Source organism: Equus asinus, chromosome 27, assembly GCF_041296235.1.
Source record: "Equus asinus isolate D_3611 breed Donkey chromosome 27, EquAss-T2T_v2, whole genome shotgun sequence".
Classification (NCBI taxonomy): Eukaryota; Metazoa; Chordata; class Mammalia; order Perissodactyla; family Equidae; genus Equus; species Equus asinus.
The window spans coordinates 29,995,975-30,140,153 of NC_091816.1; the positions used below are offsets into that span (position 1 = coordinate 29,995,975).

The window sequence follows — 144,179 nt, forward strand, 5'->3', positions numbered from 1 at the left end:
GTATTTCACAAGATTTTTGCCTTTTCAACTTGAATTTAATGATGCAGAATCCTGTTCTAAGGAACAGGAAAAGCTTTTACAGATATAAGTGTTTCCATAACATTTCTGCTCATTTGCTTACAGATACCATACATGCACCTTTTACCACAAACTTATGTAGAAATAGCTATTATCATAGACTACAATAATCTTAGAAAATGTGCAATAAGTTATATTCATTTCTGTGCTCTATTTAAAATGAAAGTCTATTTATATATAAAAGTAAACCGTACCTTTATTGCAAAGGAAGATAAATTTCCCCGACTAATGTTATTTTAAAAATTGTTAAGAAATTAAGGACAAATAAGTTTTTGACATCAGTAGTGAGTTCTCAAAAAGACAAACATTAGAGAAAAAATTAATTCTAGAGATTTAGAGATTTTTTTTTTTTTACTACATTTAGAGATTTAGAATAAAGTGGTCCCTACGTAGTTTTCCTTCAATAGCACAGGTATGAAGTTTAAACATCATGATCTCTACAGGATTTGAAGAGTTATTTGAGTCATATTTTATAGGAGCTGCAAAAAGGCCAGAACGAATCAGACTGAAATTGATAAATATGTGAAATGAACAACATTCTATTAATTCAATGCTTCAGCAGGCCATGGAAGTACTTAAATGGGGCAGTGGGGAGAAAGGAGACCGACGATCAGATAAGCAGAGAGCTCTAATTAAAGATGTAAAGCAAGGTGGACACAGGTTAGAGTACTGGGGCAGGAGAGAGACGGAGTGCTACAAAAACAAACCAATCTAGGGTCAAGAAGCAGGAAAACAGGTGAAGTAACTGGTGTCCCAGTTGCTGTTGCTAGTTCACAAGCCATCCCAAAATGAAGTGATAAAATAACCATTATATTAAGCTCACAGATTGTCTGGGTCCAGAGTTCAGCTGGGGCATGGAGCACATGATTTTTTTCCTTTGCACATTTCTGTTCCAAATGGGGTGGAACAGAAACTTTCACTGGAAGTGAGCTTTCAGTTTGAAAACCAGGTAAATCTCAGGCACACCAGCACAAATTGCACAGAGGAAGTGCACATGAGACTGGAGATTTTGCTGTCAACATCATTATAAAATAAAGGCCACCTCAACTGGATACTATGGCAAAGAAGCTGTGCTGGATGATCTGAGTGGAATATTGCTGCCCTGACTGACAGCAATGTGTTTTAATTGGCTTTATACACAAGTACCGCTCTCTAAAAGCACCATACAACACCTTATGTGTATTTAGTTAAGAGGTTATTGCATCCTCAATTATGGGTTAGCAATTTTGACAAATGATGATAAAATAAGCTTAAACTAAAGCTGGACTGATCAACTTTTTTTATTGAGATAAAATACCATAAAAGTCATCCATTTAAAATATACAATTCAGAGGTTTTCAACATATTTACAAACTTGTGCAACCATCCCCAGTACTGTCTAATTCAAGACAATTTCATCACCCTGAAAGGTAATCCCATACACATTAGCAGTCACTATCCATTTTCCCCTCCCTCCAGTCTCTGGAAACCACTAATCCACTCTGTTTTTATGGATTTGCCTATTGGGGCTTTTAAATGGAATCATATAATATGTGGCCTATGCTTCTGGTTTCTTTCACTTAACATGTTTTCAATGTTCATGTATGTTGTAGCATGTATTAGTACTTCATTATTATGACCGAACATTATCCCATTGTACTGATAGAACATATTTTATTTTTCCACTTATCAATTGAGGAACACTTGGATTTTTTTCAACTTTTTGGGCTATTATGAATAATGCTGCTATGAACATTCATACACGAGTTTTTATATGGACCTATGTTTTCAATTCTTTCAATAACTAGGAGGGAAAGTACTAGATCATATGGTAGCTATCTTTAAGGTCTTGAGGAACTGCCAAATCGTTTGCCAAAGTGGATGCTCCATTTTACATTTCTACTAGCATTGCACGAGGATTCCAATTTCTCCACCTCCTCACTAAAATTGATCTCTCCTTTGGATCGTAGCTATCCTAGTGAGTATGAAATGGTATATCATTGTGGTTTCCATTTGAATTCCTTTAATGACTAATGATGTTGAGTATCTTTTCATATGCTTATTGACCATTTGAATATCTTCTTTGGAGAAACGTCTATTCAAAAATTTTCGCCCACTTTTAAATTGGGTTATTTATCTCTTTGTTGTTGAGTCATAAAAGTTATTTATGTACTCTGAGTAATAGTCCTTTATCGAATATATAATTTGCCAATATTTTCTCCCATTCTGTTGGTGGTTATTTCATTTTCTTGATGGGGCCCTTTGAAGGGCAAAAATTTTTAATTTTATGTCCAATTTATCCATTTTTTCTCTTTTTCTGGTGGTTTTTATGTCATATCCCAGAAACCATTGCCTAACCCAAAGTCAGAGATTTATGCCTATGTTTTCTAAGATTTTTAGAATTTTAGCACTTACTTTTAGGTCTTTGACCCATTTGGGGTTAGTTTTGTAAATGATATGAGTTAGGGGTTCAAGTTACAACTTTTACGTGTGGATATTCAATTGTCACAGCATCATATCTTGAAAATACTATTGTTTCCCCATTGAATTATCTTGTCATCCTTGTTAAAATTGAATTGACCATAAGTGTAAAGATTTATACCCTGACTCTTAATTCTATTCCACTGATGTATTTGCCTATCCTTATGCCAGTACCACACTCTCTTGATTACTCCAGCTGTATGCAAAGTTGGGAATCGGGAAGTGAGTCCTCCAACTTTGTTCTTTTTCAAGACATTTCTGGCTATTCTGGATCCCTTTCATTTCCACCTAAATCTTAGAATCTGCTTGTTAATTTGTGCTTAAAAAAAGAAAACACCAGCTGAGGTTTTGTTAGGAATTGCATCAACTCTGAGTGTGTTGGGTGTGTTGCTACCTTTACAATAATAAATTGTAATTTTCTAATCCATTAACATGGGATGCCTTTCCATTTATTTAGGTGTTCTTTAATTTTTTTCAGCAATATTTTGTAGTTTCCGTGTATACGCCTTGGATTTCTTTTGAAAAATTAATTCCTGAGTATTTTATTTTTTTAGATATTGTAAATGAATTTGTTTTCTCACACACATCAAAAATCTTTGTTCACTGCTAGTGTACAGAACCATGATGAATTTTTGTTTCTTGATTGTGTATCCTGCAACCTTGATACCCTGATATATTAGCTTTAATAATTTTCTTTTTTGGGCAGATTCTTTTGGATTTATTTATAAGATTATGTCATCTGTGGGGGCTGGTCCCATAGCCGAGTGGTTAAGTTCATATGCTCCAGTTCAGCAGCCCAGGGTTTCGCTGGTTCAGATCCTGAGCTTGTACCTGGCACCACTCATCAGGCCATGCTGAGGCAGTATCCCACACAGCACAACCAAAAGGACCCACAACTACAATCTACAACTATTTATTGGGGGTTTGGGGGGCTTTGGAAAGAAGAAGAAGGAGGAGGAGGAGGAGGAAAGAGGAAGGAGGAAGGAAGAAGAAGATTATGTCATCTGTGAATGGAGACAGCTTTAATTTTTATTTTCACGTATATGCTTTCCCCCACCTCCCTTCTTCATGCCTTCTTTAGCTCTAGCTAAAACCTCCAGTATGACGTTGAATAGAAGTGACAAGGGTGGACATCCTCATCTTGTTCATGGTCTTAAGGGAAAGCTTTCAGTATACTATTATTTTGCAATTATTTGTGAAGAATTGGTGTTGATTTTTCTTTAAATATTTGGTAGAATTCACCAGTTAACCCATCTGATATAGATCTATCTAGATTTACTATTTCTTCTTGAGTCAGTTCCAGTAGTTTCTATCTTTCTAGGAATTTGTCCATTTCATCTAGGTAATCTAATTTATTGGCAGACAATTGTTCATAGTATTCTCTGATAGTCCTTTTTTATTTTTGTAACACTGGTAAGAATGATCTCTCCTTGATTCCTGATTTTAGTAACTTGTCTTCTCTTTTTTTTCTTGCTGTGTCTATCTAAAGGTGTTTCAATTTTGTCGGTTTATTCAAAGAAACAACTTTTAGTTTTGTTGATTTTCTCTGTTGTTTTTCCATTCTTTATTTAATTTATTTTCACTCTAATCTTTATTATTTCCTTCTTTCTTCCTGTTTAGATTTAGCTTGCTATTGTTTTCTAGTTTCTTAAGGTAGTAAATTAAGTTATTGATTTGGGACTTTTCTTCTTTCTATGGGCATTTATAGCTGTGAATTTCCCTCTGAATATTGCTTTAGCTATGTCACAAGTTCTGGTGTATTGTTTTTATTTTCCTTCATTTCTAAGTATTTTCTAATTTCTCTTACAATTTCTTGAGTTATTATTTAGGAATGTGTGGTTAAATGTCTACGTATTCGTAAAGTTTCCTAAATTTCCTTCCATTGTTAAGTTTTAATTTCATTCCATTGTGTTAGAGAACATTTGCTGTACGATTTCAACCCTTGGGAATTAATTCAGATTTATTTTATGGCCTAGCGTATGGTCTCTCCTGGATATGTTCCATGTGGCCTTGAGCAAAATGTATGTTCCACTGTTATTGACTGAGTATTCTACAGCTTGTGCTAGGTGTAGCTGGTTTATAGTATTGTTCAAGTTTCTATCTCCTGGTAGATCTTCTGTGTGGTTGTTCTATTCTTCATTGAAAGTGGTTATTGATGTAGCCAACTATTGTTACTGAATTGTCTATTTCTTTCATATGTCGATATAAAATATCCTTCTTTGTCTCTTGTAACAATTTTGTTTTTAAAGTCTATTTTGTCTGATATTAGTTTGTATGGTACATCTTTCTCTATCCTTTTATTTTCAACCTATTTGTGTCTAAGTCTAAAGTGTGTCTGTTGTGGACAGCATGTAATTTGATCATTTTTAATACATTCTATAAATCTCTGTATTTTGATTGGAGTGTTTAATTCATTTACATTTAATGAAATTATCAAGAAAGTAGCATTTATATCTTCCATTGTGCTGTTTGTATGCTATTTGTCCTATGTCTTTTTTGTTTATTCCTCCATTACTGTGTTCTTTTGTGTTAAATAGATATTTTCTAAGTGTACAATTTTAATTTCCTTGTCATTTCTTTTATTACAATTTTTGAGTTATTTTCTTGATGATTGCCCTGTGGATTATAATTAACATCTTAACTTATAATCATCTAGTTCAGGTTAACACCAATTTGATAGTCTATGGATCTCCACTTCTGTACTGCTCCATATGTTCCCCTCCTGCATGTTATTAAAATTGCATCTTAATACATTATATGCCTGTCAGTGTAGTTTAATAATTATTGCTTTATGCAGCTGTATCTTAAATCTGACGGGAGGAAAAAGAATATATATATATAAGAGTTTATCCTACTTGAAGTTTGTTGAATTTTTTGGATAGGTATATTAATGTTTTTCTTTAAATATGGAAAGTTCTTGGACACCATTTATTCAAATATTTCTTGTATCTACTTCTCTCCTCTATTTCTGGGACTCCCGTTATGTTTATGTTAGTATACTTGATAGTTTCCCACAGATCTCTGAGTCTCTATTCATTATTCTTCATTCTTTTTGTTCAGTTTCTCAGACATTTGCCATTGATTGTTTTCAACAAATGCACCTAAGAAAAAGCTGTTTGTAACGTGCAAGTTTTGAGTCATGTCAAATAAAGGCACTCCCTATGTGTGGATGTTTCCAGGAACTGTCAGATGATCATAATGCTCTGCAGATGGGGCTTTTGGGTAATTCTTACCCATGTCCCCCCACCACCACTCCACCTCCAGTGGCTACTAGGGTGCTGGTTGTCATGAATACTGTAATTGTAGGGCTGTTGATTTTCAGGTCTACTATTGAGCTGGTATATGGGAATAGGGCAAATTAAAACATCACAGTGTTCATTGTTCAGTCATTTTTTTTCTTGAGTAAACGTTTCTCAGATAATTCAAAGCCTTTGGTTAATTTTTGGACTTGGGATAAAGTTGATTTTGACAATTTTTGCAGTGTTCTCATTGTACTTATGGAGGTATAGGCTTTTGTAAGTAAGGAAGTCCTTACTCTGCCATTCCTGCTGATGTCACTGCACTGATCAATTTTAGCTTTTTTAAAAAAATAATTTAGTTGGCACAAAACTTGTGATGCTCTTGGGTCATCATTAACAATATCAACTCTCAGTTTCTGATTAAACTTTAAATGCTAGGTGATGTAATTTTGGTTATTGAAAAGTTATATAAGGCAACATTTCCTATTAATTCTCTTGCTGGCAAAAAAAGGGACAATTTTAGTAACACTAAAAAATGCAAAATTTACTCCTTTTATAGACATTGTAAGGATTACCATTTCTTTTTTTAAAAAGTCATTGTAATTCTTTTCATCACTGAAATCAGTGATAACAATGGACAGTTTATATTTACATAAACAGAAAATATTCTGTTTATTCTATTTTTTAGCAAACAAGCAATGTAAACTTTCATTACCAGGGTAAGAATTTCTAACATTTGTAATAACAAGCATATTTCATAAAGATAGTCTGGGGATTAAAAATGGAAAGATAAAGGCAGTTTAGGTAATTTAATTTAAATGTATTTATGATGGTATTATATCAAACAGATTGTTTACTCAGCACACTGCTAAAGTTGTTTCTTGTTTCAGAGAGAAAGAATTTACTCACAGTTAAGACTTTCGGTCTCAGATACATTAAAAAACAGAGGAAAAGAGAACTTAGAAAAGATCCTAATAGCCTGGACGCAATACAGGAACCAAAATGTAATGTGGCTAAACACGATGCCCAATTCTCTGAGAAGTTTCTGCTTTCTGATACATATTCTTCATCTCAGGAGTGAAAACAAGAGACAGAATCAGCTTGAGGAACTCTCAAATTTCATAACTACCTTACATTAGAAGAGGAAAGGGGTGAGAAATGGAAAGGCTATATAATGAAAAATGCACTGGACTTGAGTCAAAAGGTCAGAATTTGGCTCCTACCTCTGTTATAATTAGCTATGGGATTATATGGTTAGTGGGATATATTTTATTTATTTGTTTTTAAGAATCAGAGGTCTCAGCTCTCAGAAGTGGAGAACAATAATAAATTGGCTAACATGTGAATGAAATGAGAGTATATGAGAAAGTTGGAATATTTTGTGCCTTTATAAATGGTACAAGTGAGCTGTTCGATGTCATCACAATTAATGTTCTCTCAAGGAAGCTTCTGTCCATTAATTGTGTATGATTCTGTTTTCCCTCTCCTGCCAACCTGCAGATGATGATGATGTATTTCAATTTGCACACACAGGAATTTCCCATTGTAATCAGGATTTCGCACATTGAAATGCATGTCTTCATACGTCCTTGAGTCTATAAATTGGCACACAAAGCTCAGCTCAGAAAGTCTCCTCCGTGTAGGACAGTACCTGGAGAATATTTTGGATGCTGCTAAGGTAATTGGACTCATCCTGAGAGTTCTCAGGTGATGGTTTTTCACTATAAAGAAAACATTCTCTTCCAGTGTCATCAGCTGCCTGTTTGTGGCTTGGTGGGAAGAAAAAGGGTGTTAGGGAACATCGCAATAACTTAACTTGCAACCTGCTGTTATGGACCTGACAGCTGAATAGATGCTTTTTCTCTGTGGGAGACTGTTAACCTGTTACCAGCAAGTCTGATTCTTGCTGAACCCAGTGCAATATTAATGGAAAGCCACAGGGAGAAGAGGAGAGGTGAGTCCCAGGTCATGCTAGGCTGTTACTCTTGTAGTTAATCACCTCCCGTCCCTGTTAGAAGTTTCCATTTCCTGCCTCTTTGAATTAAACCGAATTGGATTTGTTCAGGATGTGACCACACACAGAGAAATATTTTAGAGTTTGCAATTGAGAGGGTGGATCAAACAAAGAAGTAATCTGGTCAACTTCAAAAGATTCATGTGTAGAAAATTCAGATAATAGTTTCACTTGATTGAGAGAAACTTCTGAAAGTTTGCACAAAATATTTCATTTTTTTACGTTATTTTTGTAAGAAAAAACTTGTTTTAACTTAAGTTAAAATTATAAAATTTAAATATATTTAAAATTTGACAAGTTAGAGAAGTACATAATATAAGGCCTTAAATTCATTACATTTATTGTTTACCTTTAGAGAGAGTTTCATCCAACTAACATAAATGAGAATTTATATTGCTTTCAAAAATGTTCTATGTTAACTTCTATAAACTTTCATGCTTAAATTTGAATTTCTCTCTTTGTCAGGTTGGTTTTCTCTTTGGTGAGGAAGATTTTCCCCAAACTAACATCCATTGCCAATCTTCCTCTTTTTTTTTTTTCTTTTGCTTGAGGAAGATTAGCCTTGAGCTAACATCTGTGCCGCTATTCCTCCACTTTGTCCATGGGATGCCTCCACAGCATGACTGATGAGTGGAGTATGTCCGTGCCCGTGATCTGAACCTGCGAACCGAGGCTGCTGAAGCAGAGTGAGTGGAACTTTAACCTCTCAGCCAGGGGGCTGGCCTCCAGGTTGGTTTCCTCTATTTCTCCCTTTCTTATCTCTCTCTGCTACCATTCATTCATCTCTTCCAAATAAAATATGGCAGGCAGTGTGCTGGCAGCTGGGGATGCGATAGTGAGCAACAAAACATGGTCCCTGTTTTTGCAGAACTTACCTCACAGTAGAGGGTGCAGACATGAATCAATTGTATGAGAGACTAAAATTTCAATTTCATTGATACGAAGGAACTGTTGACCTAAGCTGCTGATTGTTATGACTCACCCCGCCAATTAATGAGAACACTAGTATCACAGTCAGCCCTCCATGTCCAGCAAGATGTGGGAAGACATACTTTTTGTACCATGCTATCATAGGTGTGATATATTAACAGAGTAAGGTTTTTCCTGTTGGTGCTGAGGAGACATACATTTAGGTGCTCAAATCAACATTTTCCTTTCACGTTGTTCATATGATAGATCATGAAAATTTATTCACTGTTACCGTGTGAAACTATCCTTAGTATCATTTCCCATTTATTTTATTTGAGTTTTTATATTTTGAAGTACTGTTGGAAGAAATGAATTGTACAGTTTTCTTAAATTTTGTATTAGAGGGGTAATAATTAAATGTTTAGACTTTTGCTGTTGTTATAAGGCAGGCAAAGTTTTGATTTTTCAACGATTCCTCAGGTGACCATATGTTATTTATAAAAAAGCATTCAATAAATGATTTATTATAAACTCTTGGCACAGTCCCTGGAACATGGTGATTTACTTGCTGTTCCAAGAGTACAAGAGAATCAAATTTTAGATTTTTCTAGATTTACCTGAATTCCATGTCAGAAGTTTGGTAAACTTCTTTTTTTATTATACAGATGTACGTAGTTAAAGTAGTCATTGATAAAGACATTTTCTTTCAGAAGCCAAAAAAAATCATTGTAAACATGTTCAGAATGGGAAATTAGCCCCAGAAGGAACTGATAGCAAGCTTTATGTAAGCTTTGAATCATAGCATACATATACATTGTTTGCCTAGAATGCTAATTACAGTTGATAGCAAGGACATAAAAATGTTACTGTATATTCACAACTATTTAAGTTATGTTCAATTTAGGCATATTATCTCTGGCCTCTCATGGACTACTCCAGTACTTTTTAAAATCCCTGCCACCTTGTTCATTAATGCATCTTCAAAACAGGGCATACTGTTCAATTCTTTTTGTATGATAGATTTAGTGATGGTTTAGTGGTATACAGTTGAGAAAACCTTGAAAAGCAACTTGATTTTGTTGAAGACGATCATATAAAGGACATAGTTTTTCAAGAAACTTTCTTGATATTGAGAACCAACATGCCACCTAAAGACGTTGTGTTTGCTTGATTAAACACTGTCCATATGGTTAAAACACAAGAACATATAACCTGCAAGAAAATTTTCACACATTTTGCTGAGACTATTATCTTACGGTGCTTCAAAAATTTCTACTTACTAACAATTTAGCGTTTTACCCTATTTTAATATTATTTCTTTTCTTCTATATTTAATTTCAAAATATTTCTGCATTTTGTAATTTCCATTGTAGGTCGTGCAATAAAAGTCTTAATATACTTGGAGAAAAGTTATTCTTGTTTAACCCACACAATTTAGTTCTCCATTTTTATGAGTATTTTTTAATCATTTTGATTTCACAGAACCTTGGAAGGTTTTCTGTCCTTTTGCTGTGACTATTATCTGGTGGTGAGTTATGCAATTCTACTTAAAGATAATTGATCTCGCTTTTTTATTGTAATGTTTTCTGTACGATATGAGAAGAGTCTAAAGTATTTGGAGACTTTTTTTTAGTTTTATTTTTTCCATTGTAGGTTATGGGAATAATACTTTGGACCTCTAAATGACATATTTTATGAAATGTCACACTAGATTAATTCACGTAAATTAGCTCTGGTCCATTTATATGCATATTTTTAATCTTTTTGTGATCACAGAAATGTTTTAAAAACTAATGAAAAAATAGACCTTTTGCCCAGAAAATGTATATGAGACAAACTCACATAAATTTGTGCATTTACAGAAGGATCATTAACTTGACAACTTTGACATTCTGGAGACTTGTATGTGCAGGTACCTACGCATGTGGAGAAAACTGGACCATTTAAGAAGGTCTCCAAGATATACAAGTGCATTATTTGAAAAACAGAGGCTGGCTAAATGTAGAACTAGCAGGAATGCTTTGTCATGAACACCTACAGTTGTGGGGAGCATGGCATGGAGCAGAGTGACCCGGGACAGATTGTTGAAGAAATGAGGAAGAGAATTGTGGATGATTTAGTTGATACCTAGAGGTCGCTAGAAAAAAGAAATTCCAGCTTAGACTCAAATTATATTTTATAGAGGAAATCTACTTATGGCGAGACTGACACTACTTATTTCTGAGTTAGGGAGATTTCTGAATCCTATTTAGGATAAAGTTAAGTTCTGAGATTTAACAGCTGAAAATCATATTCACATATAGACATACTTGAGTTTTATATTGAAAGCATATTTCTTAAAAGTGAAAACAGTAGAAGAATTTCTTACTGGTTTGCATAAATGGCATTTCCTGAAAATCTAACCAGATTTCTTTATCTCTTAGTAATGAGAATTAGTGTTTTTACTTCTGTACTTTTTCAAGGTGCATTTCTCAGAACCTCAAAGTAGCTTATTCAATGGTAGTCTCTGGTCCAATAAAATTCAGATGTTAATTTTAAATCCCAAACTGTTAAGAGAATTATTTAAATGTTAAATGGTTCCCTTACTAGGATAAGTCTTTCAAGATTTGTAAACTAATTATAGTCTGCATTTCAGGGCTTTAGAGGAATATGCAGCCAGGGCAGGAACTCTTTTGGTTATGGAATATATTTAGGTTTCATTACCTCTCTTTAATAGCTTCCTTGATCCACTTGCCTGCTTAGATCCAGTCCTAGAAGTGAGAAGGTAGCCTTGGTTAATTATGATCATTAATTTAAAAAATTTTTACAGCCAGCCCCAGCTGCCTAGTGGTTAAGTTTAGTGTCCTCCACTTTGGTGGCCCAGGTTCAGTTCCTGGGCGTGGACCTACAACACTCTGTTAGCCACCATGCTGTGCTGGTGGCCCGCATACTAAATAATAGAGGAAGATTGGCACAGATGTTAGCTCAGGGTGAATCTTCCTCTGGGGGAAAAAAATTAAACAAAATAGGCAGAGGGGAGTTAACAGATTTGTATATATTTTATATTCTAAATGTAATTTTCCTTTTATTGGCATTTTCAAACAAAAAAAATAGAATACTATAAGAGACTCCTATCTACCCCTTACCTAGCTTTAACAATCATTAATAGTTTGCCATATTTGGTACATTAATTTCTGTTTTTAAGTGTTATGACATTCTCAACCACTTGAACATATACAGATGAGTGAATAAAACAAAATATACTGCTCAGTGATTTAGCACACACTAAAGCCTGTGTACCACCACCAAGGTTAAGACCTAGAACATTGTTAGTGCCCAGAAACTTCTAGCTCCTTCCTCATAATTTTACATCCTACCAGTCTCCCAAATTTAATCAGTATCTTGAGTTTCACGGTAATCAATTCCTCGCTTTTGTTTATACTTTCATCACTAAAGTATGTGTTCTAATTACAGCAGTTTTGTCTATTCCCTAAACTTTGTATGAGAGGAGTCATCGCGTAGGTGTTCTTTTGTGTCTGACCTATTAATAATGAGTTTGGAATATTCCTCCACATTAACTTGTGTCATTCTTTCTCGTTAATTGTCACATTGTTGTATGAATGTACCACAATTTAATTATCCATTCCACTGATAATAGACATTTTGAGTGAGTTCTAGTTTTGGAATATTATAAAGGATGCCATATAAAAATCTTGTATGTATCTCATTGCACACTTATGCATTCATTGCTCATTTCTGCTGAGGGGAATGTAGGATCATGAGCTATATGGGTAGGCATTTAGGAGATAACACCAATTAGGGCAAGTGAAATCAAGTATGTTAATCATGTTATTTAAGACATTTGTATATATATTGATTTTTCTTTTGTTCTATCAGTAACTCAGAGAAAAAAATAATGTTTTCCCTGTGTACTTGCAGATAGATCTCTTTCTCCTAGTCTTTGGTTTTTTCCAGTTTCCTGCCCTGCCCCTGATTTTTCTCAGGAATGCAGATTGCTGTTCTCTGAAGACTTGACCTTGTGAGTGGGTATGAAATTCCTGTGACTGCGTTGCTCACGGGTTCTAAGTTCTCACACTAGCCTGAACATGCCCTTTAGCAATTAATTAAAAATTTTAGCTGAATACTCTTCCCCTGTTTGTTGGCAGCCCCGGCTTCCTCTCACACGCCACCATGGTCGAAGCAGGACTTGACTCCTGTCTCTTTGGAGGCATTCATCTGAAACTTGTCTGCTTTGACCCTTTCTTTCTCTTTCAGGGAATTTCCCAAAAGTTCTCTCTCCTCAACTGCTGTCTCTCTCTCCCCACCTGCTGTCTCTCTCTCCCTCACACACTCACACATTTGATTTTTTTGAATTTTTTAAATTGTTTATATATCGTTCTTCTGTCATCTATTAAGATTTTTTATTATAATTTATCTTATTTTTAATATTTATTATGCATTTCCCAATTTCTTAATATGATTCATAAATTTTTCTTCTATAATAAAGATACTTAAGGCAAATGTTCCTTCCAAAGTAAGGACTTCACTCTAATCAGTTGGTTTTAATACAAAGATTGCTTTAGAAATGAATTTAAGTTCCATTTAGATGAAATATGTAGGTCATCATTTTATTATTTTCATTCATATCTATATAAACTATATGATCAGAGACTATGTACAAATATATGTTAATGATTTTGTTTCATGGATATATAAACATACTCTCAATTTGAAGGATGCAACAAAATAATTCAGTTATTCAATTTCTTGATGATCTTACTTTTTTTTTACTGTTGAATATATAATTTTGAAAATTTTCTATTAAGATTTCCCAGTATAATTTTATTTTCTCAATCTATTTTTAAAATTCTAATATTTATTTTTAGAATAGTTAGTTATTTGACACATACTGGATTTTTAGTCAATCTCCTTCATAAATTGTGAATTTTATCACTATATACTTCCCCTCTTAGTACACTTAAATAATGAAGATTTCTAAGATTGAAAATTTCCTTTGGATATAACTTTCATTGTGGCCCACTTGTGTAGACTCAAAGGTTTATTTAAAATTACCTGAAGAAAACATTGTAGAATTTTTTGTTTTTTAACTTAATTTTTCCAAGTGTATTTCTTTGCAAAAGTGGAATTCTTGGTTGTAATAGGATAATTGGGCCCATGGTCATTTATTATAACTAGAGTCATATCTGATTTTCATATTTTTGTTTACTATTTATTGTATTTTCTTTAATATTTCCTTACTTCCCTTGTTTCTGCAAGTATACTTGAGTTGCCGCTTTTTTTTTTAATTTGGAATTTCTCAAGAATTTTTCATTTTACTATAGATAGCTTCCTTTTCATAGTACTTATAACCCACCATGTATTGCTCTATTATGAAATTCTCTAATTCTCTAATTCTTCTCTCTCTATCTTCCCTAACAAGATCGGACAAACTAAAACACTTTTATATTACTCTCAGCCTCCTCCCGTGAGATTACGACGTATGCCGTATGACTTTTGTAATCTCAAAGCCCACTTAAGCATCTAGTTTTTCCTGAAATGACTGTTACATTTAATTTTCTGCTATTATTAGATCTTCTCCCCTGCAGTATATTTCTCCAAAAATCCACATTTAGTATTGAAGCCGTGCACTGTCCTTTATTCTGCATGAGCACACACATCTCAAGGCTCAATGACATCACTCATTACTGTCTTCTCATTTTCCTGTATACTGTGGTGTGGATTCTGATTTAGTTGTTTGTTTAGAATTATTTCTGGAATATTTTTCTTACATTTGGTATAAGGATAAATTTTCAAAATCATTGCATTTCCAAAAGTATCCTTTTTCAGTCTGATAACTTAATGATACTTTTACTTGAAACTATACTTATAGCCTGTAGTCCTTATCACTCTGCAGACTGGATATTATACTGTTCTAACATCTTCTAGTTTTCTAGGTGTGTATATGCCATGGTTAGTTGGATTCTTTTGTCTTTGTAGTAAGTTAGCCTTTTTTTTCTTTTTGAGTTTTTTTTTTTCCTGAAAGCTTGTAAGGTGAGGCTCATAAATCTTATTCTTTCAGATGCAGAAGTAGGTTTGTGCCTGTGTGTATTGAGCTTGAATTTCCTTGTTAGGTCTTTCTGTCTTGTTACTGCAATGGTGTTCAAACTGTGTCTGTCTCTTTAAAACATTTTTATTTTTTATTTTTATTAGATTCTGTCTTCTCTGTGTGTTTTGCTTGTTCTTCTTGTCTAGGCTGTTATGTCCATTTAGGTCTATTACTCTTCTAGAATTCCTTATTGCTCTCTGGTTCCGCTAATGGGATTCATCGAGTGACTGAAATCCTGTGAGAGGTAAGGGGCACAATAGTTTCTGCTCTTCTTGATCCTTATCAGTTCCGCATCCGGGCACCTGATTGAAGTTCCATGGTCTCCTCATCTGCAAGCTTTGGCCCTTCGCAGCTGGAGAAGCCAGGGGGTCCTCCAGGGAACACCTACGTGGTCAGATGTAGTCTCACTTCAGGAGGGAGAATGGGAGGTGAGGGGCACAGCCAGATTTTCTAAATATTCTTCAATTTCATTTAAATAATGGTTCAATTTGAAAAAATGTGATTTATCTACAATTTTTAGGCATCTTTTGAGTGAAATAAAATACATCTGTAATCTTCTTAGTAGATTATATTTATCAATATATCATACTTTTATTACTTGGTAGAAACACTGTTAAGTAAGAAGTTCATTCTTATTTCATGTTCTTAAATATTTACAGGATACATGGCTTCCTATGCTAATCCATGATTAAATAGAAAAGAGAATTGCCGAATACTAGTCATTTAGATCTGTGGGCAAAGGAAATTGAAAAATACTAAATTAGATTCCAAAAGTCTCCTTTATTATGCTAGAGTTGAAAAAAATTAAAATAAGACCTAAGCTTGGTCTTTTTATGTTATAATGATATGTTTTAGTCTTTATCCTTTAGTCTTTCTACATTATAAAGACATATTCTTGTATTATACTGTATTCTTCCATTATATTGTACAGTGAACAACTTATTTACCACATAATACAACTAAATATATTGCTGGATAAATAGTTGGAAAAAGACTTATAAACTGGCATCATTTTTTTTGTGGATAAAGAAATAAGATTTTTATAGACACAAAAATAAAATAGCATTTAACAATTTTATTTCACTTCTGTGTGTTTTGAGTAGAATAATTCTTAAGTCTCTTCTAGGAATTTTTTTTTAACCATAAGGTCCTATTTGCAATAGGTCCTATTATATAAATGTCAGGTTAACATTAATTCATGATATAACATTTTGAAAAATATTTTAACGGCAGTAATAGAAGCTAGTATTTGTAATCTTTGGAAAATTATATTTTAAAGAACTGCTTGAAGAACTAACGTTTAATAAAATCATTCTCATGAGAATTTTATGGGTACTTATGCAGTTTCTTAAGTAAATTCTGCAGTAGCATCTTATTTTTTGCTAAAAAAAGGGCTTTTTTTGGTAGATATATTTGCAACTGGTGGTTTGTCGGGTTTATGCATTCAAATTTTCCCTTTAAATTAATTTCATGAGTTATATTAACTATTTCTTAAATGAGTTCTGTCTCACCAAAAAATCGCCAACTCCATGCAAGGCATAATTTTCCAAATTGCTTCCTACACATACTTAACTGATGATACATTTAACAACAACAAGAGACTCTAGGATAGGCAAAGGGATGTATCGTAAAATATAAAAGAAAATCCTGTTTTGAAAAATCAGAGAGACCTCTTTTATTATTTACCAAACACTTTTGTAGTATCTTAACAATAATAACACATTTAATATTTATAATAACTCTTTGAGGCCATTACTCTAATTTACTGAAGAAGAAATTGAGACACAACCAGGTAACAAACTTAACAGAAGACATCCAGGTGGCAAGTGGCAGAAATGGTCCGCTTGGTGGTCTGTACCCAAGGCCATGCTCTGAGTCTCCTACGATGCTACCTTGCCTATCAAGGGCTGGCCCCTGGTTTACTGGCTGTGGGAGCTCATGCACATTGCTTAACCTCTCCATCCTATGGTTCTCGCAACTACACAACAGAGATGATTTTCCACAAAGCTTTTCCCATAAAGATGAAACAAAATGATAGAGGCAAATTACTTAGCGGGGTACCTGCCTTCTATTCTTATGTATTAGTTAATTTTGTTCAATTGCAAGTCAAAAAGATGCAGTAGAATCTTTGAAAATGTGGAATTAGACTCAATCATAGTAAAACTTTTATATATTGAGATCAGAAAGTATTTTAGAAAAATAGACAAACTCCTTTATGTATATAGTGTTACATTTTCCGCTCCATCTTTAATATTAGGCTTTCCCAAAAGGGGCAAGAATGAATCCTGGAAATTATACTAGTACATCTTAATGGTCTTTGTTAAATCCACTGTTGGATTTTTCTTTTTTAAATATACAGATCAATATCAATTTCAATATTTAGACAAGAAATACGTTTAAAAGCTTTTGGGCTATTTGTAACAAACACCCTCTCCCCTACTTGTGTCACAGTCCACTGTTGGATGGAAGGCTATTTAATCGTGTATGTTCCATTAGCCCCGTTAATTCTGTCTATAGTAGCTAAAGCTAGTAGTAAAAAATGGAAAAGCTGCTTTGATCTGCAGTTATTAACCAGAGGGAGCTCCAAACTTCGATTTAAAGCCTTGTATTGTCCGCAGCTTCTGTCCAATGAAAACTCCTCAATTACCTTAAGAGCTTGTCTTTACTATGCTTTTACATTTACAGGGCTTTCTCCTTTTACAAAATTTCAGCTTCCATAGTGCCGAGATGATTTAAGCAATTATTTATGATGGCATTACCTCATTCTCATTTTCTCCTCAGCACAGTTGCGTCTATGTCAGGACCAAGTAGTGTGAGCCAATTGAACTTGCTCCCCTTTCTTTTCTATAATCAATAAGATGTATTCCCTTGAGATCACACTTATTTTTCTCCTTGGATTGGATTCAGTATCCTTTTACCCTGCACATAGAAAAGAAAAAAAGACAAAAGAAAAGTCAAATTGCATTCCAGGTTTCTATTTCCATGTTACTAAATTTTATATTGATGGCTCAAAATAATTTTATCAACTACATGCAATTAAAGACACACATCTTTAGAAAATGGGTTGATCAGTTGGTTTTGGTAATGAGATATTCATAACTAAATATGAATTCTGCCAATATAGGAAGACAATGTGCCAAATACCCTACATAGCACTTCTATTTCAACATTGAGATCTCCATTATTGTTATTTGAGTCAGGAGGTTACAGATTTCTCATTTTGTGATGAATCGACTTAGAGGCCACCACATTAATTTTCTTTGGTGACATGAGTAGTCTGTGAAGCAAAAGTTAAAACCCAAATACTTTTGCTATACATTTTGGAATTCAATGGCTTTGGGGTAATAAAAGTCTACTAATATAGCTGAAATACATTTCTATGTAAGTCTTTAGGAGTTGAAAATGATGAGGACAATTTAATAACATAGTTTTGTAGACAGTTTTCAATACTCCATTTAAAATATTTTAATGGAAGCTTGCAGTTCAGTGTCAAGCTTCAAGTCTTAAGCTTCGTAACTAAGAACAGAAGACATGTTAATTTGGCTCATTGTGGTGTTTGGTAAAATTACTACTATGTAACAAATCCTTATCATCTTTAAAAAAAAAAGGCTTACTCTTTGAAATCTCTGGTACAGTTTGTCTAGATCCATTTTTTTCCCTTAACATAAAAGTTTATTACAAGCTTTGGAAGAGGGGTAAAAACATCACAGGAGAGATAAAACTAAGATCTAAAAGTTTTATGGAAGTTCTAAACCTTGCCAGGTATATGATATTGTTAAGGCCCAGGTAATTACCAAGCCGACCTGTGTACTTCTGACACGTCGATCCCCCCAAACTGTTGAGTCATGTTCTCAAAAGGAAAACCGATTAGATGTCTAAGCTCCCTGAAGAAACCTCGGAAAAGACTGTAAATTAAGTTTAGAGGGAGCCATAAAGACAGCAGAAATGTGTAGCTGAAAGTCGCACTTGGATTCCAGAGGTCAAAGATGAACAGCTACCTGATGTACTCTATATTATACAATCCTTAAAAAACTTGGAGACTAAAATGGAGTTGAATCGCTATAAAAATAAAGTAACTCCAAGAGTAAACATTTATTTACTCAAAGCATTTCTATATGGAAGGCAAAGTGCAAATGAACTTCAGAGATTGGGATCTGAACAAAGTCTAAATACAAGTTATATGACTTTCTTCTGTCAACTGTGGGATAATTTAAAGGCCACTTAGTATAAACCAGAGATACCAATGCAGAGATACTATTGAAATCTCTCCAATAAAGATTGTGGAATGAATAGGAATGTAGTTTATTAAAAACACAGAATTTTCTAGATTGCTCTTCTTCATTCGTCAAATTTACTGAATAACTGCTTAACTCTTCACTTCATTATGCTTATTTAGGTATAGAAATGTGCTGCTTTGTCAATATTTCCAAACCCAGACTGGGCACTCTTCTGTATAGAACACTAAGGTGATAGCTGGGTCCAATTACTTTTTCTCTAACACGTTAGTAAATGACTTTTACATGATTCATTGCTCTAACCAATTTATTTTTCACTTTTGAAATTTTCTATTCTTTTCTCTTTCATTTTCTTGTTCTCATGATCTCTAAATGAAAATAAACGGTGAGTGTTGATCGTTTCCAAAAATCTACAAAACAGGCTTTGGGAATAAGATGATTTTTCATTCTCAGGAGACAACAGATAGGCAATCGTTACTCTAAGAAGAGCTTCGAGAACCCTTTGTTTAAGGGACTATGCCTTTCATATCCTTTCTTATCTCCTCCTCCCTCCCTTCCTGTGACATTGAATCCCCCTCTTTCTAGGTTGTTGTACTAACACACTTCCTGGAAGTCTGGGCTTCGGAAGTAGAAATTGCTGAAAAGAATGGATCTGGATCCATGTTCCCAAGGCACTGAACTCTATCAAAAATAAAGAAATAAAACAACAGAATTAGGCATTCAAACTGATGTTCCCACAGCACTTTGTGTATGTTAATATTACAAGTCTAACTTTTGCATTCCAAGAATACGCTCACAGCCATCCCCCATTATGCGCAGTGGACTGGTTCCAGGACTCCCACAGATCTGTGGATACTCAAGTCTCTTTTATAAGAGGGTATAGTATTTGCATATAACCTATGCACACCCTCCAGCATACTTTAAATCATCTCCAGATTATTTATAATACCTAGTACAATGTAAATGTTGTGTAAATATTTATTTACTATACTGTTTAGGGAATAATGACAAGAAGAAAAGTCTGTACATGTTCAGGACAGATGGAACCATCCTGGGCCTTTCCATCTGTGGTTGGTTGAATCTGAGGAGGCGGAATCGGAGGATGGAGGTTGCAAAGGTATTTGCCTGTCTTTCCCTTTTAAGAAGTGATTCCCTGATATCTGGAGTTTTCCTATTCACTTTGGCATTTTCATGACATGGCATGATATATGCTTGACCAAACAGGATAGTCACTGCTTGATTAACCTTTATTAGCAATGCGAAGGAGTAAATGGATCAATAAATAAACAGCTGTTCCCTTCTGCTTCGAGGCGGATAAGGACTCAATGAGAACATTTGGAAAGGCCCCCCAGCCACAGAATTTACAATTGTTTCTCCTAGGGCTCACAGTGAGCAAGATACAGATTGAGGCCCTGGAGGCTCACTAAAATAAAAAAGATATTGAGAAGCTATGCTCCAGGAAACCATTTTGTCTGACTGACATATTGGTTCCCTCAGGGTCAGCATAAAATTAGCCCCTTGATTTGTTATAGATGCTGATTATCAGAAATGTTCAATTTTGGTAGGCTTGATTTTTGTGCTCCCATCATCTCTCTTGCCCCTCCTAATATCTTGTCCATGAAGAAATGAATCCCTTCCCTAATGCTACAGGTTTCATCCAACTGTTCTCCTTATGTCCTCTCTGCTCTCTGGGCATAGTCAGCTGTAGCTTTAGTGTAGTGGTTTCCCCAGTTATTACTGACGAGACTGTCTTTAGCTTGAACATAAATAAAATTAAAACAAAACATCATGTATTTCCCCCCAGTTTGAATTGCTAAGGGAGCAAAAGTCAAAGGTAATGAGTCACTGACATGTGAGAATTCCAATATGTTAAAATGACATAAAAATTAATGTATTTGTTTTCAAATAATAGAAACATATTGAGTGTTCATTAGCTGTTTGTCTTGTTCACCTTCTTTTCCATTAGTCCTTTTCCTGGTAAATATCCACTCCCTTTCAACTAAAAGTGCAAATCTTCACGAAAATGGTTTTACAGGAATCTTATGCCTATTCTTTCCTGAGAATTTATTGAAAACAATGAGCTAATTAATCATTTACATTCTGCTTACTGAATTTATATAATCTCATGATCTGTTTCATTAATTTAAAAAACCTTGACATATATTGCTTTCTTTTGCCTTCAGGAGGACTTATGAACCAATTGACCTGCCTTGCACACACGCACACACACACACATGCACACACACACGTTTTTAAGATTGACTCTGTCCGTATGTGGACTGCATTCTGTTATCCTTTTGTTTTTTTAAATCATCCTAAATTCTGAGAAGACTTTGTCTCAAAGTAGGAATTCACGTGTTTTGTGCCAATAAAATTTTTATTTTCCTAGTGGGTAAATGTGGATTGTTAGAAATGCACTCATTAAAAACTTATACCCTTAATTTTCAGAAAAAGTGGTATTTTTATTCCTGATAAAAAGATAGATTTGTATCTTTTTCCTTTGTCACATAATTTTATACAATTTTATAAAATCATTAATACCAGCTTCGCTATAAACCAAATCATGAAGGAAAAGTGAAATAATTATCTCATAGCCCTGTAATATTCAGAGTCAATTCCATTATAATCTAAATCTAAATATAGATTTTTTAGGCATTCTGGATTTGTTACATATACATTCCCAAATTATGAAAGTACTTGTTTTTATCGGTATTGCATGTGCGCCGGGTTAAACATTCTACACGCTGTGCTTTACTGAAAACATCGTTCAGTCTTCCCCTCACTTGGTGCGTTCACATCCTCCACAGAGCCCGGTTGCACTATTCAACTGAAAAATCACTTTTGTCTCGTCTGTTTAATAGTGAGGATGAGCATAATTTCACTCTAGAGGATTCTTTCCGCTTGACTAAGAGACAGGGCCTCAGATCTCAACCCCAGCTTCAGAAAAGCATCCTCACTAACCTAAGCCAATTGGACGACTGATGGGGCAATTTACGATGAAGTGGCAGAATAATGAGTGAGAACACCCTCCAAGCATAATGTGTACTCTAAATGAAAATAAATGTTTTATTAGCATGAAAACCTGCTCAGAAAGATGACACCAGGGCGGCAGCAGTCCCTTTCTGTCATGCACTGATGCATGGACTCAGAAGCCAGATAGTCTAGGAGTACTATCCTTCAAAATGTTTCCCCCTCATTTTTATATTATCATAATATAAAATTTATAGAGCAATTACTGCGATTAAGTATGAGAGTGGAAAAGGTACAGAAATGCAAATATTTATACTCTGATTAAGGATTCATAATAGAATACTCAGAAAAGGAAAATTTTAGCTGATGTTTTCAAAGATCAACGTCAATCCCCTCAAGCTCTTTACTCAGTTTGGCTTTTTTCCATCGCACTTACAGCTGTGTGATTTTTATATTTTTACCTGTTCTCTTGGTTTTTGTCTATCTTTCTCCACAAGAATGTTAGCCCACAAGGCCAGGAACTTGGCCCTTTTGGTCCACTGCTGTACACACGGTAACTAAGATGGCACCTGCATTTTGTAAGCACTCAGGAAATATTTGTTGAATGAAAAAGTCAGCCGGGGAATCAGGCCCAGAATAGTCTTCCAAACACAAGGCGTTGTGAATAGGGGAGCTCAGAAGGAATGTTTCCAAAAGTCCAGATTCTCTTCCTCACAGAGTTCTGTCATCGTACATAAACGTGACCAGATCTTTAGAAACCTCTGTGGTGAACTTTATCTAGAGTAAGATGTTTCCCAAAAGACAAAGACACAATATTATTAGAAAATTCAGGCCAGTGCCTCACATTTTTGTGCAGCTTATTTCCATTTCTGGCGATGTACACATATACATCCATTGTGCCTATTGATTTAAAGAGAATTTCATGCTTGGAAAAAATGTGAATTTAGAAGGAGCCATAACAAAGCTGAGTTCCTTATGCTAGAGTCTCCTTTTTTGACAAACAAATTATAAGGCAGAGGTTAACATAGCATATTTAGGAAGAAAGAACAATGCTGAAATTTGCTATTGTTCTTCTAAGACAGTTATAATTTCAGAAAGGATTAGCAGGAATTCATTGAGTGCAAATTAATGATATGAGGCAATTCTAAAAGTGTTTCCTTAACAATGCTTAATCTTGTTTGGCTAGAACATCTTAACCTTATTTTATATGGTGAGAAAAAGGCAACCTCAAAATGCTATAAGCCAGGTATTTAGCATTTAAAAATTTTAAACTAATTAACCTAAAGATGTCCAGTAGTTTTTTTTTTTTTTACTGTCTTTGAACATGTGGTTTACAACATATCCATGTCAAAACACAATTTAATTTACATTAGCCTAGAAAACTAACATAGTTTTGAGACAACATTGCTGAGAGAGAGCAAATGCCCTTTTATAATCTTTTCATATACTCACCAAAATCAGTTTGGCAAATTCAGCAGACCTTTACTTTCCAACTGGCACCGGCTGTACTGAATGTTTACCAAATGCATTTCATTTTTAATGAGATTCTTTTGGCCTTTCTGTGTCGGTGCCAGAGGGTGTAGCTGTGCAGCCAGGATTAAGCAGTGTTTGATGCTGTCCAAAAAGCCAGTTAGGACAATTTAGCGACGCAGAATTTTTGGCCTACATTGGTTGTTCATGCCCATCCGAAATTGTGGAGTAATTGCACATTTTAAAATTTACTTTTCTAGAAGGCACTTGTAATTGAGAGTTCTGCCTTTCTCCTTCTACAACAACAAAAATACTCAGAAATTGTCTGACCTAAACCTGTATTCAGGTCGAACTTGAAATAATCCACGACAGATTATTGTGTTAATTACTGTGTTATTTTGGTAGAGTTTACATCTTTGACGTTCTTTAATGTTAACTGGCAGGTTGATTCAAAATTTAATCACAATGAAATTATTAATGTTAGACATAATTTAAATGCAGTGTATCCCATTATACCTTCCAGTATCATCATTCATTTTTTGTTTATTACCTCACCTTGTGTTCCTGGGCAGATAACTTCAATTTTTGGAATCCCAGTTTCCTCTCTTTATCAAAAGAAGGAGATTGGTTTAGAAAACTGAGAGGTCAAAGATGTGGGTCCTTGGGGCCAGCCCGGTGGTGCAGCGGTTAAGTGCGCATGTTCTGCTTCTCGGTGGCCTGGGGTTCGCTGGTTCGGATCCCGGGTGTGGACCTGTGCACCGCTTGGCACACAATGCTGTGGTAGGCGTCCCACATAGAAAGTAGAGGAAGATGGGCACAGATGTTAGCTCAGGGCCAGGCTTCCTCAGCAAAAAGAGAAGGACTAGCAGTAGTTAGCTCAGGGCTAATCGTCCTCAAAAGAAAAAAAAGATGTGGGTCTTGAGTATCGGATCCAGGTTTAATTGTGTTTGTTTTCCTTCACAGAGATTCAAACAATTTTGAACCAACACTCAAAAATCATGAGCTGTGAGGTCAGAATCCCAATTCTCAAGGTTCATTTGGAAAATTGGAAGAGCTGCACACTCAAAGCCAGCATTTTCACATCACAATAATTGCGTAGGGCTGATCATTGGCTACTCTCTAGTTGACCACAGTTCTCGTGACTTCCACTTGCTTCTTCCCTCTGACACTGAAATTAAACAATATTTCCACTTGTCATTGTGTTTACAAAATTTCTTTTAAGAAATACATAGTATTTTTCTGTATGCTTCTCTAACAAAAGTAAATTTATAAAAGTTAGCCTAAGAGGGTTGAATGTTTCAGGAAAATTGAAGAACATATTATTTGATGAAAGTGAATAGTGATTTTATGTGTTTAACATGCAAACCAAATGTGTCTATGTTAAAACCCCAGAATTTAAGGGACCATTTCTAAACAGACCACAGCAATAATGATAAACTACATGAAGAAAAGATACATCTTGAAAAACTTAATGAACTGCAAGGAAAAGACTAAAATTTTAAGAAGGTTTATTTTTTAATGCAAATAAGCACTGCTACTCTGAAAAGCAGTTACATCATGAACGGGAAGAAAATTGTCATAAATCAGTACTTTTTGAAAATGGTTAATTTAGAGATGCTGTTATTAAATGAAAAAATTACATACAGAAGAGTAACAAACACTGGTGAATACAAGGCTAATTGAAATAACTGTTTGTTGCCCAGAAGGTTGAAAATATCAAGTATGGATGAGCACATATAGTTCATATTCGTTAAAGAAAAAGTTACCCGATTTGTACTGTCCTCACCTGCTGCTGATGTCATGTATTTGTGATGCCTTATCAATGGAATTATGATGTGACAAGGAACTTAGGACTTGAGGTGTATGACTGGGACACACTCATGAGATGATTCCGTGTTTGGGCGTGTGTGTTGCATGTGTGCCTATGTATGCATGTTTGTGGGCTCATTTTTTAACATAAAATTGCCAAGGGAAATGACTAAAGGCAATGCTTCAAAGATAATCAGTTAATTCAAACTTAATATTATTCTTAAATCCTGTTTCGAAAAATTTAGCAATGATGCACTAGTTACCCTCATTCAGTTAACCATTCACCATGATCTGCTTTAACTAAGAATTTAAAATGGAATTCCTGCTGTATACAATGATTAAGCCAGTCACCTGCATACATTTCCATGGCTTCAACCATTGTCTACTGAACTATCTGGATGTTAAGTAATTTGTCATTTGATACTGAACAGATTCTTTGAAATGTAAAACACAATGAGTTTATGTTATCTAAGATAAAAATTCATCTTAGCTCACAAGCAAAGACGGGATCATGAGAATGTCTCTTTCTTATTACTATGCATCATCTAAACATCTTATAAAATACAATGTAGGATAAGAATAGGAACAGTCAGATATGATTTGCTTACCCAATTTCTTGTGAAATTATGCCTTTGGGAAACCCCTTCATCAAAGATTAACCTGGCCGGACATCACCTTCACATTCCAGGGTTGCTTGAATGGCATTCCTAATATTGTGGAGTTGAGGAAAAAAATGTTAAAAAAAAAAAAAGAAAGAAAAGGAGAAAAAGTAGTCTCAGAATTAAAACAGGTGACAATGACCTCACAGTATTCAATCATATGGCTAAGTGAGTCCAGAGCTGGAGTTAGAAGCTAGTTCACTGTGGTACAGTCTGGTTCCAAACATCACATGCAACAATGTCGAACTATCCGAATTTTACAGATAATTTCCCGACAGTTATTCTAAATATAAAAGCTGTGATGTGAAGATTTTGTGTACGGAAGCACTTTTGTTTGTAAATATGTTTTCCAGTCAGAAACTAAAAGTAAATATTGCTGCCACTTGAGAGACTGAAAGCTGAGTTCTGTGCACTGTGCAACACCACGAGAGCATGAGACCTGAGCTCCACAGCTGACGCAGGGTTTCAGGTTGACTTTACAAATCAGAGGAAATGAAAGTGATGGGAGCAAATTCTATTTCTCATTTTTTGAGACTTAAATTTCAAATTGAAATTAGAATTTTCAGTAACATATTTGTTTTTTGCAATATAATTACAACATATTTCAGGATATACAAGCAAAGTTTGGATATGCTGTGACAGTTGGTATTTTTTTAACAACTAATCTATTTCTCTCGTATATATTATATACCCGTTACTTCTTTATTTGCATCTAGATCTAAAGTTAAATGAATTGACATCTCCCAAGCTAATGATTAGAAGAATTTGGAGAAAATGTATCTAACTCATCCTAAACATAATGATGTCTATCCTACATTTAAAGATACCAGAAATGGGCTTTTATGGTGCTATTGGAAACAAATTAATATTGTTATATACAGATAAATCTTTTATCTTTACATATTGACATAAATATATAGAGAGATATACAGATAAATATAGAGACAAATCTTTAATCTTTTATGCTCCATCAAAGTAACACAGACATAATATTACATGCTACACCAAAATTATAGTCTGAGAGAAATGTACATAAGATATGAGGGTCTTCTAGAAAATATCTTAAAATAAGACATCGACTTTCCTGTAAAATTGTCATTTACCGGGTCAGAATACCTTCACTAACTTGGGAAGTAACACAAATAGCCACGTGAAAATAAAGGTTTGAAGTCATATTTCCTTTAATTATTCTAAGGAGTCTAACATAATATTTTTCATATGTAGAAATAATATTCTGTTCGACTTTTCTGAATTTATGGAGCATATTTGAATGATATTTATCTAATTAAAATGTTTAGAGTTTTCTTGAATGACTTTCTATATGACCTGACTTCAACAGATAATTGCCAATTCTATGCATCTTTTTATAAAACTGACTCCTAAATATAATTAATTAGTAAACTTTGAAAGACTCCCACATCTCAAGGATGCTTTATAAAAAGGCAAAGTTAATGGTTTCAAATATTAATTTATGTTAAATCAGACTGTTCCCCACTCTGTGCAGAACAAACTAGCTTGCTTCAAAAATGAGAGAAACATAAAATATAGTCACATTGTAAACACTTCACCAATAACATTTAAGCTGAGTCATCTATCGTGCTATTTAAGGTCATGATCTCTTACTTCATTCCTAGATAAAATATCCATTGCTCCTGTATCCAGCAGGATCTATTTGGAGGCAAATGCTATCCAAATAGAGTTCTGCAGAAACAGACATGTACAATGTCATTGTTCTTGGCAGTAAACTGATTATGCATTGCACCAGCATCTAGACATCATTCCCATAAAACTTGTAACGTTATAGTTCAGGAACTATATAAGCTTTAATACAAATCACTTTTACTGTCCTAATAGAACTCAAAACATTTAACTCTTTATATTTTTCTCTGGCACTGTGTACCAACTACACTGTAATTCTGTCAGGATAGAAAGAAAAGACATGCTACATCTCATCCATGTGCAATACATCTGAAGAACTCCTTAAGGAAAGTAACATCTTCGCCAAATATAGAAACACATAGATTCAATATTTGTCATTGACGTCAGATTATTTATCAAATGAAATTATCTCTCAGACTCTCCTCTTTCTTTCTCTTATTTTCAAGATCACTTAGAGTTGGTTATTTTCTTCTCTTTACACCTGTCAGCAATGTGTCTTCAAGTAATTCTCATAAAACATTCTAAAACACTGAATGGGAAACATACCAGGATAAAATTTACTGCTGCCAATAAATTATTTTTCATATCATCTATTTGCTATTGTTCACTCCTAAGTTTATCTGACAGAACTTGTCAGAAAAAAAACATAAAACTGATTCATTTCTAATTTTTAAAGATCTTTTGCTGGCAAGACATAAGCTCATTTACATTAAAAATATACATTCTCAGGAAATTGGTTCTCCATCTTTGCCCAGTCTATTTGCCTTGCAGTCATGTTCCCTTTTCCTTTGTTTTTTACAGCTTGCCAAAGACAAAACTTTCAGTGGGCACAGTGCAGGGAAAATGGGGAAACAAAAAGAAATACAATATAACAGAATAAAGTGTTTTAAATTCCAGTGGGAAAATAAAAATGATTTGTGTTAAAGGTTAAATAGTCCCAAAACCACAATGTTACAAGTTTTATAGGAATGATGTCTCTATATTCTTGTGCAATGCATTATCAATCCTCAGCCAAATACGACTGACATTGTATATTTTTTATCTCAACAGAACAATATTTGGATATCACTTACCTCTGAGGCAGTTCTTTTGGAAATTATAAATATATGTCTTTCTGGGGATCAAAAGAATGCACATCAAAATGAAAGATGAAGTGTGGAATCTGAATTCACAGCTGCTTTATGCAATCTGGAAGGAGTGCAGAATTTCTCATTTGAGTTTGCGTCTCAAAGCTTTGTAGATAGAAGCCTAAAATGATGTATTTGAATTTTTTTTATATCCTTCTCTTCTCTGGCTGTGTAAATGATTGCAATCAATCAGATTTTCTTTGTTCAAGAAGAACCATGAAATTACAATATGACATTTTTTTTCACATGTAATTTTACTTATACAGTGGGCATGACTAACAGCTTAACAGTGTCCCACTGTGGCAAGAATGTGATGTTATTTTTGGATAATATTTTCATGTGAGGAAAGTTAACTTACAATAAGTTGATTTTCTTTAAGTCTCCTTTGAAAATAGTTTCAAAGGACAAAAACCTATATTTGGAGTCGATTATTTTACATTTATACAAACTAATATAATTACTGCATGAAGCTATTAAAATATCTTAAAACTTTCCCAATAACAAAAACAGAAATCTGATAAAAATAATCTATTTATGCTAGTTTGTAATACATAACTATTTTCAGGAAAATATCATTGCCTATCCCCAAAGTGCTACATTAGTTACAAAACAACTTTTAAATATTGGCAAAATAATTCTATGATTAAAAAGTAAACACCAATGGTAGGGTGGGTTATAATTAAACTCTGATGCATTTTTCTGGCATTTAGAAAGAAAAACTGACTGTTCTTTGAAGGTTTTTCGAATACAGTTTCTGTGAAACTACTCTAAGCATATTCTGGATTTGCCTGAACATTCAAAAATGAATTCAATCTTAAACTGTAAATGTATAATATTTAACATAATTTTCCCCTTTGAGTTGGCTATTACACTGAAAAACTTTATCCTCAAAACAAATTTAGTATAAATGTTATTGTGATCAAACACTATACTGATCTTGGACCATTTTCCTCCTTGATAGAAGCAGTTTTCATGATCACTGGATCATGAGAAGAAAAATCTATGTCAAAGAAAAGGTTAAAATATGAAAATAAAGTGACATATTGTTTAAGGACATTTACAAAACAAGCTAAAATATTTGGGGAGACTTTTCTGCTACTTACTAATCCAAGTTTACTTATGCAAGAAAACATCTATTTTACATGGTCAGAAAGAGTGATGATATTTCATAGATTCATTCATTCAAAATATGTTGGTCTGCCTGCCATGTGCCAGGTAGAATTAGGTGCTGGATGACGAGTGGGACACCCAGCACCTGCGCTGTCTGGTTATTGGCTCTTTCAAGGCCATGCTGTTTGTGAGTGCAGGGGGGAAGAATAACAGACAATAAACCTGAGTTATATATAATTAAAATTGTGATAAATGCTACGTAGGAAACAAAAAGGCGAAGAGATGGAGAATAATGATGACCAATATTAACAGGGTGTTTTCTCTGAAGAGGTTGCATTTAACATAAGACATGACTCATGAGAAGTTTGACCTGAACAATTAAAACAGCCAGTTATTTTACCAGGAAAATGGGTTTATTCAGCATAGCAGAGGAATTGCAATTCAGGACAAGCAAGCTATAGCAAAAGCCATTGGCAAGTCCAGCAAACAAAGGAGGGGAATGTTATTTTATAGAGAAAAAGGAGCAAGTTGGGAGGAGTTGTTTTCAATGAAAATCTACTGGTGGAAAGCAAGAGTTCAGGGATGGCGACAGTCTCTCATTGGCTGAGTTGCTGGGCGAGAAGGAAATCAACCTTCATCCTGCTGGAGTTGCAATAGATGATTCTTCTTGTTGGGGTCTGTGATTGACATCTCCCTGGTGGGGTCTGTAATTGAGGTCAAGTAGTAGTGGCTGAGGGCTTCCCCTTCTGGACTTCCAACCTCATTTTAAATGAAGTTGACTTCCTTCTGTTTCAAAGAAGAAACCAGTCATGTAAAAAGAATAGAGAATTGGGTTCCAGGTAAGGGAGCAAATAGCAGATGTATTCCCTGAAAAGAGAAAAAGAGCTTGTTGGTCTTCGGGTATCTGGAAGGAGAGCAACCTGATTACAGTGTTATAGAGGTAAAGAGAGGCTCATGAGAGACAGCCCAGGCCAGACTGAAAGCGTTTTAGGCTCGGATGTGGAGTTTGCCTTTTATCTGATGTACAAGGGGAAACTATTTAAAGGTTTAGAGCAAATGATTATGTCTGTGTTTTAAAGGAGGTATACTCTGGCTATTTAATGGAAATTATATAACATAATTTATAGATGTATAGTATAAAATATATAATTTATTAAAAGATGAGCAAGCTTAGAAGCATAAATTCGAAAATATAGATTTGACGCAAAAGCTCAGTCAATCATTTTCATCTATTTGCTTTTTGTTTTTAGCATATTTAGTTTAAGTCACCTGTGAGAGTGAGTATCCTTTGGATGTGTGAGTCTACACCTTAAAGCAGACAATTTGGACACATGTGTTCAGAGATTGTCAGTCCATAAACTGTGTTTAATGATCCTTGGGTGAAAATCATGGAAAGTTCTTTCCATCAAAGTTCATGGAAAGAAGGGTCTACACACACCCTGGAAAAGGTTAAAACGTAGACGTCACGTAAGAGGAGCAAAACTAGGCTTACCATAGTCTTTCTATCTTGAGAGGGACAGAAATAGCCATATATGTAGGAATAAATCATATTTCTTATAAGCATTTAGGGAGTCCAAAGATAGAAATGATTTGCCGATAATCATTTAGCATTTGCTGAACTTGCAATGTTTGAATTTGACAGAGCAGTACGCACCGTAGGCAGAAAACCAGAAGAGTATGGGATTGCAGAAGCCAAAGGGGAAAGATTTCAAGAAGCAGTGGTTGACATGATCAATTTTGAAAGGTCAAGAAAGGTGAGAACTGTCAATGTTTTTGATTTGGTGACATAGAGTCATTCGTGACTTTTACAAAGAGCAGTGGAGCGTGGGGCTGGGGGCCATATTGGAAATGCGTAAAGGAATGAACAGGAGTTGGGGAAACAGAAATTTCCCCACGTAGGGAGAAAGAGCAAACAAAAACAAATGAACGACCCTCTTTTAACAGCCCTCCCTGGCTTCTCTTTCACTCTTATGAATTAAAACTGAAAGGACTTAGGTAGATTACTGCATTCATTAAAAAAAGTAAATCAAAAGAAATTATGGCTGACTCAAAGCCAGAAGTTTCGGCAGAAGCATCATTTGAGTAGCAGGATTAGGATGCACTCTGGTCTCAATGGGTTGGAGAGTATAAAAATAGGTTAGCTTTCTTTATGTCAGTTTTCTCCCTTTACTAATGAAGCCTCTTGCCATTAGTCTTAATATTTCAAGGTTTCTGCACATGAACATCCAAAAATCTATCCTCATAATTCTTGGCCTTCTGAATTCTGGTCATTTATCTTCATTCCACTTAAGAGCATACTCTCATAGCAACAACAACAGTAATAATGGTTATCAGTTCTAGACTATCTGCCATTTATCAGACAATAATCAATTTAGTTTACCTAATTTAATCCTCACAGCATAATGAGTTAAGATTTATCTCAATTGTGCAAATGAGGAAGTTGGGATTCACAAAGTTGAATAAATTGCTTAGGCTCACACAGCTTTTAAACCAAATATTTGTTCTTACCTAGAGTTTCATCTCCAAATCCCACAAATGCTCAAACTTGGGTCAATCCTCAGTCCTGTGTATTCCTTCGCTTGCCAGGCTGCTGAGTAAGACAGGCAAAATTACACAGCTGGATGGGTTAGTATAAAATTTATTCTATATGTTGTATACGATAAAGTGTTCTTTGAAATTTCTGCTGGGTGCTCTCCTTTCTTGGTCACTTTCCCATTCTGCTCTGCCATGGTTCAAAAACTCTGTTCTCCTCAAGCCTCTTGCCAAAATATCCATCGTAATCTGCCTCCTCAACAGCGAACCTCATCTTTTTTACCGAGGTGATTGAGACCAGCACCTCGGTACCTCTTCAGTACCTCTCTCTATAAACAAATGTGTTTTTACCTCCATCCATTCTTCTCCATTCTTCTCTCCTCTCCACCAGGTTCAGGGAGAGAATGGCCCAGACAGAGTTGAAGTTTTTTTCATTCTGTGATTTCTGTTGGTAGTGTACTTCTTTGGACCCATTCTTCATTCAGTTACTACAATTTGTGCTTGAAGGCTCTGCTTCCGTTTTTCTTTTGTGAACTGCTCTGACACAAGTACTCCCTGCACAGTTCCCAAACAATCATTTGTCTATGCTGTTAAGCCTGTACCTTATATAGACGTCCATCGTCCTTATCACTGTGGTAAATGAGGTGGTTTGCAAACCAGGTTGAATATCCAAAACAATGATTTCTGACCTACTTTCCCAGATAGTCTAATTCTGTCAGACTAGAGCAGGACTTGGAAATCTTTCTTGTACGTGTTGCTTTGTGCTATGATGATCATCCTTAGTTGGAAACCGCTGAGTAGTAGAAAGAACATGTACTTGTGGGCAAAGAGAAATAGGGTTAATGTCAGCTCTGAAACTTACTGAAGGAATGGCTTTCCACAAATTTCTCAAATTATCCGACCCCTAGAAATAAATCTTGTTTCTATCTTCAAAATATATTCAGGTTCCTACCAGGTCTCACCATGTCTCCCCATAGTCCACGCCACCATCATCTCTCATATGGTCTGTTGCAACCCTCGACTGATCTGATTCACACTTGTATATCAAGGTATTTATTTTCCACCCAGAACACATAGAGATTCCTTTATAGAAATGTCATATAATACTGTTCCTCTCCTTCAGATCTTCCAGTGGCTTCCTTTGACACACAGAATATGACCCAATGTCTTCACAGTGGCCTATGTGACTCTATGGTCTGCTCTTACAAATTCCCCTTTCCCAATTCCTGCTAGCTCTTTGATTTCTTCCTCTGCCTCCCTTTCACTTATTCATTCCACTGCAGACACACTGGGTTCTTGGCTGTTCCTTAAATATACCCAATAAGCTCAGGCCGCGGGACCCTTGCACTTGTTTTCCCTCCAGATGTTCCCATGACTCTCTTTTTCCCTTCATTCATATTTCTTAGAAAAAATCCCCTCCTCTGAGCAGCCTTCCCTGACAATCCTAAATAAAACAGTGCATGCATGTCACACTTGCCAATTACTACCTGGCATATTGTACATTTTCTTTAAATTTAGCTGTTTTCATATTTCCCTGACTGGATAGACAGAACAAAATGGAGTAAATTCAAGAGGCCAGAGATTTCTAGGTAAGTGAGGCATGAGTGATTCCCACTGGCTGATGGGGGCAATGTTGGAAGAAACCAGCATGGGTCTTTATTGTGTCCTGTCCAATAGGATTACTAAGAGCAGTGCTGAGACCTTAGCAGCCCAAAAGCCAGAATGCTCTAATTTCTTGGTGCTTGTGGAAGTCATGCCAGGAAAAGAAATGCAGTCTTCCTGATTAAGGGAGCTGCAATGTTTACTCTTCTCTAGTTTTATTTACAAAACCTTCAGAGTTTTATTAATGTGGTCACAGCTTTTACTAGGAATAAAACAGAAGAGATTTTTTTCCCCCACAGTTTTTTTTTCTTTCTTTCCTTCTTTTTTTTTTTGGTGAGGAAGATTGGCCCCGAGCTAACATCTCTTGCCAAACTTCCTCTTTTTTTTTTTTTTCTCCCCAAAGCCCCAGTACATAGTCATGTATCCTACTTGTAAGTCCTTCTAGTTCTTCTATGTGGGACGCCACCACAGCATGGCCTGATGAGCACTGTGTAGGTCTGTGCCCAGGATCTGAACTGGCAAACCCTCCGGCAGCTGAAGCAGAGCACACTAACTTAATCACTATGCCGCCGGGCTGGCCCCCTCCCATAGTCTTTAAAATTTTTTCTATATAGTCTAGTTCATTGCACATTAATATGCACTTTAATTAAATAGGGCACATTTTATTGAATGTGAACTGGCCATAGTTGAAAAGCTATATAATATTTTCCCAATTCCATTTCCAGGCTCTAAAACGACCTGGTTCCTGATACAGCATGTCTTAAAGACAGAAATGAACTGCTTTCAAATTTGGTACCAGTAAGCCTATAATAATAATACAAATTATTTCGATTAAAGAAAAAGGGCATGGCTCATTTTCCTCATTAGATAATGTCAGTTATGTATTACTGAACATCTATTGCATTTTTCCCAAATAAAAATGGCTTTAATGATTATTTTTTTAGCATTGAATGGAAAGAGTGTGGGTTAGAAGCCTTGTTATTAGTTTCCCTTTGTAAAGTGATTCTTGGTTAATTAGAACTTGTATCAGTTTATAAATATTTCATTCGAAATTTATTAAATAAGCTTTAAGCCTTGTCATGGAGGTGAATGTTGATTGTCTAATTTAAGCCTGAATTTTTATCTGTAACAGTGCCTTTGTCTGCTGACACAATTTTGTAGGAGCTTAATGACAGTGAGCTAAGCTTACTCTAATGTCCCTTTGTTGCATTATCATGACAATGTCTCACACAGAACCATTTTCTCCTTTATTTCACTCTTTACCAGTGTATTAGCTATACTACTGTTTAAGTGACTTCTCATTAATTTACGCAGTGAGCCATTGTGTATTGAGGTACACCATGACAAAACTAAAAAATCCAGCAATGTGGTCTATTTTTATTTACCTTATATTTACTGGTCATTTATTTGCTTTCAATGTGGGATTTTTTTTTTTTAAAGATTTTATTTTTTCCTTTTTCTCCCCAAAGCCCCCCGGTACATAGTTGTGTATTCTTCGTTGTAGGTTCTTCTAGTTGTGGCATGTGGGACGCTGCCTCAGCGTGGTCTGATGAGCAGTGCCATGTCCGCGCCCAGGATTCGAACTAACGAAACACTGGGCCGCCTGCAGCGGAGCACGCGAACTTAACCACTCGGCCACGGGGCCAGCCCCTCAATGTGGGATTTTTAATGAGGTTCATAGCCACTGGAATAGCTACCAGGAGTTGAAAAAATAGGGCATCATAAGTGTGCTGAGAGACACTATTACATAGAAATAAATCCTTAAATGTTTTAATGTCCCAAATTCACTCTTGTGCTTTAGTACATATTACAGTGCTTCTTTTTCAGGTTTGTTTTTTTTTTTGAGGTAACATAGCAGTTTTTCTCTCCATTCAAAATATTATATGCAGCAAACTATATGATTATAGGAAAACTACTTAGAGAAGCTAAGTGGATCTGGATTCTTTCTAGTCCTGGCTAAAGCACTGACTTTAAGTAAGGCCTTTTTTTTTTTTTTTTTTTTTTTTTTTACTGTTATTTTAACTCAAAGGGTCTCAGGTTTCTAGCCTATAGAGATTGAGAGTTTGAGCATTCTATAAATTTATATAAAGTTTTATTGTGATCACTTGTTTTTCTAGTTTTAATGAGAAATACGTCTCTGTTTAAGTTTAAGGTGTATAGTATGATGACTTGATTTGCATATACTGTGAAGCGATTACTACAATAGGCTCAGCTAATATCCATCATCTTCTCATACAGACACAACAGAGAGAAAAGAAATTGTGATGAGAAATCTTAGGATTTACTACATTTTTAACAACTTTTCTGTGTATCATACAGCAGTTTTAGCTCATGTTGTACATAACATCCCTTGTCCTAATTTATCTTATAACTGGAAGTTGGTACCTTTTGACCCCAGCTTCCTCCAATTCCCCCTCCCTCAACCTTCCACCTCTGGTGACAAGTGTGATCTCCTTTTCTATGAGTTGGGTGTTTTGTTTTTGGTTTTTGGGTTCTTTTAGATTCCACATATAAGTGAGATCATACAGTATTGGATACAGTATTTGTCTTTCTCTGACTTATTTCACTTAGCATAATGCCTTCCAGATTTATGCATGCTGTCATAAATGGTAGGATTTATTCATTTCTATGACTGCAGAATACTCCATTGTATATATATACCACATATTCTTTATCCATTCATCCACTGACACAGGTTGTTTCCATGTCTTGGCTATTGTAAATAACGTTGCTATGAACATGGGGGTGCAGATAACTTTTTGAGTTAGTGTTTTCATTTCATTTGAATAAATACCCAAGGGTGGAAGTGCTAGATCCTTTTGCTCTATAGTGTTGTTAAAATCTGCTGTTTCCTTATTCATTCTCTACTTTGATGATGTATCCATTGTTGAGAATGGGCTATTAAAGTCCTTGACTATTATTGTTTATTTCTCCTTTTAGCTCTTAGTTGATTTTTGCTTTATATATTTAGGTGCTCAACTATTGGGTGCATAAATATTTACATTGTTATATCTTCTTGATCCCTTTTTCATTCTGTAATGATATTCTTTGTCTCTTTTGTTACCACTTTTAATTTAAAGTCTATGTTGTCTGATATAAGTATACCTACTTCTACCTTTTCTTTGGTTACTATTTGCTTGAAATGTCTTTTTCCCTCCCTTCACTCTCAGTCTGTGTATGTTTTTAAGGCTAAAGTGAGTCTCTTGTAGGCAGCATATTGTTGGATGTTGGTTTTTTAAATCCATTCAGCCATTCTATGCCTCTTATTTGGAAAATTTAATCCATTTATGTTTAAAGTAATTATTTATAGGTAAGGACTTCCTGTTGCCATTTTGTTATGCTGTTTTCTGGTTGTTCTGTAGATCTGTTGTTCCTTGTTTCTTGTCCTGCTGTCTTTGCATTTTGATGTCTTTTGGTATCATTATGCTTTCAACTTCTTTATTGTATTCTTTTGTGTAATTAACCACAGGACTTTTCCTTCTGGCTACCATGAGGCTTACATAAAATATCTTAAACAATAACACTCTATTTTAAGCTGAAAATAACTTCAACAAAATTTATAAACACTATGCTTTTACTTCTTTCTCTTGCATTTTAGTTTCTTGCTGTTACAATTTACATTATTTTATATTGTATAATAACATATTATTATAGTTACGGTTATTTTTACTATATCTGTTATTTTTTAACGTTCACACTAGAGTTGTGGGTGATTTATGCACCACAATTAGCATATTGCAAAATCTAACTACCACTATGTAATTACCATTATCCATGAAATTTACACTAACTTCTCATGTTTCTGTGGTGTTAATTAGCATTCTTTTACTTCCACTCAAAGAATTCCCTTCGGCATTTCTTGTAAGGCAAGTCTGGTGATAAAGAACTCCCTCAACTTTTGTTTGTTCAGGAAAGTCTTTAATCCCTTCTTCACTTCTGAAGACAGTTTGCAGTTTTGCTGGGTATAAAATTCTTGACTGACAGTTATTTTCTTTCAATATTTTCAATATATCATACCATTCTCTCCTGGCCTGAAAAGTCTCTGCTGAGAAATCTGTCAACAGTCTTAAGGGGGTTCCCTTGTATGTAACTTCTGTCTTTTCTCTTGCCAATCTTAAAATTCTTTCTTTGTCTTTGACTTTTGACAATTTATTTATAATGTGTCTTGGTGTAGCCATATTCAAATTCAACCTATTTGGGGTCTTTTGGGCCTCATGAATCTGGATATCCATTTTTCTCCCCAGTATTGAGAAGTTTTCTGCCATTATTGCTTTAAATATACTTTCTATCCCTTTCTTTTTCTCTTCTCCTTATAGAATTACCATAATGTAGAGAACTCTTCACTCTTTTTCATTCTTTTTCTTTTTGATCCTCTGACTGGGGAATTTCCAGTGTCCTATCCTCTAGCTCACTGATTCTTTCTTCTGCATGGTTGATCTAATTTTGAAACTTTCTATTGAATCCTTCAGTTTAGATATTGTATGTTTCAACTCTAGGACTTCTGTGGGTTTTTTTATGGTTGCTATCTCCTTGTCAAACTTCTTATTTTGTTGACACATTGTTTTCCTAATTTCTTTTAGTTGTCTGTGTTTTCTTGTAGTTCACTAAACTTCCTTAAGAGGGTTATTCTGAATTATTTGTCTGACAGTTCATAGATTTCCATTTCTTTAAAGTTAGTTATTGGAGCTTTATTAGTTTCTTTTGGTAGTGGCATACTTACCTGATTTTTCATGATCCTTGATTCCTTATGTTGGCATCTCCACTTTTGAGACATCAGGCTCCTCTTTCAGACTTTACAGGTTTGCTCTGGCACAGACAGTTCTCCAGAAGTCAGCTCACTTTGGGATTCTGGGTGCATCTGCCAGCAATGTCCTTGGGCAGGTGGGGCCTAACTATTCAAGCTCTGAGGACAAGGATGGGGGTACCACTAGCTGAGAACAGTTGAGTAGAACTGCTGGCTTGGTTCGCCACACAGGTGAGGCTGTAGGTTGGGCTCCATGGTTGCCTGGATTCTCTGGTGAGGATTAGCAGATAGTCCAGACTAGGTACTAGATTCAATAATATATGGAGCTATAAATTAACTTCCCTGTCTTGGCAGGGCAGCAGGATGGGACCAAAACACCTATATGGTTCATTTTAGGGGGACCCAAATCAGGCCTGAATGTGCACTGAATTCCTTCGTCAGGTGAGGCCACTGGTTTTGTTCTGCAGACTGGGGAAGCCACAGGCTATTCTGTCTGTTCAAGTGCCGCTGTATATAGAGCTATTGGACGGGTTATGCAGCCTCCTGTGTGCTCTGGTTAGGTTCCCTGGTCAGACAGACTGAGGGCAATATTCAGCAGTTAGCAGGGCTACTAATTATATTCCTTGCCCAGGTGCAGCCATAGAAGCAACTCTAAAGCTGGAAAAGTTCTTAGTTTGTTGTCTTAACTCAAGCTGACCTGCACCCCAAGTTCCTCGACCAAACGGGGCCACTGGCTTTGCTCTGCAAAATCAGCTCTTCCCACTCACCTCTCAACTTTAGTGCTGCTGGGCCAGAAAGCTTCCAGGAATTGTCTCCAGCCCTTCTGGTTGGATGGGGCTGGAAGATACTCTCCACAGTTAGTAGGGCTACATCTCAGCTCCTTCACCTGAGTGAGAGGGAGAAGGGCTCTTCCAGGCTACTCCCTGTTTTCCAAACAGGCTCTTTCAATGGGGGAAGCTTGGAGCTACTCTCACTCTTCTCTGTGAATTAATTTCCCTGCCTGTGTATAGCATGGGAAGGCTCCACAACCATTACTGGCTTTGCTCTGGGGGCAATCAGCCTGCTCATCTGCCCCTTGACTTGAGTGCTGCTGGATCTCACAGCTTCCAGGAATTGTTGCTAGCCTTTCTGGTCAGATGGGGCTGGAAGACACTCTCCACAGCTGGTGGGGCTATGATTCAACTCTTTGCCCAGACATGGGCAAACTTGGCTCTACGACTGGCAAAACTCTTCATGGAGGATCTGAATCAGGTAGACCTGCACCCAGTCAAGTTCCCTGGTCAGAGTGCACCACTGACCTGGTTCTGCAGATGAGCAAAGCTGCTGGTTGGGATTGCGAGTATGAACTCGGTCTGCCAAGATGTGCATGCTGCTTTTTGCATGCCCCTCCTGCCTTCTCCATCACAGTCAGATTCCCAGTGGTTGAGCCTACAGATTCCCCTGCAACTTACATGGCTCAAGATTAGAGTAAAGTCTCCTACAGAGATACTTACAATGCCAGGAGTGTGGGGCACTGGTTGCCCCCAACCCTGGATTCTTTTTTCTCACTGAAGGAACAGGAGTCTCAGGGGAGACCTCTCCACCTCGTGCTCTGCTGTCCTGGGGGAGGGACAGTGTGGTCACTGTGTAGACACTTCTCTTGCTCTTCTAACATAGTCTGTCTTGGTCTCTGTGGTGCAGGGGATGCTTCAGCCTCACCCCCATGTTCTAGGATTCTCTCAGTAGAGGGGCAGCCAAGTCAGGAAGAACCTAAATTGCCATCTTGGTGACATCCACGAACACCTTTTGTTGGTAACTTAATTGCTCGTGGAATGCTGTAGATCAATTCTTCAAAGGTTGTTATGATATTACTTCGTATATTGCCCTTTTTTTGGTACACCATTGTGTTCCTATTCAGAAAAAAATATATACTGTGCACATATATACAACTTCAAGCTCTTCCTCACACTCATGTTATGAATTAAGGATGGAGAAGTATACAGTACACATGCTGTGTCATGACTACTTGGTGACCTGACATATGATTTAGCTTGCTATCATTTGAGTAAATAGAGGTTGGAGAAGAAAATCTGCATTGAAAATAAAGGAAATTATATTGCATGTTCCTCCGTGGTTTAAAATAATTTGTCCAATAAAAGAGAATCTTTGTAGTATTTCTCATTGAATATTTTGAGCTATTTCTCTTCTATTACAAATAGTATAAGAGTGGCTGTCTCTCTTGAGTGGCTGTCTCTCTTGAAGTCGATTGGCAACATAAGAGTATGTTATTAGACCTATACCATTTTTATTCTCTTTCTTAACTGTTTTCATTTTAATTTATAATCATTATTCTGATGGCATAAAAAAGTGTCCTCATGAACAGGTGTCTAAATGGGAGAAACCCTGACAATTACATTTCCATTTCAAAATTTAAGAAAATTTATATGCTAAGTTATTTTTAAAGGTAAAGAAATGGTTAATTATTTTTAGCATATCAGAGAATATATAACATCTGAATATTGTTAAAAGGTCATGAAAATTAGGATCATGATTATCTGCTATGAATCAAAATATATTCAAGACATTTTCTCTTCCTACTATGATTGGGATCTTTAATATTTAGTAACTTAAAATATTTTTTGTAAAGCAATAAAATAACAGATTATCGTAAGAGATTATTTTGTCATGGCGACATACAAAAGAAATAAAATGCATTGCAGCAAGAAGACTGTGTCCTTTATAGTGACATTCAAGTAATCTGGGGGTGATAGCAGACACTTGACCCTGCTAAATTTGTGCTAGGACTAGCAACACTTTCCTGCTTTTCGGGTGACATTAGAGTCTTAGAGTTGATATATAGTCTTATTAAATTTTCAATGAAATATATGTTTATGAAAGTAATTCTATGTTTTCCAAATGTCATGACACATTTTAATAGTACCATAAACATTTCTGTCTTTGAAGAGTCCTGGTAACTGGGAAACAAAATCTCCTCATTTCAACACCCTAATGTATCAGCTCTTTCTAACTGGGATTTACCATGAGATATCATTTTGTGTTAAATTACCATGAATTTTTTAAAATGTGAAATGAAAATAAAGTATGTTAGAATTTGATCACAAACCAAAATTTTTGCATGCAAACTGATTTTCAGACCAGTGGTTCTTGTGGTGGGGGAGAGGGGCAATGTCTGGAAATATTTTCAGTTGTCACAACTGAGGCAAGGTGCCAGAATCTGGTGGATAAAGCTCAGGGATGCTGCTAAACATCCTATAATACTCACAGCCCCACACAACAAAGTATTATCTGGTCCAAAATGCCAATAGTGCCGAGGTACAGAGATCCTGCTGTAGACTAATCATTGTACTCAAAAGTAGAGGGTGATCAAAATATGTTGTTTGCCTTGTGAAACTTTGAGAAAAAAGAAAGAAAAACTCTATCCAACCATTTTACATTTCTGACATCTGTGTTGCATACGATTGGAGATTCTCTTTCTTCTAAATATCTATTGTGTGTTTCAATGACTGCTGGAATAAGAGCCACTTGTTTCTACAGTAATTGTCACAGGAAAACTGCCAGATGGTGATACTGAGAAGGACAGCATGAAAAAAAACCAAGAAACAAAAAACTTCCGTAAGTGTCTTTTTTTCTCATTTCACTTTCTGTCTTTATAGGGTAAGTTGACGTTATGTTTGAAATACGTTCTATCCTCTTTGAGTAGAAGAAATGATGATTCCTTCAAGAACGTGGTACCCAGCTATTGAGCAGACATGCCGTGTGAGATTCTTTCAATATATCTGCTTATTATTTGTCCTACTATCCCTTTAACATTATTAAATGAGGGAAGGTATTCTTTTACCACTAAATGAAAATATTGGTGGGTCCTACAACTGTGGTAACTTTAAATGACAAAATCAAATACAAAAGCAATACAAAATCAGCAATTAGGATGCCCAGTGCTTTATAATGTTCATAACTATGAATTTGATTTAAATCTCCATTGTGACATATAGGACTGGATGCAGGCAATTTGCCTGCTGCCTGGGAACAGGAATAGCCAACTGTTTCTCTCTTGTCCATTCACTTAGCCTCCAAAGTTGGAATACAGAGAGGGAGTGATAAAAGGGCAGAGCTTTATACAAAGTTTTTACTTGACTGGTACTACTCTGAGATGATTTTGTCTTCTCTAGGCCTGGCAGATTGTTAGAGCTTACCTTCACTAGTTACTTGTCTAGTCTGAGCTTTCATCGTGTCTTTGGGGATATTCTGCTTGGGCTCTATTCTGACGTGGGCTATGGGTACACTTCCCCAAGGTCCTGGATTTTCAGGAGTACCTTCCATGGTAAACTCTTTGCTTCAGTCTCATTATATACACAGATAATCCTCTTAAGCAGAAGCCACATTGAGAATAATGCTGCAATGAACATGGAGGTGCATATATCTTTTCAAATTAGTGTTTTCATGTTCTTTGGGTAAATATTTCGAAGTGGAATAGCTGGATCATATGGTAGTTCTATTTTTAATTGTTTGAGGAATCTCCATACCGTTTTCCATATTGGCTGTGCCAGTTTATGTTCCCATCAGCAGCGTATGAGTGTTTCCTTTTCTTTACATCTTCTCCAACGCTTATTATTTCTTGTCTTTTTAATAATAGCCATTCTGATAGGCATTAGGCCATAACTCTTTGTGGTTTTGATTTGATTTCTCTAATAATTAGTGATATTGAGTATCTTTTCATGAATCTCATGGCCATCTGTTGATCATCTGTATATCTTCTTTGGAAAAATGTCTGTTCAGATCCTCTGTCCATTTTTTAATCTGGTTGGTTGGGTTTTTTGTTGTTGAGTTGTATGAGTTCCTTATATATTTTGGATGTTAACCTCTTATTGGGTATATGATTTGCAAATCTGTTCTCCCAATTGGTAGGTTGTCTTTTTGTTTTGTTGATGGTTTCTTTTGCCATGCAGAAGCTTTTTAGTTTGATGTAGTACTCCCATTGGTTTATGTTTTCTTTGGTTTCCTTTGCCTGAGGAGAGATATTCAAAAAGATACTGCTAAGACCAATGTCAAAGAGCATACTACCTGTTTTCTTCTAGGAATTTTATGATTTCTGGTCTTGCATTTGAGTTTTTAATCCATTTGAGTTAATTTTTGCATATGGTATCAGATAGTGGTCTTCAATTCTTTCCCATTTGGCTGTCCTGTTTTCCCAGCACCATTTATTGAAGAGGCTTTCTTTTCTCCACTGTATGTTCACTCCAGACTGACACTCTCCTCGCGCATAACAAAACATCTCTTCTATGGGAAACACTCACCTATCATTTACCTTGACAGTTTCTCGCGGTGAAGGCTGAATTCACTACTAAAGAATTTTAGCAGTGCATCTCTCTTGCCCCTTCAACTTACTGAGTGAGAATAAAGACAGGAGTCTGCCTCATCTTCCAAACTCCATGAAACAGAAATCAAATCAAGGGTGGTCCTGCTGAGTCACTTCTCAGCCTAGGCTTCAGGAGGAGGGAGCACTTCCCCAGTTGTGCACATCTGGCAGAGTGTTTGTACTCACAGCACACCAGTGATTCTCTCCAAAGGAATCTTGCTCCATCTCCATTCTCTCTAAGTTACTGATATGTTAGCTTCTTTGAAAATCTGTGCCTTTGTAGGCTCAAAATTTACTTGGATAACCAACACATATTGTCAACTGGGGCCTGAGTCAAAATTTCTAAGTTACCAGTTCTGATTATCAGAAGAATTTAAATCATAATTTGCTCAGGACCCAAAATTTCATATTTGCAAAAGTCATAAATGAAACCATACAGATACTATTTTACTCATGAATCTTTCTAGTAATTAAAAAAATGTAAACAATGTACAAGTAACTTATTTACATCTTAGATTGTTTTGTCCAAATAATGACAATGTAATACTTCAAAAAAAAATAACGAGTAGGACAAAAATCTATGTTTTTAACACTATGCTACAGACAAAACAAAGAAGAGATTGTTTTGTGATTTGCAATGAGTATTTTTCCCATATCGAAATATATAGTGTTTTTCATTGTGAAATGATTTTTAATTGTGCAGTTTTCCATTTTTGGTGTGAAATATTAAGTGGTGATAAGACAAAGAAAGAAATCTAAGAAAGCTATTTTGAACAGAAATATTTTGGCAATGCAGAGCTATCTAGTGATATTGCGCAGACAAAACACAGCTTGTTCTGTTCATATTTATCCTGCTGATCTAGAAGATAAAATTGGTGCTTCACTGCAGGGGCTGCACTAGCCAGAATGAGACATTGTGTTTGTAGAACCTTTGATCTTCTTTGCAGAGAAAAGTAATTCATAGAGGTAGAAAAGGGCATCAGGAAAAACATCCCCCTCAGATGCTGCAGGAATACTGTGGTAAGCAAGACCAGGTAACCGTAACAATCAAACCAGAAGAAACATCTATCTCTTCTTCCTAGTTTAGTCTTGAGAATATGAAATGAAGAAAAGATGTCAGAGAAATTTTAGTGTGTCTTGAGGGATAGTTATTTTTGGGTTTTTGGGGTTTTTTTAAATAGGCATTTTAACTTTTTCTTACTTTGCACGTATACATTATTACCATCTATTTTTTTACTTGAATTTGTTTAAATTCTGAGCATTAAGTGCTCAGTGTCAATGCTTGCACGTGTGCTACTGTGATGTTGTATTACAGTTTTGTCTTTTTCTTAATTCTATATAATATAATTATTATGATGATATAGAGAAAATTTTGGATTTGTCTTTATGTTCACCAGTTTCTTTATGAATCTTTTCTTCTTGCATCTCAGCCTGTTTTTCAGATCACTTCTTTCTGAAGTTGTGTCCTTATGGGCTTCTTCAGTAAAATTGTGTTTGTGGTGGTAAAAAATAGTTTTGTTTGTCTGAAATAGCATTTATTTCTCTCTTCAGTCTTGAAAAATTGCTTTGCTGGATAAAAATCCTACTTGGTCCTAATTTGCTGGAATCAGGGGTTTAATGTGGAGACACTTTCTTGTAGAGAAGGTCTGTGTCTTGCTTCACCTAATGGCCGTGAAGTCTTATTGACCCAATACCACCTTGGCTTCCCTTGAGAGACCTGGGTGCTGTGGGACTTCAGGATCAGCTCTACCAAGGTTGTGAATGTCAGTATAAGGGGTCTCTTCCACTTTAGGGGGAAAATTACTATAGTTTTCCCAAAAAGGATTTCCCAAAGGAGTACTTGCAAATTTTATTTGATCTGTTTTTTGAGATATATTTAGAAATATTCGTGGTATCCTGGGAAAGACTTTCTAAATTGCAAAACATCAAAAAATGATAGTTAACTTACTAAAAATAAATCTGATAATTTTGATAATGTTTTGGAAGATTCTCAAAACTTTTTCTTTTTCCTGGCTCCTTTGCACAAGGTTTAAGTGGTGGACTTGTTAAGTGATAGAATAAGGTGTATTCAAATTTTGTGTTTAAAGCACAATGGATTAATGAATTTAAAAAAATGCACAATAGATATGACTCTCCAGATTGTTGCTTGGCAATACCTTGAGTGACTAAGTTGGTGTAACAATGCATCACTGTTTGATTTTCAGTGAGAGAAGGAAGGATGGACTTGAAGTGTAACACAGAAACTACAGGCTTATTATTTAGTAATACAGTTCATCAATTTACTACTCAAAGTTTAATTTTAAAATCACAAATTCATAATCTCTATTTTGTTCTAATATTAATTACTCCATCCATATTTTTTATGTAAATAAATTATTATACATGGTTACATAATGCACCTCTCATTATATTTTCTTTGTCCTAAAATAAGATAGGTTTGTAGTTAGGATGAACATCATCACTAAACTGGGTCTCATGGATGCATTGGCTGGGCCTGATCATTTATACAGAGCCCCAGGCTCTATTCATCATAGGTCTTAGCCTTCCTGGAGAGTATGTTTTTGCAAGATCAGTATCACTTCCTGTAAATCTTGCTTAGATTACATGAAATTGTGAGCCATCAAGTCAAACTTGAGATAGGATGGTTCTTTGAGTTCTAGTGATTCCAGTACCTTTGTAAACAGAAATTCATATTTGTCTAAAAAGGTACCATGGGGGCCTGGCCTGGTGGTACAGTGCAGTGGTTAAGTTCTCATGTTTCGTTTCAGTGGCCCGGGATTTGCCAGTTTGGATACTGGGTGCAAACTTACGCACCACTTAGCAAGCTATGATGTGGCAGGCGTCCTACATATAAAGTGGAGGAAGATGGACATGGATGTTAGCTCAGGGCCAATCTTCCTCAGCAAAAAGAGGAGAATTGGCAGCAGATGTTAGCTCAGGGCCAATCTTACACACACACACACAAAGGTAACATGAACTGTGTAAAACTGCTAATATTTAATTTAAAATTACTATATCCGATTTGGAAAGCAAACTTTATAAATAATGCATATTAATTTATTTACATGGTCTCTCTCCTCTTCCCCTCTAAATAAAGAGGAAACAAAGCATGTTGATTATATAGTCCTTATGTTGCATTTTCTCAGGGACATTTACAACAGTCATGAATAGAAAATGTATGAAGCAAGAAAGCATAGCTTGAGCCATCACTAGCTTGTCTTTTTGGGAGGAAGTTTAGGAACCTATCTGATCTGTGAGAGGATCTATTGCCAGCCTGGGAAGATGACAGCAAATTCCTTCTAAATGATAGCTACAATCTTCTTTCTCCTATTTCACTTTTTATCTTATTAGAATGAGCAGTTGCAAGAAGTTTTGGGTCTACACATTTTACCCTGCTGGGTAAGTTATTTCCTAACCTTTATGAGTAGCCCATTTTAAGCTAGTTAACATCATGACTCTGAAAATACCAGCTATGAAGTTTTACTAAGGTAAGTCATCATGTTGAATAAATACACAAATGTGACCTTTGAGATATATGTGCATATAAGCCCTGGGCTATATGCATGCCTGTATTTAACAATGAAGCAGAATTCTTGAATCCAAGTGGAAATACACACCCCGATACAGAGTCTACCCATAGCTACGGATGGAGTGCATGGTTCTGTCACCCATGAGTCAGGAAACCTGGTTTCCTCATGCTCTGGCTTATTCATCAAGGTAGGTGGGACAAGCCTTTTCCGATATTATGCATTTCTAGTGGAGAAAATACAACATGCTTCTGAATTTTGTCTTTTTAGGAAATGAAACAATGAGATCAGTTAGAATGACGTATTGTCATCATTGGGGCACCGGAAGGTGGGAAGGAAAGTCAGTATAAATTTCCCAGAGTCTAGAGAATATTTTGGATTCTCTGAGGTATTTTTTCTAAATACCAGTTGAGCGTGCAATACATATGTGAGATGCAGATAATTGTTATTATCATTAGCATTATTATTTAACATGCTTTGTACCCTTCCTATATGCTACATATTGTGGTAAATGCTTTAAAATATTATATAATGATTTAATCCTCACTACAAATCTGTGGATCTGAAGTAAATATTAATAGTTTACATATGAGGAGAATAAAGTGAAAACAGATAAAATAACTTATGATTCCATGGAATCTGCATTCATATAAAAGGAAACAAGTTCTTTTAAATAAGGAGAAGTGTATAACTAAATAAAAGAAAAGTTTGACCTAAAAGGAGTGAAAAAAAGCTATCAGAACTCAAGATGGATTGAAAATAATTTAACTATGTATTAAAATTTAAAAATCTGTTATCTATTTTGAATATTGTTTCCTAAGTCTGTTAAGCTGTGCCAGGGCATGAGTGATTAAAAAAAATAAAAAATGAAAAAGACATATCCTGTCAGTGTTTCACCAACGCTAGACATACTTATTAATGGTTTAGAAAAACACACCCTGCCACGTTTTATTACAAAATAGCAAAGACTTAAATTGCATCTCCAAAACTGACATGCCACTATATTATTCATGGAGCCACTGAGGCCATTCAAACTATACTGTAGGTGCATTTACAGTGGAGGGCATGTTGAATGTAAAGCCTTCAAATTTTAATATATTTAATTTTGCACAGTTGGTACTGTTCTTTGTGAACTGTTAATCTTTTCAACCAACACTGCAAAATGTCAGCGTCTTCATTTGCTGAGTATAGTAGGCTTATATCTTGAAACAATAAAGTTATAATAGCTTGTCTGTGCTTGGTGGAGCCATCCAAATTCAGCAGGAACAAGTAATTGCACGCTGTACTTTTGCACAAATTTCTCTACATGCCCTTCTCTTCTTGTCAGGAAGCTACATTTATAATTTAACCACATTTATAATTTTTTGTTATAAAATCAGCTATATAGTTTAGACTAATTTTCCATTGCAGTATAATTCACTTTAATTTTCCATTATTGTTGTAATTAGCAACTAAAAACATTTATCTTTGTAATATGAAGAGAACATTTAACTGATTTTTAATGCTACTTTGACTAATTCTTTTGTAGAGACAAAACTAAGATTTGGAAAATGTTGATACTTTCAGCGTAAAAACAGAAATGTGAATAAGGTCTTATTTAATACAGATTTCTTCTTTCTACCAATGGCAATATTCAACTTTGTTCTTCAGTGGGAAGGGATGAATTCATTCTATTTTATTACTTTCTTTTCTGACTGGTTTTATTTCTACAGTACAGTATGTCTTATTATTAAAAAACGAAAACAAAAATGAAACATTAACAGGTCACTCAATAAAGGATATTATTTTCAAAAATTCTACAGTTTTATTATCAATTCTACAAATCATATATTCTGTTTAGAACTCTTTTTGCTCTTATCATCTGTTTTATGAAAACAATTGAGGTGTCATTATCCAGATAAGAAACTGTCACTCTAAAATCACTTTCAAAGTATTGATAACTCAGTGTTGTACACTCTCATTGAATAATTTCAGGGATTATTCTGCTTCATTGCATTTACCTGTTGCCTTTCTGTCCTTTTATGCACAAGATTGAGAAGGACTAAATTAAATTTGTGGCGGTCACTACTGTTCAAATAAATATTTGCAGACTAAATCAACATGATTCCACAGGCAAACATTACTGAGCCCATTTTAGGAAAAGTTTCATAAAATTACCTCATTTTGAAGTTGGACCTGTTTTAAAGGAAATAGAATCTCCTTTTCGTATATTTCTAAACTAAGAGTGAATTTAGAATGTTCTTCTCTTTATGTCAGACCAACTCAGCACTTTAAAGCCTTTCAAATCGAGTACATTGGCATCCCACACTGAACTGAACTTCTCTAAGATTTTCTAGTTTTCTGAAATACTGTGTAGGCATGTTCAGTATTCTTTTTTTTCTCTTTTTGCTGGGAAAGATTCGCCCTGAGCTGATATCTGTTGCCAATCTTCCTTTCTTTTTTTTTTTTTTAACTCTCCAAAGCCCCAGTGCATAGTTATATATTCTACTTGTAAGACCTTCTAGTTCTTCCGTGTGAGCCATCACCACAGCATGGCTACTGACAGAGGAGTGGTGGGGTTCTGTGCCGGGAAGCGAGCCTGGACCAACGAAGCAGAGCACACTGAACTTTAACCACCAGGCCCTCATGGCTGGCTAAGCTTTTATTTCAGTTTTGATGATTGTGTGGGTTTTTGCTTTACCATTTTCAGATTGCATATATTTCAAACACACACAGAGATAATCCACGCACATTGCCTTTATATTGTCTGTTAATCTTGAAACTTATTGACCAGTTTAGTTCTCCTTCTGCCTCTGGGAACCCTGAGCATAATAGCTGAATCCATTAGATTGTACTATTAACTACAGATAATTAAGTGTTGTTTAGTACTTGCTACAGTAAAGTGATTTGGGCTTACCAATTTAAATCAGTCAAGCCTTATTAAAATAGTAGTAAAATTCCATTTATCTATGATACAACTTTAGGGACCTTTTGAGAGAAAATAATGCATTTAGTATATCTTATAAGGAGATTCTGATTTTTTCCTGAGTAGCCTAAAACCAACCTAGAATACTCTATATGTTATATTAATTTGTAAACAATACACATTTCACTTATTGTATATCTCATATTAAATAGAAGATGACACATTTTAACTATTTTGGTGGAGAATAAAACATTTAAATTTGCCAGCTGGTTATTCTATTGTGATTTTTTTCTCCTAAGCTGAAATACTTCCAATGACATTGGTACTATACGTTCACAGAAGGAATGTTTTATACCTGAATGATTCTATACATATGTATTTATGTATATTTTTATATATATATTTTTGAAGCTTTTGAAGACTCCAAAAGTTCCTAAGAGAGATTCATATTGAGTACAGCACCTCTATAAAACAGGGAGATTTAGGACAAAGATGGGGGGCATTGTGAGTTTGTGTTAACCTGTTTTATATTTGTTCGAGGTTCAAATTTCTCACTTGTAACATAGGAATAATACTACTTTCTTTGTAATATTACTTTTCCTTATTTCCTACAGGGTGGTTGTAAGTGTTAAATTTAAAATATGTGAGTGACTTTCACAATATATGTCACATAGTAGATGCTCAATAAATGGTAGTTTTCGTTAACATTACTAAGGAAGCATTTGGTAAAGATTTCTTCGCCAAATTGTTCCTCTGCTCCTAATTAGCTACTTATCCTTTTCAAGTCCGTTAACTTCTCTGAGCCTCAGGTTTCTCTTCTATGAAACTCAGATAAAACTTGCCTCACAGTTATTAGGACAATATATGTAGTGTAAAACACCTAATAAAACTATGAATAATGTTTCTTCCATTTTCTTGCCTCACAGAGGATGCAATCTTCAGTCGTTGGAGGTTAATCATGTAATCAGGAGTGCTTTTTAGAAAGAGAACTAAGATACAGGAAAATTACAATAGTTATCAGAAGTATTAGAAGTGTTACTAATTCATGCTAGGAAGTAATAATACATTTTAGAACTGAAGGAGCTGCAGGATTTAGTCAACGTGTAACAAGAGGAGCTGGGGGAATACGAAAAGAACTGGATTCTGAGGGTGCTGGGTCAGGACAGGCAAGGTGTCAGGTGGGATATAGAAGAGGTTATTGATATGGAAGCACTCACCAGTAGCACAGGGGTTACTCACTACCATGCATCTCGATGCCTCTTAGCTCAGGGAGAAGGAGAGCCAACAGTGAATGATGGAGCAAAGCAAGTGTTAAGGCAGAGGGTTAAATAAGAGGTCCAGAAATGTGGACTGTGTAGATGTTGTGGTTTGTTATGCAAATCTCTCCTTAAGGACTGAGACACTTATCCCCTAGCTGCTGGAAGTGTTGGTGGCTGATTACTCTCAGTTAAGTCCCTTCCCTGGAGTCTTTGAAGACTAGAGTAGACTCACCCAGGTATATTCCATCTCCTTAGGAGCAGGCTTTCCCCAAAGTCTGTTAGAGGTGGACGGTATGAAGATTTCTGCCCTTGTTCTCAAGACAGGTCAATTCTGAAGGGACATCCTATGTCCAGAGCTCCCGATGAAGTTGGCCGAGGTCTTTGTTGTGACTGTATCACAGTTCAACATCTCTTCTGCCAATCCTACTTCTTTTACTCCACAACAGACTTTTTTTCTCTCTTTCTTTTATTATGGTAAAGTATAGATAACAGAAAATTTTCATTTTAGCTATTCTTACATGTACAATTCAGTAGCATTATACACACTCACATTATTATGCAAACACCACCACAATCCATCTCCAGACATTTTTTATCATCCCAGACTTAAACTCTATACCCACGAAACAACACCTACCCATTCCCTTTTCTCTTTAGTCCCTGGTAAGCACCAGTCTATTTTCTTTCTCTATAAACTTGACTACACTAAATAACTCATACATGTAGAATCATACAGTATTTGTCTTTTTATGCCAGGCTTATTTCATTTAACATGTTTTCAAGGTTCATCCACTTTGCATCATAAGTAAGAATTTCCTTCCTTTTCAGGGCTAAATAATATTCCATTCTATGTATATGCAACATTTTGTTTAAACATGTATCTGTTGATGGACACCTGCGTTCCTTCTACCTTTTGGCCATTGTGAATAATTCTGCTGTGAACACTGGTATACAAATATCTCTGTCTTTGCTTTCAATTCTTTCAGGTATATACCTAGAAGCATAATCGTTGGACCATATGGTAATTCTATGTTTAACTTTTTGAGGAACCTCTATGCTGTTTTCCACAGTGGCTGCATCATTTAACATTCCCCCCAGCAAGGCATAACTGTTCTAATTTCTCCACACCCTCACCAAGACTTATTTTTGTTTTGTTGATAATACCTACTCTGATGAGTGTGAAGTGGTATCTTATTCTCATTTTGATTTGCATTTCCCTAGTGACTAGTGACGTTGAGTATCTTTTCATGTCCTAATTGACCATCTGCATATGTTCTTTGGAGAAATGTCTATTCAAGTCTTTGCCCATTTTTAAATTGAGTTTTTTGTTGTTGTTTTGAGTTGTAGCAACTTTTTATATATTCTGGGTGTAAATCTCTTATCAAATATATGACTTGCAAATATTTTCTCCTATTCTGTGGGTTGCCTTTCACTCTCTTGACAGCATCCTTTAATGTGCAAATGTTTTAAATTTTGATGTAGTTCAACTTGTCTATATTTTCTTTTGTTGCCTGTGCTTCTGCTGTCATGTCCAAAATGTCATTGTGAAAATCAACGTCATGAAATTTCTCCTCTATGTTTTTTCTAAGAGTTGTATGGTTTTAGTTTTTAAATTTTGATCCATTTTGAGTTTATGTTAGTATATGGTATAAGATAAGCATCCAGTTTCACTCTTTTGGATGTGGATATCCAGTTTTCCCAACACCAATTATTGAAAAAGGTGTTCTTTCCCTGAATGAATTGTCTTGACACTCTTGTTGAAAATCATTGACTCTCCATGCAAGAATTTATTCCTGTACTCTTTATTCTGTTTCATTGGTCTCTGTGTGTGTCTAAACATCAGACCACACTCTTTTGACTACTGTAGCTTTGTAGTGAGTTTGAAATTAGGAGATTTGAGTCCTCCAACTTTGTTCTTCCTTATTAGGATTATTTCGGCTATTTAACATCCCCTGAGATTCCATATGAATTCCTAGCAGACTTTTATCCTGGGGCAACAACCCAATAAACTTTCTGCATGCCATTTCCATCCTTTAATATCAATATTTAATGCATACTTAAATAAATTAAATTCAAATTATTTCATCAACTATTTTTCAAAACTAAGAGCTAAGTTTTGCCAGGGAATACAAAAATACACTAATCTTCTTTTATAGAGCCTACAATCTTTTTAAGAGTTCTTAGCCATCCAAATATCTCACAATCTCCCTCTTTTTTTTCCCTGAACTGTTCTATTAAGATCAATAAACATTCACTTAATGTCTCACAATTTTAAGTCAAATAATTTTTTGCATCTTTCTTCTGCTCCCCCTGCACTGTATATTGATTAGTAATACTCTTGCAATTCATTTTCCAAGATATTTTCTGATTCTTGCATTTATTTACAGTTACTCAATGTGAGTTCATACTCTCGTTGTTCTGCCTCTTGACTCCTGGTAGAGATTCCTTGATACTTGTACAGCTACTTCTCTCTGGTTGTGTCCCTGCTTTTCTTTCCCAGACATCATCCACATTCCCTTCACGTCATCCAGCTGGAAACACTGAACTTGAAGTTTTAACCACCACTTTGTAAAATACTAAATGTGCAAACTTGGACTGGTCCCTTAATGTATTTTAGCCTCATTTCCTACATGTATTAAATGTAAAATAATATTATTATTATAATGACAATAATAGTCTTTCACTGAGATACTATACAAGAAATGATTTAACATGGTTCTGGCATATTACACATGTTCAGTTTTTTATTTTATTCTTGGTTTTAGGGTTTTTGTTTATTTCTTTATTCAGCATTGATTTCCAATTATTTCTTTATCAAACTGAAAATCATTTAATTCTTAAAATCTAATTTAATCCTCCAAGTGATGCATTGTGAATATACTTGACAATCCAACTTTCCCTATGATCGAAAGGATATTTTTCATCTGTCATTTTTGTGGGGTTGGATTATAAAACAATCCTAAACTTTTATCAGTTCATCTTAGTTATTCACCCTGGGGGATAGCCTTTAGGACCTAATGTTAATATGCTGGTTTTTTTCCCTTTTCCTCCCATTATTCAGATTCAAAGAAAGAAAAAAAGTCTGTTGCTCACACTTCTTCATGACTAGTCCCCCTAGTCTAGATTCTGTGTACAGCACCACGAAGAGCCAATGTGGTTTAGTCAGAAGAAATATGGCCTTGCAGTGTGCAGCTCATGATGGCGTAACAAAATCTCAAACTACAGCTCCAGTCATAACTGCACGATTTTTCTAAACGTTGGCTTGGTCCCAGTCAAGGTGGACTACTCGTTGAGCTATGGTTATGCCCTACATTTTGTGATTCCATGCTTTATTGATACTAATTCTCTGGCTGGAAATGCTCCTTCTCTGATCCTCAAAAATCTCATAAGCTGCCACTACTACGATGCATTTGCTTATTGTCTCAAGTGAATGAAACCCAGCCTCTTTAAAGTACATGATAATATTTACTCTTTTTTGGCATTTATCTTGATCTTCACATATTAGATCTATTAATGTCCTTATTTCATAACGTTCTAAGATAGATTGAAACTCCTTGAGGACAATAATTGTCTTGATTTCGTCTTTGTATATACCCAAAACAATCTGTTATTTCCTTAATAATGGGAGTTCAATAGATGCTTGCTGAATTTAATTTATTAAACAATATCCTTTATGACTTTCCTTTATATATCTTTATATTTTGCCTAAAAAATTTAAGGAGAAGAGTGTAGAAACTATGACCTTGGCTGATACATAGGAAAAGTGATTGGAAATCTTTGAATGCTCTTATATGTCTGAATAATCTGGGAACAAGAAGTTTAAGGCATGAGAGGAACTAAGCGTAGAAATTAGTGTAATTGTTAATAACACTCTATGGTATTACGCCTATTGGCTTTACAGCAAATAAGTAGGAATTAGTAGTCTTTTCTGGGTTCAGAGTCCTATTTAAAATTTTAGATTTTAATTTGCTATGAACTTTACACTTTCTAAGGTCTTTTGCAGTGCAATTTTGCAAATATTAATTATTCTGAACTTATTCTTGTACTTTGTATTTTTACATCTGCTATATCCTTTTGATTTATTTCTTTGATCTTATTTTCGGTTCAGCAATCAATTTTGGTTGAGGTCCTGATCATTCCCGTTAATTTAGTGAACTACGAGATATAAAATTTTTGTAAGTAAAATCTCCTCACATTTTCACAGTGGTCGAGGTCAGGGAGAGTTCTTACATGAAATATTTAAGAAACATCTGACTATAACCCAACCAGCATGTGGGGAAATTACCTTATTTCTTAGACTATTTTAACATCAAAGGGAGCTCTGAAGTGAAGACAGTCATTAAGAACCGAATTACTGAAAGTATATCTGGTTAGTGCACTTAAACACATTTCAGCAGACTAAAATAATTTAAAATCTGAAGTGTGATCCAGAATCACATGTGTCAATTATTACATTGTCTGTGGTATTAAAAATGCATGCAGCTAGAAGCTGTAATTATAAAATTCCTCTGACTTAGAAATGCTTTGGCCCTCACTCTTTGAAAAAGTCTCCTTTTCAGAAATCCAAGGGAAAACATTTATAAAATGCACACTGCCTTTTCTAATTACCTATTCTTGAAAAGCAGAACAACACCAGAGAGTTATAAACGTGAACTGAAAATATGGTTTTACATGAAATTTGATTATTGTTTGCTGACACTGATTGCCTGGGAAAGAGCAAATTTTTGACTGGGACTTTTTTTTCCCATATCCCCCATGTCATTAAAACCAATGTGATCCAGTATGTTTTATTTTGCTCCGCTGCAATAAACCAAGAGTTCCACAATTATATTTTTGAAGTAAATTTTGGACTTATCTTTCACAAGGTGATATCCCATTAATGAAGTCCAACAAAATAAAAATTATATGTTTATATATACACACATGCATATGGATATTGCAAAATTTTTCTTCATACATATTTGCACAAGATGCTTTTATTATAAAATAATATTTGTCATTAGCTTATATAAAGCCATACGCATTGCCTCATGTGACTACAGCTTTATAGGAACGTCACTAAAATATGGACCTTGAGAAATCATGAAACCAACCATCTCTTAAGACAAAAATAAGTCTCAATAACACAAATTTCTTTCCTTTCTTAGGGAAGAGATGATATTTTAAAACGTCGATTTTGCCCTCAGTTCTCAAGTTAGGTTAGATCTTTTATATAGGTAAGGAACATGAAATTCTTGAAATGCGTATTTTTTGTAATGTCTCTGTTATTTGGTAAAGATCCGGTTCCCTTGATTTCTTTTGTTGGAGTGTCCTTCCTTTTTTTTTTCCTTCCGGAATTTCTGTGCACAGTACAGCTCTTCACACTTCCCAAGCAAGCAAGCCACGCAGTGATCAAACCATGCTCATGTGTGTTTGAGTAGTTTGCTGATTTGATGGCTTGCTCTTTTATAAATGATTTTTTTTTATACCTGAAAAACGAGGCTGGGTTGACTTTTGCTCAGAATCAAAGAGAGTGTTGGAATAAATCTCCTCTTTAAGTGGCAGGAGGAAATCAAATGTATTTCTCACAAAATAAAAAGTCAACGTGAGTTTTGGAACACTTCATATTATCTACAAAACGTTTGTTACGGGATCCAGCAGGAGAGTGTGAAAGAAAGAAATGACCTAATTTTCTAAAAGGTCTTTCAGAGAACAGTTGTTAGCTAAAGTGCCATTAAAAAAACTGTACCAAGTAGACGGGATATTGATATTCTTTAAGTGATAAGGAAAAGTGACATTGTTTATACATCAAAAAATTCAGTCTTTGACCAACCTTCTTGTTATTAGTTGCAAGTCTTCAGGTCTTATTTTTCTTATGAAAATATAGGACGTGTAGGAGTTTTTAGTTGAATGTTTACCTTAGTTAGCATTAATTAGGACTTTCCCCACTTAAAGGTGTGTGTGTTGCTATTCCTTGGATTGCATGGGTATTCGCAGAGTTGTTGAGGTCTGGAATTCAAGGCCCCGAGCATAGCCTGTGACCTTCCGTTACGCAGGCTTGTGGTTCCCATGTCGCCCACTCCCTCCACTGCTACCCTCTCCTACACAAAATGTGCTTCATTTCTCATGAACAATTTCTTAGGTAAGCAATACTGCTGTTCTGCAGAGACTTTTAGACCAGAGTTCTTAGAGCAACAATTTAGTAATTTTCCGTGTTTCCACCACCTCTGTTCCAGAACTTGCCATTATTTGAAATTGGGATGTTAAGCCACAACAGTTTTAGTGCACCCTTCTCAGTCAAATAATCTTACCAAGGAAGGAGCTGAGCATGGTTTTGGGTAGAAGTGTGCCGGAGAAAGTCAAATCAGGCCAGAGTGCTCTGGGCCCTGTGCTTGCAGTAGCCCAAGAGCATTTTTATCCTACACATACGTATCATGGATATATTTCTATATAACACAATGTTCAAGCTTTGCAGGACCTTCAAGAATACTGAAGACTGGGATAATGAAATCTTTCTGAATTAAAAAAAATTTCTAATGAATTATGGCATTTACCTTAACGTTTTGAGTTTGTAGTTTTAGAAGATTTATACCAGAGAATAATTCCTCTATTTTTGAATCACACCACTTAATAGCTAAAGGGTATCTTTGAGCATATCTTTTTCTAAACCTATTTAGGTGAAGCTAAATCAACTGAGAAATGTCCCAAGAATATTTAATATGTTATTGGCCCAGGTAGTATTGTCTTCGGATCCACTCTAATATTCTTTCTTCTGTACTAGGTACCAAGTCTTTTAAAAAGAAGAGTGAGTGTAAGAGGGAAATGTTTAGGAAAATTCCTAAAACGTCGATAATAAAGACAAAAATGGCTCTCCCGCTCTTAGTTCATATATAGTTAAATTAAAATCACAGTCACGTTATCTGAATGATGTACAGTGCCTAGAGCAGAGAATGCCTGGACTTCCAACCTCCCTCTCACAACATGGCATTCTGTGGGGTGAAGCTGACAGGACATGGGGACAGATGAGCTCTCCATATATCTGATAATCCTGTCTTGGATATTTGATCTGAAGTCAGACACTTAACCTCTCTGAGACCAGTTTACTTACATATACAAAATGAGGGCACTATCACTTCCTTACCTGCCTCAGAGAGCCATAGTTAGTTAAATAATTTTTATAAAATATTGTATAAATATATGATTTTGAAAGGGAGAAATCATAGAATACCGAATTATCTACTATAATTAATCGTCATCACGATCGCCACAGCAGAAATATGGCACTTGAATGTTACCCCACCTTCCACCATATAGGGGCCTCAGATTCCTGCTCCCTCATGGAAATATCTAAAGCAGTTGGATACACAATCTGTAGGGGAGCAATTTTGTCCAATATCCAGTATTCTATTGTGGTGATATGGCACTGTTCAACCATTTTAGAGCCTAAATGTCAACTAACCAAATCATTGAGATTCCCTAAAAACAAATTTATCACTGCTTTGCCATCAACCTTTCATATTATGATGACAGATAACCCACGAAACTTGAGTTCTACCAGAGCATTTTGACTTCCAACCTATCACATTATAAAAGTATGTTTTTAAAACCTGATTCAGGGCCTCTGGCATAATTTCTATCATTTTCAGATTTCAATACAAAAGGTATCTCCTTGGAACTGATAAAACTTTCATATATTTTAATGGATTCTACTGAAAATATTAGGCCTTTATCATCAGGTCTAGAAAGAAATGTCTGAAGGAATATTTCTTCTCCCTGCTCCCAGGTCCCCATTGGGGTTGCAGAGCCATCCCTTTAAATTTATATGGCACATTTTTGTATCATGTCATGATGACACGTGTTTTGTGGTTGATCTGTATTTCTCCAAGTTGTGATTTGCTTACATATTAATTTGTTATGCATACACAGACACACATTTGTAGTTTGTTTATATATTTACTTAGCCTTTAGAAATATCCGGCTAGAGCTACTTTTCCTTCCAAGCATTTTTCCCACCCAGTTTTTGAAGTCATGCAGGCATTCACTAGATTCATGTAGCTGGTGATAAACCAGCAGTTGGGCCGGCTGCACACATGTATTTGGCTATGTCAAGGGACATGATTCAGTTATAAGTGCATTCAAGCACACACTCAGCTCTAAATCCTTAAGAGCTTCTTGACGGAAGCCACAGGGCTGTCCCGCACAGCTCAATAGATGACACTCTAAATCATTGTTTTTCAGAGGTATAAATACATATAATTATTGTGTGACATTACATCCTATTTGAAAGACTATAAAAACTACAGCCCTCAGATCAGAAAATGTGATTTCAAATCCCATATGCACCCAGAAATATTTATCTTTGTGTGCTTTGACTCCAAAATAATAAAATATGGCATAGTACATTTATATATTCAGGCTAATTTCTAATATTCTGCTCCTCTCTGAAAAATTATGTAAATTGTAACTCTGATAACAAGAACACTGATATTCCCATACAGCATTGCATGAGAATTCCATGTCTTTATACAGAAGAAATAGGTTCAAATACATACTGGATATGTCCTGCATAAGAAGGTTTGAGTATGAACAGATATAGCTAAAAGAAGACAAATCTATATTAAAACAAAGAGCTTTTAGTCTATAAATAGTTTGTTATAAAAGTAATTACAAAATACTATTATTTGGAAATAGATACTAGTAGCTACTATTCTTTTTTGCTATATATTTTTTACACTATTTGTCACTAACTGCCATTTTCTTGTTCATTAATCTTCTCATTGTCTCCTTTTAGAAAACAATGCCTTGATAGTTTGAATGTTGTCTGTCCTGTCTCATATTTTATCGGTAATGTACAGAAGAATGCTGGCATATAGGCCTAAGTAAATATTAAGTCATGGATTCCAAAATTTTTGTTTCTGGAATTTTATGAAACTATATTATTATTATTACTATTATTATTATTATTTTGCTTTTTTAAGATTATAATGAAATTTCTATTTTATATACTATTTTTAAAATTTTACATATATATGTATATGTATTAATATATAATATTGAAGCACTATATATATATATATATATATATATCTCTTACATTTTGAAGAAGCAATATAGAATTTAAAGAGGGCTTAGGAAGATATAATGCATTCTATTCCTCAAAGAGGTAAAAACAGAAGATGAAGTAGGTAATACAAATAGTAAAGGAACTTCAACAGAGAATGTAACACTTTCATTCCTGGAAAAGAGAGAAACAGGAGAAATATTGCCTAGTCAGTTAGTTAGTTGATTTTCCCATATAAATCTGTTAGAAAAAAGACTAAAAGATAATGTGTGAAAAAAACCCCCACAGATTTTTCAAAAACAATTGAAAGGATACTAATATAAATAGTGAATGGGTGAATTTTTAGTTTATTACAAGACTCTGAACCATTAGTGCCATTTCCCCGGACTACAATTTTAAGGGTATGATGGCTTTATTCATACGATTTAAAAGCACATATTTTGTATATCCAAATTATACAAAGAACTCTCAAAAGCTCAACAGTAAGAAAGCCAATAATCTTTTTAAAAAATGGTCAAAAGTTCTGAAGGACAGATTGTAGGAGCCAGGCATCTCACTGTTGGAGAGGGAATTTACAGACGAGCAAGGAGAGGAGGCTGGAATAAACCAGATTTCCTTGTCCTGTGAGTTGAGAGCGCATGAGAGAAATGACACACCAGCAGCAATGGGCACACCTAGCACCTGGATCTTAGTTTCTAATTCTCCAATAAAATGAACTATGGCACCGAGGACAAATGGCTGGTTATAAGACTGGGGTAGTAAATATACAAGATGTGTCTGGAGCATCTTGTAGTTCCAGAAGGTAAGGAAATGCAAAACACATACACACACACACATGCATTTATTGGGGTATGTCAAAGAGACACAGGAGCTAGCTAGGTCCCCATGCCCAACAGCCAGTGCTAGAACGATTTGAGGATCACAATTAATAAAATATTATTTGATTATAACCCAAAATATCAAATATCCATGAGTCCTTATGATTATAAGGAAATGATTGAATAAATTAACAAATTGAGGAGCAGAGCAAATCTGCCATGCAGGAGAAGAATTCTAAGTAACTGATTCTCCACCCTCGAGGTGGAGGAGCACAGCTCCACACTCCTTAAGAGTGGGCTATAAGTGGTAATTTCCTTCCAAAGAGGACATTACAGAAACCAGATTAAAAGAAAAAAACCCCCAACTTTACAGTGAAGAAATATGACAAACACTTCCTCAGCCACTTGATAAAGGTCAACATTAACAGTCATAAATTATGTTGCTAGTTTGTACCCTTGGTACAACGTGATGAATATGACATTTTATTTCTGTGATCTTCCTCTCCAAAGCCCATAATACAATTCAGTCATGAAAAAAAAACAAATTCCAATAGAGGGGCATCCTACAAAATACTTGACTGTTATTTGTCAAAGCTGTCAAGGTCACCAAAAACAAGGAAAGTCTGAAAAATTGTCATAGCAAAGAGGAGGTAACACAAATTTAAGGTGGTTTCCTGGATAGGTCCCTTAAGAGAAAAAGAACATTAAGTAAAAACTGATGAAATCTGAATGAAGTCTGGACTTTGGTTAATAAATATGTATCAATATTGGTTCACTAATTGTAACAAATGGACCTACTAACATAAGATATTATGACTAGGAGAAACTGGATGCAGGTACATGGGAACTCTCTGTACTAGCTTCTCAATTTTTCTGTAAACATAAAACTGTTCTAAAAAGTAAAGTCTATTTACAGGGGCTGGCCCCGTGGCCGAGTGGTTGAGTCTGTACGCTCCGCTGCAGGCGGCCCAGTGTTTCGTTGGTTCGAATCCTGGGCGCGGACATGGCACTGCTCGTCGAACCACGCTGAGGCAGCAGTCCCACATGCTACAACTAGAAGGACCCACAACGAAGAATATACAACTGTGTACTGGGGGGCTTTGGGGAGAAAAAGGAAAAAATAAAATCTTTAAAAAAAAAAAGTAAAGTCTATTTATGGAAAGGAGGTAAAAAATAAAAGTCATGAGGTAGCTAGAATGCTATTTTTGAACCTGAAACACTTGTTTTCTAAAATACTGAGTAATATTAACTTACGATGCATAATTATTTACTGTGTGAGATCCCTGGTTCTATTTCTGAGTTGATCACGAACTCAATGATTCTTGTGTTCGAACTTGTAGAAACCAATGTAGATGTCCTCTTCTAGATTGCCCCCATTAAGCGTGGGGAAGTTTTGAGAGAAGAGAGGGTAAAGCAAAACTGACTTGAGTAGCTGCCCCACCAACATTCGGGAGCCTGTGGGGACTGCTATGGCTGTGCTGGAGTTATAAGCAATTGTCAGGTGGAAACTGCAATTAGCTTAGTGCAGGGCTTGTTACAGAGTAGTCACTCAAGAAAAGTTATTTCAATTTTTACTGGTTATGCCAGCATCCAATACCAGCTTTGGTATGGTAGTTACTAAATACAAAGGTCTGATTTGAATAAATCTTTGTTAAATTCCTTTTTTTTCCTAAGTCCAGTGAAGATATGTTCCCCACTTAATAAAATCTATACCATAGTAGTGGATTTTGCTTGCTATATAATAGAGGGGAATGAAGTGAACGCTATGCTAGACTGGTTATACCAACAAGGTGGACAAGACAGAAAAATGTCTAAATACAACTGAGGGAAGAAGGAAGGGTTGATGGGAAGATGGTAATTTGCACTGAAATGTGATCGGTGAGTAGGACTTCCGAGTGTGGAAAAGGGGAAATGACATTTTAAACGGAAACAATAACAGGAGTTAAGTGTCAGAACTATAAAAATGTGTACTCTACTGCGCATTGCTGGTTAAATCTGAGATGGTGAGAGAACAGTGTTTAAGAAGAGACGCAGTCAGAAATAAAGTTTAGAACTGGGCCAGACTATCTCCAACTTTGAATTCTTAGGCAATCCATTTAGAACCTAGTTCCATATGCAGAAGGAATCCATTAAAAATGTTTTGATCTGACTTGGGTTTAGGAAGATCTCTCTGACTTTCTCTGGCTCAAAACTCTAAGCAATCTACTTATCTTCTCTATTCCTTTTTTCTAAAATAAGAAGAATGATAGCAATCTGGTTGAAATTCCATGAGCATAATATAAAATAAACATGAGCTCCATAGTACTTTAAAAGAATGTGGGTTGTCTCTCCACGGGATGAAGTAGTATTTGATACTTTAATAGAGAGGTCATGAAAATAGAAAAACCACTCCTTCTCAAGTGGTCAGAACTTCCCAGTACTGTAAAAGTTAATTATAATTTGTGTGAATGAAACTTTATAATTACCAGAGAAAGTACAGTATTCATATGAATTTAAAATAGGAAGAGTAAGATTAAAGGTACATAATTTAGTTCAAATATAACATCTTGACAACCTACAAAAACTGCTAGAAATAAATGGTTCTTCATATTGAGAAATATAATAAGGATTAGTTGATTATTAATAATTTAGATAATTTACATTACAGTTACCGCCACATGGGAACTGTGTCTTGGTAACTGGTTGTATTGTGTGGCTGTGTCACTGACTAGAGAAGTCAACCCGATTACCTAAGAGGAGTCACTTTATTCTCTTTCATGGACAGACACTCCTCTCACTGTGATGCGGTGTCATAAAGCCTGATGTCGTATCAAATAGAAAATGGTCTCTGGATTTCATGAGATTTCCAGGCTTAATGTAGTCATGCTATGCTAGCCCTTGCTATTTTATTTAATCTTCCAACTTTCTTTGGAGTCCAAAGCCTAAAGTACTGATTCAATCTTACATTTGATTAAAAAAAACAAAAAAAAAACCAAGAGAGGAAAATTGTATTAAAAGATTCTTTGATGACCTGAAACCATATCACCATATGTTCTGGAATTAGATTTAGGGGATGAAAATGTATGATTTTTAAGAAAATGTTTCTAGTCCAGTTATATTCTGTTATTCTTCATGTTCATGAAATAGCATTTTTGAAGCACTTATTCCCCAAGTTAAATAAAGGAAAATTGTGTTTACCTAGTTTCTATGTTAGTGTTCATCCCATAAAATTGAAATGACTCCGACTTTGTCTCTTCTCAAAAAATTTTTAAAGGAATAAAATAAACCACACTTCTCATAAAGAAAAAGAAAATCAAGTTCAAGTCTCTGTGTTTGGCATGATACAGTTGTTGATCAATATAAATAAGAAAATATAAATCAATTTATTTGATGTGTCCAAGAAAAGAATATATTCCACATTGTGCTATTTTCAAGATGATCCTGGTTAATTACAAAACAACCATAACAGCAAAAACACCGAGACTATAAGCTTTACTTGATCTTTCAGAGTTGTAAAAGATGTGATTACATATCCAAACAGATTTTCAATGTTTTCTTACTGCGGCTGTCTCTTTGATATAGGTGTCACTGAAGTATGTGAAATAATAGAAATTCTTACACGCATTTACAGATGGTCAGGACAATTTATAAGATGTGCAAATGTATTCTAAACATGTAACAACTACACTGTTCAGCAATAATAAAACATTTATTTATTCAAACAGACATAGAGAAACAAAGACATCCTCAAGGAAGACAAGGAAAAGACTTGGCAAATTAAAAAAAATACTACTACGAAATTTCCTTTTGTCCGTTCTTCCCTTTATAAATAGTGTACTGTGTTTTTTGGAGGTCATACATGGATGTTCCTTTTATGACCTCAACTAAAATTTTCTTGTTGTGAGTTTTTATATCTGTAAATATGTGGTTGTGATAGAGTTCTCTACATTCATACACGTGAGGTGTGTATACATGTGTGTCTCTGTGTGCACACATATGTATATCATCAATATCTAATATTCCTTAGATACTAACCATAACGAATGTGAAAATACGTTTTCATATGCTTTTTATATTTTCAATACTAAATCCCTGAAGTATGCACTATTTAATAGGTGATACATGCTATATCATGTGTAACATAGAATATGTAATATACCATATATAAATATGTGATATGTAATATATGATACAGAATTTTATGTGTTGTACATATTGTATTACATATATACCTATATCGTTTGGATGTAATAATCAAAATAACAGATAATTAAACAAAATTGATTTGTTTAGATAAAATTTACACTATTGCTCAGATAAATTTTATGATAAAGATTTCATTTAAAATATTTAGAGAAAAAGTTGAAACAAAATAAGGCATGCGTTTATATTTTTATTTGCTTTGAAACCTGTCTATCGCCAACTTTGAATTGGTTGAGTGCCGAAAGGAAGTGGATCAATTTTCATCATTGTCTTCTGATATGCTGTTAAGCATCTCCCTCCCCTATCCTTTTCAGAAATTCCAAGGATAGTCCATAGACTTCAAGACAATTTTAGTCATAAGAAATGTCTCACTTTGGTAATTTAAGACAATTGAACTATCAAAATTAAATTAAAAATTTCAATATCCAATTTAAAACTTCAAGATCATATCAAATTATTATATTGTCCTCTCTCCTCAGCTCAGGGGCCTACAGTAGGGAATGGGGTTGTGGTCCCTTCTTTATTCTTTCTTCTACCACCTCCAGTGGTAGAGTGCCTTCTGGTAGAGTCTCCAGGTTGGATATGGGGTAAATTGGAATAGAGGGAAAGAGGTCACGTGCTCTATAACTGGAGCTATTAGGATTCTGCTATCAATAACCTCTTTGAAAGAGACATTCACTTTCTGTACTTCCCCTAGGGTTCACTTCTTGCTTTTTAATTGAACTGCAATTTCTGTGCAAATCCTGCTTAAAGAACCCAATTACTGAGTTTTTCTTGCTCGACAAGGTTGCCCTCTTGGCTACTATTTTGAAGACAGTTCAGGCTGTCTGTCTTCTGTAGAATCCATTGACCCACACATTCTTCATATGCCCAAAGAAGGGCATTCAGTCTGTCTTACTGCTGCCCTCTGTGTATTCTGACTACCTTTTTTGCCTTTAGAAGTCAACAGGAAAGAAGTAGCCACCAGTTTCTAAGACTATGTATGCCTCTGTCAACATCCCTAGAAAAAAATGCTCAATTCCTTCAAAAACTCTCTCCCAGCACTTCTATTTGGTGCAGAATCCAGCCATTTGTGACAACATGGATGGACCTTGAGGGTATTATGCTAAGTGAAACAAGTCAGAGGGAGAAAGTCAAATACCACATGATCTCACTCACAAAGAGAAGATAAAAACAGGGGCAAGCAAACACATAGCAACAGAGAATGGATTGGTGCTTACCATAGGGAAAAGGGGGAGGAGGGAGGGCAAAAGGAATGATTAGGCTCACATGTGTGGTGATGGACTATAATTAGTTTTTGGGTGGTGAACATGATGTAATCTACAGGGAATTCAAAATATATTATGATGTACATCTGAAAGCTAAAAAATAAAAGAAGATATGGCAAAGCACAGGAAGAAAGCTGGCCAAATTTGGGACACTGAAAAAGAGATAATAACAGTAGTGGGTTATAACCCATTGAATTAAAAAATAATTCATCAGTCCATAGTGACACTCAAAAAGGAAGAGGTCAAAAATTAGGAAGTTCTTTTTGTACGGAAAAATGTTGGCTAATAAATGAAGAAAGGGTAGTGGAATTAGAATATCAAAAATGCAGTGTTTGATTCACAAGGCTCTCTGAGAGAAAACTTGTTAGGGAAAGATATTCACAAGATCTCAGAGTATCTCACATTACTTACAGAAAATACATTCATTCATAAATTGAGCATCATTGATAATAAGTAACTGGCAGTATGTGTTGCCTGACTTGATGCAACATGAAGTACACAACACACCTATCTACCATTTCTTGCTCAAAATGTGTGACCTAAATCTAAATATGAGGGAAAAAAAACCCAGAGACAACTAGATTTTGTGGTAAACTGAATTATGACTGCGCGTTTTTCAATGGCTTGAATTTTTAAAATAATAATAATAGTAATACAATATCAAGGTCATAAGAGATTTTAAAAAAGCCTGGAGACAGTTTGAGATGAGAAGAGATTTAAGAGACAATCTAATATAGTTGCATGATTCTTAATTGGAACCTAGACTGGGAAATTGAAACCTGTAAAAACATTTTTGGAAACATTGACATATATATTGTATTATTTATAGATTTTATGTTTGACACATTTAATAAAATGATATATGTGGCTTTGATTACTGTAGTTATGAGGGCAACATATTTAATCTTCCCTTTTTTTGCTTTTCTCTTCAAGAATTTGTATAATATTGATGTTATTTCTTCCTTCAATGTCTAGAAGAATTTCCAGATGAAGCCATATGAACCAGAGTTTTTATTTTTGTAAGTGTTTAGCAATGGATTAAATTTCTTTAATAGATAAAATATGCAAATTTTCCATTTATGATTCTATTATCTTTAGTATTTTCATCCTAATTGTCACGTTTATTGACACATTTTTACAAGATACTTTTATCATTATAATATCTGCCGTGTATGTTGTAATGTCCCCTTTTAAATTCTGATATCTAATAATATGTTTTGTCTTATTTAAATTGAATAGCCATAGGAGGTGTTTATCATATTTATTAATTTTTTCAAAGAATCACTCTTGGCTTTGAATTCTCTATTATATGTCTTTTAATCTTTAGATTTTTTAGATTTCTACTACATCTTTCTAATTTTGTTTTATTTGCTGTCCTTTTCTTAGTTAAATTAGAAGAAATTTCAAATATTTGATACCTTATACCTTCTTCTCATATATTCATCTAAGGCTAGACATTTCACAGAACCTTGTTTTAATTATGTCCTGCAATAATTCAAATATTTATTCAGTTAAATAATTTCTAATTTCCATTGGATTTCATGTTTGAACTATGGCATATTCAAAGGTGTGTGGTTTAATATCTAGGCACGTGGGGGATATCCTGGTTATCTTTTTGTGTGCATGTGTGAGGAGGATCAGCACTGAGCTAACATCTGTGCCAATCTTCCTCTATTTTATGTGGGAGGCCACCACAGCGTGGCCTGAGGAGCGGTGCTAGGTCCACGTCCAGAATCCAAGCCTGCAAACTCCAGGCCGCCAAAGCAGAGTGTGTGAACTTAACCGCTATGACATGGGGCCGGCCCCAAGTTATCTTTTTTTTTAATAGATATCTGGCTTAGTTACATTGTGCCCAGAGAACTCAAAACATTTCAATATTTTAAATATTTGAGGATTTCTTTATGCTTAACTATATAATTCGACAAATGCTTCATGGCAGCTGGAAGAGAAATGCAATTTCTGTTGTTTTGTGGTGCCGAGTTCTATATAGGGAAATGAAGTTAAATTTTTTAAATTATATTTTAAAAAATATTTCTTCCTCATTTCCCTTTTATTTATGAACTATTGAAATTTTGTTCTAATAGATTTGTTAATGTTTCTCATGAAGATTGTGAATTGTTTTCTTCTTATAATTTGATCAATTTTTACTATATATACTTTAAGCTATGTTACTGACTACATAGATGTTTGGGATTGTGAAATATTTATAATTAATTCATCATTATGAAATGTGTATTTTCATATCTAGTATAGTTTCTTGCTTTAAAATCTACTCTTAATAGATTTTTTTGGGTTAGTCTTTACATGATATGTCTTTCTCTAAGCTTTTCTTTCAACCATTCTGTATTTTTAACTTTACGACATATCTCTTGAGAGTAGCATAGGTTTAGTTTTTGAATCAAATCTATTTTTATGATATTAGTGTCTTACTTGGAGAATTTAGCCTATATTCAATGTAATAAGTAATATTGTTGGGTTTTTACATATAATGTTATTGTATTTTCCATTTGACTCGCTTATTTTAAGATCCTATTTTCCTACAATGTTGTCTTCTTTTCAATTAATGAATATTTATAATTGCTCTGTTTCCATTTAATTTGACATTCTTTCAATTTTAATAATTTAATTATCCTAAAGATTGTATCATATATCCTTGACTTTTTTTCAGTTTAATGCATATATTTACCTAAGAATTCTACATTAGAGTACATAATCTACCTTCAGATGCTTTACCTTTTGCATTATTATTGTCATGCATTTCCTCTCTAACTATATTTTAAACTCCACAAGACATTACTGTTGCTGTTTTGTGGAGCCTATTTTCAATATATTTATAAACTTACTCCCTTTCCAGTATCCATCACTCCCCTTTGCATTTCACGTTTCTATCTGTGATTATGTTCCTTTCACTTCATTTGCATTTTTTATTTCTTCTTTAAATTCAATACTGCCGGTGAGCAATTACCTCAGTTCCTGTTTAACTATATTTTCCTCCTTAGTTTAAATATTTTCCAATTTAAAAAAAAATAGACTCACAAAGGAACATTACTATGACCCACACCCAGTAAAAATAACCTCCAAAATGAATACTCTAACTCCATCTTAGTTTTGCCTACTTTTGTGCTGCACATAACTGGAAGTAAGCGGTATTTACTTGTTTGTCTCTGGCTTTCTTAGCAGAATGTTACACATTTGGAATTCCTAAATATTTTGGCATGTACTTCAGTTAAATGATTTCTGGTTAGGTGTTGCTCTCTTATTTAGCAATAATTCAAGGTATGTTATTGCCTTATCTTCTGGCTTTTAACTTTTCTTTGGAGAGGTCAGCTGTCAGTCTTCCTATTGCTTCTTTGCAAGTATGTGTATTGGTCCACTACGGCCGCCATAACAGAGTATCACAGACTGAGTGGCTTACACAACTGAAATTTATTTCCTCACAGTTAGAATCCCACGACCAAGGTGTCAGAGGGTTGGTTTCTTCTGAGACCTCTCCTGGAGGCCTGCAGATGCTGGTCTTCTTGCTGTGACCTCACGTGGTCTTTCGTCCGTGCTGGCACATGCTTAGTACCTCGTGAGTCCAAATTTCCTCTTCTTATAAGGACATCAGTCATGCTGGATTAGGTCCCACCCTAATGGCATCATTTTAACTGAATCACTTCTCTAAAGGCCTTACCTTCGAATACAGTTATATTCTGAGGTACCAGGGGAAGGGGCTTGAACATATGAATTTTGGAAGGACATAGTTCAGCCCATATATTTTTAATGCTTTTAAGAGGTTCTCTTTGTTTTGGTTTTTAATGGGGTGTTTATGTGAGTGCTGTTTTCTTCATTTTATCCTTTTTGAGGCTTGGTGAGGTTCTTGAATTTTGGGATTGACGTCTTTCATTCATTTGGCAAAATTTTCAGACGTCATGTCACCAAATTTTGATTTTCACCTCCTACTTTGCCTTCTCCTTCTATTACTTCAATTACAAATTTGTTAGGAGTTTTGTGTGTGTTCTATCGATCTTTGAAGCTCATATGCATATTTCTACTCTTGTTTTCTCTGTGCTTCAGATTGATTTATTTCTTGATATATCTTCTCTTTGCTAATCTGTGTTTTGCTGTATCCAATCTGTTGCTAAACCCATCCTTTCAGTACTTAATTTCAAATATCATACAGATCTGTTGAGAAAATCACTTAATTATTTTCTATAGATTAAAATTCTATAGGGAATTTTCCATCTTTTCACCAATTTATTTCTTCCATCTTTTCCATATTTTCTGCAATAAATTCATCACTGTTAATTGTCTCCTTTCTCTCCTGTGTTGATCACCTGTTTGTTCATATCTATTGTCTGGAGTTTCTTTTGTTTATTAGTTATGTAACCTTGCCTCTCTCATACGCATTTTTAACGTATGCTGGACTCTGGGTAAAAAGGAACTTTGGAAGTTTCTGATTATGTTAGCTTTCACAGGAGAGGGTTAATGCTCTCTTCTATCCAGCACATAGTCTGAGGTGTATCAGCATAATCCAGTCAGGGACTGAGCTGAATCCAGGCTGGGTTTCAGTGTTTGTAAGTTTAAATTTACCTGTGGTTTATTCCTGTTTCCAGAATATGACCATCAAGAACTTTCAATGGATAGCCTGATTGGACTTTGGATCCTTAGCTCTGAAAGACTATTAGCAATTCATTTCAGTCTTTCAGATCCTTCATATTTTCTCTCCAGAGGGATACTGGTTGTGTCTTTAAGGACTCTCATGCTTCCAATTTAGAAACTTCCACCACAATCTCTGCTGATGACTGTCCTTCAGTAGTGGCTCTCTGATAGGAGCCAATAACTATTTCCATGTTAGTAAGTGATTCAACACAAAGGCAGATGACATTTGTCGTTGCGGATCCAACCATCTCTCCAATTCTTCAATTCCACAGGCTCACCTGCTCAGGCAGGTCCTCGTCCACTGCATACCACAGCAGAGAGGACATTCCCTTTGCTTTCAAGAAGCCCTTATTCTAATTCTATATCTTCTTTAACATCCTCAAAATGCAGTAAAATGCTTTTGGGGAAAATCAATCTTGAGTTGGAGGTCCATCAAGACCCACAATTTATTTAAGCAACCCTACACAATTGCCAAAAACTTTTCTCCTTCTCCCCCTGCTCCCATCCCCCCGACACACACAGTCAGCCTCATCCAGGCCTGCATTCTGAATGCGCGAATGCAACTAGTAGATAAAAAGCAAGGAAAAAATATTATCTGTCAATCCTTACCTCACTTCTGGACAGTCTTCCCCTTATATAAATTGAGGCCATCTAGTGCTTGTTGACTTGAAAGCTCACTGATGGCCTAATAAAAAATGTGATATTGTAGCTTTATAATTGACCTTCCTTTACTAGTTGTTGGCAGTGAGAGCATTGGTCCTACCCTGATCTCTGCACTTCACACAGGCACACTTCTCATATGCTTTTTATATCTTCCACATTTTGAGTATAAATAAACCTACAGGTATGAGCAGCTAATTTATAGATCCAAAAATTGATACAGGTTTCAGGATCAGTTATAAGCTGTTTAAGTGAATTTGAAACACTCTACATGTATTTCATGAATTTCGATAGAATATTTTAAATGATGATTAAATTATCGAAATGAACATTATATATATGTATGCACATGTGTACCTCTGTATATACATATGCATACATATATGTGGTATCACGTGCATACATATATGTGACATCAAAAATACATGCAATTTTGAATTATAAAAAAGAATATATATATATGTGAATACATAGGTATACAGTTGTGTATAAATAAACTCACAACTATACATTCAGGCAATATGTTTTTTGGCTACATAGACCATGCTTGAGTCAAGGTAAGATGTTAAATCTTTATAGAAACCAAGCCATAGATATGAAATAAAGTTTAAAATAATTTTAAGTTTGTTTAATTCAATAATGGTTTTAGGGCAAGCCACTCAATAAAAACTAGCGTATTCTCCCAATAGCTTGGCAATTAGAAATAAATGAAATTGTTAAGAATAATGTATTTTTAAAGGATAGAATATGATTTTAAAATAGTGCTCTATTAGTTAGCTGCATTACATAAAAATTTACCCAAACTTAGTACTTTAAGAAACACATTTATAAAACTACACTTAGATATCATCTTATGCCCATTAGAATGGCTATAATCACCAAGACAAAAAATAACTAATATTGGAGTAGTTGTGGAGAAAAGGGAACCCTCATACACTGCTGCTGGGAATGAAAACTGGTGCAGCCACTATGGAAAACAGTATGGAGATTCCTCAAAAATTAAAAATAGAAATACCATATGACCCAGCTATCCCCCTACTGTGTATCTATCCAAAGAACTTGAGATGAACTATACAAAGAGACTTATGCACCCCTATGTTCATTGCAGCATTATTCAAAATAGCCAAGATGTGGAAGCAACCCAAGTGTGCACTGACTGATGATTGGATAAAGAAAATGTGGTATATATATATATACAATGGAATACTACTCAGCCATAAAAAAGACATAATCTTCCCATTCACAGCCACATAGATGGACCTTGAGGGCATCGTGTTAAGTGAAACAAGCCAGACAGAGAAAGACAAACACTGTATGATTTCACTCCTAAGTAGAATATAAACAAACTTATGGATGAAGAGAACAACTTAATGGTTACCAGGAAGAAGGGGGCGAGGGTGGGCATAAGAGGTGCAGGTTTACATTTATCTGGTGGCTGAAAAATATTAATGTACGACTGAAATTTCACAATGTTATAAACTATTTAGACCACAATAAAAAAAAAAATTTTTAATAAAAATCAGGCCAATAAAAAAGTAAATAAATAAAAAATGAAATTTTCTATATTTGCCAAAAGAAAAACCAAAACACCTTTATTATCTCATTGGTTTCTGCTGGTCAAGAGTCTCAGCATGCCTTAGTACATTCCTCTACCCAGGGTCTCAGAAGACTACTTTCAAGGAATCAGCCAGGCCGTGGTCTCTTTCAGAGTCTTAACTTGGGAGGAATCTAGGTCTAAGCTCAGTCAGGTAGTTGGCAGAATTCAGTTCCTTATGGTTGTGCGGCTGAGAGTTCCAGATTTTTGCTGGCTGTCATCTGGAAGCTGCCGTGAGCTCGTAAAAGCCACCCACAGTCCCCTCGTTTGTGGTCCTCTCTATAAGCCGTTCACAACACGTTTACTGGCTCCTTCAAGGCCAGCAGGAGAGCAAGAGAGTGAGTCTGAGAGCAAGATGGCACGTCCTATGAGGTAACAAATCATGAGAGTGACATCCCATCACATTTGCCATATTTTATTGGTTTATTGATGTGATGCCTCTAAGTATATGGTTTCAAAAATGAATTCGTACCATTAAGAAAAAGAAAAGGAAAAGGAAATCAGAGATAATTATTTAGTTATATATATGTCCAAATACAAAAATATATTTAAAGTTTTTTTGACTCTGTGTGTGTGTGTTTGCAAATATTTCACAGTAAATCAGCTTTAGAATTCTGTCTTTCTCTAAGGAACTTCAATTGTTAACTTGAACATTTACTCTTTACATAGTTATTCATTTGCTAAGGAGGAAAAAGCATACTATTTAGTTTAAAACTTAACTCTTTACTCAGGATTGCATTTGTCCTCAATGCCGTATGTAACTGGTGTTTATAATATCTGTTAAAGTTTGTAGAAAAGAAATCTTAATTCTGAGAGAACATTTGGGTTCAACAGCTATAATACCTTTCAATCTACCATTTTAAATATTTTTAGCCTCAGGGTTTGTATTTCATTTGACAGGGATCTTAGTTTTTCCCTTTTTATTGCTATTGCTGGTTCTTCTCAATTCTAAGGACATTTACACTTCATCACAGGAAGCTGGGGGATACTCTGAACTGCAATTCTTTCAGCACATTTGATTTATTTTCCCTGGAAGATAAAGTTGGAAATTTGAATTTGGTTTTCTCAATGATATTAGAAAGTTTAAAAAGTAAAATATTGTATGAATGGGTTGATTATTTTGTCTAACTCATGAAATATATCTGATCAATTAATTTCTGAAACTTACATATGTAATCTATTTTATTCATATCTCATAACAAAAATATAAATCAGATCCTTATAATCATTTAAATCAATGAGGCCATTGATCATCTTAAACCAAATTTCTATGTGAACATATCTATTGAATACATATTCAGAGTAAAGCAGAGTGCAATGTACAAAAATTAATAGCAGAGAGCTCTTACCCTGTCCATCTTTGGGGTTTAATTTTCTATAATAAACGTAATATTTATTTAAATAGGATAAAAGGCATTTCTTGGGCCAGCCCCAGTGGCCTAGTGGTCCGGTAAACTCTGCTTTGGTGGCCCAGGTTTGGTCCTGGGCGTGGACCTACACCACCCTATTAGCAGCCATGCTGTGCTGGCAGCCCACACACTAAAAGATAGAGGAAAGTTGGCATGGGTATTAGCTCAGGTGAATCTTCCTCAGCAAAAAGGAGAATGTTTCTTTCCTCCTAGATGATTACTATGGATAAACACTGAATTGCCTGTATAAAATTGATAGTAAACATTCAAAATACATCCAACTCTTGTCTACTTGGATGACCAGAGCAAATTGAAATGGCTGATGGTTCCTTCTTTAACCATGGGCTTGTTGCACGAATTAAGTTTCTGATATTAATTATAGTTTTGATAAGACTACTGAGGTTATTATGAAACACAACTTTAACACTTGAAGATTGGAATAATTGTTATTTAACTGACAAATATTTTGTAATAGTCTACTTTAAATATCTGCCTCCTGGCATTTGGGGAAATATGTTTAGAGATAAATAAGAAAAAGTTGAAAGAAAATACTTACTAAAATTAAAATTCACTTCCCTGAACTCTAACCCCTAAACCCTGCCTCGAAATGCCTAACCAAAGTGAGAACTCCTGTTGACATCATCCCTGTCTTCAACGTGATCCCAAACTCAGCCATTTCAAATTGTGTATTCCTTGCCCAAAGTAATATTCTTTTTTTCTTTCAGTCAACACTTGAGAGTTCTCCCTTAAAACATCTGAAATTCTTAAATGTTTTTTATACTACTAATGAGACACAGATGATGGGAGCATTTGGTTTTCTAAACATTTCAAGTCGTTGCAGTAATATATGTTGTGCAATAATTATAAATATGTTATATCAATGCTACTTCTATGACTATAAGTAAAAAAAAAATCAAGAACGTAGAAGTGAAAAGCACAGGTTTTCAAGTCAGACTGATATGGCTTCAAAGCCTCTATCTTGCACTATGTGACTTTGGATAAATTACAACAATATCATTTAACTTACAACACTAATGTGAAGATTAAATGAAAAAATGTATGAGAAACACATAGCATAGTGCCTATTCCAAAGTATTCACTGATTATTATTTTATTAGTACTGATACCACTGCTATTACTGCCATAATTACTATGAAATCTCTCATCCTGCTCCTCTAATTGTTACTATAAAACCACAGTCCACATGGTAACCTTTTAAGACTCTTCACATGGCCAAAGGTCACTGGTTTAGAGAAATGATTATACTGTATAATAAAAACAATGGAACAGGAATTCCCCTTTAGGCAATGGTAGAATAAGAGACTACTGGACAGACGCTTAGCAACTAACATAAACTCTGTAAATAATGCAAAAAGCTGATACTTGAAAGGCATCAGAGGGTGAATAAAAGGAGCAGATTCTAGTTGGATATTCACACTCAGAGGAAGGAGTAACAGACTGATTTATGTATTTTTGCTCCTTTTGGACTAGAGGCAGGCAGTTAGCACAGAGCACTGGCCTGTCAGTAGAAAACTCAATCTTTATGGACTCAGAATCCAGGAAATTGAGTGTAAGGCAACCATGACCATGGGAGAGAGAAGGAAAAATCCAGGAAAAGAAAGAGCCAGAAAGAGGGCACCCAAATTATGTCTTTCCATGTATCTGGCTGACCCCTGAACCATGCATTTACAGAACAGAATAAAACCATTCAGCTAAAGAGAAAACTTGATGAGTGGTTTCACGAGTGGCTACCCAAAACACAGAGTGCACAGTTTGCATCTAAATAAATAAAAAGTTTGCTAAAACAAATAACACCAGGAACACAAATAAATCCAGAGTCCCATAACTTAACATGGATGATGTCTAGGATACACTCCAAAATTACCTGATATATAAAGAATCTGTAATTTGGGACTCATTTTCAAAAACAAAGGCAATCAACTGAAACTAAACCTAAGATGAAGCAGATGATAAAGATTTTAAAACTGCTAATATTAAGACTCTCAATGTAAAGAAGATACGTATTTATAAAATCTATATATATCTTTATAAAACATATCTATATTTTTAAAAATTAGAAATGTAGGAAACATCACTAGCAGGATAGAAACAATAAAAGGTAACCTATGAAAATTAAAGATATGAAAACATGCAATATCTGAAATTTTAAAAAAATGACTAGCATCTAGGGGAAGGGTGATGAGAGAAGAAGCAGTGACCTTGAAAATACGTCAAAGTTGTCACTTAGAAAAAAATTTTAGAAGTGACCAGCCTCAGGTACATGTTAGATCACATCACATAGCTTAACATACATGTAACTTGATTCCCGGAAGAAGAGTGTTATGGGTTAAACTGTGCCCCCAACCCCAAATTTATTTGTTGAAGTCCTAACTCCCAGTACTTCAGAATGTGACTCTCATTGGAAACAGGATCACTGCAGATGTAATAAGTTAAAATGAAGTCATTCTGGAGTAGGGTGGACTTCTAATCCCATATGACTGGTTTGTTTATCAAAAAGGGAAATTTGGTCACTGACATGCACACAGCGAGAACACATGTAAAGATAAAGGCAGAGATCAGGGTGATGCTTCTACTAGTTACGGAACATCAAAGATTACTAGCACTTTCAAATTAATGTGAAAAGGCAATGGAACTTGCATAGCCAAAATAATTTTTTACAAGGAGAAGATGTTGGAGGACCCTTATGACTTGATTTTCACACCCACTCTAAAGCTGCAGTAATCAGGAGAAAGTAGCACAGGCGAAAGGTTGGCCAATGGAACCAAATAGATAGATAAGAAATTGACAGGTCGGCCCAGTGGCACAGCGGTTAAGTGAGCACATTCTGCTTCGGCGCCCCGGGGTTCACCACTTCAGATCCCGGGTGGGGACATGGCACTGCGTGGCAAACCATGCTGTGGTAGGCGTCCCACGTATAAAGTAGAGGGAGAAGGGCATGGATGCTCCATTGTGGCTAAAATTAAAAGATGTGTTGGTGAGCATGCAGAGCAGCTGGAGCTCTCATACTTCAGTGGTGGGAGTGCAAAATTGTACGGTCATTTTGGAAAACATATCAGCATCAGAGACAAAGTTAAATCTAAAATCACATATTGACCAACAATCCAATTACTAGAGATTTACTCAAGAGCAATGAAAACACATATCCACACAACAACCTGTACACAAATGTTGGTACTAGCATTGCTGATAATAGCTGAAAATTAGAAATAATCTGAATGTCCATCAACTGATGAATGGCTAAACAAATTATGGATCTTCCATTCTATTCAAAGCGTGCTACAATAAAAAGAAAACAGTTACACGTAATAATCTGGATCAATTGAAAAACGTCACACTAAGTGAAAGAATTCAAATGCAAAATAATACATATTGCAAGATTTTATTTATATGACACTCTGAAAAGAGTAAATAATACTGACTGAAAAGAGATCAATGGTAGTTAGGGTTCAGAGAAAGAGGGTTGACCGTAATAGGGCTTGAGGGAACCTATTGGGTTATTGGTAAAATTGTGCATCTTGATTGTGGTCATTAATACACAAATATGTACAATACTCTAAAACTTATCAAATTGCTCCTTTAAAACAAATGACAATTTCTGGAGGTAAAAATCACTCAATAAAGCTATTGAAACACAAAACAGAAGAAACAAACAAACCAATTTTGGACTCAGTAAGGGAGCCAGTTCACATATTGAGTTGGCCAATAATCGTGCTGGATTTTAATAAGATGTGTCAATGAAAAATAAAAATATTCGGTACTTTTTTTAATGACCTTGTGGGAGATAAAAAAGATGCCTAAGACTAGGTCTCAATCACTAAACACTTTTTAATATAATTTAAAAAATGAAAACATGGTGGTAGTGGAGGTTATGGGGGGGAGTGCAGGCTCTTGATGTACCGAGGCCAAGGTCAGATCTAATTTGTGCCACTTACTGTGTGAACTTTGGAAACCGCATAACCCCACTGTGCTTCGGTTTTCTCGTCTATAAAATGGGGGTGAAAACAGGGTTTATTGACAAGTTTTTGGTGATGATTAAGTCAGTTTCTCCACATAAAGCACCTAGGGCTGCACCTGCCTCAGTCTAAGTAAAGAATAAACATAGTTATTACAAATCATCAATGGCAACATACATGCTTTACTTAATTGGCTAATATCAATAAGTAGTATATGTAGGAAGCACAAATATAACCAACTTAAATCAATTTAATTTTAGTGTAATACTGATTTAGTTAATTCAGGCCAATAAAGATTCCATTTTTCTCCAGAATTTCATATTACTCAAAACCTAAGGAATTCTGTCATGTGGTTGTGAATGACTTTTTTATGACATTTGTTAAATCTCTATTTTAAAGTCATTGAATACATTAAAACCCAGGAATATACTTATAATGAAATTTTTAAAATGTAGTTCAAGAATGAAAGGTATTACATAAATAATTGAGAATGTTTGTATTGCATTTGAGCATTAATCTTGATATCCCTATGAATGAATTTGCCCATAGCAAACATATTACCTACCAAATAAGCCTTTAATATTTATTTAATGCAATTATTAACAAAACACAATATATTATAATAATAATCCCTATGCATACTTATAATGATGTTAAACATGGGACTTGTAAGACTGAATTTTTTAAATTACTTTCTAAAATACTCTAAATGCATTCTCTGTATGCATAGTCATAGAAAAAAAGAAAGAAAATGATTGTGGCAGGAACCTGAACCCCACATAGGGCCTGAACTATATAGAATAAGTTCTTGATGGTATAAAAACCACTGATTCCAAAAAGTCTATTACTCTACAGCAACAATTATACCTTTTTAAATCAACGGGAATTTTAGAATGCAACAAAGGGATTAAATTGAGCCCTGAGTAATTAATTAAAATGACAAATGTGTGTAAATGATGAATATAGACCATTGTAATTAGAGACTCACCAGGTGAAGTAAATATGCTCTACTTTCCATTTTCAAAATTGCTTAGAGCCTAATGTTAAGATGATTTTCCAGGGCTCATCTGAAACGCCAGCTCCCTGCAGACAATGGGCGATCTAGTTAGCTTCCCTTGCAACAATGAGTATGTATCTAAGGACATACAGAGCTGATAAAATAAATGTCTAGAGTGGTTCCAGAGAATGAGGAATCTCTGCAGGAGGGAAGAGGTGAATAGCATAATTAACTTGGGGATGAGAGGAAAAATAATTCATATTTTGCCTTGAGAACAAGGTTAGCTAAAATACTTGTACCTTTTTTTTAGTATTTTCAAAACGTTGCCAAAAAGTCTGCTCTAATCTCTCCTCTTAAAAACTTGAGATTTGTCCAAATGTGATTAATTTGATAACTTGTCCTCTCTACTTTTACAAAATAGAGATTCACAGCTGTTACTAATTACAAGTGTACCCTGTGTAAAATAATCCAATAAAAAAATCCAAATTTACTGGAAGGTTAAGTTCAGACGTGAATTAACGAAGGACACTTTTTTTTTACTCAATCCTTAAAAAAAGCATTGCGTTAATATGTTTAACTGATTTGGAAAATATTTTTTAAATGATTTTGATGGAGAGATTTAGAGAGCAGAGAAACAGGTAACTAAAATGTTATGTCGTTATCAAATATAAACGAAAATAAAACATCTAAAATTTTAATAACCAGTGGATTTTTCTTCGTGAAGCATTATGATGTCGAGGTGAAAATTGCCCTCAGCTCCCGTAGATTGGCTTAGGGGTTCTACTTAGGATGTGCATAGCTAATTTTATGCAATCCCCAAATACACAGCCTTTTATTTTTTTCTTTGAATTCAGAGTTTTTGTATTTTTATTATATAATGATCATAAGTCAGTTTTGTAACTTAAAAATATTTACTTATTAAAAGCATATTAATACTTTCATAAGCTATACACGAAAGATGAGAAAAATACGTGCATTTATAGAACTGCATTTCAGTCATGCCAGCTCCCTGCAGAGGGAATGCCAAGGTGACCACATTCGTCTGTGAGGATGCCAAGCAATCCTTGTTTAGACATACACAGTCTTCTACTTGTCCACAGGGTCAACCCTGCACTTCTTGATGGTTTCCTCCAGCTGGGAATGTGCATGTCCACTTGTCTACTTCTTAGAGCACACGTTTATCTTCCTCATTCAGTGTTGGTTCTTAAATTGTTCCCCCATACCTGGATGGCAAGGAGAGAACAAAGAAAGAAGAAGACCATTCCATGTTGGTAGGTGGCAGGTTTAATAAGCAGGGGAACTTAGAGTGGCCCCAAGACAAGAAGATCTCTGCACCCATCTTCCAGAATCTTAAGTTTCTGTAGAAGCCTTAAATGGGTTCAGTTGCTGAACACTGTCCAGATGGTCTCAACAACACGTTGCTCTCCCAAGGCTGTGTCCTTGAAAATGGCTCCCACTGTGGGGGCAGAATGTACATTCCAAGGGTAGGAGAAGGAGAAGCTTCCCATTGCCCGAGTCCAGCTCTGGGGTCAACTAGTGGTCACGTCCTCTCGATGACCTCCTCCAACATCCACAAGTCACTGGAAGAGGACTAAGGCTGTGCAGATAATTAATTTCACTTATTTTTTCCACAGAGATTTTACCGTATACCTACATTTAAGGTAAGAATTCTTGAACTTTTAATTAACTTGTTTGGTTTCATATAGTCAATAAGTACTATAGCCAAGATTCAAACAAAGGCGTGTCTAATTCCAAAGCCTACACTGCTTTCTCAGATGGACGTCATTTTTAGATAGTCTCATTTCTCTTAGCAATCCTTTGGTAAACTCCCCAGGGATGCGGCCACACTAGATGGAAACTGCACAATTGCCAGATGTGCCATTCTCATAGACAAAAATGTGGCTGCTGCTTCTGGGGGTTGCCTGGTGTAACTGCTCCCATAGGTTAAAATGAAACTTCTAAGCCTTCACCTTATTTACTTTTGATTCCAGCCACTTTTCTATAGGAGATTAGCATCCAGAACTTAACTATTGAGTACCTTTTCCCAGAGTAACATAATACCTATATATGATATAAATAATACATGTGTAATAAATAATACCTATAATATAATATTCGCATGCATTTTCTTCCACATACAAAATATATGTTATTGATATTATCTTCTGTCATTGTGACTTTCATGTAAAGAAGATTAAAATATTTGGTCCATAAATAAATGTTTAGATTCTATAGAAATAAATTCTTGGCATAGTTTTATTTATCAATTTATTAATGCATGTGTGTGTATATGTAGGTGTCATTTATTTATGGGGATTTAAAGAGAGCATGGGGCCAGGGCATATCTCATTTTTTTACAGACAATTGCTCAATTACAAATAACTGATAAGCTTTTAGATGACGGTCTGTCTTAAACTGGGAAGTTACAGAATTCTAGAGAATATAATGTACTGTAAATTGTACTTCATTTTTAAGAGAACTTGAACTTTCTAGGGCAAAGCAAGGGCTGGTTGGAAGAAATTCTATGAATATAATATTTAATGCAGTGTTAAGAGCTTTGTAACATGAGACTGTCCAACAATGATATCAGCTTCTTGGGGGGAACTGACCCACTCCCGAGACAGACTCATGAAGGTAGAGGACAGAGATCACCTTTTTGGTGTCTGTATGAAGGACTCTTGCTACAGCAGTGGGTTGCTGGATTAAATATACACCAGGTATATTTGAACTCCAGTTCAAAGTTTTATGATTCTGTAAATTGCTATTATTTTCATAAATATCATGCCAATTTGTAGATTTTTCTTTTAGGTCATTGATTGGCTAGAGTTTGGGAGAAAGTCTCATTTTAAAAATAAACTTTGACCATACGATTTTCTAAAAATGAAATAAATTGTTATTGTTATATTCTTTTATAATGAATTTTTCTTATGGCTTCTTTTACTAATATTTAGTTCTGTTCCTTTCCTTGAGAATAACTCCTAATTCTCACAACAATGGATCTTTCAATTTCTCCATAATTAGCACTCTCTCACCATCTTTCTGGAAGTCTACCAGAGTATTATTGGAGTCTCTAGTGGTGAGATATCCTGTCATTGTTAGACATTTATGGAAAGAATTTCTCAGCCAATTAGATAATAAGGGAATGAATATATATATATATATTGTAACCCTTTGGTGTCATTTTATGACCACAACTCTCATTCTTTGACAGGCAGTGAAGCAAGGATTCCAGATATGTAGTAGAAATATGCAATTGGTTTTTTAATGTTCTGGGAAGAAAGCAATGTAATTAAATTCTTGGTAGCTCATATTGAGTCAAAAGGCAAAATCCAGAAATCTATGGTTTTCCATTTCTTTTAAATAGTGTTGGTTTTAAATCCTCTGACCCAGAATCAGTCTTTCTCTCTCTAATTTCTTCAATAGTAATACAACGCTAACTGCGAGCTGCAAAATTAGGAGAAAATTGGCATTTGCTTCATATGAAGTCGCAGTGGCTTGAAGTTTTAATGATAAATCAGTTGTTAATTAGGTAAGATATTTTTGTTTCTCTTTTATGTGAATATTGGAGTTTGACTGAATGTCATTGTACATAGGATTTAGTAATGACACTCGAATTTCAAACTTTCTGTTCAATAGCATTGACAAAAGGCAATATAACTATGTGGAGATTCATTTGGATGTCTTTTATTTGTCTTATGTATTTATCTAATCTTACTCTATCTTCTGTAAACTTGAGCTTAGGGAAAAACAAATGAGCTACTGTAAATTAAGCAGTATGAATGTGATTTTTCAATGTTATCTGACTATATCACTAATGTAAAATAGTGAAGTAGAGAAAAGTTTTATTAGCATGTGATATTTTAGGAAAACAATTCAGCACTATCCATCAAAGGTAAGCGTTTCTCTTAAGTTATAGTTGCCTTTGCAATGCTGTAAGTGAGTATTTGGGGAATACAGTTGAATCTTGATTTGTATTTAATTAAACCAAAATATAAAGGAAAATAGGTGTTTGTGGAGTTTAATTCAATCCCAGTTAATTACCAAACCCACATTCCTGGCTATTTTCTTGACTAAAATTAGTAATTTACAGTTGATGGAACTGTCTTTATGTATATTTCCCCTCGTTTCTGTCACCTATGAGTCCCATTAGCCTCCTCTATCAAGATAGAAGACTACTTTTTTGGAATGTGTGAGCACATTATGTTTTAAATGTTGAGTTGATTTAAAGGCCTACCTAAAGGAGTTTTAAAGTCCACTGTAGCTGGCTGTTCATGTGTTAGGATGCTGAGTTCTATTGGCTAGCTGTCTACAACGGCTGCAGGCAACTTCTTGGAAGTCCATAAGGGAAGACAGTCTGGACAAAATCATTCTTTGCCAACCACCACCAAGCCTGAGTGTAGGCCCCTGGAGAACTGGGCTCACGTATAAGTGAGACACAAGTGCTGCTTTTCCTAGAAGACACAGGTATACAGGTAAACCGAGGCCTCTTACCAAGTGGAATGTAGCTACAGGCACAGTTTTCTGAAACAACGGCCAAGAAAAGAAAGAATCTGGGAGAGGAAATCTTAAAATGATACTCCCAAGAGACATGCTGAAGCAGACCAGTAAGCAAAAACAACTTAAAATATCCCTATCATCAAGCAATAAAATCCACCACTCGATCGTTGTCCTTGTCTATGTTCTCCTCCTAGGGTTTGAAGCCTATATCCAAGGTTGTCCCTAATTTCTCATAATAGTTTACCCCAGGCATGCATTTTCACGTTGGCAGAGAATGTGTTGTGATTTGAGCTTATGGTCCTGCCCAGAAATCTCTATTTCTCATCTTAGAATCCATTCTTTCTTTCTTTAGACATTTTAAAATCGTCTCTTGATTTTCCAAACTCAGTAGGTCATGAGCTTTTCAAGGATAGGGAGCATGACTTATTTATTTTAATAACTCCCAAGCCGACAATAATTACTGTCATATTTAAAAATTCAAACTCTCAAGTAAGTGGTGACACATTAAGTTAGAACCCCTTGCTGTGATTTTCCTTTTTTTAATGGCTTAGTTCAGTGATTGAAAGAGATTGAATTTAAAGACAGAAAAAAGGTCACAGAAAGGGGAAGCAGATATCCTAAAAGCAACATAGTTCTTCTAGGCACAAGATCTCCGGATCCTTAAACACATTCTCCCTGTGTCACACAAGGAAGGAAATGTACAGGACAGAAAGAACATGAATTGCTGTGTGAACACATTCCTCCCAGCTTGCTTCATTGAGCCAGTCTCCTTAAAGAATGGTTTCTCCTTAGTTACTATCTTAAAAAAGATATCCCCCTACTTTCTCTACTGAGAACTCATCTCCAATTATTTTAAATGCCTAGGATATATGTCTGACTTCTCATTTTGAGTAACTTCATCTTTTTCTTTAACATTTAATCACTCGGTACCTTAGCCTCATCTTCATTTTAAACTACTTTCTTCATATTTCATTGGAACTAGCTGGGAGACCTTCGATTCTTACTGTATCAATAAAATGTGTCCTTTATTTTAAATCCGCATTTTATAAAACCAGAAATAGTTTTATCTGAAACACATAGCAGTTATTTATTCTTAAAAGTCTACCTGGTTTTCACTTATTTCATATGTGTGCATGTGCGTGTGTGTACCCAAAATTATTTATTTTTGTAAAAACATGTATTTTTAGTTTGGTCGAAATTTTATCAACAAAATCCTACTTTTTCCTAACATCTGTGCCAGTCTTCCTCTATTTTATGTGGGATGCCACCACAGCATGGCTTGACCAGCGGTGGTGGGTCCATGCCCAGGATCTGAACTGTGAACCCTGTGCCGCCACAGCAGAGCATGCAAACTTAACCACTATGCCACCAGGCAGGCCCCTATAATATTTTCTTTTAGATAGTTTTGTATCTGGCTTCTTTCACTCAATATAGCGTTTGTGGAGTTTTTTTCCTGCTGTTGTGTCTAATCACAGATTTTTTGTTGTTGTTGTTGTTTTCATCTTTTCATGTTTACCTATTACTGCATAATATTCTACTGTAAAGATATCATGATTTTCTTCATCCACTTTAATGTTTATGGACATTTGCATTTTTTACAGTTTTGGCTATTTTGAACAATGCTGCCGAGGACTTTTGTCCATGTCTTTTGATACATATATATATATATTTGTCCTACATATGAAATCGCTGAATCTTAGTTTGTGCTTAGATAGCCTTAGTAAATAATGGCACCCAGATTTCTAAAGAAATGATGTCAATTTAAATCATAATTGGTATGATCAATCCATTCCATTTTAGCTATTGGAGTTTGTGCGTCTAACTGTTTTAATTGGTTTTAATTTATGTTTCATTGATTTTGAAGGAGATTGAACAAGTTATTTGTATAAGCTATTAGGACATCAACTTTTCTGAAGTACTATTCTTTTTTCCGGCTCTTTCTTTCTTACTCTTTTCTTGCTTATTTTTCCCCACTATCAATTTTCATTTGAGTGTTATCTCCTATTCTGTCTCCCTGTCTTACTATCTTTCTCTGTCTTTCTTTTGTTTCTAACTCTTTCCTACTCCATCAATCTTCTCCTGTCTTTTCCACACATACTTTCTCTCAAAGCCTACTTATTCAAAAATGATACTACTTCTAGAAAATGTTTTACGTATGCTTTCCAAAGTATAATTTTCTAATGTTTACAGCAGTATCTTTGGACCAGGAAGCTAGTTTGAAATCTTGTGAGTTACCTTATAATACTTATACTATAAAATAATTTATATTATAACAGATATTCAATAACTGTTTTAATAATTTGCTTTTTAATGGTTATTTTAATTGTGTATCACATACTTATTAACACTTATCTTTCAGTACTCTATGGTCATAAGATTGTAAGTAATAAATATGATATTTTTAAAAATCTAGAAGAAACATCTAGGCAAAGAAGATAATATGATAACAAGTACTTCTAAATGATAACAGAAAATAATTTTAGATGTCTGATAAAATTGATTCTTGCTATCTTGGTGAGTAGCAGAACAAAAGAGTGTTAACATTAAGAAAAACATATAGTAAAACAAACTATATGTTTGAACAAGCAGAGGAAATCAATGGCAAAAGAAAGTTGCAGAATTACAACGTATTCCTATTTTAGAAATGATTAAGAGATATCACAAAATAAATAACTATGTGAAGAGAGAGAAGCTAGCTGGCCTGATAGAAGCCCTTTTCAATCGACAAATTCTAAGATTCTGTGAGAAATGATCCATCCAAACCTGAGGCTCAGGTGGCTATAATACGTTTCCCCTCAAGAAATTGAATGTAGTGAAGAAGAGAGTAGACTCACATGACAGAGACGGAGAACGGTTCCTTAGTGAGGTTTTCTTCACAAATAATAAGACAAAGGAATTTTAAAAAATGGATCGTAGAGTCTACATGCAAGAATAGAATTTTCGGTTTTACACTGAATCTCTCAAATCCTAACTAATGATTTTCTAGAGTATGCAGTGATGTCAATCGTGACGTGATAATTTTGCTCTTATTTTTTTCCCCAATTTTTTGAGGAAGAACATGATTATGATTCAATAAATGCTTCCATTGAAAAATGTTTCTTTAGAATGTCCAGCTGTTTCAAAAGTTAAGAAAAAAATTACATGCTCTCATTTTGTGATACATCTTTCACCTTATCTAAATATAAATTGATATCCTATTAGGTACTCATCTTTGCAAAGTTTCCGTCCTCATAATGAGATTGAGGCCAAGTTTTCTAATTTTGTAAAACTATAATCATCTTTCTTTTTATGCCCAACAGTCAAGCAGGAAAAGGTATAAAGATATGTAGATAGTGATTTTTGACTTTTAGTCAATCGCCTAATTTTTTGTTACCACAATTTTCTCCTCCATAAAAGTTAATATGATGCAAATTCCTGATGCAAGTTTTGAGCCTTCTTGTGGGAAGGGAAGATCAATTTAAGACAAGGAGGAAGTGGAATGTTTAAGGATTATTGGTGGGTAGCACATAGGGTATATTTTCCTCTTCCTTGACTTTTTCCTGGAGCACAATGGTGAGTACCTCAGCGCCATCTGACACAATGAAGAGTTGGGGAAAAGTTAGAGAGACAGATGTCCAGTGACACTTCTGCATCCTACTGGGACAAGGTCGGGCATTAGTTTTGCACCTTCCTCTTCTGGGATGGTATATGATGGTGTTTTAGGAGACATTGATACCTTGATATATTTAATGCTAATAACGAAGGTTTTAAAAAGGAAAGAATGCCAACATAACATTTATTTGACACCTTAAAAATATCCCTGAACTTTTAGAATTTTTCATTAAATCAACTTTCATTGCTCTCTCTATGTTGTTACTTTGCAGTATAGTCCAAAGAACTTAGGTGTTTAAAGTATAGGGATGTGAATGTGAAACGTAAAATTTGACCTTTCTTTAGAGGAAATAGAAGGAGTTGCTGAAAATCAGAATGCTAGTATCTTGAAATGTAAACTTCTTGAATGCAAACTTCCTCTTCCTCTTTTTTTTTTTTTGTGAGGAAGATTGGCCCTGAGCTAACATGAGTTGCTAATCCTCTTCTTTTTGCTTGAGCAAGATTGTTGCTGAGCTAACATCTGTGCTGATCTCCCTCTATTTTATGTGGGACGCCACCACAGTGTGGCTTGATGAGCAGTGCTAGGTCCTCATCCAGGATCCAAACCTACAAACTCAGGGTTGCTGCAGCCGAGCGCACAAACCTAACCACTACCTCACCCGGCCAGACCCCCAAACTTCTTTTTTACATGTCAGGTATTTTTTTTGTTTGTTTCATTTCTGATTGTCTACATGGTTAACAATTTTAATAGAACTTAAATATGAAAATAAAGGTTTTATCAAATTGAAGGGTTATGGAGAAATATGAAAAGATACTTGATTTTAAGAAGAAAAAATTAAGACACTGACCTATAAAATAAATGTTTAATATCTTGGCTTCTTTCATAACCTTAACTTTTACATTTATGTGGTCTTTCATACATATTATTATTATCTCACTAGATTAAAATAACATCAAAAAAAATCACAACTAGGGGCCAGCCCTGGTAGCCTAGTGCTTATATCTAGCACACTCCACTTCCATGGCCTGGGTTTGGTGTCCAGGCACGAACCTACACTCTTTATCAGCAGCCATGCTGTGTTGGTGACCCACTTGCAAAATAGAGGAAGATTGGCACAGATGCTAGCTTAGGGCAAATCTTCCTCGAGCAAAAAAAAAAAACAAAAAAAATGAGGAAGATTGGCACACAGATGTTATCTCAGGGTGAATCTTCTTCAGAAAAAAAAAATCACAACTAATAATAGTGGTGATGATAACTAAAAGTTTTTAAGAAATTATTAGCCTTATTATATGAGTGAAGCTGTTTTAAGCAGTTTATCTTTAATCCTAATAGCATCAATATAAATCAGGTACAGTTGTTTTTGCATTGTGTAGATAAGGTAATAGAAATTTAGAAAGGTTCAATAAAGTGTCTATAGTCACATGGAAATGATGCTATGTAGCCCAGATCTGATTTCATACCCTGCGTACTAAGTAATTACATTAGGTCATGTTACATTATATTCTGTTACATTGGTTATATTAAGCTACATGTTTGTTATAATGAAATGTTATACTAATATAATTTCTGGAATAAAAAAACTGCACATATGTGTTCAAATTCTTAATCATATTGTATGGTTTTGAACATATTTGAATAGTTTATGGTTTTGCAAGGGGCTTGGTTAGAACACCACACGGGAACGGAATGGGAGGTGCTGGACTCCTCCTTGAGGGGCAGGATTCGTCACTGAGACCCCCAGCTTAACGTAGCAACCCTTCAAAGGCCTATGTTCTCCTTCAAGATAAAGCTGGAAAGTTTTGCCCTGCTCAGGGAGAGAGCAAAGATGCTCTCTTTTAAAGAATTTCTCTTGCAAATTAAAACTTCTGTTTTCCCCCATCATAGGTTAGCGATCGAAATTAATACTAATTGGCAGAGGGATTTTGAGCTAAAATATATCCTGAAGATTGGTTATAGGCAGTAACCTTTCTGAGTACTTAGAGACATGAACACAGAAAGCAATATGGACAGTGGCTTCTCGCGTAGATTGACAGACAGGGGCATGTATGGGGCACCAATAACCTGATTTGTTAGAACCCAGGCCTGATGAGCTTGCTCTGGAAGCAACTCTCCCTGCAATGGTTTCTGCACTTAGATTTCATTTAGTTTATAATTTTGAATCTTGTATAATCTACCCAACATATAAATTATGAAATTGCCTTATGTAGTGCATTATTTTTTCTTACCCTTTCAAGGTAACTTTCAAAAATATTACTCAGTGAGTATATTTAACTCTTCTATCCTGTTATTAAGCATTTTCCCCTATCCGTGCAGCTAATAGTTAACAGCACTAATTGCTACAGATCGGCCATCCAGGAACAAATGTTCTGCCTGTGTTATTAAAGTTCGGGAAAATCCTTAATTATAGTCCTTAACTTGGCTCTTGACCAGAGTTTAGCAATCTCACAGTGCCTTCTGATTTGGCAGTTTTACAATGTGGTATTTCTTTTTCTGAGGAAAGCCTAAAGAAAAGGTAGCTCATTTAGAACATCAGGTAAAGCTGATAAACAGAGGAGATGGAAGGAGGGTAAATTTCAAAAGTTACAAATGTTTAAGAGAGACTTCCTTAAAGTTAAAATTTTATTTTGAGGCCTCAGTACTCCAATTAAATACTCTGACTTTTGAATGTTTGGTGTTTTATTCTCTAATTTTTATAGAATTCTTCATAAGTCTGTTAGTTCATTCATTTTTACATGTCAGAAGTTCTCCCCTAAAGGCCATTGATATTCTGTGTTGATTTTGGTTTTGGCTATTTATCAAGAAAAGTGCAAGAGATAGAATTATAATGGACTTTAAATAGAAATCAGATTTTCTTTAAGAAGGACAGTGAGATTTTGACAAAGATAAATCCAGGACAAATAAGAAAGCAGAACCACCACATTTGGTCATCATGTATGCTTATGAATGTTGTCTTGGGTTCCCCAAACACACAGATGCTAGGAAGGGGTCATATGATCCACAACCTGACAGGACAGAGGCTGCCCTCCTGCGGGTTTTGTAAGGGCCATAGGGTAAAGTTTGGCTACTGTGTTTTCATGACTGGCTACTGGTCTGATGGTCTCCAACCATTAGCCCTCGGAGTCGACTTGGATTATATGGAGATTTATTGGGAAACTGTCTGCACCCATTCTCTGTGGAAGCCCCCTTTATGCATGTTCAACAGAAATAAGAAAACCAAGGACAAAACAAAAGCCATTTATGTACAAAACTTTGTACATATAAACAAAAACAAAAGTACCGCAAGCAGCAGGAGAAAGAACATGTTAGTAGCAAACAAGTGTACACCTTCCAATGGTTCAGCTTGAAGTCTAAGGTCTGAAGGCTTTGCACGAAAACCTAGGCTTAATGGATCAAATGAGGTACCTTCCAGCCAAAATTGCTTTACACACAGATCCAGGCTTGAAAACCTTATATAAAAATCTAAGTTTAATGACCTTATACAAAAACCTATTTGGTTACGTATGCTAGGATAACAAAATAAATTTAGCAACACTGCTCAATGAAACTATTCAGAGCTTAGATCATTGTTGAGACTGCCTCACCAGACCTAAAGGAAAAATGGGATTTGGGCATAAAGAACCCAGTGAGCACGCCTGTTGGTCGAGAGCCTCCTGGATTCCGTCAACTGAGTCTTTAAAACAAACCTCCAGAAATGCTCAGAAGAGTACTGACCATTGAATATCTGGATAAAAAGACTGTTCTGAATTTATTTCTTGTTTTAGTAAAGTCAGACACAGTCTCCTGTACAGACCAGGCTGGTGATCTTAGAGTTCTGGGAATCATGGAGTCAGGGACTGACGGTCTTTCAGAGGGAAGATGTGTTGACATTATCTGCAGAAGTGTGGTTACTCAGGTGAGATGCTGTTCATTAACGATGCTCAGAGTTGTGCTTATGGAACAAGTCTGTCTCTTACTGCTAACTTCAGAAGCAAAGTCTAACATGGATTGGTTGTCTTACACAAAGGTGTTCACTGAGTTGAGTTGTTGATGACCAACGGAACAGGCTTCACAGTTTCTGATGGTTGCTTGCCATCATCACTACAGAGCAATTAATATGAAACTTCAAGAATGGTGAGAAAAAGCCTAAGGTCTCAAGTTTCTGAGATTTTGATAAATGTTAAGAAAAATATAACAGTTCCATTTTATTTAGAAGGATATGTTTCAACAATTTGTTAGTTTGATCAAATTTTAAAATAGATGACACAAGATTGGGTATTTCAACAGGGAGTCCATAATTATTCAACACTAGCACGTATTTATTTTGCTAGTAACAACTCTTGGGAAATAACTCTATTTCTTCTTTAATCTTGGAAATCAACTTAATTATATTAAAAAGAAACATGATTATTATTTTGAATAATCAAACAATACTACAAAGAATGGAAAACGCTAGAAAACTCCACAAATCTCAAATAACCATCGTTAGAGTTAAAACCATTCCCTACACTGATCCATAAATCCCACAAATGTTAGTTTTGGTTTTGTGCCTAATTGCCTTCAGTGTTTACCATCAACACCTCTAACGTGGTTTACATTCCTGAGTGATTTTGACTCACATCTCTGTAGGTTTATGTTACTGTTTTTCTTGAAATTCACACACTTAAAGTTAGAGACCTCTCACCTACACTTGATCACCAGCTTTTCTGAGTATAGTATTCTTGGGCTTCATTTTTCTCTCAGTATATTATACATGCTTTAAAATATTTCTTGTCGTTTAATGTTTCTCTGGAGAAGTATTAGTCCACCCTTAATTTTCCTCTTTCATGTCACATTTTGTCCTGCAAGGATGACTAAAGACACTTTCATTCCTAAAGTTTGGTAAGGGAGCCAGAAATCTATGTGGATTGAGCTACTGCATTTTAACCCTCTTGAAAGCTGGAGACTGCATTGTTCAAATTTGCTATCACCCACTCAACACATTCATCGTATGGGAGTTTTGGAAAAGGAACATAATATCAAGAGAACTTGTCCCTTGATACTAATTCTTACCTTGTTTAAAGGCTGTAATAACCACACCTGAGGTAGTTACCCTTCTCTTAGATAACAAATATCCTAATGGCCCTACCCCTACTAACTTTCATTGTCTTCAGTCCTTACATGCCACAGAAGGTTGTAATACTTAGAATATATGCTTTACTGCCATAATAAAGAGACATAAAAATAAAATGAGTGTATTTCTTTCTCAGATATGGTCAAAACATGAGTGATATTTGCTGGCAGGGTGGTTCTGCTCCAACATGTTTTTTGGGTTTTTTTGTTTTTGTTTTTGTTTTGTGAGGAATATTGTCCCTGAGCTAACATCTGTGCTAATCCTCCTCTATTTTGTATGTGGGATGCCACCACAGGGTGACTTGATGAACAGTGTGTGTGTCCATGCCCGAGATCTGAACCTGCAAACCCTGAGCCATCAAAGCGAAGTGCACAAACTCAAGCACTATGCCGCCAGGCTGGCCCCACCAATCTTCCTCTTTTTGTTTTAGAAAGACTGGCCCTGAACTAACATCTGTTACCAATCTACCCCCCCTTTTTTTTAGTGAGGAAGAGTGGCCTTGAACTAATATCTATGCCAGTCTTTCTCTATTTTGTATGTGGGACACCAACCCAGCATGGCTTGATGAGCAGTGCATAGGTCCCTGCCTGGGAGCTGAAGCCACAGACCCCAGGCCACCAAAGCAGAGTGTGTGAACTTAACCACTATGGCACTGGGACGGCCCCTCCAACATGTTTTTTAAAGGAGCTCCTTAGATTCTTTTTACCTTATTTTTCTACTAACTCATGAAAAATATCTTTCATGTGATAGAATCTAACTCAGCTCCATATCTTGGATCCTGCTTCAAAGAAGTACAAAGAAGAAGAATTGAGAGGAAAACTTTTTTTTAAGCAAATGACACAAAATTTTCTCATATTACTTCTGATCATATTCAGCTGTTGATAACTTGTCACACATCCCAGCTAGCTACAAGAGAGGCTGTGGGATATATTGCCTAATTGGGCAGCTCTGTGCTCAGTGAAAACTGGAACTACAGATCTAAGAGGAGAATAACAGTTAGCCAAGGGGACAAAAATATCACACCCAGATGAGAATGCTCACACAGAAGTAGGATTACAAAATTTTTACTAATGTATATCAGCAGAAATATGGAGAATATGGGGCCAGCCCAGTGGTGTAGTGGTTATCTTTGTGTGCTCCACTTTAGTGACCCAGGGTTGGTGGATTCAGATCCTGGGCGCAGACCTACACACCACTCATCAAGCCATGCTGTGGCGGCATCCCACATACAAAATAGAGGAAGATTGGCACAGATGTTAGCTCAGGGACAATCTTCCTCACCAAAAAAAATGCAAACAAACAAAATGGAAAATATATGTTATAATAAATTTAAATACAGCAGTGCAGAGAGAAAGGAATACGATTGGAGATCTGGCTAAATTTCTCAAGTTTACGGATAGAATGACAAGGGTTCGTGGGTAGAATGATGAGGGATTCTAGTTTCAGTGTGCTAGTTCAAGCAGACAATAGTAATTCAAACAGGTTGCACAGTCGGTTGAGCAAAATATGAACAGAACTGTAACCTGAATTAAGTTGAGGTGTAAGAAATCCCTTGGCATGATATAAAAGAATGGATCCAAAGATATAGGAAGATTGGAATGTTGGAGTGCATTGAAAACTGTGCTACTGACACACCTACACTCTGGGTCCCTTGAAGAGGACTCTCCTTTCCCATTGTATTGAGAAGCTAATCCACGAGGATGGAGTGGGAGAATCCTTACAAATTTCCTGATGGCTATCCTCCATAGCCAAGATATCAAGTGGATAATTATTCCTTGAAATGGGCTACCTGACTTCAAAGAAAATGATGAAGTCTTGGGGGATAGAAGCCAAATTTAAAAAATTTATCTGGCATAGACAAGATAGGCATGATTACCATAATAGACAGCAAGACTGGAGTGAAAAACAAGTATTTTGACCACTGCAAGAAATAGGTAGCTAACTAAGACCCTTCTTGAGCTGAGTAATGAAGGTCAAGATTGAGACACACAGGCCTGTGTTGAATCACCAAGATAATCATAGCTGCTCCCCTCATTTCCAGACCCAAGCCTTTAACAAGCCAGCACCTCTCAAATAAAACAGCTTGCTAAAATTCCTCACCACCACAGGTGCACACCATGTAACTTCTTCCCAGCCTTCCTCAAAAGTGTGTAGGGCGATTTATTAAAACTATTGTACCCTGAAAAATGGAAAACCTACATCTTTTTAGTTTAATGATCCAAGGCTCTGAAGTAATGTTCTTTTCAGGGGACACAGAACACTGCCATGTTTTCTATAGTCACTGACTGGCTTATCCTGGTCAAGTGATAAATTAGATGGACTTTGAGTCCAAGCTGGTCTCGTGGTGAGCCAGGTACACTGATGTGCCCATTTGTTGTTATTTCCTGAGTGTTTCTTTGTAGTGGAAATTCCCAGCAATCAGTAGATTATCTATTACTGGCTCCCAGACTCTCTGGCCTCTAAATATCTGGGCCCAAACAGGATTCCAGACTCTACCCTGAAATAGGGGGTTTGTTTTACCTGTTTTCTTCTTTCCTTTCTTCCTCAGACTATAATGAGGCTTTACCTGAGTCTTTGAGCTTACAAGTTCTGCTGTCTTTCCTCCAGGGATTTAAGACTTTATTACTGAGGGGAAAGCCTCCTCGGAAGTGTTCGTGCCTTTCCTGCCATTGCAGACCTTCCCTTCCTCCACACTGGCACCACCAACGGACGTGTCCTCTGTGCCCTGTGCCCCACGCGTTCTCATGAGCATGCGGGAAAGTCCATGGAGAGGAGAAGGCAAAATGGTTTGAATGTCCCACATTTTCTTGTTTTCTGCCATCCTTATACTTTCTTGCATATAATTAGGAACGTTAAATAATTCTCAGTTCTTTCTAATATTTACCTATTTTGCATAAGGTTGTTGACTTAATAATCTAGTCTGCTGGTTATGGTTGATTAATAGTGGATTGTGACTGAAACAGATAAAGCATACACCTCACTCAAGGTCGATGAGTTGACTTGAGGAGAGGATGGTCCATTTTTATTTGTAAGTGTTGTCACAGCAATATGTCAGCAGGCAAGTGCTGCTGCTGCTCTTTTTCAAAGTTAATTACGGGAAGACTTTTATGTGTATATACTGTATAGTCAAAGCAATATGCTGTGGCAGATACTTAAATCAACGCCATTGCCCACTCTTTGCAGCATGCCCTATTTACATTGGCAATGAAAACAAGATTTCCATAGCATTTGGGCTTCGTGCATGGCATAGCTTCCAGCAAAGTGACTCACCAGATAGTTGGTAGGCAAAGGTCTCCTCAGGAAGAAACCACGTTTCTACTAATTCCCTGGCCTCCACTGAACAGCATGGCCAGACCAATGGGCTCCCAGTGCCTGCTCCCCAGCTTTTTTTAATGTCTCTGTACAATGTATAGGAAATCTACATTGCTGGTACAGGTAACCCTTATTAGTAGATGTGCAACAATCCTGGAGACAACAGTTGTATCTTTTGCTTCCTGAATCATCGCTGTATCAGAATAGGCTGGCTTATCTTGTTGTAATAGTAACACCAAAATAACAGTGGCTTAAAAACGAGAACCAGGAACAATGTGTCTTGTTTCTACTATAGATCTATCAAGGATTAATATGGAGTGATTTCTTCATGATAGCCACTCCTGGATCTGCTCTAGTAGACGCTCCCCGATCTCAAACATTCCTGCTGCAGTAGGACGAGGACACATGAATTATGGAGGTTTCCCCACCAGCCATGAAAGAGTAGGGGCCATTTCTGTTCATAAATAATTATAATATTTTCATGTATCTTTATTTTCTCAAATTGCTTATGAAGAGTGGTGTGGAGTTGGGATATTTCTTTTCTTGGTCACCACTTTTCAATGTTTATTAAACAAATTGTGCTACTTTAATCATTTGATTTCTGCTGCCTGAGTGTGTGTGTGTGTGTGTGTGTGTGGTTACTTCTTGCTATTTGTAAGGTATTGAGGAAAGGAGATTCAATAATACAGGCTCACTCTATCATCTCTACCCAGAAATGTTTTCTCTTCAAAATGTCCTGAATCAATACATTCCACAATATACACTCCATTTTGATCAACAAATCAAGTGTTATTCACTTTCCAAATCTTTGCTACTCTAAATAATACTACAAAAATAACTTTATATCAATTTTCAGTTATTTTCTTAATATTAACTCCCCCAAATTTAATTGCATGTTACTCAGGTTGTTGTAAATGTGACCATGTTATTGTACAGACAGTCTATGTACAACCACACTACCATAAATACAATTATCAGTTTCCACTCACTCTCAGTATCACTGACTACTTTGTTCTTTCCAATTTTTAATCATTTTCTTAAAATTTTAATTAACTTGGATCATTTTGCATTCTTTTGCTACTGAATTTAAATATTTTATATGTTTTTTATACATCCATTTTTCCATTTTGGTGAGTTGCCTCTTCATGTCCTTTGTTTGTTGTTTTTTTTTTTAAGTAACAATTTTATTGATTAAACTATCTTTTTAGCCAGCCCTGTGGTCTAGTGGTTAAGATTTGGTGCTTTCACCATCGCAGCCCAGGTTTGTTTCCCAGCCAGGGAACCACACTACCCATTCATCCTCTGTCATACGGTGTTGGCTGCATGTTGCTGTGATGCTGAAAGCTATGCCATTGGTATTTCAAATACCAGTAGGGTGACCCATGGTGGACAGGTTTCAGCAGAGCTTCCAGACTCAGTGAGACTAGGAAGAAGGACCTGGTCACCCACTTCTGAAAAATTGGCCATTAAAACCCCGTGAATAGCAATGGAGCATTGTCTGATACAGCACTGGAAGGGGAGAGGATGGCGCAAAAACACCAGGCAGGGTTCCACTCTGTTGTGTACAGGGGCTCTAGGAGTCAGAATCCACTTGACGGCACTAACAACAACCTAACTCTTTAGACACTTACAATAGAATATTCGGTGGTCAAATAGGTTCAAAGTGTTTTTCTTAGCTTGAGCTTTATATTTAATATTTTGTCATTGTTTTCTTATACAGATTTAATGTTTGTTAGAAAATCCCATGAATTTTTAGTTTTTACATTTTGCTTTTGTTTTGCTACCTGAATGAACATCGTTCTTCACTCTGTTATATTAACATAACCAAAAGCTGTTCTTCTAATTATTTCATTGTTTTTTTCCTTGGTTAATACTTCTGAAATGTGTATTATTTGACTCTACCCATTATAAATAATGTTTTTCTTGATGATTGATACGTAATTTAATACCACTCATTCATTCTCACTTTCTTTTTTCACATGTCATGCTACAACTACCACATTTTAAAATTCTGAAAATTTGATGATACTTTATCTTTCAATGATCTATCTATTCTATGCAATTTTAATAATTTGGGAGACAACTACTCTTTCAATTATATTATCTAATTTTTCTTAGCTAATTTTAATACTATATTAGGTAAATATCTATATTTTTCTCAGAATTCTAACCAAAAATCATAGTTTTTTCATTGAAAATATATCAAATTAATGATTTAATTTTGAGAGAATTGATGATTATGTAATTTTGAATTTATTCATCCAAAATTTTTATTGACCCTCAGTAAAGATCTCTTGTCTTTTTCAAAAAATACTGTTCCTGAATATTTCAGTTGATTTTTCACATTATATTGATCTTTGCTAGTGTTAATGGATTCTCTTTTTAAAAAATATACTTTCTAACTGTAAATTATTGATTGCTGCCTATTGATTTGTATCCAGAAATCTTGCTAAGTGGTCTTAGTAATTTTGCCAGATTTGTAGATGATTTGTTTGTTTTCCAGGTAAACAAGTGTCATCTGAAAATACAGAATATTTTGTTACTTTCTCTCAATTATTTATTATGTCATCTCACTATGTTCAGCAAAAATTATGCAAAGCAATGCAAATTGAAATAGTAAATTGTAATTGTATATTTTTTTCCTGACTTTAATGAGGATGTATTTCGTGTTACATTCTTAAGTGGGATTTTGGCTTTATATTTCATATAAATATTCTTATAAAGTTAGGGAGTTATCTTTTTTCCTATCATAAAGGTTTTCTTAAATAATAATGGATATTGAAATTTTAAATGCCCTTTTCAATACTTAGAGGATGTAACTAAGCTTATTCTTCTTTGCCATGTTAACAGAGTTAAATAAATAGATTTCTTAACGTTCAATGATCTTTATACCTCTGGAAAAATGCCAACTTGTTCAAGGTCTATTTTTTTAATAGCTTTTGTTTGATTTGGTTTGACTTTTCTAACATTCAGTGCGAAATTTCTGACATATGCACAAATAAGATTAGTCTTTTATTTGCTCTTTGAGAGCTGTCTTTGAAAGATTTGGGGATTCAGTTATTTCAAATGGGTCAAATGATTGGGAATATTTTATCCCTTATTAATTCTTTTAAAATAGTTTAAATAGCTAGGGAATCATGGGTCTTTTGACCCTTTGATACATCTTACCTATAAAACCAACATAATTTTTATAGGTGAGTTTTGAGGAATTGTTCCCAAAATATTTACAAGGGTTTCTTCGATTGGCTCTTTTGTTCCCATGATCATTTTTCAACCACTCTCCTCATAGTAGAGAGGGATGATTTTTTTGAATCCCCTCACTTTCTGTTTGTTTATCTGTCTTACTAAAGAACTTAAGACCTTAAACCAGGAGGTTAGTTCGTATAAGTTTATGATAATACGTTCAGTCTGACATAAAACAATGGAACCCAATGGATCATGGTTAGTCTATAGAAGTGAGTATTTGCTCAACATGGTTTCTTCCCTATACTGATGAAGCAGTGAGTACAGTTTGGCCTGACAACCACAGTTGGTCCTTTGAAAGGTTCCGTCCTGCACTGTTATGCCCGCCAAACTCCAACTCTCCGATCATGTGGATGTGAGGTCTTCTAGTATATCCGTTTACTCAAATTAGCAGTCAGAGTCATGAATAACGGCCGGTCTAAACTTTTCTGTGTCTTGCATTTATCTCACCTCCACTCCTGAAGGATGGTGTGATTCTGACAAGACCTGTTTCCCTGACATTATGCAGTCTTTTTCAGTAAATCTGAATTTCCAAGTCATGGAGTGAACACATCTTTTTATCCAGTATCACCTATTTTAAAGTCAGAAGAAATTTATTCAAGCTTCTGAAGAGTGGATGGCCTGCTACTTTAATTTCCATTGCTGGGACAGCTATTCACTATTTTTATAGTTGTGTGGTCATTTTAATGCCAGTCTGGATTAGTAAATGTAGATGCTTATTGTTAAAATGTATTGCATTGAATACCAGGAAACCTAGTATAAGAGAGATGTTAACAAATTCTAGTAGATTCAAAAGAAGGTAACTTACGCAGTCAAAAAGTGTGTAAACCCATATATAATGTGAAAAAAGGAAGGATTTAGCTCTGCTTAGAAGAGTTAGAAAGAAAGTGTTAAATATATTCATACATCTCAACATTTCTTTTTTTAAAAAATATTAGACTTAGCATAACAAAATTAAGACCAAGGGAAGAAAGTGACCAGAGGCAGATTTAATTTTGATAAAAGAAAAATATTTCTGACAATTATAACTGTCCAATAGTAGGATTCATTTCATCTTTAATGCAGTGATTTCTCTGTTACTAAAACATTTCTAGCAGAAATTGGATGACCACCTGCCAGAAGAAAGATTCTGTGTGGGGAAGTATTCCCAATGCCCCTTCACTAATTTATTGTTCAGGCTCAAATTTCAAGTTATACAATGTTACAGAAAAAAAAAATTCCTTTGTTATAAATATTGAGGATCCAAATTCATTCCTTGCTTGCCTTCAGTCTTACTATTTGTACAGAGACAGGGTAAAATGGCACATTTTACTTAGTCTACCTGTAGATTTATATCATTTTATATTTATGTGTCATCATTTCATAAATTATTTTTTCTTATATTTTGCAACCAAATGGCTCAAAATTAGTTCCTGGTAAATGAGAATCTGCAGTGTGTGGTGAATAAGATGTACCTCCTTTTCTGGGTTTGAAAAGCAGATCTATACAAAATTCAAAACCAAATGGTAACCTTTTTTTCTTCCCTCAAACTTTAGACTATTGAATCTTGAATGGGATGGGTTGTGGTTCATATATTATTCATCTACTATATATTTATCAAGCATCCACCACGTGGCAGACATTGTTTTAGATGTTGGGGATACAACAGTGAACAAAACCATGTAAAAGCTCTTCTCTGATGAGCTTCTATTCTAATTGGGGAGGTGGAGACCAACAACAGACATACAAACAGACCAGTACAATGTACACATGTTGGTGATAAATGTGCGAGGGTACTATAAATCAGAGAAGGAGAATGATGGGGTGTACTCTTTTGGAAGTGCAGTCTGAAAGGGTGCAATTCAAGCCTCTAATGCATAAGGCAAGGAAACAAGTTATGGAGGTATCTATGGTAAGAGTTTTTCAAGGTCCTAAAGGCATAACATCTTGAGGTATCAAAGAGACAGAAGACAACAAGCAAAGAGGAGAGTGGAAGGAGACGAGATCAGACAGGGGGGCAGGTCCTTTAGGCACCACAAGCTCTGTTAAGGACTTTACACTTTATTGAGTGACATAGGAAGTCTTTGTGGATATCAGCAGTGGAGATGCAATATCCAGCTTCAATAGACTGGGATTTAGCTTCACTCTGCATTGTTCGGAACAGCCTTCACGAGGGCAAACGCTGACTCAGAAAAATATCTTAGGATGAGAGCGCATAATCCAGGCCAGAGAGATGGTGGTTGGGACTAGGATGGTAATAGTGGAGATCTGAGGAATGTGCAGATGCTGGATAAATTTTAAGGTACATTCGACAGGATTTGCTGATTAAATGGATGTCAGGATTGAAATTATTCCCGGTATTTTTACCAAAGCTGTTGAAGGAATATAGTTAAAGTTTACTGAGGTGGAGGACACTGGAATAGGAGAACATTGGAGAGGTACCTATGAGGGTTCCATTTTGGATATGTTAACAAATATGAGTAAAGCATCATGATGAAGACCACCAGGGTTGTCTAACCAGAATATCTGGGTTAAAATCCAAGTTCTGCCATTCACCAGATGATGCTTTGAGAAAATTCCTTACTTTCTCTCTCTGCTTCAGTTTCCTCATATGTAGAAAGGTGAAAATCACAGTACCTACCCAATAGCATTGTTGCGGGACTACGTGCCTAAAAACACGGAAAGTAGGGTCTGGCCCAGTGGTGCAGCAGTTAAGTTCTCATGTTCCGCTTTGGCGGGCCATGGTTAGCTGGTTCAGATCCCAGGTGCAGACATATGCACTGCTTATCAAGCCATGCTGCGGCAGGCATCCCACATATAAAGTAGAAGAAGATGAGCATGGATGTTAGCTCACGGCCAGTCAGCAAAAAGTCAGGCCTCCTCAGCAAAAAGAGGAGGATCGGTGGTAGATGCTAGCTCAGGGCTAATCTTCCTCAAAAAAAAAAAAAAAAAAAAAAACCCCACAGAAAGTGCTTGGCAGAGTGCCTTGTACATAAGGAACATTCTATAAGAGTTGTTACTGCATACAAGTGGAGATATTGAGTACACAGCTGGATATACAAATCTGAATTCAGGAACTGTTACAGCCAGAAATAGTATTTAGAGAGCGCTATGTTCTGAATGTTTGTGTCCCTAAAATTCATATGTTGAAATCCTAACCATCATAGGTGATGGTTTTGAGAGGTGGGGCCTTTGGGAGTTGCTTAGGTCGTGAGGGTAGAGTCCTCATGAATGGGATTAATTCTCTTATAAAAGAGACCACACAGAGCTCCGTTCCTCCTTGTCCCATACGAGGTCACAGCTAAAAGCTGCCAGCTATGAACCATGAAGAGGGCCCTCACCAAACCCTTGTGGCAACCTGATCTCAGACTTCCAGGCTCGAAAACTATAGGAAATAAATTTCTATTGTTTAAAACCTGCCTAGTCTTCAACATTCTGTTACAGCAGCCCGAATGGACTAAGACAGAGGAAATTATCAACCACCTACATTTTGTATTGAAGGTCATGGAACAGGATGAAAATACCTATGGAATAAGTGTAGAAGGAGGAAAAACAAAGCTTAAGGAAAGTCAAGAATATTAAGAGGACCCAAAAAGGAGACTGATAAGAAGCTTCCAGTGGATTGGAAGAGGAAGAGAAAGAGAGAGAGAGAGAGAGAGAGTAAAATTTTGGAATATGGGTGAGAAATGTGTTTCAAGAGGCAGGAAGTGATCAATTGTGTCAAATAATGCTAAGAATTTGAGTAACCTGAAGGTTGAAATGACCATTCGGTTTCGGGAAATTCTACGTCACTGGTAGTTTTGTCAGAATGGTTTCTAGAGGTGACGAGGATAAAAAGGATTAGAGTAGGTTTTAGGGAAAATTGGAGAGCAAGTGGGGCCAGTGAGTTCAGAGACTCTTGAGATGTTTTGCTCTAAGTAGGAGAAGAAAAACAGGGCAATGTCTGGCCAGTATGTAAATCTGAGAGAAGGTTTCAGTTTTTATTTTAAAGATGGTAGATTATCTCAATATCTATCTATCATCTTAGCCACCTATATGTATAGGTTTACGTATGTTATGCTATGGGAACTCATCACAGGAGAGTGGGAAATTTATGTTGCAGGAGACAGAGGTACCAACTCAGAAGCCAGGGCCTTGGAGAGGAGAAAGGAAATGGAATCTGTTAGTTTGTTCAACATATGTGACAGAAGAAAACACAGAGCCTAAATGCCCAGTTTGCATATAGGATAATTTCTAACGTTGGGAGGCTATGGATGTTCTGTTCTGATTATTTCTCTTTCTTAGTAGAAGAATTACGGTCATCACCTGAGAATGAGAAGGGGTGACAATGTTTGGACAGTTTAAGGAAAAAAGAGAAGGTACGAAATAGTCACCTGCAAAAGCAGAAGACAGAATTTTCTAAGAAAACATACTACTATACAAAACAGCTGTAGTGCTCATTTTCAAAGAAAACATACTACTATACAAAACAGCTGTAGTGCTCATTTTCAGTTTGTCTTTGCGAATAAAGCAAACCAGTCAACTAAGTTATGTTTCTTCCCAATGTCTATCACAGTATAAGCAGAGAGCTGGATTTTAAAACACAGATGAGGAACCTCCAGGGAGAGTAGAAATGGAGAGGGAAAGATAAAAGGGATGGATTGTCTAAGAAAACATGGGAAGCTGGAATCATATGTCACATTTAATGGTTTATTATTCACTTGTTGAAAAGGCTTTACAGTATTTCAAATCACTATCTATTATTGTTAATTCTGCTTACAGCCAAGTGCTAGAAATGATGAAAGAATATATATTGGCATTTTGTTACTAAGATAAATTACATTTTTCGTTATGAGATATAATTGAAAATAGGTTGCATAACTTGTTCTCAGAAAATATACATCAAGTAAAATCAAGAAATACGTTGTCTAGGTATTTGAAAACTGATGTATGAGTAGGTTTTATATATGTTAAAACTACAGCTGGTGTTTGAGGCTATAAGAGTTAGTGTAGAACCCAAGTGCATTTTTTCTAACAGACACATGATCTTTGGAACTTGTTTAACTTTGAATTGCTCATACTGTTAATGAAGAGGTTGGGACTAGATGATCATGAAGTGCACACAGGTCAAATTTCCGACAACATCTAGTTTCAGAAAGGCCCACCTTTGGGATGGTGAGATGGAAATCTCTTAGGTCCTAACTCAGTAAAAAAATGTCCAGTAAACCTATTAATTTCTTTTCTAGAAATGTTGAAACTCTGGGGAGAGAGAAGAAAATTGTGAATGACCAGTTTGACAGTCAGTGCAAATGTTCTCATGTTTTAAGGCAGGCTGCAGAAAAAAACTGTGACCCTTAAAAGAATTCTTTATTGCCCACTCCCCTGGAGTTAGGCCTAGGTGAAATAATGGTGGAATGTAGATACAATGTTGTTCCTTCTCCCTAATATTTCTCTGCAGCCTAATCTTGAACTATAATTAGTTGAAGAGGATCTGCATTTAAGTTAAATATAGTAAGCAATCAGTAGGAGCAAGGTAGTTCTTGAAATCTTGTTCCTAAGCACATTTTTCTTTTTTATTATTTTTAACTTATGATAATATAAATCACCCTGTTTTATATAACAATTATTTATGAATGCAATTTACATAGATTATATGTGGCATAATGATACACATACACACATGGTGCACTTTATCTCATTCACTATTTATCCCAATTTTGGGAAATGAGTCACATGGCTCAGATGCTACTGGGACTTGACCCAATGGTCACTTTCTGTAATTATTCAACCACTGGAATATTGTTATTTAGAAATAAAAAAAAATTTAAAATTTAGGAATGGACCATTTCAATTCAAACTATTTTAGTGATTTCAAATTTCACGGCCATAAATGTTTGATAGATTTCAGTCTTCTCAAAGACAGAAACAATTTCATATTCTACCTTTCAACTGCCATAAACAATCTAGAAAGGTAATAGCCTGTCAATAAAAAATCATAAATATTTCTAAATACATTATCATTACCTTGTTTCTCTTTCAACAAAAATTTGTTTCTGAAATTTATATCTTTTGATAGCATTTTTTAATTTTATTTATAAAATACAGTGCACGACTTGCCAAGTAAACTACATTATACATGCTGCAAGCAACTTTGGAAACTTTACTAAGAAGCAATGCAAGCTGTCAGACATTTCAGTAATTGAATTTCTCTGAGAACTGCCTTGGTTTGTCAGCTCTAACTTTACTGTCAAAAGAAAATAAAGTCACTAGGGAATTCATCTGAGATAACACCAGGGGTATTTTGATAATACCAAGGCAAGAACACTGTTTTCTCAGAAGCTCTTTGCACTAGGTTACCCCTACCTAGTGTGGGTAGGTTCATCTGAGCCTGGAGTCTCTATTATTTGATGCTGAGGTCTGAGATTAACTAATGATCTGTCAAATGGCAGTACATAAGCCTTTCTTCCGGTATTAGGATGCGCACGATCATTGCTTAAAATGCCCAATATACCCTTTGTCAATTACTTCGTAAGTGCAATTTATCTTTTACTGCTTCCGTACTTGGATTGCTTGTAAAATGTTTAGTGGTTAATTAACCTGGAAGGAAGTCCAACTTATGAAAAAACAGTAGAAGGGGAAAAAAATGCCATAAAATTAATGGCTTATTCTCTGGTTCTTATTTGATGGAGCAATGTTAATCAGATCCCTTTAGAAATTTACCTTTGACTACCATTCAGCCTTCTCTATAATAAGCTTCGCTTCAGAAATTTTCCACCGTGGGTTTTCCCCTTTGGCCTGTGCTTTTCTCCAAAGGACTTGAATGTATTAAGAAGAGATTGACAGCTCTCCTAACAACTGCAGATTGTGCTAACATGAAAAGGAAATATAGGTCTCGAGATCTTTCTGTTTTGAGTTCTGAAATATCAAACATGAACACTTATCCATGAAATGAAACCAACACTCGTTATTATGTATGAGTAGATTGACCTTGAGTTTTCCTTAATCAGTTAGAGGAAAATCTATAGAAACTCATAAAACTACATATATAGCAATATTAGTAAACTATTCTTATAGTCGTGGAGATATCAAATTGAAGAACTTCAATATAAAATACCATACCAGCATATAAACTACTCATTGCTATTCAGTTTTACTTTCATGTTTAAGAGTACTAGAAAGTTCTTAAATTAACAAAAATGGTTTCATATATTTTTCGCTGTATTCTAAAAGAGGGAAATATGTTTTTTGCTATGCACACATTAGTGAAGTCATTTATACAATGGTTTTTAGCATAAATATAAAGAAATTCTTAAATTATGGTCTGTAGCAGACATTTAGACAGACAGTCATTAGCTGCTTCTTCTGAGATGAGAACGGTTATATGAAGACCATATAACTAAATTCACTTTACGGAAACATTTTCAAATTGTGATTTTTTCCCACCCTAGTTCAGTTGGCTGTTCATATTGAGTAACTTGGAGTTGAGAAAGGGCCCTTTCCTGCTGTGGCAGGCATTGTACTGCTCTCTTCCTCCTAATTTTAGCTCCCTCAGCCCACTAAGGATCTGCTTTATTTTTTTTATAACCCCAAAATATGAGGATGTGCTCTAGGGGGTTCAGATAAATCCAGTACATCTTTCTTCTTAGGTTCATGAGAAGGCATAATTTTCAGATTGCCTTGAAAGGAACATTAACGCAGAAACTTTGTTTTATTAAGCAGGTAGAGTTCTATGTTAAGTTAATTTAATCTTGTAAAAAAGCTATGCATCTGTTATAAATCCAAGAGGTTTGTAAATTTGTTTGATTGTTCCTTCTGCTGTGGGTGAATCTTCATATCTTCAGTTGGGCAGCTACTATTTAGCACTTAGACCACTTCTTTCATGTCACGTAGCCATCGAATATCTCAAATCTCATAGAGTCAAACATATTGGAGAATGCAGTAGTACCATTTAGCACATTTGTGTGAAATAAGTTTCATCTTTTTATCAAATTCCAAGTAGTACATTGCTATCAGTATTCATCAAGTGTTGAATCTGATGGCTTTATATGACAACAGGATAAAATTCTAGCAAGATTTATATCCTTAATTTAAAGAGAAGACATTTCTGATTAAAGTAGTATTTCATAGCAGAAGAAATAATAGATGACTATTAAGGCATATGTATGCTTTATAGGTCCACCGTAAAATTTTAAAAGTAAGTAATAAAATGTAGCACATTATTAATTTGGGTTTCAAAATGGAATTTAAATTGCCCTTTGTCTGTTTCATATAGTGATGCAAGCTGAAAAAATCAAGATAATTATTTGGATAAATGTCAACATTCTACGTGTGTGTATAACAGCAATGATAGAATAATGCTCTTATTTTCTGATTATAAGGACCGTAAATCCTTTGTGTTAATTTTTTAAAATAAATTAGAAGATAAAATCCACCCATAACTTCATTCAGAGAGATATTTCGATATGTGCGTGTATAATTTTAAATTCTACATAATGCAAATAAATCCTACTTTCCACATAGTTTTGGATCTTCCACCTTTTTTTTAGTTCAAATTTAAGAGAAAAGTAAGTTTTAAAATTTATTATTTGACTCTTTGGTGTTGATCCAAGGAGAATTCTTTGGAGGATTAAAATAGCAGAGCAGTGCTGTTTGGATATATTTCTTTGGCCATTTGGGATCCTCCCCAGCAGAGAGCTCAGCGGAGTCTCCTTCAGTTTGTTGAGATTCGCTCCCCTGCATTAGGACTTTACTGCTAAACTAAAAGCCCTGAGCCTTCAGGTTGTTGGGACTTTGACCTCTACCTGGTATCTATTCAGGTTCATCACAAAGAGACCTTATGTGGTGATGGCCCAGGCTGAGGATGCAGCTGCTGGAACACCTGAGTTGTTTACGGAACCCATAACTCAGAGAGCACTGCTTGCTCCTCTGTGCAGAGGTTAGCCCTAGATTTATGCTGTTTGCCGTTGAAATTGTATCACATTATCCATTCTTAGTTTGCATATTCAGCTAATGTACTTTATTACTTGATCTCACTTATAAATATTGAAAAAAGAGGTACTTAACCCTCAAAATGACTGGAGAAAGCAGAATCACTTGGCTCCTTCCGTAGCACATACCTATTTCTTCTTTCTTCATCTTGGGTGAATTCTTTGATGGTAAAATCAGCCTCCAAAAATATCAGGAATCCATTAAGCTGTACGGTGCAGCGTGACCAAAAATCTTCCCCTGAAAATCAGCAAGCGGGAGGAGGCGACAGGAAGGGGAAATTCTAGGCAATTATATACATGATTGTACATACTTTTTACGGTAGTCTTACAGGTGTGTAATATCATTATTCTCATTAACAGATGGTAAAAATGAGGCTTAGAAGTTGCCCATAGTTACAGTTCTAGCAAATAATAATGCCAGGATTAAAATCCAACCCTTACCTGCCATCAGTAGTACAGCTTTCAACTCCCAGCACACATTATCTCCTTACCCATGAACAGTCCAGTCTCATTATGAAGCATGCAGCAGCTAATGTTGTAGTCAGCAGTCCATATCAATGCAAAATAAATAGGGACGAAGTCCCATCCAGTGAGGAAAACTTCACTGTAAACAACAGCGTCTAACTTTTGTAAATAGCCAAGCAGTTCCAAATCAGCCAATTCCTTCTTGGAAGGTAAACAACAGAGGGTCCAAAATCAGTGTCCTGGATTCCTGGATGCCAGAATGCAGCAACTGACCTGTCTGCAAACTGAGTGAGCTGGTGAATTAGTAGAAAGAGAGAGGCTTTAGAATCAATGTGGAATGGGTTTTAACCTTGCACAGGCTCTTATTGGCCTGTGGAGAATTAATTTCTCCGAAGGGATTTAGACATTTATAAGATAAAATAAAATTTATCTTTCATACTTATAAAGAAAAAACTTAATAAAGCACAGAATAAATATTATTATTTAATAATCGATAGTTATTATTACTGATAAATTATTATTATTTACTTTCAAATTAAGTGAATCTTTGGAAGATCTTTATTCCATTTTACATGGAATTTAAGTGGAAATTGACCAGAGCTTGAATTATTTCTAAGAGATTATTTAGGAAAATATATATATATTTAGGAATAATGCAATAACATTGCAATAATGCAATATTGCATTAATGCAATGACGTATACATATATATATATATATAAAAGTAAAAGAGCATAAAATTGCACATAAAAAATTAGGGCTTTGAGTGAAGTCTGATGCATCATCAGCTCTATTTAAAATCTACCTTAGCCTCCAGAGTCTGCCATATTGAAAATTCTTCCCCATATGTAGACTCTAAGTCCGCATTAACTGAAAAGTGTCACTTACAAAAGATTTTCTTCCCAAATCTTCTATTTTCTCACTAAAATCCAACCCCACTTTCCCCGTCATGGTGTTATACTATGTATGCCCTTCATTCAACCTTGAATTTCTCCTTCCTCAAGTGATCATCTGTCAAAAGGTCCTAATCTTTCTTACCAAAGCAATCATCACACTAGCTACACTTCATTATCTGGACTGGGGCATCCAATATTTTACTGGTACTCTAACCACACAGCAATTAACTCTGCGTGAGATTTTCAGGGAAGATGTTTTGCACACAGAAAATATTTGAGCATTGTCTTTAACAACATTTGGGAATTTTCTGGAAAACCAAAGAATATGCATACACATGGAGGGAAAATGTGGAAAAGCTAAGGCAACAAGTGATTCAATAGTTTCCATATTGTTGGTATTTAAATAATGGGCAGGTAGAATTAGGGTTTGAGACTGGAGACAGAATTAGATGTTGTTACGTGTCTTGTATGCTAGGCTAAAGACCTTAGACATAGGCTGGGGGAGATACGTCCAAGGGTTTTCCTCAGTAAGTAGTGATAAATGATTATGTCTTAAAAAGATCTCTAACGCCAAGAGGAGCATACATTGAAAAGAAGTGAGGTGAAAAGACAAGATGGTCAGTTTTGGGTAACTACAATTGAAGTTTCAATGTGGACTGTATAAGTGGGATAAAAGGGAAGAAATATCATAAACATATTTTTAACAGAGAAACTTGGAGTAGCTTGGATGTTGATTAGAAGTGGACAATGAGGGAGAGGGAAATTTAGGAAACTAAATTATATTTGTCTTGCTTCTGTCTTGAGGATCTAACTGGATGAGGGTTCCAGCAAATGATATATGGAATTTGAAAAAAATTTTGCAGTTTTGGAGGTAGAAGTTTTCAGGGAGACACTCTGAGGTTCGTGTATGATGGAGATATTTGTCCGCAGTATGTGTTCTCAACTGGACACATTTCAAAATGATCTAAAATTGAGTTAGAAAATTCTGGCCCACCTCTCTGTATTACTCTGTGGAGAACATAAATTATACTTCTTAATCTCTACTGTAAAATGCTTGTGCTACTATTTCAGGAATCCAGAATTCCTATGCTCTTGGCTCGTATCAAAGAAGTTAAACTTGAAGTTATTTTTCTTCATCCAAAGGATGAAACTTATATTCAGGAAAGATAACCCAAGCTCAGGGCTCTCCTGTCTGTCACTTCTCAAATTAGTGTAAACTCTACCATTTTATCGAGTCGGATTATCAAAATGCCTACCTGACTGGCTCAAACTTCTGCAGAAATTTCTGCAGAAATGCCTTCATTGCATTATTTTTGATGTTATGCCCTTGGCTTTTATTAAGGGGAGATTCAATAAGTGGACATATGAAGAATGCTTCCAGCTTTGCAGATAAGCTGCCGTTGAAGACGTTGTCTGTTACCCTGTTCTTTGTCATTCATATAAGAACCCAGGGAACACATTACCTTTAGAATTTAGTATTGGAAAACTTTGATTTTCTTAAAAAGCAGTTTTGATACTTAGGTCAGACAATAGAAAGTATGTAACTCAATTTAGTTTTGCCCAAATTCTCAGAGTTAGAATTTGTGAACAAAAGTAATAACTACATTTAGTTTAATTTAAATTTAGGAAAAGCCCCAAACCTATACACATCTATTTTATATAGTTCTTATTATTCCAGCTTTAAAATCATTCTAAAGTATATATTCTCTTCTATATATATATAAAGTAAATATTTCCAATTTTTCTGAAAGTGTGTGGGTTCTAAATAATAAATAAATTATTAAAAATTCCCTAACCATCTATTTGCTTAGAAGTGATCACACTTATATTTTTATTTCAATATTTTCTACCTCAGCCTTCAAGAAAGAAATATCATAATTTGTAGGAAGTGTATTGAAATTCTTCCCCTTCAAAATTTTGATGTTGAGGGAGTTTTAATTTTTCCTTGATTACAACAGATATCTTCCCATTAGGAGTCTACTCTGCTTTCATCAGTTTCTCTATAATAAAGGGAGATACAATATCTTTTTTAAAGAGCTCTGTATGATGCTATCATAGATTTTTATACTACCTAAATATATCTATATATAAGACTACCATGTATATATTTTGTTTCCATTACACTTATTCTTAGACTACACATATGTTTGTGCTTTCATCTTTCCCATACAGTTCTAATTCTTTCACTTTGCCTATGAAACTCAAAGTAATTGAGTGTTTGTAGTTCAGATTTGTGGTAGCATTTTAATCTGTCTGACTCTTCCAGAGTCTTTGGAAGTCTTCCTTTTGGGCCCTAAGTTATAGAAAAGTGCTAAGCAAGAATATTTGGGAGATGGGGTTTGTTCTACAAATGATGCCACTAATAATCAAAGAGGAGGCAATTACATAGAAGACAATGCAAAAATGTAAGTTTTAACAAGAAATTAAAGAGGTCTTAGAATGATACATTAGTCTGCCAGGGCTGCCCTAACTAAAAACGACCACAGAGTGGGTGCCTTAAACAACGGAAATTTATTTCCTCACATTTGTGGAAGCTGGAAGTCCAAGATTAAGGTATTATCAGGATTGGTTTCTAGGGAATTCTCTCCTCCTGGCTTGTAGATGGCCGCATTCTTGCTGTATCCTCATGTGGTCTCTTCTCTGTGCATGCAAGGAGAATGTGAGAGACAGAGAAGTCTCAATCTCTGGTGTCTCTTCCTCTTATAAGGACACCCGTCCTACTGGATTAGGGCCCCACCTTTCTCACCTCATTTATGTTTTATTACCTCCCTAAAGGTCCTTGACTCCAAATACAGTTACACTTAGGGTAAAAGCTTCAAGATATGAACTTTGGAGGTACATAATACAGTCCATAACAAATGGTAAAATGAGAGAAAACAGAATAAGTACAACCCAACCTTGGAGTCTTGAATTTCACGCCCACTCTATGTTGTCTAACTCTGAGATGGAAGGTTGCAGACAGCAGAGGATAATGCCTAATAAGGGAGCTCAGTCAGCATTGTTTTCTTTTCCCATGTTTTGAACACCTGATTTCTACCTGCCTTTCCATTTTGATTCCAAATATTCTTTGGGGATTGATCATGGATGCAAACATTTCCATCATATTTATACTAAAATTTGTGTATTACATTTTCACTGAAAATATGTATGCCCCCAATAAAATTAAGCCAATTTCACTTTCGTTCTACTTTTTTAATAGCAGATTTACATGTTTTCAGTTTATTCCATGGTGATTTGATCGATTAATTTTCATCAGGATGAATTACTTTTGTGTAAATTTCAAATATTTGATTTCTTAATTGTTTCTTTAGAGCATATCAACTTTTACAAAATATTACTCTTGCCAGAAACTCTTGTAAGTTTCCCTGGGTGCCTTATTTCAACCAAGTAGTTTCTGTGGGTTATGTATAGGTTAAATCCTCCCATTAATTTTCAGTCAATAAAAATTTTAATGTGTGTCTTTCAACCACTACTATTTTGCTATTGATTTTATTTGTACCAAATCTAGTTTATTCCTAATTTTAAATTTGCATATTTCAGTGTTACCAAAAAGATATATTTCAGTTAGTTGTTCTATTTGTAGAATTTATTATTTACCCTGAGTTTTCCAGCAGAACAAAAAAAGGGTGAAAGCTGATTTTTAACCTTAACAAAACTAAGGTTGTTGTTTCAAATTCCAAAATACCAAAGTGAATGATAACACATAAAATTTCCCATAATTTAACAAATAGAAGTGTGTGGCTATTTTACTGTTTATAAGCAAGCTAATTTGACAAGCTTTTAGAAAGTAATTTTCTGTGTCTATTTAAAATAAAAGTGAACAAACATTATGATCTAGCAATTTGATTTCTATGAATCTTTCTAAAATTATAAGTAGGTAAAAATGTACATGCAATATTATCTTTAATAGCACAAATGCAGAAGCAACTTAAATGTCTATCATGCTTAAGAGAGAAAATAAATTTGTGCAGTTCGTACACTGAAATTATATCCATTCATTAAGAGAATAAGAGAGATACAGATGAGTAACTCCTGAATAGGATAAAATTTCAGTTATGCAGGATGAATAAGTTCTAGAGATCTGCTGTACAACGCTGTGTCTATAGTCAACAGTGATATATTGCACACAGACTTCTGTTAAGAGGGTAGATCTTGTGTTAAGTGCTCTAACCACAATAATTTTTTTTGAAGAGATGTAGATGGAACATCTTAGAAAGTTAATCTCGATATGTTAAACTTGTTTTGGTGGAAGTATGATGGTTACTCTTATTTTTCCAATGAAAACTAGAAATAAATACAAAGATGAATATCTATTTTCAAAGTTTTGGATTCAGAGTCATGGGGAGTCATTAAGATGTTCAAGTATTTCAGTACAAATGGTGGCACTGAACTTCCCTGTAATCATTAAGTGTGACTTTGCCACTTGTTTTGGTAAATGACGTGTGAATGAAAGTGACTTGCATTACTCCTGTATAGAACCTTAACATTCAGTGCATCGTTCACTGTAATGCCCTTCTTCTGCCTCTGCGATTGTACAAACACAAATATGGAACCGACCTCTGCAGGAGTAGAGTTGACTTGCAATAGACATAAAGCATGACAGAAAGATAAACCTGTGATCTTAAGTCCCTGAGATTTGGGGATTAATTTTTACTTACAGTATAAACCAGCTCATTCCCACTGATATTGATCTTAACAATATTAAATATACTCTTACCCAACTGGGCTTATAACAGATTTGTAGCTACTTTGCAAGGTTTCTGTCTCCTCTTGTTTCCTTAACTCTAAGTGGTGAATATCTTTACCAGCACACAATAACACTTTCTTGTCAATTGGCTTTACTAGACCAATGAAATTAACATTTTATTATTACTTTTCTGGTTGGTTTATTCTAGATTTGATATAAGCTCTTCTCTCAGTCCTTATTCATTTAATTGGCAGGAGTATGATGACAAATATCCTTTGTATCTCTGATACTTTAACCCATCAATGTCAGTCATCAGTGTGACCCTTCTCTGGGACATTCTGTGACTTTTTGATATTCCAAAGTACTATAATAATCGACCTAAATGTATGAATGCATCAGACAACATTATTGTCATTCTTTCTAGATGTAGGAGTGACAAGTTGCCCATCTAGTTCCCAGTTTAGCATAAGTCATAGTTTTATCAATAGGCAAAGTAATAGAAATATGGGCGGTAAAGCAAAATGCATATCAACAACAGTCTCTCCCAAATGATTCTATATGGAAGATCTTTGTTGTTGTTTCTAAGACAGGACATGTAACCACTTACCTAGTACCATCCTGAGAGGTCCCTCGAGCCTCAGGGCAAAAGTCGGTAGAATCCTTAGTCTTTCAGTAAATCTTTGTCTTTCCAGATCCAAAACTTTTTTGTGATGACAGATAAGTGACCAGGTCATGGTTCCCAGTCAGGAGGGTCCCCCTCAAGCTGGACGCTAGGAAATTCAGAGGGGCCATAAGACATATTAATTGCTTTCATTTCAGCCTTACATATATTTTCCTACAAAACACCCTACCAAACAACTTTGTAATCCTTTCATTTACACATTGATTCATTCTGTAAGCATTTTTGATCATTACTGCAAACCAAGAACTAAGCTAGGTGAGGCGACTTCAATCAGAATGGAATGGAACTGATCTTCAGGAGCCTATCCTCTACTGAAAAAGACAAAAATGCAAACCAATAAATACAATTAAGGGTTATGCGTAGTGTGATAGAAGTGTGAATGGAGCCCAGGAATGGCAAGGAGCAACTGAGAACACAAATTCTGGTTTGCTTCCCTATGGTAAGTCGTGTTTGTAGACTATGGAAAACCCAGTGGCAGAAAATTCTGGGAGCCAGCAAGAGACAGAAATGTGATTGATCTCTTCCACTCGTTCTAATTCAAATATGGCATTAAACACTAACTGCCTAAAATCAGAAATTGGCAGAGATAGGAAGAGATGACAAATTCAAACGAAGATTCAGTCTGGTAGCTATGACAGGCTGTGGGAAGAGACACACTCAACCCATTGCAAGACTTAAAGAGATACAGTTGTGACAGCTGACAACCAGGAATCAGTGGTACTGTCGTCACAGGAGCAGTTTTGGAGTGTTATTAATATATTTAAAATTAGGCTGACTCTAATTCTTAGAAAAGCCAGTAGGCTGTAGCCTTGGGAAAGAGATCTTTAAGCGTCATAGGCTTCAAGCCAGGTAAAACAAAACAGTGAAGATGGGAAAACAGTTCAACAACAATTACTACCTTATCCAGCCTTTCTTCTCCCTGCCTACTATAGAATAATTTAGTTATTTTGCTCATCCCCACTTCAAAGAAGATGCTGCCTTCCCAACCCAGTTTTTGGAGGGATTTCATAACAAAGAACAGGAGGAAAGGATGAAGAGTACAATGGCTAGGACTAGGGAAAAAATGTTTAAAGTATTGCTGTGGTCCGTTTATCTCCTTTGTGCTCTTCAAGGAAACAAGTAAAGAACTCGAGTTGTTTGACGCTGCTTTCCGTTTGTCGAGATACACATCTCTGATACTACATTGCTCTAACGCTAGGATTTATAAGTGTCATCTTCACCGTAGTAGCAACTAATATTTATTTAATGTCTAGTATGTTCTAGTTCTTCATATCGTTTTATTATAAAGCCACCATCATAATAATAACTAACACTTATATAACACCTAAGTGCCAGCCATGATTCTAAGCACTTTGCATCTGTTGATCTATTTAATTCTCACAACAGCTCTCTGAGTGTGATGCCATTATTTTACCCGTAAAGAAACTGTGGCATTAAAAGATTAATTATCTAGGGTCATATAACTGGTAAGTGGATTCACTCTCAGACAGTCTGAACATAGAGGAATGTTCTCGCCCAGTGTGCAACAATGCCTATCAAAAAGAAAAAGTCATCCAAGACAAGCATTATTAATGGTCTAGTGTTCAAAGAAGAAAATGGAATAAGCACACCCTGAAAGACTGACTGAACTCACCAGGAATAAGGAATGCTGAGATGTCATCCTGGTGATGTATTGAAATGTGGCAGGGGGACATAAGAACCCAAACCCACGTGAATGGTAAAATTTGCTTTTGATTTTAAAATTGTCCTTCCAAGACACAGACTCTTCTGCTTAATCTTCCATTAAGCTGCAGGCAACTGTTTGATCAGTTACTTTTACTGATTAGAGTCTTATCTGAGAGAGCTTCAGTAAATCCTCAAATACCTGGCAACTCCTTGGAGCAGGAAGCCATGTAAGTGTCAACTCTGTTAGCTCAGGCCTTACCAGTCAAGCTTGGACTGTCCACAGCAGATGTGTCTCATGAGTTCTTGAAACAGATTGCCAGCCATGTTCTTTTCCTTCAGACTTGCCACCTTCACTGATGCTCCCTTCACATCTGCTCCAGGGTGACTCATCACTCTTACTGATATGGTGGCTAACGTGAGAATATTAATTATTTCACAAGGATGGTATCTCCATGTTTTCCAAAAATATCAATTGATAAATCCATCCTCTAATTTGTCCACAAGTAGAAAAAGTACCATCAATTTACATTTTGTCACACTTACACTTTAGAGACTCAGAGTCTCCTCCTGTCCCTTTGTGGTCCCCTCCCAGAGAACTTCATTATAAGGGTTTCTTGAGCTTCTCTCTGCAGCCTCTCTCCATTGGTCACAAACTCTAGAACATACGGTTGGGTATGGGAAAGATCACATGTTGTTTTTCAGTCCCTTCCATCTCTGCCCCTCACTCATGCTCCATAAGAGTCTTCACAAAGACATCCTCTCTTTTCTTCCGGCTCCAAACCAAAAAGTCTCTTACAAACCAACAGATACAAGTTGATTCTTTAAGTGCTCCATCTTGTCCAGTTAATTGGAAACACTGATAAGCTAAAATTCTCTCTAGAATAACCTGGGATGATATGCTTGCTTTGATTTTGAAAGACCAAATGCTAGACTTCCTTGTGGATTCTTGAAATTGCTCTTAAAAATATTTCTTCCAACATGGCAACAGAGTTTATCATATTTTACCTTTTATTCTGAATTTACACTTCAGAAAAATTTGATTATGCTTTGAAGCCAATGTCTTCTAATTTTCACCATTCTGATGTAAAGAGAATTCTGGTTCTAATCCTGATTCTCAAGATATTTTGATGCAAAATTTCTCCTTTTGACTCCGCTAAGCAACTCATAAAACTACACCATTCTTCTGTTATCAGAAAGGGCTCTTATAATTGATCACATTTTCAAGCAACATTCCTCTCTGACCAATTACAATAGCATGTGCTAGATTGTGACACAAGAAAACAATGGTTGTAAACCAATTTAAAAGAAAGATTTCCATATAAGCATATTAGGCTGAGGTAGTTACCATTTCCTCTTTAAAGGTTTAACATTAGGCTTGACATAAATACCTGGAAAAGTATGTTCTATTCCTATTTGTCATTATCCATCATTCTCAAGCACTGTATACAAACACATAGCATGACTGGGGGTTACTGAAGTGGGTTCGTGATCGGGGACGGGGTCTTCTATTGCTCATTTTTATATTTAAAATAAAAAGCTAAGGCTATAGCTGCTTTTTATTGTGAGAACTTTGTACAAGAAAACCCTATTCTTTGTTTCCTCTCCTGCCAACCTTTAGTCCTTAACAGTCAACCGTACTCTATCAAGTTTTATCATGGTAAAATAAGCTTTGTTTCTTTCTTTTTTCCACCAAAATTTCAACACAATAAAATGAGTGTAGTGCTATTTAAGCAGTGAAGAAAGAAACATAATGCTGAGCTGCACCCTGAAGACATTTCTTTTGTATTATAATGCTTTTTATCCACAGATGTTAGTTGAAAATTGATATAATGGTGTTTCTTGTAAGTCTACCAGAAACAAAACAAAACAAAAAACATTTTAAAAGTAGAATAGATGTAATTGCATGTGATAAATGAGCCTGGTGGAATTGTACTAGAAACCCACAGGGAATAATTATCTATCGGTGGCACCTGCAGAGGAATTATAAGCAGCTGCAGAATTTGATTTTTGAACAAGAAAATGGAAAAAATAACTTAAAGATTGGTATTAAGAATTGAGAAGTTAGAGAAGAGAACAGAATGTAGAATGAGAAAAAGAGAATTTACCCAAGATTTCAATCCCAGGATAATAAGGTGAAGCACAGCTAGAGATGTATTTTTTTTAATTATCATGGAAAAATGTACATGGCCAATTAGGGGAAAGGTAGAAAAGACATTGAGTTTGAATTTCACACTCAAAATGTAACTCACATTTTGGAATGTAACACTGTCTAAATTTAGGAATGGGTTTGTGAGGCAGTGTGCTGTAATAAAAAGTAAGTCCACTCTCAAGACAAAGATGCTTCCAGTCCCTGCTGTCTCACCTACAAGCTGGATGGTCTCTGAAAGTTATTTGATGTTTCCGATCATTTGTTTACATAATCATGTTGTAGAGATCAAATGAATTTGCATTTTTATGCTTTGTGCATACTAGGGACGTAGAAAACGTGAATTCTCATTTTACTCCTTTTGGTAATTTCACAAAGCTTAAAAAAGTCTTTCCTTGAATATAGATAGAAAGATTGCCACAAAGTCAATTCTCATTATTCATGGTAGTTGTGTTCTGTAAACTTGCTGTTGTGAAAGATGACATGAGTGGAACCACATTAAAATAGAGCCTGAGTAGCCATTTCAGAATAATTGCCTTTCACGTCTTGTTCTCTTTATCTTCCGAACAGGACCAAACCACTAACATTCCAAAGAAGTCAGTAAGGACAAAATTATCCTGTTTGTAAGGACTGATGGAAGTGGAATTGTTGGTGACCAATCACTAACCAATTGTAGGGGAGGAGGACATTCCTCTCCCCAAATGGGGGTTCGTCTAGCTGGAGAACGAATTAAATTCACATGAGACAGAATAGCAAGAGAAAATTAAACAAAGCTTTATGAGGAACCATAGCCTGGGGCCTTTCTTCCCAAAGGAAGAAAGGGCACCAAAGAAGTGGGGTGCACATAGTGGTTATATAGCCCCCAAACGGGGTGTTTCACATGTGATTGAAAAGTCCCTTTTACAATAGTCACGAGGCTGCTCTGTCAGCACAGCGCTTGATGGAAACGGCAGATAGGTCTGCTGTCTCAGTGAGCGCTGCAGGGTGGCAGGTGTGTTGCCTCGGGCTGGGGGGGGGGGGGTCACAGATGAGCGCCGCAATCGGTTCCTAGCCTAAGGAAAGATGCTTAATCCTTAAGAAATGCCAGCGTTGGGAGGGGAGGGAAGTTAGTTACAAGAGGTTACCAGACTAGTACAATAAAATGCAGATTTTAAGTCCTTGCCTTTGGTATTGATTAAGAGTTTTTGGAGAGTAGGTCATCGCCTTTCTTCTTCCTGGTACAGAGAGGGAGGCACCTTTTACAGATAGAGATTTACCTTACAAATGTAAATGTGTCCTAACAAAGGGCAAGTCCCATTCCTCAGAGACTCCTTCCCTGTCCCAGTTTATCAAAACCAATCAGCCTCAAATAATCCTGATGCCAAAGAGACATATCTTGGGGTGGCCAACTCCAGGTCCCCACACAATCAATGAAGTACAAGTCCGACCTTTAGCCTGATGATCAAACCTTGGACCACTCTCTGAAGTACAAACCCAGCCGTGCCTCATCTCACACCAATGAACTCTTCTTTAATTCACCTCCTCTACCCTTTTTCCCATAAAAACCCTGAGCCCCTCTCCTGTCATTGGGATGCTATTTGGGTTTCTCCCTGAATCTCTGCTCTCAGAATTGCAATTCTTTGATCTCAAATAAACGCTTTGCCTCTTAAGCCGGTTTCTGCTTTTGCAGGTTGGCACTGTGAATACTGAGTTGGGGAATACTGAACCGTTGCTCCAAGTTGGGAACACAGAGTTAGGTTCCTGTCAGCCTCTCACCACATTTCATCAACCTATCAATATGTGACCTTGGTTTATATATGATTCTGTTTGACACCTTGTATTCATATATATAGTATACATAGTATTGATTTGTTAATTGATGCCTGAACAGAGTCAAACACATTTCCTCCGCAAGGCACTTTACAGCCTTCTTAGTCTTAGGAACACGAGACAGCATTACAGCACTACATTCGGGGGTCATTTTGAACAACAAAATCACCAATCAAAAGCACAAAAATGCAAAAATGTGAACCTAAATGTACTGCAAAAACAACTCTTGTTTACCATGAGATCTGAAAGAACAAGGCAGAGCATTGCCTTGTTTGACCTCAGCTGGAAACGTGCTCATTGGGTAACTCAAATTTTTCACTGCTCAGCACATGTCCACAAATAACCACAAAAGTGCTGTGAGTATTGATTTTGGATAGACCATTTTTATTTCCTCAGATAAGAAAACCACAGAGGAAAACATTAGAAAACATTTAGTACCCTAGTTTACACATTCATTTTTACTATTGTTCAAGGCCTCAATATTGAAAATGGCCTCAGCCTCTTTAGAACTCTGAGAGAGGCTAAAGAAGGTAGACCGTCAAATACTATTATTTTAATTATTTTTATTGACCATTATTTATTTGAATAAAATTTAATTCACTATTATTTTAATTGAGAAGAGTGGTGGGAACTTTCAGAAATGTTTGTAAATTATTCTAAGATGAAAGTGATTTAAGTGAGTAACTTGAAAATTAAGAGTTACAGGTTCTTATACTGGCTATAAAAAGAAAATATTGTGGCAAAAATAATTGAAAATTAAATTACATCAACTGAAAAATACTGAATCACTACTGAGAAACTAGCATTAGGATAAATGCTGAAATAAAGACAAAAGAAGAAGAAATGATTTCTTCTCTGCGGGAATGGAGAACCTTTGATGTTGGATTGTAGGAGGATGAGTATAGGTTGGACTGCTTTTTTGGTCATTGTCAATAGTCACCCCATGAGACTATCATGGCATAGACGTTTCCTGTAAACCATGCTACACCACTCTTCTTGATACTATGTTGGCTGACTCACTCTCTGATATTTTTCTACAACTGAATCATCTAGAATAATTTGATTCCTAAGAGGAATGTATCTACTCAATAGTTGTTTTCCTAAGAATCTCTATAGAGCTGTGCATGTTAGTGAGGCAAGATAAAGATTAACAATACACAACGGAGGGTCACTGTTCTTAGAAAAAGAAGAGAAACAAACAGTTCGGGCATAGCCCCTTCCTACCTCACTCAGTCTGCTTCAAACTCATTATCTGTGCTATAATTGAACACTTACATACCTCAATTCTTGCACTTCACTTTTTTTCTCATTCTATAATGTACTCCATTGTCTAGTGTCCACTTCTCTATTTTCCACTATAAGATCAAGTCCTTGAAAACAGAGGCTATGTCTTGTTCGCTACTGTGGTTCAAGACTTTAGCACTGAGCTGGATACATTGAGCATTCTCAAAGAAGTTAGTTTGTTGAATAGGGGTAGGAAGAAATCTAAAAAGAGTCAGAGATAGGGCCAGAGACTGAAAGGTATGAAAGAATCTGTAATAACAATGCAAAGGAGGCCCACTGGCTGTCACACAGAGACGAGAGAGAGAAGCTGTTTCCATCAGTGCTGCAAAATCAGCCTGGCTGCCCTTCCCCCATCTCCTCTTTGGTGACACCATTTATATGCCAATTTTCACTCAGAAACAGCATTATTTCTACATCATTCTATTTATAAGAGATTAGGTTTCTGAAAATTTTTTTCATTCCTCTGTATAGAGGGGAAAAAGGCTAAAGACTGTGAGATATTTCTAATATCACCTGCTGATCATTATTACTGGTTTCACTCAAAATCAATAGGCCCAAATAGATACTTTTCCTAATTGGCGAACTCTACATGTAAAGCACACAGGCTTCTGTGTGTATGTGTGTGTATGTAGGTGTGCATTTGTGTGTATTTTGATTGGAAGAATGTGTCCAAAGAGGATGCATGAATCAAGAAAGCAAAAAATACAGACAGCACTTGTGGAAGAAGAATGTCAGAAATAGAACTGACTATAAGAACGCATGCTTCCTTAGGAATCTGCCGCATATTAACAAGGACAGTATCAGACCTTCTGAAGGATGTAGAATAGGGATCTAAATCAGTGTGACGTTCACCTTAAAGGGCTGGGAGACTGCAGATGATATCCGTTGTTAACTTACAATAGCAACGCCCGCAAAGCTCCTTACATGCTAATGATATATCACCCAACACATAGTAAAATACTCCCAGTCAATAACAAAGGCAGCAACTTTCAAACTTGACACATGGGGTCTGATAATTATGGGAAAATATACATCTGTGGGCCTAGCCAGTTTCCAACGTCTAATTTAGCACTAAAACAAGACAAATTTGCAAGTTTCCAAGTTGATAATTAAGGATTTTAGAGTTTAAACACCTGGAATGTTAACTAGGCTGTTCATTCCCCAAATTAGTCATCAGAAAAATTATTCAAACTACAGAAAATGCCAAATAATAGGCAACTCGAATTAACAAAGGTGAATGGCTCGTGTCACCCCTCCACAAATTCTAGTTTCCCCAAATAATGCATTGTCTATTGCCTTTTATAATATTTTTGTCTGAAAGCATGTTCATATGCATTCATGTTACTTATTGATTTCTGTGGTTATTGACTATTGTGTTTATTATCACTTTAGAAAAAACACGTAGTTTCTCTTCTGATAATAACATCTCTTAAAAAAAAGAAAAAAGGGGGCCAGACCCCTGGCCTAGTTGTTGAGTTCAGCACACTCTGCTTTGGTGGCCTGGCTTCAGCTCCTGAGTGTGGACTACACCACTCATCAGCAGCCATGCTGTAGCAGCGACCCACGTACAAAATAGAGGAAGGTTGCACAGATGTTAGCACAGGGTGAATCTTCCTCAAGCAAAAAGAGAGGAGGATTGGCAACAGTTGTTAGCTCAGGGTGAATCATCCTCAGCAAAAAAAAAAAAAAGGATTACCTTGTCAGGGTTCATTTTTTTCACAGGACCAATTGCCACAGAATAGCCTTTAAAACTTAAAGAATGTAAGAAAAGCTGTATAATAAATTCTCTATTTGCTATCTGTCACTTCTGGCCAGAAATGCCTACCACACTTCTGAGTGTGAATTCAGATCTATCCTACAGATCTATAAAACAATCACCAACAGTCAATATCATTATTTTGCATTATTTAGGAATGGGATAATGAAATAACTGTATATACCACGCACCAATTATGAGTTTGACACTTTGGACATTTCTGGATATTGTAATGCTTCATTGTCATATTCCAGAACTCAGTTTTAATCACATTTTCCGTACAAATGTAGAATGTACAAATAGGAAAACAGGCTGATTTTAGCCAATCGCCTCACTATTGCCTTATTTCTGCCATATTATCTTAAAAATTAATATGAGAATTTTCATTTTGAAAATTATTATTCTGTTTAAAATTTTGTTCACACCAAGATATTACAGGCATTGTATTTATTGATAATTGATATTGTTTTTAAAACTTCATTTTGTATGTTCAAATTTTTCAACAACTTAAGGAGGAAGCTTAAAATCATTGACACGAGCCCTTTCTTTGATGTATTTGTGTGAAAATAAATTTCCTTCTTAACTCTGCTTTAGATGCATTCAAGAGAATTTGATTTTATTTGTTCAGTTGAAATCTTTTCTATTTTTCTTATAGTTTATTCTTTGATGCATATTCTATATGAAGTGTATTTTTTCATTTTCCCCATATTTGGACATTTCTTAGATTACTTTCTATAATTGAATTCTAATTCTCTTCCCTTGTGGTCAGAATACACACTATGTATGATTTCATTCCTTTTATATTTATTCACCTTTGTATGATGGCACAGTATACGATCTATGTCCCTGTTCTTAAGCATTTGAAAAGAATGTGTATTCTGCTGTCACTGGGTGTAGTGTTCTATATCAACAAGGTTAACTTGGTTGCTAGGGGCCAGCTTTGGAGCTTGGCTGAGGTGGGGGTATGGATGACTGAAAAGGAACAAAAGGGAACTTTATGAGGTGAAAAATGTTCTCTATCTTGATGGTGGTACATTTTATCATAGTAAATTATACCTTGATAAAGATGATTTAAAAGAAAAAATCAACCACCTTCCACCTTACTGCTCCATTTTTTGGTAACTCATGATGCTAAACACTTCAGAAGAGTTGTCTACACTCACTGTTTCCACTTTCTCTCCTCCCATTCTTTCTTATATCTTCACACATCAGGTTTCTGCCTGTACCACTACCTTGTACCATTTTGAGAGTTCACAAAGACATCCACATTAGCTTCCTGGTCTGCAACTATGAATCCACTGTCTCTCTGTTTCATGCCCATCTTCTTCCCTGCCTCTCTCTCCCTCTCACCCTCCCTCCATCCCCCCTCTGTGATACTGAGGCTAAGACTCTGACTCCCTTGCCAGCAGGGATTTCCTATTATATCCCACAAGCTGAAGATACTGCAGGGAATTGGAGAGTTGGAAGAAGGGAGATAAGACCTCTTTCGTATTTTTTGTTCCTTTCAGAATCAGTTCAATAGCAACAAATGTTCTACTTACTCTAGCTCCCAGCTTCCTTTGACATTCCCAGCATTGCCCCCAGAAGCTCCTCCTCCAAGAAAAGAGCACCAGCTGCCTAAGTTTAAGCAATGGCCATAACCCCCTCCTCTGTACTCCTAAGTTTTATTAAGTCCGCCTCTTCCCTCCAGCCCCAACAGACCCAGGAGGTCAGCTGCTTCCTGCAGACACTAATGTGTGTTATCTTGACATCCCAGTTTTCCTCTTTCAGCTTTACGGCACTATGTAACCAAATTAAGTTCTCTCTCTTTGAAATACTTAGCGTGGCTTTTGATTTTCTGACTGAGCTGGAATAATACAAAACTTGGTACTAAGAATGATACCAGGAAACCTACCCTCAAATTTGGGGTTACAGCCTTGGTTTCGTAAGTGCTCAGACTCAAATTGAGCGCTGAGATTTTTGAAACTTGAAGAAGATGTACCTATTTTGAAAGGAGCCATTCCTGGTAATTTCAGTAGCCCCCAGAAATGTTACTGGAAGAAAGTGGTGTTTGGGAAAGGTCAGATGGATATAAATTTATTGATAACATGTCATTTAAATAAGTGATATCCATTACCTTAATTATTTTCTCTATTAGAAAATATTAGGCTTGTGTCCATACGTTTAATAATTTCTCTTTTGGAGTAGACAAATTTAAGTTAAATCTTTAGATATAAAAAGCAGGGGACGCCCGGTGGCATGGTGATTAAGTTCGTGCACTCCACTTCAACAGCCCGGGGTTCACTGGTTCAGATTCTGGGCACAGACGTACACACCTCATGAAGCTATATTGTGGCAGCATCCCACAGAAGAACTAGAAGGACTTATACAACTAGGATATACAACTAAGTACTGGGGCTTTGGGCAGAAAAGAAAAAAAGAAGAAGAAGATTGGTGGCAGATGTTAGCTCAGAGCCAATCTTCCTCACCAAAAAAATTAATTAATTAATTAAAGGCAGCTTGTTTAATAAAATAAACATAGCACATAACAATAAGCAGGAACATGGAATCCTGTATCAGAGTTGGGCAAAAACGTGTAGTTTGATCTTGGACAAACATTTAATACCGTTGGATTATACATCCCTCATTTATAAAACAAATAGATCGCACTAGTTGAGTCCCATGTCCCTGTCCAATTTTATGGTCTCTTATAGCACAAATTCAGTGATGTTTAGAGCCAATGAGAGTCAGCTGCAGATGACCACAGTAGCCCAAACCAGAAGGAACAATTTATGTGATGGGAGAAAATGGTAGGTACCTAGGGCGAAAAAAGCCTGAGTTTTCCATGGTAACAAACCACTCAGATTCTTGACTAGAAATGAAACAAAAAGCAGTATTTTAGAAGATAAATTTGAGGCATGCACAATGGACAACCCACATCAAAAAACCAAAGACAGGTAAAATCTGAAACTTGCAAATATTCAGATATAAAAAATTCAGAACTTTAATATTTCTTATGGAATTTCTAATGTTATATGTAGTTGCACTTATAGTCATTTAACTTGCTATAAATGGTATTTTCTTAAATATAAAGAGTCCTTGCTATCTATCTATAATTAACATGGGTACAAATGCCTCTTCACATGAATCATACTGCAAGAGAGCATCATATTTCAAACAAGGTGGGGAAGGAAGTTTTCCTGGGGACTTAGTTTGGAAAATAAAATTAAATAGCATAAAATAAATATATTTTCCTTATATTTAGCAAAATGTTAAATAGCAACTATTAACCAATTCATAAAAACAAAAATAAATTGTAAGTTTTTTAGCAGTAATTTTTTAGATGAAAATTATAATATTCTTGGTCAGAAAAAATATAAGCCCATTTACACTTCAAATAGCAAAATAAGGACTAGGATTAGCAACGCCATGAGAGCAGCAATTTAGAAGCCTGTATACCTATATCCCAATCCGAGTTTGATACATTAGTTAAATACTGCAGAAGTTCAGAGATGACGAAAGATATGCATTGAAAATATTCGCAGATCAGAGGTAGTATAGATTAATCAATACTACATTCTTTAATTCACAGTTGATTTTTGCATCCTAATAGTAATAGTAGTATCTGGATATTTCATCACCTTTTTCTAATGGCTTCTCAAAACGCTTTGATATTCAAATCATTTCCTTTTGCTCCAACTGTGTGTCACTCTATTTTCCTTAATTGAGAAGCTGATCTAATTATACCAGATCATCATTTGGGATTTATGCCATTTTCCACATTACATTAATAGAATTTCTGTAATTTTCATTTTTAAAATATTCATGCTTTCATATAGATACTCCCGAATTGCTTCTACTTTATTTTATTTATTCCACATTGTTACTTGATCTCCAAATGCTATTTTTCAAAATAACCACCACCAAAGTAAACCATTTCGTATTGTGAAAGTCATTATCCATGGCCATATCTTAGTTCCTTGAAATCTAGGTGTGCTTGGTTCAAACTCATTCCACACTTGTGAAAACACGAAGCCCTGGGCAAATGCCTAACAATCAGTTCTGGACCTAAAATACCATAGTCTTTCCTTGACTTTGGCTCTATCTTCTGTAATTACTAAATTTATTTCACATTATGAAGCCCCAAACAATAAAATTGAGTTTCATCAAAAATTTATTTCCTTCCAAAAGAGGAAATACTTTTGACAAATAAAAATAAAACTTCCTATAAAAAGATTTATGAGAGTAGTAGCTTATAGTCTAGTCTACTGAAAAAAATCGAGAGGAACAGCTCGAGTTTAACGATAATGATCTCCCCTACGTCACTCTGAAACATTCCCACTATTTATCTACTTCATGCACTACTCAGTCATTTCCCACTTCACTAATCCTATTCCATTCTCCCCCTCTCATACTCTCAATTCTCACCTTCATCCATCCTTGATTGCCCTTGAAACTCTCAATTAATTTCCATTATTTTGACCAATTCTCCTTCTTTTCCAGTACTCACTTTATTTTACAATTGCGTGTCCAAATTCATCAAGATGCTTAACAGTTTAAAAGTATTCATACTCCTTAGAAGTCAGCTATGTTAAAACATCAAATTTGTTTCTCGTTTCAAATCCAAATATTTTCTTTATGTATGGTCCTGCTGTAGGATCCAAATATTGACCTTTCGGTGCTGTGTTACCCCCATCACTATCAAGAGACCCTTTTCCCCACCTGGGGCTAGAATAAGTACCATCCCTGTGTTACCATTCTCTAGTCTGATTCTTATCACCTACATGATGATAAGAGAGAGAAAATTCCCCTCTGATTAAGAAACATCCTTCAAACTAATTTGAAATACTCTATTTTTAAAATATAACTTTCAAAAGCTTCCAGGGAAAGTTCAAATAGTTTATCATTGTTTATAAACTTTCTTTTTCGGTACTATCCACCAAGTGCCAAAGTGACGATGTTTCCTATTTTACAGTCAGATAAAAATTGTAATGGATTCCAATAGTTTAAAGAAGTGATAAAGTGAACACATTAAAAAATAAACTGCTGGGGCTGGCCCGGTGGCGCAGCAGTTAAGTGCGCACATTCCGCTTCAGTGGTCCCGGGTTCCCCATTTCGGATCCCGGGTGCGGACTTGGCACCTCTTGGCAAGCCATGCTGTGGTAGGGGTCCACGTATAAAGTAGAAGAAGATGGGCAGGGATGTTAGCTCAGGGCCCATCTTCCTCAGCAAAAACGGAGGATTGCCAGCAGATGTTAGCTCAGGGCTAATCTTCCTCAAAAAAATAAATAATAAATTTAAAAAAAAACTGCTTCTGAGCAGAATAGTCATGTTGTTAAAAACATTGTTAATATATTCTATAGGAATGTTCTTGCAGTTGATCCAACTGATCAAGATGGCTGCAACCGCATTGTGTGAAGAATAAATACCCGCTGCACAAATGTCTGATGTCTCTGCCTGTATGTTGTCATAAAAGTGATAGGAAGTAACTCTAGTCTTAGCAAAAACGTTATGGCATGGCTCTTTGTCTACTGAAATAAGTATAACTTTGCATAATTATAAATAAAACAACTAGGTATCAACTATTTTGGAGAGTGTAGTGTTGAATATTTTTACTCAATTCAAGTTAACTAGATGATGTGAAAAATCATTGTTTGATGCTTCCATTGATTTATATTACAAAATTCCTTATGGGACAATACATTCACAATTAAAAGAATCTGTTTTAGTGTCTAAAGACTGAAACCTATATTGGAGAGCATTATTATACTTCTCAAAATCTTTACTCAGTAAATGTAAGGGTTTTTTGTTTGTTTTTGTGCTGACATTGAAGTGCCAAAATGACTTTTCAGAAAAGGAGTGAATGAGAAAATGAAACCAAGGCAAAAATGAGTTTAAATCAAGGCTTTGGGGTCACTGTATGTATCACACATAGTATTTGTACAACAAAGTAAATGCTCTTTATCTCTTTTCCAATAATCACAAAACTATGCAATGAGGGTTTTCATTTTATCTGAAATGCTTTACATAATGCATTGAATTCCTCCACCTGGTACAGATAAAGTACTTAATTCAGAGAAATTCCTTTCAATTTTGACAGTCTCAGAAGAATGTTTTTTTCTGTTAATACAATTAATACTATATTGTTTGCATATTTGCCACCACATGCATGATCCATTCTAGTCTACTTTAAGTTTGAAGATAACATATGCATATGATAAGGGCCCAATTTTGAGCTTACAATAACAGGCTCGAGCAGTAAGCTTTCCATATTAAAAGCAGTTGAAACTGCTTTATGAAATGATTTTTGTCTACTGCTGATAACGGAATTTACCAGCAGGGTTTATCAAACTTTGTTCTTCAGCAACACATCTGAGGGCTGGATCATGCTATCCCTTGATGATTTTCAATATTATTCAGAAGAGAGGGAGGCTGTCCCTCCAGGGAGGGAGTATATCAGAGTCCTGCCTGTGGGGAGACGAGGAGGTGGATTAAAGATCGCAGGTGATTCTCTGATAGCATTACAAAGTCATCTTAACTTTCCTCCCCACCAATGTGTAGCTCTTGAATTGATTTACCTTCTATTAATAATTCTGCAACAACATTTTCTGACATTTATCAAACATCTATAGTGTGCCAAATACTGTGACAAAAACTTTATTTCATTTAATTCTCATAAAAACTCTATGAGGCAGGTATTTTTCTCATCTCATTTTACAAATGAGTACATTGAACTATTAATAACTTATTCAAGTCGGATACTGGACAGAGCTCAAAGAGAGGCCTATATGACATCAAAGTCCATAATCTGAATTATTATTACTCTACTATTTTGTCTAGTTTTGCCTCAGTTTAGCATTCAATACATCTTATTGAAATTGCTTATTTTGAGAAGATCCAATATATGTTTACATCTAGTAATGTGGTAGTAAGGAAAAAGTATTTTCTAAAATGACTATAGCTATGCATCTAATCAAAGATCAATTGATTTAATCCCGTCAGTGAGGGTGCTATCCAATAGCGGTAATTACACATTACAAAACTTTCCATAAAATATATGCAACCCAAAACAAAACTTATTTCATGGTGTTTATTGCATTTCACATTTAGTATTTTATTTTCCAAGAATATTTTAAAATAATTATGTGTATTGATATTTTTTAGTCAGAAATCGAAAGAGTCAAGACTGATAGATGTATAAACAGAGCTAAATGATCTGTACAAAGCAAAGAGAAAATGGTGAAATGTGAAAGTAGGCTTTAATATCTAGGTAAACTCATTCTCACGTTAAAGTGACTTTTATTACACTTGTAGTTTATTTTTAATGCATCTATTTATTCATTTTTTGTTCGCTTGTTTGTTATTGTTTGGTTTTTATAGAATGTGCCCCAGGGTTTCATCAAACAATAATGAAATAAGCTATTTCTAAAATAATGCTGAAGTTTCCCTTGTTTTTCTATTTTGGGTTATTTCTGTTATTTAGAAGATATTTAACGCTTAACTATTTCATTAAATGTTTATGCTTTCGAAGTACCTTCATCTTACAAGGCTGTGGTCTCAGTTTTCTCCATTGAAGTTAAATGTTCCACCTTATGTAAAACGGCCACTCAAAATTCTTTATCTATAGCATGAAGTTTTTTTTTATACCTGTATTTATTGATTGAAGTAAACATATTATTTTGGTAGCCAAGGTCATATTTTTAAGAGAAAATGTGAATATTTACTCAGTTTGGCCCATAAAGGATTTTGCCTGTAATATTAGCATTTATATTTTTATAGTATTTTAGGACATCAAACACTTTCATAGCTAATATATCAATTTATTCTCTCTGAAAGATTCTAAGAAATTCCACTTAACAAATGAGGAAAATGAGGGAATAAAGAGTTAAGTAATGTACCTGTTCATATAACTGATTTGTGGGACTTAAGTCACTTCTTGTTGGAATTATGCATTAATTTGTATAAAATTTAATCATAAGTGCAGATAGATATAGTCAGTAAGTACTAGTTGGTAGTCCAATTTTCACATCTATTTATAAAATTTATTGTTCCCAATGTAATTTTAGAAACATAGTAAGTATGGTTTAAGTTGTATCCCATAATGTTATGAGTTTCCCCAAATTTCATAGTCGTTTAACTATACAAGCAAATAACAACAACAAAAATTCAATCAGCATCTTATCCTTCGTAGGTTGTTTTAAATTTATTACTGTGTGAATATTTGCATTTATAAAGAATTATAATGATCACTAATAGCTTTGTCATTTCACAGAAACACTCAAAATACCATAGGCTAATTATTTTAGGTTAAAGCACAAAGGTATGAACATTCTAAATTGCCAACAAAGTGAGTTTTTAATGTTTTGGCATCACAATGTGTTAAAATTTCCACCAGTATAAGATTCAAAAAACAAATAGCATTTAACCTCAGAATAATTTGAATAAAGGAAATGAAAGATAGGGGAAATGATTGAAAAGGAAAAGAACTATAAACATCAGAAGTAGTTGACAAAGACAAAAATTACTTCCTTCAAAAGATTAATGTAATTATTGAATTCCTGAAAACAACTAACCAAGAGAAAAATGTAAGTAAACTTCACAAATTACAAAAGGATACCAATAATCATCCTAGAGGTGTTAAAATGATAATCATCTATGCCAACAAATTCAACATCTTAGAGGAACTGTTTTCAAGTTGCTTAACTGTGTCCCAGAACACAGGTCAAGAATATCTATAGAAATGCAAAGGTATCTAGTACCCATAAAATAAAATTCACAATGTTTGGCATGAAATAAAAAATTGTCAGGCAGGCAAAGAAGCAGGAAAATGCCACCCATGATGAAGAGAAATACCAATTAAGAAAAAAAAGATTGAAATGACACAAATAATAGAGTTAGTATAAAAAGACATTATAACAGGTGTTATAACTACTTTACTTATGTTCAAGAAGGTAGAGGAATAATGGCATATTTTATAGATACTGAAAGATATACAAAGATGCGAATCAAACTTTTAGAGATGCAAACTACACTGTGTGAGATGACAAATTCACTGGATAGGATTAACAGCCCCACACCGCAGAGGAAAAGATTGGTGAACTTGCAGATGTAGCAATGGAAAATTCCCCAAATGAAAGATTGAAAAAGTCTGAAGAAGACTGAAGAAGACAGAGCATCAAGCAACAGTGAGCTGTGGGGCAACTATAAGCAACCTAACGTTCTTGTAATTGAAGTCCCCAAATGGGGGCAGGGGAGGTTAAGGAATAATTATCAACATTTTTTCTTAATTTAATTAAACGTCCAAACCATAAGATCCAAGAAGACAGCCCCAACAATTCTGAAAACAAGCAATTAAGTGAGAGGACTTACACTGCCTGGTATCAAGACATTTTAAAGCTACAGTATTGCAAAGGTTATTTAACGGTAAAAGGTTAAATATATATATATGTATGTATATATAACAAATGGATACCCATGGCAAAAAAACAGAAACTTCAGACTTCACCTCACATCACAAACAAAAATTTACTCAAAGTGGATCAGAGACCTAAATAAATGTAAAAACAAAGAGACCTAAACAAATATAAGAACAAAAACTATAAAGCTTCTAGAAAACATAGAACTCAGTGACCTTAGGATAAGATTTCTTAAACTGGACACAGAAATTATGAACTATTAAGGAAAAATATCAATAAAGTAGACAATCAAAAGTCAATACTTTACCTTTTCCAAAGTGACTTAAAAGCTTAAAAGACTAGGAGAAAATATTTGCAAAACGCACATCCAACAAGGGCTTGCACTAGAAAATGTATAATATAGATATGTATTTTAACAATAAGACAAACAACCAGTTAAACATGGGAAAAATATTTGAACAATACTTCAACTAAAAAATTTCTGGGCAAAATATTGGAAAAGATAATTCACCAAAGAAGATTTCTGTAGCAGAAGAAGCATATTAAATAACACTCAGTATCATTTGACTCTATGGGAATGCAGATCAAAACTCCAATGCACCACCACTACATATCCATTAAAGTGGGAAAAATTAAAAAGAATCATAGAAAGTTTAGGAGGGGTGTGAAACAACTAGAGCTCTCATATACTGTAGTGGGAATGTAACATGGTACAACCATTTTCAAAAACAGTTTGGCAGTTTCTTAAAACATTAAACATACACCTACATTATGACTCAGCCATTATTAGTATTATATATTACATATGTGTTATATTATAAATTATATAATATACATTCTATTCTACAGTAATAATGGTACAATATTATGGGCCATTATTACTAGCCATAATTTCTAGGTATTTGCCTAAGAGAAACAAAAGTGCACATTAAACCCAAAACTTCTACAAAATTGTTCAAAGCAACTTTATTGCAATAGCCTAAGTGGGTATCAATAGGTAAATGGATAAACAGATTGATACACACATAGAAGAGAATACTATTAACCAATAAAGAGGAATGCACTACTGTTGTACCTCAAAACATGGATGAATTTCAAAATTATTACATTGAGTGAGACATACCATACCAAAAAAACATATGCTCTGTATGATCCCACTTATTAAAAATTCTAAAAATTCCAAACTAAACTGACAGAAAGAAAATTGGTTTTTGCCTGGGGATAGACAAGATGGGTGGGAGGTCTGGAAGAAAATGATTATACAAGGCAACTTTGGAAGTGATGGATATGTTCAGTACCTTATTATAATGGTGGTTTCATGGGGGTAAACACATGTCAAAAATGTATTAAATTTACAGTGATAAACATATATAATGAGATGCTCTTACAGACCTATTATAATAGATCAAATTAAAAAGACTCACCACTAATTATTGGTGAGGATTTGGAGCAACTGGAACTCTAGTACATTTCTGGTAGGAAACAGTTTTTTACAATGTGAAATATATATTTACTGTATGATACAACTATTCCACTTCTTGATATTTGCTCAAAAGGAATTAGAACAAACGAATTGTTCAGATGTGTTTGTAGCCACTTTATTCATAAAAATCTCAAACTGGAAAACAACTCAAATGTTCGTTAGTGGTGAATGGATAAACAAATTGGGTCATATCCACACATAGTACATACTGCTAAGCAATAAATACAGACTGCTGATGCCCACAACAACACTGCTGTTATACTGTGAGAAAGAACCCAACCAAAACATGTATGATCCCATTTCTAGCAGATTCTAGACCAGGCAGAACTAAGTTTCCGTGATGGAAAGCATATCAAAATTGACTACAAAGGAGCAGATCTCCAAGAACTTTTCGAGGGATGGAAATTTATTGGTGGTTACACACATTTGCCAAAATTCCTCAAATTGTACACCTAAAATTGGCACTTTTTATTGTATGTAAATTATTTTTCAATATAGTTGATTTAAACAACATGAAAGTACCAGGTTTCCAAGAAGCTGAATCTTAAAACATCAACATGACATTTTATTTGATAATACAATATAAATTTCTGCAAAATTTTGCTATGTGTGTAAAACTGAAATTCACAGTCAGATCTACAATTAAGGTCATGACACATTCTTTCAGCATTTGAAAAATGGTGTAATTAAAAACGAAAGCACAAATCCACCTATGCAATGCCAAAAGTCTAGCCATATTCAATTGGTGTACGTATACGCAAACATATTGGACTTAATCCCCTTTTTAAAAGGCTAAATGCAGTGAAGCCATTATAAAGATAAATTATGAATTATTCTCATTTATATAACTGTTTTAAGAGAATTTATCATTTGACCGTATTTGACCTAAATTACCTCTGCATAACAATGCAAAAGTTACCCTTGATTATTGTTAGAATGTGTGTCACTATTCAGTGAAGAGCCTTTTCATTGGAAATGCCGTATATGTTACAAATGGTGTATATATAGCTGCAACAAAAGGCCTAAAAAGTTAGAACTCCCGTTTTAAATTAGAATTCAGGAGATTTTCATTATGCCCTCAGCAGCTCGTACAAGGTGATGTCCTGTGGAGTTACATTGCTCTTCAACACCATTGTTCTCTCTGCTCCCACTGCTCCTCTCCCAGTCTTCATATGCCACTCTTCCTGTTAGGTCCTACACCTACAAAGAATTCAGACTGTCCTATACGAAATTCTAAAATAGACTTTACTTTCTCATTCTAGTTTCTTTATCTTGTTTATTTTCCCTACACAACATAACTGTGTGCATTTTATGGTAAATTTATATGTAAATTTTACATGTCCTTTTTTATGGTTCAAAAGAGTCTAAGTTTTATGAAAACATACTATGCCTGATTTTTGTCACTGCTTTCTATTTAGTGCCTGTCAACAACAGATATTCCTGAAATATTAGTTTGATCAGTGCAAGCAAGAAGACACAAATGAACGGGTGCATCTGAGGTCTGTCAGGGTTCAGACCAGCCCTGCTGATCAAGTGTCTGTTTCGCTACCTTGATGTTCACATGTGAAAGTGAAAAATCAGAATTTCTCAGCTGGAGCAGGAGAAAAAAATCAAAGACAAGCCATTTGTTTAGAAAACGAGCTATATATCTTTGCTAAAGCTTAGCTTCATATCTACTTTCGAGAAGATTAAAGGAGCTAAAAATTCAAAACAAAACAAACACCTAATTATCTTCAGCTCAATTGTCCAAACATGTTGATTATATCTATTAATTTATCCTGACCTATCACCAATCAATAAACACTTTATTCTCATCCTACCTATTTCTCTGATTACCTTTGATCCCCTACCTCCTTACCAAGAGATTGTAATCGTGTTCAATCTCACTAAAAGTAGGTACCGGAAAACAATAACAGGACTTTTCTTTTTTCACATGATTCCAAATAAAATAAAAGTTAAGCCCAAATTCAAATCAAGAATATGTGGCCTATGTAGATTTATCTCCAAAGTCCTCATAATCCAAAATCAATTGTTCAAATTTTGCCCAAATTGAAGGGGATTGAGCACAAGAAGGACAGTGGACACTTGTAGAGGCATCTGCTTCTTTTCCTCCTGTGACATGGCTTTGACTTATTCATCCCCTCTGGTTCTGCTGCCTGAGTTTACAAGAGAAATTACAGCTCTGTGTTTTTTTTGCAGCAGACCAATTTAGCATGTCAGAAAACTGTTTACTCTCATTTGCTTCCTCTTCTACTGTCAGACAACCCAGCAAAACTGTTTTTTATAAGGAACTAAAATCAAGAGTGAACTAGATTGAGATTCATGTCATAGAGTTGTAGTTTGTTAGACTGGACCTTGGGGAAGTATCCCACTCAGGTTAGTTCATACAGGGTGTTATAAGGATTGAATGGAGGATCTTTGCTCACAGTCTCACTGGTCAAGGAAGACTCACTGTTGCAAGGGAGATCCCGGGGTCCCACTAAAGGAGTGGATCTGCTCTAGAAGGCTGCTGGAGTTATACAGTGAAGATCCATCTCAATATCCCCGTGCACTGGATTTCTGTAAGCTTGGTTCGGTTTTAGCTGTCAGTAATCAAGATATTTTGTAAAATAATCATTTATATTAATAACATAACAAATGGAATAAAATGGTTGATCCATTTTCACCATATTCATCCATTTAATAAACTTTCTTCTAATTGTTTCACCCATTTTTTATTTTATAAATTTATCTTTAAGAAAGTTAACAGTCCTTTTGAAGCATACATGAATATGGCAACAAATTGTGTCTGAGTTTTATTGAGTAAATGGTTAGCACGCTGATTTCATGCCATCCACAATTTTTTTTTCCTCTTAGAAGAAACCTTTGATTTGGTCTCAAGTGAATAATAAGAACTCTCTAATTTTGTATTAATATTCATAAAAAGTAATGTCATTCTTGCTTGAAGTTTGCTCCACACTGTTTGGACAGTAAATTATAGGAAGTATCTTGAGAATTATATTCATAAAGAACATGTCAGTTCAGCCTGAGAATAAAAATATAATAATTAGTGTACAGATTTCAATATCTTTTTTGTCCATTAGTTTAAGATTTGAAGATTTGGGAAATAATATTTCCACTGAAACTTTAAGATAATTTAACTTTAATATAACTTGTATTAAGATTATTTTCCTTTAATGGCCATTTTAGGAATGATCCCTATATAACATAACAATTTATGAATTTTACTAACTTTTAGGTAACTTTGTTTTTAGAGTGAAAAATCAATACTATCACTGTATCTATGTGTAAAAGACAATATAAAACTATCACCTTTCCCCAGCAAACAGTGGCCGTTTGCATATTCTTTCTCATAAATAATGGGAAAAGAAAAGAGCTCATTAAGACAGTATTTCAACAGAAGCCAACCTATGAATAATTGCTATAACAAGGGAAACTTCCCTCATAGATTTTTCCAGATTTAGTGTGATTTGTAGTTATCCATAGGAAAAAGGTGTTTATGATGTTTGTCGTGGACAATGACAAAATCATTTAATAAAACTTAAATGGGTGGAAGCATCAATCACAAATAAAATTTCTACGAGAATGAGAGAAGAATACGAACATTTATAATGCTATTTTCTTTCTTTCTTTCTTCTTTTTCCCCCTGTTCTTGTCCTGCTTTTCACACTCAAATGCGGAAGTCTAAACTCACCACAAAAACGTGGCTGCTTTTATGATATTTTAGAATGATGCAGCATATCAGGTGCTTAATTCAGCTTGGGATTAACTTAGCTTTGCCTTTTTTTCAATTTATTTTTTTACGGTGGTCATAATAGTTTGTAACATTGTGAAATTTCAGTTGTACGTTTTTATTTGCCTGACACCATATAAGTGTGTCCCTTCACCCCTTGTGCCCACACCCCACTCCCCTACCCCTGGTAACCACTAAACTATTCTCTTTGTCCATAAGTTTGTTTATGTTCCAAAAATAAGTGAAATCATATGGTGTTTGTCTTTCTCTGTCTGGCTTATTTCACTTAACATAATTCCCTCAAGGTATATCCATGTGGTTGTGAATGGGACGATTTTGTCTTTTTTATGGCTGAATAGTATTCCATTGGATATATACACCATATCTTCTTTAGCCAATTATCAGTGATGGGCACTTGGGTTGCTTTTACATCTTGGCCATTGTGAATAATGCTGCCATGAACATAGTCGTGCATAAACCTCTTTGTACTGTTGATTTCAAATTCTTTGGATAAATATGCAGTAGTGGGATAGCTGGATCATATGGTATCTCTATTTTAAATTTTTTAAGAACTCTCCATACTGTTTTCAATAGTGGCTGCACCAGTTTGCATTCCCACCAGCAGTGTATGGAGGTCCCTTTTTCTGCACAACCTCTCCAACATTTGCTGTTTTTTGTCTTGGTGATTATAGCCATTCTAATGGGTGTAAGGTGATGCCTTAGTGTAGTTTTGGTTTGCATTTCCCTGATGTAGTAAGTTAGTTTTATCACAACTTGAATTTAATTAAAAGTCATTAAGGTGCTTAACATAGAAGCTGAAGGTAAATATGTGAATAATGTTAAAAATGCAGGCTTTATTTTTATTATAAACTCAATATTTAATCATTATCTCAGTCATACATGGAACAATATTGTGATATAAAAATGGAACAATGGATTGTGCGATCTGCTTTAAAGGTCTTTATGATATTTCACAGAAGTTTCATAATATAATTAATAATTTAATTCTTGGAAAGTATCCCTCAGTATTTTTACTTGTTATAGTAGCATTTATCCTGTTATTATTTCTTTAGCAATAGAAAAAAAAATGTTTTGTTCGACTAGATTGTTTGTGTTTTTTAAAAATAAGCAGAACAACAAAAAGCCCTTGCTGTGATAAAATAATATAATCATAGAACCTGAGGAATAAGAATAATGATTTCTTTTTTTTTTTGGCTGAGGAAGATTTTCCCTGAGCTAACATTCACTGCCAATCTTCCCTTTTTTTGTATGTGAGCTGCCACCTCAGCACAGCCACTAACAGCCGAGTGGTGTAGGTCCACACCTTAGAACTGAACCTGGCTCACTGAAGCAGAGCTCGCTGAATATAACCACTATGCCACTGGGGCTGACCCCCTGACGATTTTTTGATTAACAAGTAGTTATAGTCATATATACATGAATCAATCTGACTACAAATATTATTACATAAATGTTTCATCTTTCTCCCCATTGTTTTCAAATGTCACTTTTATGAAGATATAGTCATATATGTTTTCTAAACTCTCTTGTATTTCACTGATCTATTAATATAAGCCTGCAAAAATATCATACCATTTAATTCCTAAGTTAACTTTTTTTTTTGAAGATTGGCCCTGAGGTAACATCTGTTGCCAATCTTTTTTTTATTATTATTATTCTCCCCCAATCCCCTCCAATACATAGTTGCATATTCTAGTTGCAGGTCCTTCCAGTCCTGCTTTCTGGAATGCAGCCTCAGCAAGGCCTGATGAGCAGTGCTAGGTCCAAGCCCAGGGTCCAAACCAGTGAACACTTGGGCTGCCCAAGTGGAGCTCAGGAACAACCACTCAGTCCTGGGGCCAGGCCCCTAAGTTAACGTTTTTCGTCACTATTCTCTCAATAAACTTCAGTGAATTTCTTTGTATTTTGATCCATCATTATTTTTGGTATGAATATTATCCAAGCCTTTCAAAATGCATTCAGAATATTTTAAAATGCTGTCTACTGAGTAAGGGTTTATATAATAAGGAATTAACTATTATTTGAAGTATTTTTTTAAAACTTATCTATACAATTATGAGCCTGTTACCATTTACAGGATAATATTTAAGGCAAAGTTTATAATTCTTTGTTAATATTATTGTATGAATAATATCAAATTCTTTTGCAACATTTAGAATCTCTCATGTTCATGGGCACAGGAAAAGGTGACTAAGCTGAGAAGGGCTCTAGATCCTGTGCCCAGAACTATTACACTAGGCTGCCCTTCCAGTTGTTTAGTATAAAAGCTGATGTGTTCAAGCCAAAGCTAAGTCATAGTTAATGCTGAAATCCAAGATACTTTTCCCTGAAGTCAGAAAAAAAATCAAGGTTGCTTATTATTATTATCATTAATTAACATTGTTCTCTTTGCATAGATGATGAAAAAACACAAGAGAAAGAGAAAACAGTGTAAGAATGATAAGATAGAAATGGTTGAAGCTAAGTGATTATTAGGTTTTCGTCTTACAATTTGATAGCTAAAAATCATAAGATAATCTAGTTAACACTTCAAAAGAGCAATATAATTTAGCAAGGAAGTTGAATCTAAAAGTAACATACACAATTAATAGTATTATATTAATAAGAATATTAGACAAGGGGCTGATCCCGTGGCGTAGTGGTTAAGTTTGTGCACTCCCATCGGGTAGCCTGGGGCTCACAGTTCAGATCCTGGGTGTGGACCTGCACACCACTCATCAAACTATCCTCTGGCAGCATCCCACATACAAAATAGAGGAAGATTGCCACAGATGTTAGCTCAGGGACAATCTTCCTCACCAAAACATAAAAATAATAAAAGATTTATTGCACAATAAATATATATGGAAAAAAATGACGTCTCACTAGCAACAAAAATTTAAAGAGCTGAACATAAAGCAATCCTAAGTTATTCATATCCCTTCTTCTCTATTTCTCTCCTAGTTCTCTACCATTGCTGATAAAAATAATAAAAAAGTAGATAAATTGCATTGATAAACCCTGATTGGATAGAGAAACCATGCATAGTAAATATGTCAATACTTCCTAAACAAATATGATCCTCATAAAAAACTAACAGGTTTGTCAAGTATGTCAACTAACCTTAAATTTAATATGAAAAATGAAAATTGGCAGAGATATTCTAAAATTTAATAACATTGAGGAGGCTAGTCCTATTAGCTACTAGAACGTATGGTAGAGCTGCAGTATTTAAGATGTGTTCATCACACATACACAGGCCAGCAGAGACCAGAAATGGAAAAATGTTTTAGTATATGATAGAAGTGGCGTTCAAATAAGTGGGTATTCAATAGATTATTGATAAATGGCGTTGCGACTGCTGGGTAGTCATCTAACAAAAACAACCCAGTTCCTTCCCTTCCTCACTCTTCATAGCCGTTTAACTTCAAATTAATCACCAATAATAGATATAAACATTAAAAAATGCACCACAAAATTATTAGAAGCAATCATGGGATACTAAGCAATTACAATCTTGAAATAATGATATTAAAAATATGTACTTTTAAAATCCAAGTTTATATATCTGTTACATGTAAAAGTACAATTTTTGAATGAAAAATGCTACTATAAAAATCCTCAAAGCATAAAAAATTCAAACTGAGAAAATATTTGCAACCCATATGCATGAATAGGGCTTGCTTCTTTAGTACCAATTGATATGAAAACAAGACAAATAAGGACTTAACTGACACCATTAGTAAAAAATAAAATTTCAAACAAATAAAAATATTCTCACTGAAAACGATGATAAATTAACTGCAAATTAAAATCATGAAATATATTTTCTCAGTACAGATTAAGAAATATAAATGTGGTAACATCATATTGCTCAGAGTATGGGGCAAAGAACACTCCCATACAGTTTTAGTGCAGGTAGTTAGTTAATAGCTATCAAAATTACAACTTGTCATTTACTTTGATTTAGCAATTCAATGTTTGAGAATTATTTTACACATAAGTATGAGCCCAGGGGAACATGTGTAAAAATAGTTTATGTATAATGCCATTCATCGGAATATGTTTGCAGTAGCAATGTTCTAAACAAATTTACCATCCATCAACAGAAAACTAATCAAAGTATAATATATCTAGGCAACGGAGTACTATGAAACAAAGACAACAAACTAAACCAAACAAAAGCTATGTGTCACAGCTGTCACTGAGACGAAGCCTTCCCCTGAAGTAAAATGCCGTGTGGAACAAACCTATAGAACAATGTCTATGGTGTGTAGCATCTAGGATTGAAAAAGGAAAGCAGAAGATGAGTAACAATTACTGCATTAATTACACAAACTACACTTAACAATTGCTACTTCTATGGTAGCAACTGTGGAAATTTGTGTCCCAAAGAACAAAAGGTCACTGGAAGATTTATACATACATATATATGTAATATACCTATATGTGTAATATACATGTAAATATGCATGTAAAATACATTTATAACATGTAAACATGGTTGACCTTACTTGAAACCAGACCTTAGTTATAGCTAAAGAAAGTGTTGTTATATTCTAATTTTAAAAGAATGTTTTGAAAAGTCACCAAACCACTTATTAGTGATATAAAATGTTACTTATAAAACATCTTCCAGAGTATTTTCTGTAAGTCTCATGAAATCAAAGTACTACAAAGTAAGAATGTGCTCTGAGCTCAAAAATAAATAAAAAAGAACCAGTTATAACAACTCAAAGATTCTTTGAACTACTGATGTATATTGCCATGCGCTCGTGATGTTTAGAAAGGAAGACAGGAAATTTCTGTTCTCCCTAATAAATAATTCCTGGCCATTTTATTATTTTGCAAGTGACATCTGACTTTCAAGAGTATAATTTACTTAAACAGCACGACAGACCGTAGAGATAGAACCAAGATTTCCTTTTGAAGTGTAACTTTCAAAGTTGTGGTTTCCTTTTGATCCAAATATACATTTGATTATCTATATCCCTTCAAACGCCTAACATTTTTCTAATGAGTTGAAACCAAGTCACATAGCTAATACCATTACCTTAACATGATCCATTTAGCTTGGTGAAGCTTTCGAACAAGTGCTTTTTGAGAGCAACTTAGTTTCCTTCAATGTTTATTCAAAGATGACCAATTTCAGTAGCTGCTCTGAAATA

The 144,179-nt window shown here is 35.3% G+C and overlaps 1 long non-coding RNA gene across 4 annotated transcripts; it reads right to left on the reverse strand.

Annotated features, from left to right (window-relative positions):
• Positions 1–16,224: 16,224 nt before the first annotated feature.
• Positions 16,225–109,768, reverse strand: LOC106834001 (uncharacterized). Of its 4 annotated transcripts, XR_011498752.1 has the most exons (7): positions 109,452–109,768; positions 109,087–109,248; positions 32,333–32,411; positions 25,878–25,976; positions 24,016–24,628; positions 22,452–22,767; positions 16,225–17,704 (listed from the first exon to the last, which is right to left on the reverse strand). It is a non-coding gene; the product is annotated as an uncharacterized lncRNA (long non-coding RNA). The 4 variants fall into 4 exon arrangements; XR_011498754.1 differs by lacking the exon at positions 22,452–22,767; XR_011498755.1 differs by lacking the exons at positions 16,225–17,704; positions 22,452–22,767; positions 24,016–24,628; positions 25,878–25,976 and adding an exon at positions 29,978–30,691.
• Between the last annotated feature and the right edge of the window lie 34,411 nt (positions 109,769–144,179).